Source organism: Lissotriton vulgaris, chromosome 7, assembly GCF_964263255.1.
Source record: "Lissotriton vulgaris chromosome 7, aLisVul1.2, whole genome shotgun sequence".
Lineage (NCBI taxonomy): Eukaryota > Metazoa > Chordata > Amphibia > Caudata > Salamandridae > Lissotriton > Lissotriton vulgaris.
This window is the reverse complement of record NC_141695.1, coordinates 357,906,390-358,050,568: the sequence shown is the minus strand read 5'-3', so window position 1 is coordinate 358,050,568 and position 144,179 is coordinate 357,906,390.

Here is a 144,179-nt window from a genome sequence, read left to right as displayed (position 1 = left end):
AGTCCCCAAATATTTGCTGGCCGACCAAACAATATTTCGTACAGAGATAGTCCGGTACGAGAATGTGCCGTGGCTCTAGTTGATAGGAGGGCAAGGGGCAGGGCGTCCAGCCAAGACAGTCCTGTGTCAGCCTGGATCTTTGCCATTTTTAATTTCAGAGTTCCATTGTGGCGCTCAACCAAACCTGCTGACTGGGGGTGATTATTTAACAACAAGGGGTGGTGATGGACAGAGTTTCTGAATTAAGCAGAATACTCACACCCAGTCACGAGATCAGGGCTAGATCCAACACCGTTTTTTAGCTCACTGCACCATCCCAGCTCAGAACCTGGCTATATGCAAATTAGTCTGTTCCTGTCCCAGTGCATGATGGGAACAGGGCAAACCAAACTACCAAGCCAATTCTTACACTGGGAAGGAAACAAGCTTCCGGGGACCGTTTTCTGGCATTTCAGCCGTCGTCTGCCCGGCTTGCTTGAATCCTGATGGTCCAATGAGCAAGGGACTCACATCTGAGTATACCCTTCCACGCTTAGGGTGGACAAAATATTTAACAACAAGGGGTGGTGATGGACAGAGTTTCTGAATTAAGCAGAATACTCACACCCAGTCAAGAGATCAGGGCTAGATCCAACACCGTTTTTTAGCTCACTGCACCATCCCAGCTCAGAACCTGGCTATATGCAAATTAGTCTGTTCCTGTCCCAGTGCATGATGGGAACAGGGCAAACCAAACTACCAAGCCAATTCTTACACTGGGAAGGAAACAAGCTTCCGGGGACCGGTTTCTGGCATTTCAGCCGTCGTCGGCCCGGCTTGCTTGAATCCTGATGGTGCAATGAGCAAGGGACTCACATCTGAGTATACCCTTCCACGCTTAGAGTGGACAAAATATTTAACAACAAGGGGTGGTGATGGACAGAGTTTCTGAATTAAGCAGAATACTCACACCCAGTCAAGAGATCAGGGCTAGATCCAACACCGTTTTTTAGCTCACTGCACCATCCCAGCTCAGAACCTGGCTATATGCACATTAGTCTGTTCCTGTCCCAGTGCATGATGGGAACAGGGCAAACCAAACTACCAAGCCATTTCTTACACTGGGAAGGAAACAAGCTTCCGGGGACCGGTTTCTGGCATTTCAGCCTTCTTCGGCCCGGCTTGCTTGAATCCTGATGGTGCAGTGAGAAAGGGACGCATGTCTGAGTATACCCTGCCACGCAAGGGACTCACCCCCTTTTCTGAATCGTTTTTGGCCACTATAGGTGTGGCAGGGTATACTCAGACATGAGTCCCTTTCTCACTGCACCATCAGGATTCAAGCAAGCCGGGCCGAAGAAGGCTGAAATGCCAGAAACCGGTCCCCGGTAGCTTGTCTCCTTTCTGGTGAAGAATTGGCTTGGTAGTTTAGTCTGCCCTGTTCCCATGATGCACTGGGCCAGGGACAGACTGATTTGCATATAGCCAGGTTCTGAGCTGGGATGGTGCAGTGAGATAAATAACGGTGATGGATCAAGCCCTGATCTTTGGACTGGGTAAGAGTGGTCTGCTTAATTCAGACACTCTGTTCATCACCACCCCCTTTTCTGAATCGTTTTTGGCCACTATAGGTGTGGCAGGGTATACTCAGACATGTGTCCCTTTCTCACTGCACCATCAGGATTCAAGCAAGCCGGGCCGAAGAAGGCTGAAATGCCAGAAACCGGTCCCCGGTAGCTTGTCTCCTTTCTGGTGAAGAATTGGCTTGGTAGTTTAGTCTGCCCTGTTCCCATGATGCACTGGGCCAGGGACAGACTGATTTGCATATAGCCAGGTTCTGAGCTGGGATGGTGCAGTGAGATAAATAACGGTGATGGATCAAGCCCTGATCTTTGGACTGGGTAAGAGTGGTCTGCTTAATTCAGACACTCTGTTCATCACCACCCCCTTTTCTGAATCGTTTTTGGCCACTATAGGTGTGGCAGGGTATACTCAGACATGAGTCCCTTTCTCACTGCACCATCAGGATTCAAGCAAGCCGGGCCGAAGAAGGCTGAAATGCCAGAAACCGGTCCCCGGTAGCTTGTCTCCTTTCTGGTGAAGAATTGGCTTGGTAGTTTAGTCTGCCCTGTTCCCATGATGCACTGGGCCAGGGACAGACTGATTTGCATATAGCCAGGTTCTGAGCTGGGATGGTGCAGTGAGATAAATAACGGTGATGGATCAAGCCCTGATCTTCGGACTGGGTAAGAGTGGTCTGCTTAATTCAGACACTCTGTTCATCACCACCCCCTTTTCTGAATCGACTGGGGGTGATTGGCGGCATGGAATTTCTGTCTGATTCCCCATCCCTACACAAACTTTCTTCATTATTTCCCCTGTAAATTGTCTTCCGTTGTCGCTCCAGATAATTTTGGGCATCCCAAATCTGGGAAAAAATTCAGTAAACAGTATTTTGGCAGTGCTTATAGCAGTGTTGTCCTTAAGGGGGTAGGCTTCGATCCACTTACTAAAGGCACACACAACTACCAGGACATATTGGAGATTGTTGCATCTTTCTATCTGTATGTAATCTATTTGGAGCACTTCGAAGGGGTAAGATGGGGGTGTAAAATTCCCAGCAGGTGTTGGTGTGCCTTTTCCCGGGTTATGCATCAAACAAATCATGCAATTCCTGACTAACCTCTCAGCATATTTTGGGATGTGTTTGTTTTGCCATACCGGAGCAAGCAATTTGCAAATACCTTTTGCACTAATGTGAGCTGGGCCATGAGCCATAGTGACCACTGGCAAAACATAGGCATCGGGTAATAACCATCGCTGTTGTTCGGACAGATCCGTCCAACAGCCATTCTCATTTGATAGGCTTGTTTGCTCTTCCCAGAGAGCCTTTTCCTCTCTAGTCGCCTCTGCCTGTATTTCCTTCACATTCTCAATAGTGTCCTCGTGCATCCCTTTCTCCGGTACCCAGTTTGAGGGGCCAGCTTCATACATACGGGCAGAGACCTCTTTAGCTGTCACCTTTTCAGTCTGGTCAGCAAATGCATTACCCCTTCCTATGTCATCAGTTACTTTCTTGTGGGTCCTAAATTTGACCACAGCTATCTTTGAAGGAAGAGTCAATGCTTCTAACAGCCTGCTGACCAGATGACCATGCTGTATCTTAGTACCGTGAGAAGTAAAACATCCCCTCTCAGCCCATAGTCGCCCAAAATTATGGGCCACTCCAAAGGCGTATTGGCTGTCAGTGTAGATGTTGACGGCCATCCCTGTACTCAGTTCACAGGCTCTTATTAGTGCTACTAACTCGGCAGCCTGGGCTGATTGGTAAGGTATTCTTTCACTCTCCACTACTGTCTGTAACATGGTGATAGCATAGGCAGCAGTTGTGCTACCATCAGGAAGTTTAAAGCAAGAACCATCCACATACAGGGTACCATCAGGGTCATGTAGGCGGTGTGTCAGTCAAATCCACATGGCCTTTAGTCTCTTCCTCTGTCCGGAGGACACAATCATGTGGATCAGAATTAGTGTCATCATCAAGAAAGGGTAGAAATGTGGCTGGATTGAGCATAGTGCAGCGGCGGATGGTGATAAACTGGCTAAGAGAGTCGATTCCTATCCGGACAAACGTGCACTAGTAAGGTGTTGAGTTTTTGTCCTATTTAATAAAGAGTCAACTGCGTGAGGAACCATAACTGTAAGTGCAGTATCAAGGACCAGGCCAGCAGATTGGCGAATGGATATGGCAGCTGCAGCTGCTGTTCTCAAGCAACTGGGTAGTGCGCGGGCCACGGGATCTAGAATTGCAGAAAAATATGCACAGGGGCATTGTCTGTCACCAATGCGCTGTGTTAGCACTGACAATGCACAAACATCATGCTTGTGTACAACAAGAGTGAAGGGTTTCTGAGAACTAGGGTTGCCTAGCACCGGGGTCGAACACTAGGATGTTTTCAGTTCTCCAAATGCATGCTGGCACTCATTTTTTATTTTTTTTTGCTTTTAGAAAATCAAAATAAAATAACACTCCATCTTGACGTCATGTGCATTATACAATTACATGAAACAAATTTCAAAGTAAATAAAGCATAGAGTTTTGACTTGATTCATACATAGTTCCGCCACCACCCAACCACCTGTCACGCTTAGCAATCTATATACCAGCTCTGCAGCTCTTCAAATATTTGCAACGGCAGTGGGAACAGTAACCTTGCACCATTAAACTATACAATAAAAACATAATCATGAAATCAACCAACGGCAAAAGAAAAAGGACAAAACATATAAATTCCACAGCTGTGCATCTAATAACGGCCACCCCTCCAGTAGGCCCAGACACGAGCATGTACATCTCCCAGCAATGGCACTTCAACTGTACACATCCCCCCTTCCAGCGTTCACACATGGAAAGAATCACACCGCCTTACTAAGTAGGTACAATCGCAAAGGCTCCCAAATGTCCCTCTGACTTGATCTAACCGGCAGCTCTTCCGCATATGTATTAAGATTATCTCAACAGTAGACTAAGTCTGACAGCCATGCCTTAAGTGTGGGTTTAGATCTGCCAACCCATGTGATAGCCACCCTGCGCGCTGCCAACAATAACGCTAATCTTATGAAGGTGCTACTCAATCCACGAACATGTGGCACACAACAAAGCAAACCCACCAGCAGTTTGCATTGCACATCCACCGCAACCATCTACTGTATACTACTCACCACTGCACCCCAAAACTCACCCACAGTCCGACAACCCCACGCCAAATGCATGAAATCTGCCCCATCCTATCCACATCTATCACAACATGCAGTCCCACGTAAACCGAGTATATTATACCCCGCGCTGGGGTATAATATTCTTGATGTATATATTTAAAGTGTATGATCCGAAGGTTACCGTTCATACTAAGTTTCCCTGTCATGCCACAAATATACTTCCAGTTCTCCTCTGTGATGGGATTCGGTAAACATTCATTCCACCTTTCTCAACTTTTATCTAACACCTCAACAGTTTAATCCTTAATCATCCTATACAATCTGGACGCCAGCTTTATATTAGTGGGAGTGGAAAGCATAAACTGCAGTGATAACAGCTCAGGGGGTTCCTGCGGGTACGTGATGTAATGCGTTCTGGCCGAGTGCCGCAGTCTATGCACTGCAAAGCGAAAAAGAAGTGACTGGTTACTGAATATTGCAGCGTCTCCGGCGCTATGATCGACCCCTGTGGATAAATATTTCGCATGTTCACGATTCCGGCTTCCCACAATAGTCTCATAGAGGGACCCGAAATTGTGACCGACAAAGCGGCATGATGCTCCAAATGCATGAGTGATGCATATAACGGCAGCTTACGCGCTAAGCGACAGCGGGCAGCCCTGCCTAGTGCCCCTCTCAATGCAAAACGACTCAGTTGTCAGCCCTCCCACCCGTATCCTCGCAGTCGGGACCGTGTACAGTACTTTTATCCACTGTATAAAGAGCGGGGAAGCCCATGCGTCGTAACACTCGATACATATAGTGCCATTCCACTGAATCGAACGCCTTAGCTGCATCGAATAGCACCACCGCTGCCTCCAGACTGGGTTCCAAAACATGAAACATTGAAAAAATCGTGCGGAGGTTGTGTGAGGTGGATCTGTATGGAGGTAAAACCTGCCTGATCAGGCAGTACCAGCCCCTGTAGCAATGGCTGCAGTTTGGTTGACAAGATCTTCGCCAATATCTTGGCGTCAATATTAATGAGCAACAGCGGGCGATAGGATTCGCATCTCTCCGGTGGCTTATCTTTCTTAAGGAGAGTGATAACCAAGGCCAAGGCCTCTCTCAGGGAGGGCGGCAGTACACCACTCTCATAATCTTCAGCGTACATTTCCAATAGGTATGGGGCGAGAAGGTCAACATATTTCTTATAAAATTCAACTGTAAGCCCATCTGGGCCAGGCGCCTTACCATTGGATAATGCCGCTATCGCCATCTTAATGTCTTGTTCGTCTATAGGCAAACATAAATATTTTCTCTGTACATCGGATAGCCAGGCACAGGCAATATTATCTAGGTACGCCTTAAATTCCTCATCCGATGTGTCGCTGCGCGACTTACAGAGCTCTGCATAAAAGCTACAAAACTGTTCCACAATGTCCTCCAGCTTGAAATGCTCGCCCCCCCAGATCATCGACTATCCTGTCCACCCGAGGCTGTTCCAGTCTCTCCCTAATTTTAATCTCTAGTGTGTGTCCTGGCCTGCCCACCTCCCCGTATCTTCTTGCTGCATGCCTTCTAGAGATATACTTTATCTCCGTGTCAGCTAAGTCCCTGATGAGCTCATGTATACGGGCTAATGTTCCTGCCTCCGGTTTAACCGAGTACTCTCTCTCCAAAATGTGCAATTTACGTTCTGTATTCTGAAGCTGTGTACGTATGTCCTTTAGGATGCCTGCTGCCGTCCCTATGCACACCCCCCTGATAGTAACCTTAAAGGCCTCCCACAATGTAGAAGACTCTTTCACTGTCCCTTTGTTTAATGCAAAATACTGCACTATGGCCTCTCGCACAGTCGTCTCGTATATTGGGTCAAGCAACGCCTTAGAGCGCAACCTCCATGTAAAGGGTCGCCTCACCGCCACGGAAACACCACTTCCAAGGCCACCAGGATATGGTCCTATAGCGTTCGAGCCAGAGGTGTCACCTCTACTACCCAGTCCATCACCTCTCCCCCAATCAGCCAATAATCCAGCCGCGACCAACTGCCATACACTGGTGTTGCATGTGCTCCGTCCCTTACCTGCGGGTGCCGTTCTCTCCAGACATCATATAACCCAAATTCCTCCATGGCTCGCTCTACACCCTTAGCCACCTTGGGGTCCGGTGCGAGATGGGGCTAGATTTGTCCAGTGTCACATTCAGATAGGTGTTAAGATTCCCCCCCCCCCTATTACAGGAGAGTCTGGCCATTCACACAACTTCCCACATATGCTATCCACACAAGACGGATCATCCAATATCGGTCCATACATATTGACTATAGAAATCAGTGTACCATGCAGCTTTCCACATACCATCGCACATCTCCCATCTTCGTCTGTGTAGGTGTGTAGCGGTGTAAACTCCACCCCTTTTTTGACCATGATCAATACACCTCTTGCATAAGATGAATATGATGCGGCCAGATGGAAGCCCGCCCATCTACTTGCTACCTCCCGCTCAGTATGCTTAGTCAGGTGTGTTTCCTGGAGCAGAGCGATGTGTATCATATGTCTATTCAGGTATGCCACTACCTGCCTCACTTTTATTGGAGAGTTGAGGCCACGCACATTCCAGGTTATCAGTCTACATCTACCTGCCATCTAACTGTGCAAGTCTTGTGATCAATAACAGTCTATCCAGCACTAGAGGGGCACCAGGCCTACCAACACAGGTTGGTGACATTTTCCTGCACTGACAGCTAATAAACATATATTGTCTACAAAAAAGAACACAACACAAAATAACCAACAACATCCCTCTCCCATCTACCCCCCCACCCGCCTCCCACTCCAACCTCCCAAACAGGTCGGGCCATACTCCCCCCTCCCCACAACCCCTTACTCCTAGTTACCCTGAATACCATATGGGGAACACCCACGGAAGGGAGTGGCTCGGCACGTGGACACGCACCACGGTGCGGTTGCCAGAATCACTATTCACCCCCCTGCATGACTCCTGCAATACGGAACAAGCGTTTATACAACACTCCCCCCTAAGAGCAATACAGCAATACAAAAACTGATGAATCTGCGTCCCCCCCTGCCCCTCCGCCGGACAAGTCCGCCATTGTCCATGCCGTCACCAGGCTGGTACTTCCAAGCAGCTCTGCAGATCTCCGTTGCAACCCCTTTAGTCTTACTCCGTATCATCCAGCCCAGATTTCAACATCGTCACTTCGACTGATTTCTGCTTGGGTTTCACCTTGCAAATGTGTTTCATGAACTTCAGCGCCGATTTCGCATCAGTAAAAAAGTGTGATTGTTCCTCATGGGTTATCTTTAATGTGGCCGGGTACAGCATAGCATAAGACACCGATGCCTCTCTCAATAACTTTTTCACCGGCACAAACTCTCTCCGCGCCGATTGCACCGCGGGTGTATAATCAGGGAAGAACGATAGCTTGTCTCCCTTGTACACCACTCGCTCTTTGGCTCTGGCTTCTCTCCAAATGGCGTCCCTGTCGGCGTAATTTAGCAGCCGTGCAATGATTGGTCGCGGAGGCGCACCTGGTTTGGGTCGCGGCCCTAATGAGTGGTGCGCTCTCTCCACTATCATCACCACCGACAGGGCTGGCCCAAAAAGCTCGCGCAGCAGGCCATCTATGAAGGGCTCCATCTTGTTTATGGGCGTGGTTTCCGATAGACCAAGAATGCGTATGTTGTTTCTTCGCGAGCGCGCTTCTAAATCTTCATTCTTGGCACTTATCACCTCCAACACCTTTTCCGCCTGAAGCAACTGCTTGTGCGCCTCCGCTTGTGCATAATGCTCATCCAACACACGGTTCTCAAGAACGTCCAGCCTGTGTTCATGCTTTTCCGCTTTCTTTTTAACCATATCAAGTCCTGTTGCCAGTGCATCAATCTTACTATCAACAGTTTTCATCCCTGGACGCAATTCCAGTAAGATGGATCTCGTGTCGTCCTCTGCCCCCTCTGCGAGGCCCGAGGGATTGGTGGAGTCACTCTGGTCACCCAAGCCATCTGTAGTTCGGGTTAGCCTTTTATTTTCAAATCGCAGTTTCGCCTGTTTCGGTTCCGATTTGTCAATTAATCAAAAAGAGACTAGCTAAGAATGGGGTTGGTATGATATTTATATTATAAAGATCATGGTGACTCAGTTTAGTTTTGTCAATTGGTGGTGGCACCTGCTGGGTGTCTTTAGAAAGCCCTCACCCACCAACCTAGTTGGTGGCATGCTTCATCATCGGGCCCACCCAGTGACACCTAGCGTGTCCCGGGTGTGCTACGACGCCTGATTACAGCGGAGCAGGTATGTCACTGTGTGTGCGGTGAAGGATGATAAGATTGTGAGATTAAAACGGCTTGACAGGGGTCCCAGTACCCAGAGGGTAAAGACGCTTTATTATCTGGGCCTCCGTCAGCGGTTAAAAATAAGGCTGTGGGACGTTAGAGGCGAGTTACGACCTCCCACGTCCTTTAGAGTGCCTACATGTTTCAGCCAGTGCCTTATCAATATTCTGGCTTTCTTCAGGACTGATAAAAAGGGTGTGTGTAATTAAAACTAGTGGGTGTGTAGTGCAGGCTATGTGTCTACACGCCCTAAAGTGTATCTAACTGTGAGAGGGGGGATTCCCTTCTCAAGATCACGCTAGTTTTAAGTTGTTTTCTCTTCAAGGTTATTGAAGTGGCAAGGGGTTGACCAGGATTTCTGGCCAGCGCCGGCTTTGGACCTGTTGTGCCTCCTTCGGTTCCGATTTGCCCATTGTTGAACAGCCTAAAGTCAGGCACCCACATGAGGTCCTGCTGCAGCCTAAGTAGTTGCAGGCACAACCACCCTTTCTGGATCTCACAAAGATCCTCTGTGCCGCTGGGGTGCCCAGCACCTCTTCACCGCGCCTGCACCCAATGCACCAACTGCCTCTGCCCACAGCGAGCTCCAGTCTCCACACACTGCCAGCTCAGGGGTTCCCGCTTCTGTTTGTCCGTGCCATTCCGCAAATGTCCTTCAAGTACTGTGCCTTTAACTGAGCCCTCAAGCAGGTATGGACATCAGCAGCTCTCCATAGACCAATGGTGTGTGGACAACACGCGGCCACACACCCAGGACAGTTCCCCCGCTGTTCCCCCCTCACCTGAGCGGCCCCCGAGGCCCTCTACCCCCACATGCCCTGTGTATGGACAGTTGTAGGGCAGAGAGGACTCCCAGAAGCCCCCCCAGGGCCGAGGGACAGCACAGAGACCCATCCGTCCAGGTGAGGAGCGCAGCTCAAGCCGCCACCCAACGCAGCCTCACCGCGCAGCCACACAAGGCACCACACCCCAATTGGGTTCCGCACCTCACGTGCCTAGCGCCGCCCAGGCCCACCAGGTCCGGCCCTTGCCAGCGCTGCACTCACTGCTCAGGGGCAGCCCCACCTGGTCTCCGTGCACCTCAGCCGAACCGCCCACGTCTGCCTCTCCTCAGCAGCCCTCAGCACTCGTATTTGCCAGCTGGAATGCGCCGCAGGCAGCCCATTGAGTCCTGCACCAGGTGGCCGCCGCCACCAGTAAAGGCCGCTCCTCACTCCCAGCGAAGGGTCCCCGCCGCACTCGTGTTCCTGGGTGATCTCTATCTCAGCCGCATCTTCATTACCCAGGCCTCACACTACGTCCTGTTGCGCTCCACTCACGTCCACAGGATTACTGTTTCCCTCCGTAGCCTCGGCCGTCCGCCTGTCGGGCTGCCGCTGCGCCCGCCTCCACTGCTCCCACTGGACGGCTATCGGAGCGGCGCCATGCTCCATTTCACCTGCGGTTCCGAACTCGGCCAGTTTCAGGGCAGCTCCCGGGGCAAAAGACGCCAAACTCCACCAGCCTGCTCCCCTAGTCAGCCCGCATGCTTTGGGGGAGTCGCACCACACGCAGGGGGGGGCTATGAGGATGGTATTTGTCAGGTGATTATTCTGACATGGAGAGCTCCCTTAGAAGGCAGCCATTCTGCTACGCGCCTAAGCCACGCCCCATGCTGGCACTCATTTGTCCAAGGGAGTGGGTGGGAAACATCTTTAAGTGTGAGGCTCAATAAAGCGGTAACGAGTAAAGAAAAATTGGGTATCCACTGGCGGCAGTAGGAGGTGATACCAATAAAAGCACGTACCTCTTTCTGCGTTTTTGGTGGGGGGCATCTTACTGATTGTTTGTATTCGTTCAGAGGGTGAGGCGGCGTCCCTCCTTCAACAGGAGATGACCTAAGTAGGTCACCTCATGTCGACAATATTGGAGTTTGGAGAGGGAAACTTTGTGATTGAACTGAGCCAGAAGCAGGAGCAATTTCATTGTACCTTCTTTACATAACTCCTCGGTGTCTGCCACTATAAGCAAATCATCAACGTACTGGAGTATTGCGTTACGTTGGGGTAGGGTCAGGGAATCAAATTGGCCCTTGAGGGCCTGACTGTAAATTGAGGGGCTCTCTGTGTATCCTTGTGGAGCTCTGCAGAACCGGAAACTTCGTCCTGCCAATGAGAATCCAAAAAGGTCCCTACTCTGGGACCACGGGAAACTGGAGTACTACTATTTTGTTTATCTCACGCAAATCAATGACAAAACGATAAACAGGGGGCTTGGAAGGATCGGCGCGTTTTAGGACAGGCAAAATGTGGCTATTGCACACATTTCCTCTTGTCTCTTCAACCACCCCCTAGTCCACAAGTTCATAAATGATCTGGAATAATGCCCTTTCTTCTTCTTTGGGTATTTTGTATTGGGGAAGTCGGGGAGGGCGAGCATTTTCCATCAGTGTAACAGAAAGGGGGGTATGGACAACAGGCCGACATCAGTATCACCTTGGGCCCAAAGAGCAGTAGGGACATTCTGAAGTTCCTGGGGAATGGGATCTGAGGAGGCTAAATATACTGGGTGTGTGGTAGGGGGACCCATAGTGATGTAAACCCCATCAGGAGAACAGTATATGGTTGCATGTAATCTTTTTAATAGATCTAAACCCAACAAATGTTTGCCACATGTGGAAGTCAAAACCAAAGGGGAATCTACTTTGTAGGCTCATATTGATGGTTCCAGTGGTTGTGAAATGGGGCTAAATACTGGGGTACCAGAAAACCCAACAGAAATGTTATTTACGCCAGACAAGGGGACCCAAGGGACTTTAGACCTAGCAATAGAACTTTTGGATGCACCAGTGTCGACCAAGAATTTTTCCGTAGAGCCCAATGTTGTAACATGAACATACGGTCCCTTTTGGTCAACAGGAATAGGCAAGGGTCCCTTCTCTTGTCCTTGGCAATCCTAGTGGGACAGGATACCCGTCCCTTCTTCAGGCTCATGAACCTCAGTAAAATAATTGTGGTCAATTCCTTATAATAACCTGCTGGATTTTTACGTGGGTCAGGCAATTGGCTTTTAAGTTGGAGGATGTCAGACCTTTTCCAAGGGACATGGACGCACATTTGTCTAAAACCTGCCGGTGTGTCAGGGTTGCCATCTATGCCAACAACGCGGTCGCTCCAAACAGGCTGCACCACCCTCATTGGAAAACCCTTATTTAACATAACACCAGATAAGGAGTCTCTGTAGGCTACTAACGTAATTAGATCGCATAATAGTGCTGGGCCCTGAATATCCCCTTTTTCAACCTTATGGCGAAGGTCAGACAGACCTGGGGGTGGACCTGATTCTACAAAATCCTCCCACATTTGGATCAGTATGTCACACATTTCACAAAAAATGTCAATCTGTTGAATGCGTGTCCACTGATCCATTGTCATCCATATATCCTGAGCGGTGTACATAGTGTTATTTTCCATCCACATACGAGCTTGTTGACTGATAGCGAGTTATTCCTGTGTACTACCTATCAGTCTGCGCAAGGTGCGTCGTCTGGGAGTGGGTGGTCTATGCGGAGATACATAAGGGATATAATCACGGACCACTGACCAGGCATTCGCCAACAGCCCTGCACTGAGGGAAGGTGTCAGATGACTGTCAACAAGAAATGGGTTGGTTGAAACAGGAGTTGAAGGCATATTAGGTTGGACAGGTTCAGGACCAGTGGAAGGTGCAACAAGAGGAAAAGAAGGGTGGACTTGCATTGGTACAGTGGCCTGAACAGTCAGGCATTGGGAACAAGTGGCTGAGGAATCGGACAACCAGGGCATGGGCAGGGGCAACAACTGGAGCAGTAGCGGGGGTAAGCATGGGCGAATTTTGCGGATCTCGCGTTCGCGAATTTTGCGGATTTGCGGATTCGCAATCCGCAAAATCCGCGAATTCCCGCGAATTTGCGGATTTTTTTTTTTTTTTGTGTTCGCCCGTGTTTCTGCCAGTTCGCGAGGGTTTTTACAATTTCGCAATTTGCGAACTTACCTGTCGGGTCGCAAGTTTTGCGAACTTGTTGTTTCTACATGTCCAGCCTGTTTGGGACACTCTTCTTCATCACTGCCACTCTCTGTCAACACTGCCACTCTCTGACTACTCATGCCACCCTCTGGCCCACCCATGCCACCCTCTGTTTCATCACCACACCCTCTGGTTGTCCAGTGTACATTATTTTCGGCAAAGCAAAGCACACCTTCCCTGCCTCAAGTGACCTGAATTAATTTGGGGCTGATTAATGTGTCACAGAATATTTTTTTAGCTGGCACCTGCTTCCTTAGTGCGCCCTGATTAGTGATCTTTTGCACTTGCTAAGTGCTTTCATTGTTGCAAAATTAGTTACAACACCTGCCCTGCCCCAACTGACAATAATGAATTAGGGGCTAATTAATGTGTCACTGAAAGAATTTAAAGTTCCAGCCTGGCACCTGCTTGTCTGCTCCTTTAGCTGTAAATCAGGACCTTTGTGGCATACAGTTAAGGTCAGAGCAGGGTCACACAATAGTTGCAAGCAGGCAACCGAATTCTGGAGGGCCCCCTCAGGAAGCAATACAAAGAATCGTTACAAATCATGAGGTTGACCTTTTGCACCTGCTCATTGCTTTTGCTTTTGCTGAAATCGTTTTGCGGTTTTTTTCGCGCTATTCGCGGGGCGGGCGTCGTGCGAAACCGACCGCGGAAGCCGCCAATTCGTGCGAATGAGCATTTTATTTTTTTGCGGCTTGTTGTTTCGCGAGTTTTTTTGCAGTATTCGCGAGCCGCTTGCAGCGCAACACGCGAATTTACCCCAAGGTCGAGTACGGGCGCGGCCATTTTGTTTGCGTGACGTATTTCCGTTTCCGCCCGCTATGTATAATCTCGCGCAGTAAGCGCATTGCGAGTAGAGGTTCGCACGAGATCGCGCGGGAAATCTAGAGGTTCGCACGAGATCGCGAGGAAAATCTCGCGCGAACTGACTTTCGCGCTCGGAAACGGGCGCCGGCCATCTTGTTTTTCATTCATTTCCTGTGTCTGGGCATGGTGTTTAATCCTCTTGATATCTTTCCCATCCTTTGCTTGTTTTCAGTTTTTTTTTTACGATTTTGCTTCTTATCTATCCCTCTCTTTTCCTAGCTGTATATTTTTGTCTTTTCTGCTATTTTTCTTTACTTTTAAACTACTTTTGTAAACTCTTTTCTTTTCTTCTTCCCTATCCTATTCTTTCTTAATTTTCTACTTCTTCCTACCTTACCTGCCCAGACCATGGTCAAGCCAGGCGCCGTGAAGCTGCCCAGGCACTTGAGGGCCGCAGCGGCGGCGGGGAGTAGTGCTGGACCCAGTGGCAGGACAGCAGGCGTGAGATCGAGGGGGGAGCAGGTGACGCGCCGGGAGATATTCAGCCCGGAGGAAGTGGGCGCGCTGGTCTACTTCGTCCAGCGCCGCCTGCCCAGGACCATCGCGGGAGGCGGCAGGATCGCGGCCGGCGGCTACAACATGCGGGAGCGCCGGAAGCGGTGGGAGAAGGTGTGCTGGGCCATATCCCACCTCTACGGGGTCCAGCGCACCTACAGCCAGGTCACCCATCGCTGGACGGACCTCCTGGACCGCGAGCGCGACCTGCTGGACCAGCTCGGCTTGGAGATCCCCGGGCTTGGTGAGTAGTAGTAGCCATTGGCATTTAATCACTCACTACTATGATGTTTTCTCCTGCTCTGTGTTGTTGTATTGCAAATATTTGTTTTTTACATGGAGCAAGCAAATAATGCCGCTGATGACGATTACATTGTAGTTAAATTATATTTCAAAATCTTCTGTGCATTTCAGGTGCACTGCTCTCCTTCTCAGTGGGGTTGCTACTATGCTTATTTGTTTTCTATTTCGTGGTCTCATTGGCCTGAGTAACTATTATGTATGAGTGTACTTAACAGAACTGCGTAATGCTAGACACTAGGGGGCAGATTACATTTACAAGCCCCTTGCGCCACGTTTACGTTGCCTTGCGTGACGCAACAGCGGCGTAAACGTGCCGCATCCCTGCAAGTCATTTACAGCATGACGCATCTAGGGAGATGCGTCACGTTATAAAGCCATGGGCCTGCACCACAATGGGTGCGTTCCTAGTACGCAGGGTGGGCGGTCCAGCGGCTGTGCGCCTCGCAAAATTGCCTGCGTGAAATCTACAAGATTTAACGCAGGCACTTCTGCGACGCTGCTACGTCAATTCAATTCCTTATGTCTGCTCGAAGCAGGCGAAAGGACTGACACAGCATGTAAAGTATTGGGTGGCCCTGAGCATTACTGGAGTTGCATTGCGTTGGCGACGTGACTCCAGCGATGCGCCGCTCTTACGTGACGAGATGCGTCACGCAAGTGCCTACCCTTGCGCCAGGGCGCGCCGCATTGTAAATGAGGCACATCTGCCGTGTCGCAAGGGTAGTTTTGCGTGACGCATTTGATCTGGCGCATCTCTGGAGATGCGCCAGAACGCGTAAGTAAGTATGCCCCTAAGGGGCAGAATTGCAATTACCGTCGCATCCCTGCAAAGTAGCAGGGATGCGCCATTAATTGTGCGGCCCGCTACCACCACCAAACATGGTGCGCCGTATTTGCAATGCGGCGCCCCATGGGCCCAAAACGTCACCGAAGCTTTACTGCTGGAGTTGCGTCGCAACGATGGCGCAGCTCCATCAATGCTCTGGGGTACCCTATCTCCCCAATGCTGGGTCAAGCCGTACGTCTGCTTCAAGCAGGTGCAGGGTTTGTGTGACGCATCATTGTCCTAAAGGTGACTGATTGATATTTTGTAGATTTCCCTCAGCCACTATTAGGATGTGTTCCAGCGCAGGAATGCCCTCCCTTGCGCCGGAACGCCCCCTGATGGCGCAGGGCTTTATAACGGGATGCATCTCCCAAATGCGTCACGTTGTTATAATATTATACGCCGCACCATGGCGCCCTTTTTTGTTTAGCTGCTGCGTCACAAAAGTCACGCAAGAACGGCGCAAAAGAGCCGCAAGGGCTTAAATCTGCCCCTTCCTTTGTAACCCTGACAATAAGAAAAATAGTGGCGGTGGATTGATAGTTTGACTATTTAAATGACTGGTAATGTAGCAGGCAACTGTTAGTGTTGTCACTGATCTGACTGAAATCACAATGGAGTTTGTCTGTCACTTTGCGTCTTGCCTGCGGACTGCTGCCTGCCAGTCCTAGGTGAACGTTTCAGTACTTTGTTTAGTGAGTTACGTGACTTTCGAAGTCACAGGTCCGCAAATAAATAAAAAGTAACCATAATCAATATAATTTCGCGGAAATATTTTGTTATTGTTCTTTTGAAATGTTTGATTTGGTTGACATTGACAAGCAACAATCATCCATGTTTTCTGTTCTTTCTTTCATGTTGTACGTCAGCTCCCCCCAGGGGCGAGAGGAGGACACAGGAGCAGCAGGCGGCGGATGCTGTTCAACAGGGCCAGGATCGGGCAGGCGAGGGCTCCTCTGCTGGCCCCAGTAAGTTTTCATTTTAGACTAGTACCTATTTTTCCTAGCGTTCCTCATTTGAATTTTTTCAAAATTGTCTTTGCTCTTCTTGTAGACTGTATCTAAATTCTTATCCTGCCTCTACTATGACTCCCTGTGGTATTACTAGATTATTCTTATTAGTCTGTCTGTGTAGCTAACTAAGATTGCACGGTTGGCGAAACTCCCATGATTCTAGTCAGCAATAGCTCTATCAACTTAGTGCAGTCCTCTGGGATTGTCCATAATGTCTTTTGAAGTGTTCTATCTGGACTCATGCTTGCAAAAATTGCAAAACCTTTCGCTCAGTCACTCTAGTCTGGAGGACCAAAAAACACAGATTGTATTTAAATTTAAAAGCTTTATTAAAAGTAAACACATTTATTAAAATGAAGTCATAATAAAACTAAACGTTTAACTGATAATGGAAAAGTGGTTAGTGCTGACGATTAATTGAAGACATTTCTTGTGGTCGAGCCGAGCTCTCACCTGGTTTCAACTTGATCTTGTTGTTAGAAGTCCATCTTCTGTCTGTGTGGAGAAAAATGGTGCGTGTTAAAAAATCAGCCTTCATCAGTTGTGCCAAAAAGTGCAGCAAGACAACCTTCCCTGGAAAAAGGGACATTTTTTTTAACTTTAACGTAGACAGTCACAAATTACATTGTTTTCACATGTCTTCATTCCTAGACCAAATACTAGTGACTAGTGAGTGCTTTATTCTAAGATTCTTAAATGTACTTTGTAGGTGGAACATCTGGTGGCGGGGCCAGTGTGGTGGTGGTGCTCGACACGGAGGCGGAGGGCAATTCATCAGGGGAGGAGGCGGCGGCGGCGGCTGTGAGAGTTGAGACGGTGGTGGCGGCCAGAGGTAAGCTCTTATATATTCCTTACTTATTGAGATTGAAGACTAGCTGGGAAGGCAAGAATATGAGATGCATGGCTGGGTGAATGATGAAGCAATGATGGGTGGAAGGACAACAGCCTGGGTGGGTGACACAGAAACTGTATGTGTCCATATACCTGGATCATGCTACTATCTGACTCTTAGATAGCATATGTGTATCTAGAGCAGGGGTACTCATAGTACGGCCCGCGGGCCGGTGGTGGCCCGGCAAGCCTTCCTTGGCGGTGCGCAGACCTTGCAGACAATCACTGCTCCCCCGGCCCCCACAGAGCAGAGGCTTTTTTGTATTTCACCTGTTAGCGCCCCTGCATCTCCACTCTGACAATCACTGCTCCCCCGGCCCCCACAGAGCAGAGTGGAGATGCAAGGCCACAAAGAGGTGAAATAGAACAAAGCCTCTGCTCTGTGGGGCCGGGCAAGCAGTGATTGTCAGGGTGGAGAAGCAGGGGCGCTAAAACAAACAAAGCCTCAATAATATGTTAATGGTCTTTTAAAGACCTGTTAAGTACTTTGGTGTTGTTGTCTGTGTGTGCGCGTTGAGGAAGCGGTCTCAACCCGGGCTGAAGGCTGACACAGATAGACACACACACAGTGAGATGACAGAGGGAGAGGGAGGGCAGGAGGGAGAGAGAGATGGAGGGAGGGCAGGAGGGACAGCAGGAGGGAGAGAGATGTATGTAAATGCTGGGTCTGGTGGCTCAGTGGATGAGGGCATCTGCTGCAGGGACCTGTGTGCAACCTCATGGTCACAAGTTATCGTTTTGCTTTAGCCCCGCCCCCTCTGACTCCGCCCCCACCAGTGCGGCCCTCGGCCACAAACTACACTGTAAATGTAGCCCCTGAGAGAAAGTTTGTGAGTACCCATGATCTAGAGAGAGTAGATGGTCAGTGGATGAACTAAGTGTAACTTTGAAGAGCATGTAACACTGCACCCGCACGTCCGTTCCAGTGTAGGAAAGGCAAGGAAAAGAACTTTTAATTTTGTCCAAATACTACCATAAGTAGTAGCAGTAGTTTGTATTGCAAGCACTGCATAGATCCGGTTATTATGGTGGCCACTCCCTACCTCTCTTAATAAGTTTAGTAGTACTCAGTCATTCATGTGTGGATGTATCACTGCCTGTCACTCAATAAAAAGCAAAGCACCTAAAGTCATCCCATATATAAGCAAAAACATCCCATGTGAAGTGATAGATAATCAGATTATTTATCTTCTTCAATTTTCCATTTCTAGTACTCATTTCCACTGTAGGGTGAAAGTTAAATTAATTAAGCAGTAGCCCTTGAGTTGTAACAGAGTATTCTCAGTGCCACCCGTAATAGAAAAGTAAGAGATTCACCACCTGCATGTACTGGACGGGTACAGTAACGCAACGGCAACGCAAGTCTAGGTCACTCCTCATGGCGTGCGTCTCTTTTTCTCGGGTGCAAGTTTACCGCGCTGGCATTATGCCGGCTTGCAGAAAATAACGTACCAATTTTCCAAAACAAGAGACAAGAAGAAGAATAAGACTGGTGTACTTTCATAGTCGACTCCAATGGAAGTCCACAGTGCTCATAGAATTTGTTCCTTAAACTCCCACTAATGTTAGAGCAAGGATGAAGAAGTGTGAGGTTAGATAGATACTGGCCTCAATAGTTATGTAATGCGCTTGCAAGTTGCTAGTTGTACTGCAGCACACATTTCTGCTGAATGATTGAGTTAATCTTAAAGAGCATTGGTTACAGACTATGTCTTTCTTTCTTCATATAGGTTCTCCTTCCAAACGAACAAGGAGGAAGGAGCTGGCTAGAGCGGCCCGGCAACGGAGAATCGAGGCCACTGTTGCGGAATATCGGCGGCTGGTGGCCCTGGAGGACGAGGAAAGTGTGCGGTCGACAACAACGACAACGTCGTCTGCATCGGCCTCCGTGGCCTCACCGGCTGCCACCCAGCACAGTGGTCCACCGAGACTGAGCCGGGCTGCCAAAGGCAAACGCCACCGCCGAGCAGCAAGGCCAACAGCTGCTTCTCACAGGCCTTGCACCTGCAAGGCAGTGAAGGCACGCCTGCGCCGCACTACCCTGATGGTGTCCCGCCTTCAGCAGGAGCTCGCCTTGCTCCGCGAGGAGCATGATGCCCTGGCCCAAAAAGTTAACAGCATCCACCCATAGTGTCCCTTGCCCCTTTTTTAGAGACTTTTGGGGGGTGGGAATTGGGAGTTGGGTTTTTGGGGACTTTTGAAGGACAATCGTTGGGGTTAGGGAGGGTCTTGCGGGAGATTATTTTGTTAGGGATATAAATATACTTTTTCAAACTTTATCTGAGCATACCTGTTTTTTACTGCTTGCCTGGTGGGTGGGGGTTTAACGTTGACTGTTTTCCTGAAAGTTTAGTTCCATTTTCTTCCTTTAAGTGTAAATGCCCAAATGTTTTCAACACTAAGTGCCTCTCACAGACTAAGTGAAGTGAATCCAAGAGTCCTAGGACTTTAGTAGTACTACCTTCAGTCTCTCGTCTCTCGTACTAATACTCCATTATACCCCCAAACCACCAAACGCTTATCTTACCTGTAATTTGTGTTTGAAAGTAGGGCTAGGCCCAGGGCTGGCTCCACGGGAAACACCGAATAACGTTGGCAATCTTGGTCGGATAAAATTTCCTCATAGCGGTGGTACTAGTGGTGTGACACAGTGGCAGTTGCATGCCTATGAAAAAAAAGAAAATGAAATCTGGTTTGTCCTCCTGAGCAATTCAACGGTACAACTGAGAATATAGCAGGTGACAGAAGTACAGTAGAGCAGTGCCACATTGTAGCCTAACAAATGGTAAAGTATAACTACTAATTCGGTTGAAGTTCTTTCACATTAGCAATGGTTCTTTGTCAAGCAGAGTAAGAATATATCATCGACAACTGTGGAAAGAAAGAATGCGACAGTACAGGGCCTGTGTGGAATTATTGATAACTATATTCAACATAAGGTCTCTGTAGCCAGATACCCGAGAGCCTTGCTGGTCACTATAAATCCATTCACAACAACACTCAATGGGGTTGGTCTGGAAGGTGTCACGTTTACTCCCCGTGATCCAGTCGATGCAAATATGGTTCCACCTCCAAATGTCACCAACACCCAGAAGTGTAAACACAGGGTGTTCGAGGCATTAGGCGAGGGAGAAAAATAACAAACTAAAATAAAAAATGTGGGATGGGTAAAGGTAGGGTCAGCAGGGAAAGGATACCTGTAAGAGAAGACAAGACAGGCATCAGTGAAGTGATGTCCTAACATACAAGGGTACTCTCATATAGTCTCACTAAATAGTCTGCAAGTCTCCCGCCTACTCATGGGAAATGTAGTTTCATAGTACGGTAGGCGCTTAGGGGCTGCGTAACCTGACAGAAGGTATAGTAGATAGAAAAGGAGAAATTGCTTTTTTTCTAGGTGTCCCCTCACTCACCAGGGTTGCCCCTTGGTGACATGCTTCATCATTGGGGCCATCCCAGTCCTCTACGGCCTGGGGCGTGCTGCGACTTGCGAATTACGTAGGAGCACTTACAAATGACTATGTGTGGTGCAGATAGTGGAGTGGACTAAGTGATGTGTTAAGGGATCAATGTAGAAGCCGAGAGAGAGCAAAGAAATGCAGTCACAGTCAGAGAAAAAGGCAAGGGATACTGTATCTATGTGGTTGTAGTGGTCCTGTTGGAAGTGGTAAGTAAGTTGCCCGCAGAAAAAAAATCCTCCTATTAGCGGCACTCCTCCATTGCAGCCGACGCTTCGTCCACCGATGTTGGTCACCAGAAGACACCCTGTCCACTGCCTGCCTGATGCTGAATTGTGGCTCGCTACTGTGAAGCCTGACTCCATCCTTTTTTCCCCATTGCAGAGACTGAAACCCGGCCTGTAATTATTCAACGAAAAACAGGAAGTGATATAATATTACAACACCACTGATAAATAAATATAAGGTATGTAGGCTGTGGAGTGCAAAAAGTCACAATTTGTTTTTCCTAGTAGACAGACAGTACAATGTTTTTGAAAGTGCGTACTCTGAGTCACCTTTTGAAGGATAAATAAGTATGGGCAAATTAATGTAGCGGATCTTGCCCCTCAAGCTAGGTGTACTGTAAACTGTGTTTTAGAACAAAAATAGATCTTCCTAGCAGTGCTCCCACCCAAAAAACGAGGCCTAGCAGAAAACTGGAGACAAAACTTACTTTGAAAGTAAAAGTAGGCCGAAGTACCCTAATTACCCATTACCCCCCGTGGATTGTATTCAAACCACTTGCAAGCAACCAAGCAAAAGTAGCCATAGCCAGCATCGCTCCAAGACTCGAAATCCCCCCCACTCAAACACATGCAATAGAAATACTGCTAACCCTAACGAACCCTAAGTTAAGAATAGTGGCAAAGGCTTTCTTTAACTATGCCAAATCCCCCCTTTCCCACCATGGATTTTCTTCAAATGACTTGCAACCAAAATTACACATTCTCACGAGTGCTCTAAGACCCCAGAACTCAGTTTGAAAAATCTAGAACACCCCGATACACATGCAATCCTGCTGCTAGGGCTAACCCTAACGAACCCTAAGTTACAAAAAGTGCCAAAACTAAAGGCTTTTCCGCGCGGATTTTGTCCCAACCACTTCTACCCGGTATTAGACCTTCCCAGGAATGCCCCAAGACCCGGCAACCCACCCGCCAAGAAGCATAACACCCCCAAACAGGCCAAAAGCAAAATCTCATACTTGCAATATTTCTGGGCCTTCGGTCCAAACGCGCTGCGTAGCTAGGCCATAAGTCGGGGTTGGCACGACGGATTTCCTGAAAAGCAAATGCAATCAAGATTAGAGTGTCCCAGCAGTGCTCCCAGACCACGAAACTCACCCACAAACACCAGGAAGCCCCCCAAACAGGCCCCCGAAAACGCTACATAGAGCAAAATGTCAGAAATAGCCCAAAAAAAAAATCGGCCTGGATTTTGTCCCAACCACTTCTACCCGGTATTAGACCTTCCCAGGAATGCCCCAAGACCCGGCAACCCACCCGCCAAGAAGCATAACACCCCCAAACAGGCCAAAAGCAAAATCTCATACTTGCAATATTTCTGGGCCTTCGGTCCAAACGCGCTGCGTAGCTAGGCCATAAGTCGGGGTTGGCACGACGGATTTCCTGAAAAGCAAATGCAATCAAGATTAGAGTGTCCCAGCAGTGCTCCCAGACCACGAAACTCACCCACAAACACCAGGAAGCCCCCCAAACAGGCCCCCGAAAACGCTACATAGAGCAAAATGTCAGAAATAGCCCAAAAAAAAAATCGGCCTGGATTTTGTCCCAACCACTTCTACCCGGTATTAGACCTTCCCAGGAATGCCCCAAGACCCGGCAACCCACCCGCCAAGAAGCATAACACCCCCAAACAGGCCAAAAGCAAAATCTCATACTTGCAATATTTCTGGGCCTTCGGTCCAAACGCGCTGCGTAGCTAGGCCATAAGTCGGGGTTGGCACGACGGATTTCCTGAAAAGCAAATGCAATCAAGATTAGAGTGTCCCAGCAGTGCTCCCAGACCACGAAACTCACCCACAAACACCAGGAAGCCCCCCAAACAGGCCCCCGAAAACGCTACATAGAGCAAAATGTCAGAAATAGCCCAAAAAAAAAATCGGCCTGGATTTTGTCCCAACCACTTCTACCCGGTATTAGACCTTCCCAGGAATGCCCCAAGACCCGGCAACCCACCCGCCAAGAAGCATAACACCCCCAAACAGGCCAAAAGCAAAATCTCATACTTGCAATATTTCTGGGCCTTCGGTCCAAACGCGCTGCGTAGCTAGGCCATAAGTCGGGGTTGGCACGACGGATTTCCTGAAAAGCAAATGCAATCAAGATTAGAGTGTCCCAGCAGTGCTCCCAGACCACGAAACTCACCCACAAACACCAGGAAGCCCCCCAAACAGGCCCCCGAAAACGCTACATAGAGCAAAATGTCAGAAATAGCCCAAAAAAAAAATCGGCCTGGATTTTGTCCCAACCACTTCTACCCGGTATTAGACCTTCCCAGGAATGCCCCAAGACCCGGCAACCCACCCGCCAAGAAGCATAACACCCCCAAACAGGCCAAAAGCAAAATCTCATACTTGCAATATTTCTGGGCCTTCGGTCCAAACGCGCTGCGTAGCTAGGCCATAAGTCGGGGTTGGCACGACGGATTTCCTGAAAAGCAAATGCAATCAAGATTAGAGTGTCCCAGCAGTGCTCCCAGACCACGAAACTCACCCACAAACACCAGGAAGCCCCCCAAACAGGCCCCCGAAAACGCTACATAGAGCAAAATGTCAGAAATAGCCCAAAAAAAAAATCGGCCTGGATTTTGTCCCAACCACTTCTACCCGGTATTAGACCTTCCCAGGAATGCCCCAAGACCCGGCAACCCACCCGCCAAGAAGCATAACACCCCCAAACAGGCCAAAAGCAAAATCTCATACTTGCAATATTTCTGGGCCTTCGGTCCAAACGCGCTGCGTAGCTAGGCCATAAGTCGGGGTTGGCACGACGGATTTCCTGAAAAGCAAATGCAATCAAGATTAGAGTGTCCCAGCAATGCTCCCAGACCACGAAACTCACCCACAAACACCAGGAAGCCCCCCTAAGAGCACCTCAAAGGCAAGCAAGTCATCAAAAACACAAAAAATTTTCCGCCTCGGATTTGGCACAAACCACTTTTAGTGCTTCCCAGCAATGGCCCCAGACCCGTCAACTCACCTGCAAAGAGGTAGAACAACACCCCCACAAGTGCTGAGTCTTTCTTCATTGGGCGTAAACCAGCCCTCTGCTTTGATGGAAATAGGAGTCTGGAGGAGGAGGATAGAGGAGCATGTTCTTCTGAACTTGTGAACCTGAGGAATGCAGACTGAGGCACCTTCAAATAAATTAGCAAACAAGTGAAGACAGTTCTGCTGATGGGCTTGTCTTTGTGATTATCTGATTAAAGTTTGAATTATATTAACTGTGCACAACAAAGAAAGACAGACACACAGGAATAAAAGTGAATAAGGATGAAAAAGAAAGTTATTGATTCGTTGTCTCATTTTCAGGGCTCGAAGTCGGTATCACGGTCCAGGAATAAGAATAAGGCTTCGTCATCATACTCTGCGAATTCAGCCCGGGTGAGGTCAGTGCCACCTGACAGAGTAGAAATTCCCTCATCTATGGTGCTGGCCACCTCCTCTTCATCCGGCACGCTCTCTCGTACTCTTATATCTGGTGGTATGAGGTGCTGATTCATCTTGATCATTGTTAACCTCTCCACATTTTTGGGCGAGAGGCGGCTCCGTTTGGGAGTTACAATCCCACCAGCCGCACTGAAAACCCGTTCAGAAGACACACTTGCGAGTGGGCAAGACAAGTAGTTTAAAGCCAGGTTGGTGAGCTGTGGCCACAATTCTTTTTTCCCATGCCAATACGCCAATGGGTCAGAATTAACATAGACCTCTGTGGAGTCATTCAGATAGTCCTTCACCATCGACTCAAGGTCCTCCTCCAAGGTTCCTCCACTTTGCGTAGCTCTTGCTGTGCCTCTGACCTTTTGAGAACCAAACCCACGCAGAGCTAGCCAATCCTCTTCAGCCTCCAATGTTTCTGTTGTCTTTCGTGCAGATGATCCGGTTGCCGGTGTCTTTAACGGCTGAGAGGTCACTTGTGCCACAGCCACAGGTGCAGAAGTGGATTGTTTTGACTGGGGATGGCCTGCTGATGTACTGCCATTTCCTTCAATTTCCAGCCGTTCTGTTTCAAACTTCTTGGCTGACAAGGCTAGCCAACGTTTGTACTTTGTAACATCTTCATCAGCAAAAGGAAAGAATGCTCTGCCTGCCAGCGCCTTTTTGTAGCGTGGATCCAGAATAGTAGCACAAATGTAATGCTGTTCTGAGTGGATCTTTTGAAGACGTTCATCACCTTGTAGGAGGTCTAATAATTGCTCAGCCAGAAGCAAAGAGTCTTTCTTTTTGTCATCTTTTCGAAACACAGAACACACCTCCTTCAGTTGGTCCTCCAGCATGTACAACAATGGGATAGCTTTTCCCAAATTAGAGTCCTCCTTGCTGACTGCACGTGTGAAGACCTCAAAAGGACGAAGCATGCGTGTTAGGCTTTCAACTATGTTCCATTGCGGCCCACCCATCCTCAGCTCCTCTATACCCTCTTTCAAGAAATATTGATCGAGTTGCGTATACTGCTCATACAGACGCTCAAGCATGTAGAAGGTTGAGTTCCAACGTGTTACCACCTCCTGGATGAGTGCTTTCACTGGCATTTGACATTGATATAGCATGCTCCTCAGCTGCTTGCGGGCCTTAAAAGAATGCCTGAAATGCTTGCAAATTTTTCGGCAGTTCTCCAATACACTGTACGCTGCACTGCGTTTATTACCCAAGAATTTTTGGACAACCAGGTTTATACAGTGCGCCAAACACGGCACTCTGAAATAGTAACCGTCCCTCATGGCCTTAACTATATTGGAGCCATTGTCCGTGGAAACATAACCAACCTTGCGTTTTAGTGGGGACAGACAGTTAAGGACCTTTGTGTTAAAGACATCCAAAATGTTTTCTGCTGTGTGACGTTTCTCCAAACCAAACATGGCTAGTGTTGCATGTTTCCGAGCACCTTTAAAAACAATGTTAGTGTCAACACCTGAGTTTAGCTTTGCTTTAGCCCCTGAAAAAGAGACCCAGTGTGCAGTGATGCACATGTAATCAGCGCCTGCGCCACTGGTCCACATGTCTGTTGTCAGATGTATAGTGTGAACAGCACTCTTCTGCAAAGCTGCCCCAATCACCTTCAGAACATCTTCATGTAGTGCTGGAACCGCAACTCGGGCAAAATAGAACCGGCTAGGAACCTTCCATTTAGGGCAGAGCGCTGTCACTAATTCTAGAAAACCAACCCCTTCTACAAAAGAAAAAGGGAGAAGGTCCAGAGCTAGCATTTTAGCCAGCTTAGTGTTATACAGACGGGTCATTGGGTGGTTGCGTTCATATTGCGCTTCTGTAAACAACATCTTTTTAATGTTGCCCTGGACCAATGATTTACGGGATGATGATGATCTCTTCGACCCAGTTACGCTCGCTGATGAACTTTTCCGCATTGATGTCTCACTCTCTCCCACACTCTTAGTGTGGCTCCCATGGGGTGTGCTGCTGACATGGGAACTGGGTGTAAGTGAAGTGTTTGAATCGTCTTCTTCTACCTCCTCGTCATCAGCAGATGACAAATCAACGTTTTCATTACGTGCAATTCCGGCTTTCTTGATCGCCTCTAGGTGCGGAAACCATTGGACAGGGTGCCTTCTCTCAAGATGACCTCTCTGGCCTCCGGTACCATAGTTAGAACCAAGCTTACCACGACTAAATCGAAGCTTACAAAGGCTACAAATGGCTACGTTTTCCTTTTTTGGGCAAACACTAAAGAAGTCCCAAACTGGAGACTTGAAATGTCTTCGGGGGCCGGAGGAGGCGGCGATACTGGTGGTGGTGGTCCTGCTGCTAATGACAGATGAAGTGGAGGATGTGGATTGCCGAACTTCAGTACGTTTTGCACTTTCACCACCACGAATTGAGGTCGAGGACGAGGTGGGTACCTTCTTGCGAAGAAATATGGAAGCGGTAGGTTTTGGTGTACTACTTAACTCCAAATCTAATGATTCCATTTCCATTGCCTCCTCGCCGACATCATCATCACGCTCAGCAGCTTCTCGGGATAGGGTCAAAATGTCTCTTTGCTGCATGCCCGGTGGGGCTGCAGTGACCTTTGTGATGACTGGCTCGTCGTCATCGTGAGAGGCTTCATCACCAGCAGTATCTGTCACTTCTTGTTGAGCCTCATCACACTCCATAGGTTTGAGTTTTTGGACGACCTTCCTTTTACGCTTAGGTGCCGGTGTCAGATCATGGTGTGCCTCTGCCTCACTGTCAGACCGCAGTTGTGGTTCCCAAGACAGATCACTTGCACCAGAACGAGGTGGGCTTGAAGAAGATGTAGACACCCCCCTTGATCTTTTCCTTGCTAGGGATGTGGAAGACAATGAATGATCATCAGGAGGAGTGGCTTCCAATGATACCTCAGCTTCAATGTCGATTTCCAAATGTGCCCCTACTTCGGGAGGAACAACTATTGTGGGCACTTGTGAACCTCCATGCACCTTTGCTTGCGCATCTCCTTTTGCTGCCTCTCCTTCCACATGTACTTGGGCGTGTACTTGCACATGGTGTTGTTGCGGCTGTGGTTGTTCAACACTTGTCAGATGAGTTACAACAACCTGTGTTGATTCAGGGACATTGCTGCTACTTTCTTGCGATGAGCCAACATCACTGGTCGATGGTGATTGGAGAAGTACACTGACTGCCTCTGAAGCACTCAAGGGCTTTGACTTAAGTTGGCGTGGTGGTGGAGGCACTGAACCCAATGGAGCAGGGGTGCTGCTCTCAGCTTGGTCCCCAGCAGATCCTGCTGCTGCAGGCGTACTTTTTTTTTTGCTCCCAAAAAAAGTGGCGGGTGGCACACCAGCCTCCTTGGTAACTTGCTTCTTCTGCTCCTTACTAGCAACTTTCTTGCTAGAGGAGCTACGGAGAACTTTCTTTGGGGCCATCTTCTTCAGAGCAGGTCAGACAGCAGGCCGCAGTTGCACGAATTGTAGAGTTGTCTGAGGCCAGACGTGACGTCGCGTGACGTTATGCTGCACACACACACCGCTGCAGGACTTCTTCCTGGCACTGGTGGTTCTCTTGAGTCTTGTGCACCTAAAAAAAATGGAAGACAGAGGAACATCAGTTCAGTTATAGAGCACAAAAAAATCGAAAAACACTGCAAAATCAGCACAATCCCAATCCATCCATGCCCTCCATAATGTTTAAATTCAAGACAACCCACAGAAAGACTAGGCCCATGCAAGACTCACTACCCCTGGGCATAAATAAAGGTTGAAAAGTAGGCAAAATGGTTGGAGGCCTAACAACAAAGCCTGCATTTAAAATGGCCACTTGCCTGCCAGCACATGGCCAGTGCCTGTAGCTGCACTCAAAATGGCCACCGGCCACATGGCATGTCCCTCCCCATGAACAACCCCAAAAATCGAAAAACACTGCAAAATCAGCACAATCCCATTCCATCCATGGCCTCCATGATGTTTAGATTCAAGACAGCCCACAGAAAGACTAGGCCCATGCTAGACTCAAATACCCCTGGTGAAAAGGCCACAAGTACAGGCCCAAAAATCGAAAAACACTGCAAAATCAGCACAATGCCATTCCATCCATGGCCTCCATGATGTTTAAATTCAAGACAGCCCACAGAAAGACTAGGCCCATGCTAGACTCAAATACCCCTGGTGAAAAGGCCACAAGTACAGGCCCAAAAATCGAAAAACACTGCAAAATCAGCACAATCCCATTCCATCCATGGCCTCTCCATGATGTTTAAATTCAAGACAGCCCACAGAAAGACTAGGCCCATGCTAGACTCAAATACCCCTGGTGAAAAGGCCACAAGTACAGGCCCAAAAATCGAAAAACACTGCAAAATCATCACAATCCCATTCAATCCATGGCCTCCATGATGTTTAAATTCAAGACAACCCACAGAAATACTAGGCCCATGCAAGACTCACTACCCCTGGCATAAATAAAGGTTGAAAAGTAGGCAAAATGGTTGGAGGCCTAACAACAAAGCCTGCATTTAAAATGGCCACTTGCCTGCCAGCACATGGCCAGTGCCTGTAGCTGCACTCAAAATGGCCACCGGCCACATGGCATGTCCCTCCCCATGAACAACCCCAAAAATCGAAAAACACTGCAAAATCAGCACAATCCCATTCCATCCATGGCCTCCATGATGTTTAGATTCAAGACAGCCCACAGAAAGACTAGGCCCATGCTAGACTCAAATACCCCTGGTGAAAAGGCCACAAGTACAGGCCCAAAAATCGAAAAACACTGCAAAATCAGCACAATGCCATTCCATCCATGGCCTCCATGATGTTTAAATTCAAGACAGCCCACAGAAAGACTAGGCCCATGCTAGACTCAAATACCCCTGGTGAAAAGGCCACAAGTACAGGCCCAAAAATCGAAAAACACTGCAAAATCAGCACAATCCCATTCCATCCATGGCCTCTCCATGATGTTTAAATTCAAGACAGCCCACAGAAAGACTAGGCCCATGCTAGACTCAAATACCCCTGGTGAAAAGGCCACAAGTACAGGCCCAAAAATCGAAAAACACTGCAAAATCATCACAATCCCATTCAATCCATGGCCTCCATGATGTTTAAATTCAAGACAACCCACAGAAATACTAGGCCCATGCAAGACTCACTACCCCTGGCATAAATAAAGGTTGAAAAGTAGGCAAAATGGTTGGAGGCCTAACAACAAAGCCTGCATTCAAAATGGCCACTTGCCTGCCAGCACATGGCCAGTGCCTGTAGCTGCACTCAAAATGGCCACCAGCCACATGGCATGTCCCTCCCCATGAACACCCCCAAAAATCGAAAAACACTGCAAAATCAGCACAATCCCATTCCATCCATGGCCTCCATGATGTTTAAATTCAAGACAGCCCACAGAAAGACTAGGCCCATGCTAGACTCAAATACCCCTGGTGAAAAGGCCACAAGTACAGGCCCAAAAATCGAAAAACACTGCAAAATCAGCACAATCCCATTCCATCCATGGCCTCTCCATGATGTTTAAATTCAAGACAGCCCACAGAAAGACTAGGCCCATGCTAGACTCAAATACCCCTGGTGAAAAGGCCACAAGTACAGGCCCAAAAATCGAAAAACACTGCAAAATCAGCACAATCCCATTCCATCCATGGCCTCCATGATGTTTAAATTCAAGACAGCCCACAGAAAGACTAGGCCCATGCTAGACTCAAATACCCCTGGTGAAAAGGCCACAAGTACAGGCCCAAAAATCGAAAAACACTGCAAAATCAGCACAATCCCATTCCATCCATGGCCTCTCCATGATGTTTAAATTCAAGACAGCCCACAGAAAGACTAGGCCCATGCTAGACTCAAATACCCCTGGTGAAAAGGCCACAAGTACAGGCCCAAAAATCGAAAAACACTGCAAAATCATCACAATCCCATTCAATCCATGGCCTCCATGATGTTTAAATTCAAGACAACCCACAGAAATACTAGGCCCATGCAAGACTCACTACCCCTGGCATAAATAAAGGTTGAAAAGTAGGCAAAATGGTTGGAGGCCTAACAACAAAGCCTGCATTCAAAATGGCCACTTGCCTGCCAGCACATGGCCAGTGCCTGTAGCTGCACTCAAAATGGCCACCAGCCACATGGCATGTCCCTCCCCATGAACACCCCCAAAAATCGAAAAACACTGCAAAATCAGCACAATCCCATTCCATCCATGGCCTCCATGATGTTTAAATTCAAGACAGCCCACAGAAAGACTAGGCCCATGCTAGACTCAAATACCCCTGGTCAAGGCCCCAACAACAGGTCAAAAATCGAAAAACACAAAATTTTACAAAAAAAAAAAATCGAAAAACACAGAAAAATCAGCACAATCCCAATTCATCTATGGCCTCCATGATGTTTAAGTTCAAGACAACCCACAGAAAGAATCAGTCCACCCACCACTGAGTACCCCTGGGAAAAGGCCCCAAAACAGCCCAAAAATCGAAAATCCCAAAATTTTAGTTGCAGCAACTGTAATGCCCCAAACAAACTTACTTGTAAAATTTCTAATCCAACAGTGATCCAAAGAAAGTCAAAAAGGCCTCAAATCCAAAGATCCAGCAGCATCCACAAAAGGTAATCCTTCCAGGTCCACATCCGAATGAAAAGTGACCAGGAGATGGACAAAGCACTGGGAGGAGCCTGCTGAACAGGAACAGGAAGTTGAAGACTATGGGGCACTTCCTTCCTCCCACCCCCCTGCCCCCCTCCCCAAAATGGACTCCTCGCTAAAAAAGTGCAGGCAAATGTCAAACTAAGGAGTTATTCACATAAAAATCATCATTTCTAGAAGGTTTATGCTGCTTGCTGGTGGATTTCTTGTGCAGAATTGCAAATTTATATTTTCGCGCGCCGCATCTCAAATCTCGCAATTGCGAAGTACCGCGAGACATGATCTCGTCGTACTCGCGTTGACAAACTATCGCTGGCAAGCCGCGATGACGTAATCGCGCTCGCCAATTCCCGCGGGATCACACAGCAAGATCCAAAATGGCGCAGCACTCGCAAACTATCGAAAAAAACAACTCGGCAAACGATGATAAACGCCGCGCGCCGCAAAAATTGTATCACCAACGCCGCGCGCCGCCAAAAAAATCCGCTGCGTGCGAATTTGCGGATTTTGCGGGAAATCCGCAAATCTCGCGGATTGCGGATTTCCCGAAAATCCGCAAAATCCGCGAGCGGAACGGATTTTCCGCCCACGCTTAAGCGGGGGTCAATTGGGTGGGATCAAGGGCCGGATACATGGTGGGAGTATAGGGTGGAGGGGTGTTCAACATGGTGGTGATGAGAGGGTCATCCTCCTTGTCCCGGGCCTTTCGGGGACCTTTTTTGTAATATAACATCCATCTATCTGCATTGGATTTAATCTATCCTGTATAACTATACCCTCTTCTATTCTCTGATTATCATGATTCTGGGCTTTCTGAATCACACTCATGCGCATTATTTTAGCTTTGTTCTTTTTGAGTTTGATTTCTTGCGCCAAACCCATAAGGAATCAAACATCGCAGGTCTAGCTTTTCTTTGAAACAACTTTTCCTCTAAATTATCAGAAGGTTCAAAACTACCGTACATTGGCCATTGTAATTCAGCACTACCCTTTGTATATTTGTGCCAAAGTGAGGAAAACATAATCGGGCCATAACCATGTTTAGCATAGACTTCATGGTTAGGGGTCCCCAAAGGAGGAATCGGACAAGATTCCTCCAATGCGAAGTCCTGTGTACAATAACAACAACACCATTTCCGAAACTTACGAAATCCAGGCATCTCTAGAGGTGTATCCTGGTTCCAAACATCAAAGGGTAAAATCTAGTATTTACAGCATATAACTGTACTTACCCTCTGGCTTCGGCTTTTGCAAAAGTCGAACAATACCCAAAACCAAAATACAATTCACCAAAGAAGTGGGCCACTCCCACTCTTACCTGACTGTTAATCTTCCATCACACAGCAAGTGTCACAAAGGTCTCGATCTCCAAAAACTAGGAACTAGAAACGGGGGCGTCAGTCGGGCCCGCAGTCGGGTAGCCCACTAGAGGGAAGAATCATGCAATCGGAGACCTCGGCCCACAAAGACAATTTTCAGCCGATGTAGTGGGGCGCCTCCCGTGGAATTCGATCACGGAACCCTCACGACCACCAGGCTCGATGACGACCGCCGAAGACGCCCCACGTTGGGCGCCAAATTGTAGAACCAGCTTTTTGGAGACCCCTCCCCCACTAGGAGAGTCAAAGCCAGCGGGGCAGGGTACACCTAGAATCTACAGGTTCTTCTTGCTTAAATCATACATTACCAAAGAAACCAGGACAACCAGCCGTGGAAGGAAGTAAGTTATTTATTCGCTCGAGCTAAGGACAGGGTCCCAGAATGGTACAAAGACAATTCTACGGAGACTGCTGCTTCAATCCACAGCGCATACATACTTATAGTACTAGCCACGCCCATTTGCACAATACATAGTTCCACATTTTGATAAGTTCCTCATCTGACAAGTTCTTCGTCAATCTTGTGGTGCAATCGTGGCCAGGGGACATCTGTCTCTGGTTGCACAATGTACACATTGCTTCCTTGCTCAATTGTGTGGTCACAGGGTGCAGCCTCGTGCTTTTCTTGACCAGATGGTGTGGTCACGGGGCACAGGAGTTGGTCGTGACATGCTGAGTTACCAACAATGGACAGGTTGTGGCTAAATCTCTGGCACAACTGGGGGGATGAGGCACACAGGCAGCTTCTCGGAATTGGCTCAACCACAAGGAGGAAGGAGGGTTGTGCAAGTTTCTACAGGGACGTGGAAAGCAATTCTTCACCAGGTTGCCGAGAGCATGGCAACACAAAATGGAGTCTTGTGGGTCATTTTAATTACAGTTCAACATGTGGTAGACCCAGTTGTTATTAACCAAGACATAGTAAAAGAGACCGCGTGATCCATCATAAATTGTTTAACAGATAAACGTGGGCCAGCCAATGAGCAGGGTTGGGCAGAACTTGTGTAGTGTCACTTGCAGAATTCCACACAGTTACACCAAAACTATGTGCGATTCCACAGCGTTCCGCCCACCCTTTGCTCATCGTAAGTCTGTGGAATACAATACCTTGCGCATAATAGGTGCTCTGCAAAAAGCCTGTGCAATTGGGTAAGAGTTGGCTTTGCATTCTCACAGTGCTGCAGACGCTGCTCTTTCACATGTCCTCAGTTCGCACATATTTCCTGTTCAAAGCCTGAGTCACTGTTGATGGGGTGCTCACAACATTTCAATGAATCCCTTGCCCCCTCACTTTCCAGCCCTAATGAAAATTGCCTCACCTTCTTCAGAGCGCCTATTATGGCGCGCGTGAGTGATGGGGCTAGAGCAAAGTCTTTTTTCTCCATTACTTGGTCTAACTGCCATATGAAGGCAGCAAACATACTTAGGAGATAGAGAGAAGGTGGTGTTTACACCCAGTGGGAGATTGGCAGTAGGAGCTGCAGCCAGGGAAAATGTATCTGCCAGCCGACTGCTGTTGTAAGGAAGAGGCCATAAATGCCTTCAGCTGGCATTCAGCCTAAACCTAAACAACCCAGCTTGGCTGGCTCTGTTAACCGCACTGTAAGAGGAGCGCGGTACTGCAGAGGCCATGCTTTCCCTTTCGCCTTGTTGCCTGTCTCGAGCCCCAGGGTGGTGTGCGCGCTGATGATTTCTGCCTTTCTTTGCCTCCTCTCTCCCCTCTGTCTACCTGATCAATGCATTAAAACTTAAGGAGATCTCAGTTACTTTGGTGATATTGTTAAAAGTGGCACGCAACTGCATAGGTGGCAAGCACCTAGAATCTCCCAGTGCCGGACTGCATGCGGGTGGTCGATGTACCCACTCAAAGTTCTCCCGAGCCACATGTTCTCCATGGCAGAGCTGCTTTCTATACTCAAAGTAGTTAACTAACTTACTGCGGATGCAAAGGTGACACATTTTTCAAAAATCTTCTCACCAGAAAACATGTTCACTAATTTAAGCCCAAACTGTAGCCCACACATCGAGCACTCTCATAACTTCCCAAGACTTATTGAAGTTCAGAAAGTGTCTCTAGCCATTAAAAATGTACTTCAGGAAAGGCCCCAGGCCAAGATGGCAAAGATGGGCTCCTTTACTGACTAATGTATTTAGATCTGCTGTATCAAGTCCTATTCTCGATTCCTGGAGGACGGCCATTGTCGTCCCAATTTTTAAAACGGGGGATAGAACTCAAACAACTTGTTATAGGCTTATCTCTTTAATGGATTCCAGCCTCAAGATCCTGGGCCAGGTGTTATTGTATCGTCTAGAGGAATGGACTGTGACAAACAATGTTCTGATGGAAGTCCAATTTGGATTTAGACCTGGGATTGGCACTGTTGAACAGTGTCTACATCTTAATCTTATTGCAGTAAAGTATGAGAATGCTAAAATGTGTTTGCTATATTTGTCTTTTGTTGATTTATCAATTGCCTTTCAGCTGATGGGTAAGATGGGCTTCAAGAAAGAAGTCCTTACCGTCATTATACGCCTACATCAGGATCTCAGAGTTAGTGTGCACCACAGCCCCGCTGGAGAATGCACCTCTCATATCGGTTCCAATCGCGTGTTTGGCAAGGGTGTATCTTGGTCCCTTTCCTCGTCCTGCTTTATATAAATTGCATTAATAAGCACCTAATGGATTTGCCAGGGACAAATACCCATTTTGTTATATGTTGATGACGCAGTGCTCTTTGCCCGCCCAGAAAATTGCCTCTAGACTCTTGGATTTGTTTTTAGCCTACATGAATGACCTGGACCTCCAGGTAAATTACCCAACATCCTGTATAATGACCTGTGACCCTCCAAGCACGAAGTCCAAGCGTTTTGTTACCAGGAATTCCATTTAGCAAAAGTAAAAACATTCAATTATCCAGGGTTTCTTTTTTGTCCTTTTTTTAGCTGGAACGCCCTTTTAACATCGAGAACACAGCACTTTAATAGGACTATTGAGTACATATTCAATTTGCACAAAAGCTGAAAAACTAACCAATCGCAGAAATGCTAAGGGGCATATTACCAACAACTAGCGATAATTATCGCTATGTTGCCTTAGCGGGAATATTCCTATCGCCGCCCTTCACCTGTTTTTATCACTGAGATACCTTGCTATTATTAAGGTTTATCTCAGAAGCGATAAAAAACTGGCGAAATGGCTGAATATCGCTGTCAATACAGCGATATTCAGGCATTACCATGAGAATGCTCTTAGCCATGTTATCCACCTCTCATTGGATAACATGGCTAAGAACTGGTCAGTTTGGAACACACAATTTCAAAGAAATCACAGACTAATAGTTCTGCACACTGTTATTTATTCACAATATGCTTATTCATATTACTTATGACAAATTAATAACACAACTGTCATAGTGCCCCAGGGAAGGGAAGGGTGAGGGACGGTGTTTGTGTGGGGAAGGGATGTGCAAGGTAGGTCATAGTGACAATGATATCAATATATGATTCATAAACGATCAATACAACTGGCTTCAGACCACTGAGCCAGCACAATGGACGAGCTACTAATGCTCACAATTAAAAAGAAACCATGATAACGATGCTACTAATTAATAATTGGAGTGATGGTTGCATCGACTGGTGAATGGTAATAGCCGTCGACGTTTCGACCCCAAGATTATACTGGTAGGTATACGTCACACCTTAAATCAGGGTCTTCATCAGGACAAAAGAGCCCAGGGGAACACTGGTTTCTCTATGAAAAATGGAATAAAAATGTGTATTATATATTTACAGTGGTAAGAAAATTAAAACCGGCGCACAAAAGCGCCCTAACACAATCTAATAGGACAGGAGTTTATTCACCATGGAAAGTTGGGCTATTAAGCTCTCAACATGAACAGGAGAACGAGGAGCGTCACTTGATCCAAATAAGATTGCCGGGATCAATATATATCAGATCCAATAAATTCTCTTACGAATACCCAATTCTAGGAGATGTCAAATGATCATCAGATTGCTATAGAGGAAAACAAGGAACAAAACGGACATATCAATATGGTGTCCCTCCGATTCAATACTGAAGCAAATAAGTACAAAGTAACTGATCAGACACACACTTGAACTATTACTTAAATTCGTCCACATGTGGCTCAGATAGTAAACAAATGGGAGGTGATTATTCCCTCATTGAGATTACATCGCTACAGAGGAAACGGTATAGAACCAAAAGGGTCCAGGACTGGCTCATAGTATCATAATACAAATGTCACCATACTTAAGACGTTCGTACATGTACCAAAGAAGGAAAAAGGTCGTGCCACATCAGATTCTTAGCCGCAGCAAAGTACGAATTGAACAGTAATTAGATGATTGTAAGATTCATCGATATAGCAGGGCATATATTGCTCACCATATTGAGTGTGCGTACCTAAATATGCCAACACTGGCGCGTTGCCACTGTGTTTGAAGCACTCAAAAAACATGGAACCTCTGCGTGAATGTAACGCTCGTTATGACGTTAATTTTATCTAAAAATGAATGGATAGTTCAGTTAAAACCACGTGTATAGACATCAAGATCATTGCTGCCCAATTTCAGTTCCCACTACATACCTATTTGCGCTAACCACAGTCTTCACTCAATACTGGCGGGGATATCCATTCCTCAACCGGGGCGCATTCACTCTAAAAACGGTAATGGCGACAATAAGGGGATTGCTCCACTATATACATGATGTAACTACAACAGCCGCAGTGCTACTCCAAAGGTGACAAATTCTAACCTTAAACATGGCAAACGTTGTTTTTAATCCAACTTCTTCGGTCACTCGATTCGCGTCTCAAACCATCGACCGGCATTCATTTAGCCGGAAAGGGACGTGCGCACTGACGTCGGGATAGTAAAAAGGAAAGACCGATTCCGGGAGAACCCGGAAGTGTTGATTAAACTTCGATCGTCATGACAACCGGACCGGCTTGCCATTGAACGGGTCCTTGGCAGCAAGCTAAAGACATGCGGAAACCGCAAGTTGAGACATATCACCGGATCTTCAAAGTAAACATAAATTCCCATCATGACATCTCGACTAGTCACTTCGAAACCACCTTGTTAGAGTGTGTCATGATTAAATTTAACGCATGGTTATTAAGCGAAGACGTAGTAAGGGTGTCGCTAACTGGTGTTAGCGACAGCTTGGTAATCGGGCAATCAAATTATCGCCGCTTTAGCGGGAAAAAGTCCTGCTAAAGCGGCGATAATGGTCCTTGGTAATATGCCCCTATGTTTTTAAAAAAGCAAATGTATTCCGATATTATGGTCTATCGCACTGGATTTTGGGGCTATTGGAAACCGGGGAGCTTTCAACGAGCGGAAAATCGTTTTATCCGCAAATTATTATCCTGGGGGCACTCTGTTAGGAAATAATATGACATTTTTGTAATACTCCATGATATATATGTTTTATTAATTGCACATGGGCATTTTATTTTTTACTGAACTGAGTTATTGTTCCTGTTGAAAAGTTTATCCTGTATTTTTATGTTCATGCCTTGCTTTGATGGCTTCGGCCGAATAAAGATATTTTGTTTGATTGATTGACAGTAAGATCAATAATGGTATTAGAACATGAATGTCCCTTCAAGCATTTAACAGAATGGGCTTCTGGCAAGACAAAGACAGCACGTGATATCCATATTTCCCAAATATAGGATTCAATGATATAATTCGTAAAACAGGACATCTGGAAAGTGTGTGTGAACAGATATGACTGTAAGAGGAGCCCCTACATCTTTCCTTTCTTCCACCCCATCTCCCCACTCCATTTCAAAACACAGAAGAGATGCCAAACAAAGCACAGCTATTTATGAGCCACCAGCAAGGTGTTAATTTGTGTTAATCTCGCTCGTTGTCCCCCTGCCCTGCAAGGACTGTTCTGAATAATGGCTTCAAGGTTTCTATATCTTCTCACCGAGGGCTAAAGATGCCATGGGGACAACAACACAGATAAGGTCCCACCTGACACTGTGTCCTGACTTGGATTCCCTGATCTGACTGCCTATCCAAGAATGCAGTTATAAGATGTATGTGACTTTCTTCATGATACCCTGAGGATTTCAAGATTGTCTGAGCTTGAAGTACAGAGTGAGTGAAGCCCCATTAAGCAGTTCCTTTGCTATAAAACTTCTGCAATCTTTTTTGATTTTGATTTATTTTTGTAAAGCACGGGGTATGCCGAAAGAATCTTGGCTCTGGATATCTACTGTCAGGTCATTTACAACAACAGTGATAAACTAAATTGGAAGAGCAAAAAGACAGGTTTTGAGCTGTTTTCTGAAAATCTGTAAATTGGATTAACCTCACAAGTGCTCTGGAATATGACATGGGCTTGTAAATCTGTTCCTTAATGTTCAGCTTTTATGATCACCCGTCCATCCAGCTTCTCATGCAGCAGAATTCAGGGGCTTATTTACAAGGCCCTTGCGCTGCCGGTACGTCACTTTTTCCCCACATAAAAAATAACGCATCAGTGGTGAAAGGAGCTTGTAAATAAGCACCTGAGGGGCAGATTTACAAGCCCCTGGCGGACATTTTTCTAACGCTGTTGCTTCACTTTTGTGATGCAGCGGCAGCGTAAACAAGCATTTACAATGCAACGGTCTCGCCTTTGCAAAAGTTAGAGCTATTGGCATTTTAAATGACAACATTTTTATTTATGTGTTGGCTTTGAAAACAGATAAATAAATGGCATTGTCATTTACAATGCCAATAGCCTAATCTCTCGCAAATGCGACACCTATTGCATTTGCACCCACACACACCAAGCATTTGCAATGCAATAGGTCTCGCATTAATTAAGTTTGAGCTATTGGCATTGCGAAATATTGCTACACCAATTGCAACAAAAGTCTATAAATTGTAAAGCAAAAAAATGTATATTTATTTTTGTAGCAATGTTGACATGCTGCGCTTTAGATGAATAGGTTTTTAAAAGTAAAGTGTACCATACTGCGATTGCTACAATAGTTAATTGTGGATGCGTTAACAATTGATGTGTGCACTGATGGCTGGTGGTGTGTGTGCCTGGTGGAAGTGTGCACTGACAGCTGGTGTTGTGTGTGCCTGGTGGAAGCGTGAACTGGCGGCTGGTGGTGTGTGTGCCTGGGGAAAGCGTGCACTGACGGCTGGTGATGTGTGCCTGCTGAAAGCGTGCACTGACGGCTGGTGTTGTGTGTGTGCGTGTTGAAAGCGTGCACTGATGGCTGGAGTTGTGTGTGCCTGGTGGCAAAGCGTGCACTGACGTCTGGTGGTGTGTGTGTCTGGAAGCGTACACTGAAGGCTGGTGGTGTGTGCGCCTGGTGGAAAATAGTGCACTGACATGTTTAAAAGTAACGTGCACCATACTGCGATTGCTACAATAGTTAATTGTGGATTCCTTAACAATTAACGCATGCACTGATGACTGGTGGTGTGCGTGCCTGGTGGAAGCGTGCACTGACGGCTGGTGGTGTGTGTGCCTGGTGAAAGCGTGCACTGACGGCTGGTGGTATGTGTGTGTGCCTGGTGAAAGCATGCACTGACATCTGGTGGTGTGTGCCTGGTGGAAGCGTGCACTACCGGCTGATGGTGTTTGTGCCCGGTGAAAGCGTGCACTGACGGCTGGTGGTGTTTGTGCCTGGTGAAAGCGTGCACTGATGACTAATGGTGCCTGTGCCTGGTGAAAGCGTGCACTGATGACTAATGGTGTCTGTGCCTCGCTGCATCCTCGTCTGCCGGCTGCCGGCTGCGCCGCTGCGAGTGTTTTTTCCTTTGTTTTTACGGTCATTTGTGCTTGCCTTGTATAACTCTGTGTATCTCTGTTTTTGCCCGCTTTTTGCGTAAATTTGTGCCTGTTATTACTTTTCTTACGTGTTTGCTCTCCTTCCTTGTTGTCCGCCTACCGCGCCGCCCCCCGCCCTCCCTTCCCGCCACCGCCGCTTGTCCCCGCCCCTTTTGTCTTCTGTAACCCTCCCCGCTCCCGCCTCCCAGCTGCCCCGCCCACCCGCGCACTTCGCCTTAAATGGCGACCGTGCGAACGCGCAGCGGTCACGCGCAGCGGGCGCGCCGATTGTGCGCCGAAGGCGCGCCAAAGGTAAGCCCGTCTGCGCCCGTCCGCGACCGGATCGCGACCAGCGCCAGGACCCCTGGCCCCCGAAGAGCCCGACCGACCCGCCTGACGTACTCAGCCGCCACCCTCATCGCTCTCAACACCGGCCGACTCCCAGAATGCCACCAAGCCACTCCAAGACGCACCCACGGACCTTTCAGCTGCCACGCCTGCAAGTTCTCATGCATCCGGACCAGCCTCGCACCAGCACCCGACAAGTCGAACACCAGCAGCACCCACCTCAAGTGCATCCTGCTCAACACCCGCTCCGTCCACAGACACGCCATCGAACTCTGGAACCTCCTAGACGCCACAGCCCCTGACGTTGCCTTCCTCACGGAGACCTGGATGAACGCCTCTTCAGCTCCCGACATCGCCATCGCCATCCCAGAGGGCTACAAGATCGTCCGGAGGGACCGAAACGCCAACCAGATGGGAGGAGGCATCGCCATCATCCACAGGAACACCATCCGCCTCACGACCAGCACCGACAACACCCTGACCAGCGCCGAACACCTGCATTTCCAGATCCACACCAACCCGAACACCACCCTCAGAGGCACCCTGATCTACCGACCCCCTGGACCACGCACGCAATTCAGCGAGGACTTCGCCGACTTCGTCAGCCCGCATGCCCTCCCCTCCGCTGACTACATCCTCCTGGGGGACCTCAACTTCCACCTGGAGAACAACAACGACCGCAACACCAGCACCCTGCTCGACAACCTCGCCAATCTTGGACTCAAGCAACTGGTGTCCACCCCCACCCACCTCGCCGGACACACACTCGACGCAGTCTTCTCATCCAGCACAGACATCGACTTCAGCCACGCCACAGAGCTTCAATGGACGGACCACAGCTGCGTCCACTTCACCTTCAAGAGAACGACGACCCACCAACACCAGCAACACACCGCCCGCAGAAGCTGGAACAAGATCACAGCAGACCAGCTCGCCACCTCCCTGAGCCAACACCCTCCTGCCAGCTCAGCGAACCCCAGCCAGGCCGCCGATAACATCACGAAGTGGATCAGCAACTGCGCGGACGTACTCGCCCCGCTGAGGACCCCGCCCAGCAGACCCGGCAGCAAGAAGGCCCCATGGTTCACCGACGAACTCAAGAGCTCCAAGAAGAACTGCCGAGCCCTCGAGAAAGTCTGGAAAAGGGACCCGACACCGGACAACAGGACCTCCTACAAACTGGCCACCCGGAAACACCACCAGCTGATCCGCGCCGCCAAGAGAACAGCATTCAAGGACCGGTTGGACAACAACGCACACAACAGCAAGGAACTCTTCAACATCGTGAAAGAGCTTTCCAACCCCAGCGCAGGAAACAACGACATCACCCCATCGCAAGACCTCTGCAACTCCCTCGCCTCATACTTCCACAACAAGATCACGGACATACACAGCAGTTTCAACAACCAACCAACGCACACCACGTCCGACCAGCCACCCCCCCCCACCACCACCCTCCACGCCTGGACCCCGATCAGCACAGAAGACACCATCCGCACGATGAACTCCATCCACTCCGGATCACCAACCGACCCCTGCCCTCACCACGTCTTCAACAAGGCCGACGCTGTCATCGCACCCCACCTGCGAGACATCATCAACACATCCTTCGACACCGCCATCTTCCCTGAAAGCTGGAAACACGCCGAACTCAACGCTCTACTCAAGAAACCAACAGCGGACCCCACCGACCTCAAGAACTACCGCCCCATCTCGCTTCTCCCGTTTCCAGCCAAAGTCATCGAGAAGACCGTCAACAAGCAGATGGCCGCCTTCCTCGAGACGAACGGATCCCTCGACCCCTCACAGTCCGGCTTCCGAGCCAAACACAGCACCGAGACCGCCCTCATCGCCGCCACCGATGACATCCGAGCCCTGATGGACAATGGAGAAACAGCGGCCCTCATCCTCCTAGACCTCTCCGCGGCATTCGACACGGTCTGCCACCGCACCCTAATACGGCGCCTCAGCAACATCGGAATCCAGGACAAGGCGCTGGAGTGGATCATCTCCTTCCTCGACGGAAGAACACAGCGAGTCCGCCTACCACCGTACAAGTCAGAGGCCTCCAGAGTAATCTGTGGCGTCCCCCAAGGATCATCCCTGAGCCCCACCCTCTTCAACGTCTACATGAGCCCCCTCGCGGCCATCGTACGCAAACACCACCTCAGCATCATCTCCTACGCCGACGACACCCAGCTGATCCTCTCCCTGACCAACGACCCCGCCGCCGCCAGAGCCAACCTGCACGAAGGGATGAAAGAGGTAGCCGAGTGGATGACGACCAGCCGCCTGAAACTGAACTCGGACAAGACGGAGGTCCTCATCCTGGGCTCTTCACCCTCCGCCTGGGACGACTCCTGGTGGCCTCCCGCCCTGGGCACCGCACCCAAACCGACAGACCATGCACGAAACCTGGGCTTCATCCTGGACTCCTCCCTCTCCATGACCAGGCAAGTCAACAGCGTCTCCTCGGCGTGCTTCAACATCCTACGCATGCTACGGAAGATCTTCTGGTGGATCCCCACAGAGACCAGGAAGACCGTCACCCAGGCCCTCGTCACCAGCCGACTGGACTACGGCAACGCCCTCTACGCCGGGACCACCGCCAAGCTCCAGAAGAGACTCCAGCGGATCCAAAACGCCTCAGCCAGACTCATCCTCGACATCCCACGATCCAGCCACATCTCCGGACATCTGAGAGACCTTCACTGGCTCCCCATCAACAAGAGAATCACCTTCCGCCTCCTCACCCACGCACACAAAGCCCTACACGACCAAGGCCCGAGCTACCTCAACAGCCGAGTCAACTTCTACGCTCCCAAACGACACCTCCGATCAGCCAACCACGCCCTCGCCGCCGTCCCCCGCATCCGAAGAGCGACTACAGGAGGAAGGTCCTTCTCCTACCTGGCCGCCAAGACCTGGAACTCCCTCCCGTCCGACCTGCGCCTGACCCAAGACCACATCTCCTTCAGGAAGAAGCTGAAGACCTGGCTGTTCGAGCAGTAGCGGCACCCCCCCTCCCCAGCGCCTTGAGACCCTACGGGTATGTAGCGCGCTTTATAAGTGTCACTGATTGATTGATTGATTGTGCCTGGTGAGTGTGCAATGACGGCTAGGGGTGTGTATGCCTGGTGAAAGCGTACACTGACGGCTGGTGGAGTCTGCCTGGTGAAAGCGTGCACAGATGGCTGGTGGAGTGTGTGTGTGCCTGGTGAAAGCGTGCACTTACGGCTGGTGGTGTGTGTGTGTGGTGGAAGCATGCACTGACGGCTGGTGGTGTTTGTGCCCGGTGAAAGCGTACACTGAAGGCTGGTGATGTTTGTGCCCGGTGAAAGCATGCACTGATGGCTTGTGGCGTTTGTGCCTGGTGAAAGCGTGCACTGACGGCTGGTGGGGTTTGTGCCCGGTGAAAGCGTGCACTGATGACTAATGGTGTCTGTGCCAGGTGAGTGTGCACTGACGGCTGGTGGTGTGTATGCCTGGTGAAAGCGTGCACTGACGGCTGGTGCTGTTTGTGTGCCTGCTGAAAGCGTGCACTGACGGCTGGTGGTGTGTGCCTGGTGAAAGCGTGCACTGACAGCTGGTGGTGTGTGCGCTCCTGGTAAAAATGTGCACTGACGTCTGGAGGTGTGTGTGTGGTGGAATCATGCAGTGACGGCTGGTGGTGTTTGTGCCCGGTGAAACCGTGCACTGACGGCTGGTGGTGTTTGTGCCCGGTGAAAGCGTGCACTGATGAATGATGGTGTCTGTGCCTGGTGAGTGTGCACTGACGGCCGGTGGTGTGTATGCCTGTTGAAAGCGTGCACTAACGGCTGGTGCTGTTTGTGTGCCTGCTGAAAGCGCGCACTGGCGGCTGGTGGTGTGTGTGCCTGGTGGCAAAGCGTGCCCTGACAGCTGATGGTGTGTGTGTCTGGAAGCGTGCACTGAAGGCTGGTGGTGTGTTTGCCTGATGGAAAAGTGTGCACTAGCATTTGTTGGTAGGCGGATATGTAGACACAAACAATAGCCAATTGAGTCTCGAGGTAGGCACATTTTATGAAGCAAACCGAGCTGAGGATCCAATTAACGTCAGTTGTGATCAGGAAAAGGGGAATATCATAGGTTTGGTGGACTTCACTGGCTAAAGGTTCGATACAGACTGGTCTACTAGAATGATAATTTGATTCACCGTTTTGCTGTAGAAAGTGAAGAACAGGAAATGGAAAACTATGTAGGTGGAGTGTTTGAGCAAGGTGAACATCATTACTGGAAGAGAGCTGAATGTACAGTACGAGTGTGGTTGGGGAGAAAGGGAATGTGTACAAAGATCTCCACAGCCTTTCAAAATGTACTACGTTTTTCATAATTACAAATGAGGCTACCATGCTCCCTGCCCCCAACAATTTGATGTCTCAAGTCACAAGCCTGGGCCAAATGGGAAAGCTTAAAAAATGTAAGTAATTTCCAAGGAAATGTGAAAGGAATAATATACAAAACAGCACGGTTTCTCAGCTTTCACCAGCAGCTCCACAATAGGTCTAGACCTACAGATCGCTTTAGATGTCTATTGTCAACAACAACCTACCCTACAATACCAGATCTGTAGAAATTAAGCACTATAAATGAGCTCTGTAGAACCAAGTGCACAACATCTGCGCAGTGCTTGAAGACCAGCGGTAGCAACGTGCTGTGTGAATACGAAAGCCTACAAAATGCCACCCCACTCCCCCCAAATAATGTTTCCATCATTTGAAGGCTATCCATTATTTTGCTCAGAGGGGGCGCAATTCTGCAAAACTGTCCATGGGTATCTGCTTTCCAAACGTTTGATGCCAAATGAGAAGAAGAAGCAAGACTCATCACTTGTATAACCAACCCCGCTGGCTGTTTAAAGTCAGCACAAAGCTCGCATGTCAAAGCTCACGCCGCCAGGCAAAAGCAAATCTGTAAATGCAATAGGTAGATGAAGGGAGTATCGGCCCGAAAAATAAATTACAGCAAGGAAGCCAGGGACACACGAAAGCTGTCAGTACAGCGAGACTCCGAATTGTGAGGCAGGTGAAGGGATACTGATATCAAATGTATGTCCCAGGGCCGGACTGGGAACCACAACCGGCCCTGGCAAACTGCTCGGCCGGCCCCCCCTCCCCACTCGGGGGACGGGTGGGGGGGGGGGAGGTTGGAGGTGCCGCCGAGCGCTTTGCTAGGGCCGGTTTTCAGCTGATTATGTTGCAGGGACGATTTTGCAGTTATGCTGCAAAAACGGCCCTGTAACAAAATCAGCCCCCATGGGCTCAAAACCGGCCCCCACCCGTGCGGCGCACCGGGGGATTGCCCGGTGCCCGCTATGGCCAGTCCGGGCCTGGTATGTCCGAAAGATATATAGGCAAGAGGCTACGCGCGCAAGGCCCATTGAAAACAAGTTTCACACAATGCATTCACCACACACTGTGAATGCGGAAGGGAGTGGGGCACACCCTGAAAACGAATTGCTCCGTTCCATTATCACAACGGCACGTAACAGTGGGCATGCGCAATTAAAATTTTCAAAGCTACAAACTCAAAATAAAACGCGGCAATGTGGGCATGTTGCTTTTGTAGCAAACATTCACAGCTTACCTCCAACACAATAAAGGAAGTAGTAAATGAAGGGCTGCACGGCATATTTAAAAACAACGCCACTGACGAGATGCAGTGAAATGCAAAAAGTGACCCAGGAACAGAACTACGTGGTTTGACGCGGACGCTCGCGCACTGACGTCACACGCCGATTCGCTGTTGAAGAGACTATTCCACAGACTCATGTCCCCCCGCTTCCTAGTCCCTGGTCCGTATTCCATGAGGGCAAGACGACGGACGGACCTCAGGGCAGGAGCCGAGTAGAGCATACCTTAAGAGCTTGGAGGAGCGGGCAGGGAGGATGTAGGCGAGGCCCTAGCGTCGTGGTTGTCTCCCAGCAGGCAGGGAAGCTGCCGGCGTTCGGCCGGTAGGGCTTGCACGCACGCCTTCTTTGAAACGAGCCACTGAAAGAGCCCGGTGAGTGGGGGGTGGGGAGCGAGAGAGGGGGGGCAGAGAGGGAGGGCATGTGTGTGTGTATGTGTGTGTGTGTGTGTGTGTGTGTGCGCGGGTGCGCGTGTCTGTGTGTGTGTTGTGAACAGCATGCTGCGCGTGGCCATCTCTTGTCTGAATGCTGGTTTGCCTGCGGGACAGGAGATGTGCACGCGGGTGTGCCTGTACGTGCTCGTCCAAAGACCAAAATCGCCACCCGTGCACCGCTCTGTGTCCCTTGAGAGCGAACTCGGTGACAATAGGTCTCGATGCTGAGACCTAAAAATGCAGCCAATTTACAATGTAATGCAACTAGGGAGGTGCATCACGTTGTAAAGCCCTGCGTCACATTATACCTACATCTACAAGATTTTGCTGCGTCACTTGTAGGACGCCACTGCTTCAAAACCTTACGCCTGCTTGAAGCAGGTGTAAGGAGTGGCGCAGTGTAGTGAGAATAGATCTCAACATACATTGCTGGAGTTGCCTCGTGCTTGTGACATAACTCCAGCAAAACGTGACTTTTGCGCCAACAGATGCATTACCATTTCTGACGCAAAAAAAAAAGAAAATAACGTTTTCTGGATAACAGGACAGTAGATGGCGCTAATGTGAGATTTTTTTCCTCCAGGCCTCCACGCTACTTCCAACCTCGAGGCTTGCTGAACAGACCTGATTGCTCCGGGCTCCTTGCTCTTCTGCTCAGTGGTTTGTGGCTTGGCGATTTGGCGATCTGGTGATCTGGCAGGAGTATCCCGGCTGCTTTGGTCAGGATCGGATGATCGGATGCACGGGACCATGCTGACAGGCAGTAACAAGCCGCGGGCCACACAAGCTGTGACATATGCTCGGCGCGGTGTGAAAAGCAATACCGGCTTCTCGGTCCAAATCAAAGTGTGCTGGTGTTCTCAAGCGCTCATTGACGTGCCGGCAGAAGCTGTACCTGACAGCATCCTCCACAAGACCCCGCAGACACTGTATGACGGAGTGCAATCGGAGGAAAAGAACGGATGCCCTTCAGAAAATCAACTTAACGCGACTATAGCACTTTAATTTTTAAGCGGATTTTCACAAGCTATTGGAAGAGAGGGCAGAAAATCGTTAAAAATAAAGTGAACATGGGCCACGAGGAGCTCGGGAGAGAGACAAAGCTGAGAAGGCTACGGAAAAAGCGGATCCTCTTAAAAAAGGCAAAGGGGAAGAGGGGGGAGTAAAGAAAACAAGTAAATCTAGTTGAGGAGTAATCAAGCTACAAACACATCTATGATTGGGAAAACGCTTTCAATTGCCAGACATTTCCCTACTGCTACAAAAATCCCCACCACCCCCACCCCTCCCGCTGTTGTTATCACCGCCTCTGCTTCTACCCTGGCTTCAGACACTGCTACTAACCTGCCTGACGCTGCACCGAGCTTATGCCAAGACCATGTACTACCGCCACCGCTATGTGCACACTCAGCTATGGCAAACAAGGAAATGATTCCTCCAACAACAAGTCATGGAGATGAAACCGCTATTGATGGTAATGCTGCCTTGGCCACAGTAGGTTCACTAGCCTTAACTGACATTGGAGGCATTCAAAATGAAGGAGCAGGGAACTGGGAAAGCCTGGTTAAAGAGGCCGATGACCCACAATACGCGGATCGTACAATTGAAAAATTCCTCTCTGTCTCAGATGGCTCTTTAACAGTATCAGATGATGAATCAGTAAGCTCCTTTGAAAGCAGCAATTCAGAAGGAGGGCTGAGTGAACAAGCAACTAATACAGTGAAAAAGGGAAAAATAAGTCGAACCAGGAAACGAAGCCAGCTTAAATGGGATCACTCAGACCTGCAAGAGATATCATCCCTCGAACCCACAAAGTCTCAGCAAGGCCAAAACTCACAGCTGGCTTCTATAAAGGCGGGCGAACATTCCCTGATCTCAATCCTGGAATCTATCAATCAATTCTGGGATGAGGCAAAAACAGAAATCTTAGCTGCAAGAGGGGCCTCAAAAAAACTTCAAGGTGGCATTCGGAAACTAAATAAAATATGCACAGACATTGGTGACAGACTTGCCACGGGAGAGGAAAGAACGGAGGTCCTAGAGACAGAGGTGGTTCAAGTAAAAGAACAATCAACGTCACATGAGGCAAGCTTAACTGGAAGAGCAAGAAAATCGAATGCGAAGGAATAACCTGAGACTACTAGGTATTCCAGAAGGAGTTGAGGGAGAAGATCCTAGGGCATTTATTGTGAAACTCCTCCAGACCGCCTTCCCCTCACAGACTAACTGGAACTGGGATCAAGAGATCCAAAGAGCCCACCACTTTCCATTTAACCTGAAACAAAGACAAAGGCAAGAGGGCACAAACTCAAACAGCGATAAGCCAAGAGTCTTCCTAGTGTTCTTTGGGAATTTCCTGTTGAGGCAACTAGTATATGATCAAGCCAGACCTAACTCTCCTAAGGTAGTAGATGGGATAAAAAATGTATCCAAACCTGACTTTGGCCACGCAACCGTTGAGTGGAGATGGCGGCTCTGCCAACTGATAACACCATTTCAACAGCTTGGACCCCAAGTATATCTGATGATCCCAGCTAGACTGAAAATCAACTTTGAAGGAACAACCCAGGTATTCCTTTCCGAGATTAAAGCTGGAGAGTACCTGCAAGAACTAACCAAAAGTAAGAGACCATAAATAGCTAAAGATCTGCCTTTAATATATTACTTCTCTTTGGGCTCAGCTAAGATAGGCATAAGGCTAGCAGGTTGAACTAAGCAGGGACTAAAGTGATCTCTTTGTTATTGATTTTCTTCTCTTAAACTCTTTTTCTTCTCCTTTCTTTTTCACTTATTTACTTACTCCCTCTAACTGAAAGGGATCCTTGCGTGGTATGAAATGCTCTTTTGCTTACTCCAGTGCAATGCTGTTCAGCCAATCAATTAGAGATGCCACAATGGGGTGGAGGTAGGGAACTCACACGCGCTCACCATCATTCAGGGTCTCCCTGACTGTTCAAATTTTCGGGGTGGGGAGGGGGTAGGGGGGTAACTTGGTCCGGGGAACATACAGGACTAACACTTAATGAGTTGTATTCAATTACTTATGAAGTTCAAGTTCTCTCTTTTTTTTCACACCGTAATTTAGGGAGGTCACATGAATGGGGTACTGAACGGCTGAACGACTGAGGGGGTGGATGACATGGCTGGAAACGGTATCAAAATGAACTATGAGCTCATTAAATAAACTTAAGGTGGTATCTTTAAACATATGCGGCCTAAATGATCCTTCAAAACGACAGAAAGTAGCACAAACACTCCGATTAATGCGGGCAGACATAATATGCCTGCAAGAAACCCACATTGAAGGTGCCCAGAGATCTCTATTAAACTCCCTTGGATTCAAAGTAATTGGGGCAACATCTCAAGGAGCTAGGGTGAAGGGGGTTGGGATATTGGTTAGAAGAAGCCTGCCGCTGGTGGCAAACCAAGTTAAAGTTGACACACTAGGGAGATGGGTCATTGCAAGCTGTACTTTATTATCGAAATCAGTATTTACAATTTGCTCTATTTACACCAGCAACCTAGATAACCCGGAGGCTATACAACAGGTAAATGAGGAACTGGCCCATTGGCCACTTCCGATTATACTATGCGGGGATCTGAATCTGAACTTACCTAGCACTTGGGACCCAAATGGGAGATGGGTCTACCAGGGCAGGAAACCTAAAGTGTTTCGGGCCTTAGTTGACCTAATAAGCAATCACGGCCTAAGAGACGTCTGGGCCCATGTCAAACCGAACCAATACAGCTTTACTTTTTTTTTTTGCCTCGCATTTGTCACTAGCTAGGCTAGATTACTTTCTGGTCTTGCCCTCTTTAATCCATGACTGTTCTATTGACGTCACCCCCAGATTTCTCTCTGATCACAACCCTTTAACTTTAACTATTGAAGGATGGGGTAACCTCGAGGCCACTCCACAATGGACTTTTGAAAAAGCACTACTGTATAATGATGATTATCGCAAACACATGTCCAACTGGATAGTAGACTTTTTGAGATTAAATAATGGGTCAGCTCCCATTATGGTAGTATGGGACACTCTCAAAGCTGGCATAAGGGGCGAGACGCTCCGATTCTCCATCAGGAGGAATAAAAAAGAGACGCTTCAAATTAATCTGGCACAAGAGCGGATGAGAGAAGCGGAGGAAAAATTAATATCCGCAGTTCAGAGGTCGAGGCAGCACAATTAGCAGTATCAATTGCCAAATCAGAGATGGGGGCAGTGATGGCCGAGAAAATAGCCGGTAAATGGTCAGCGGCTAAGGAAAAATGCTACGAGCTGGGTGAGCAAATTGGCCACCAACTTGCCATTGCCACCAGACAACAAATAACCGCCAACGCTATCCCCACAATAAACATAGATAATGTGGCAACATCCGATCCCAGTAAAATTGAAGAAGCCTTTATGAGGTATTATGCAGAACTGTATCAAGAAAAAATCAAAGGAAGTGATGCAGATATTCAGGGTAAGATTAGAGAATATTTATCCAGCGTACCCAGCAATGAGCTCAACCTGAACGAGCGTGAGGCAATGAAAATCCCTCCAATAAGAGCGAAATCTTAACCGCAATGTCTTCCCTCCCGGAAGGGAAAGCCGCAGGGACCGACAATATACCCGTAGAATTCTACAAAGTCTTCTCGCAGCAAATAGAAAAAACATACACTGAGGTGGTGAGATCCATTTTTGAGGGTACTAAACCTCCAGAATCTTGGTAATCAGCCAAGATAATCATATTCCCTAAAAAAGACAAATCCCCATTAGAAATGTCATCATATCGGCCCATAACATTAATCAACACTGACTCAAAAATATTTTCCAAAATCATCGCTACCAGGATTGCTAACAATATCGAGGCATTAGTTTCAAACTGGCAGCATGGTGTCATACCCAAGAAAGGCCCCACGGAACACGTCCGCCGCACGATCACCTTATTCGACGCCGCAGGAGTAAATGTAAATGTATGTTTCTTGTAAAGCGCACTGCTGCCCTGAGGCGTCGTGGCGCTGTAGACCGCTGGGGAACCCGTCCTGGGTATCCCTGTGAGATGGTCCCTACTGGGTATCTCCAAGGTGAAACCAGGCATCCCCGGCGAATGTGGGGGGCCGTTGTAGAGATGAGGCAAGCTAATGCCCAGAGTTGCCAAGTGTGATCCCTGTATAGAGTAGGCACCGAGGCGAGAATTATCGAGTCCGCTGACCCTGGTCCACGACCCTGCCGCGTCGGGAATTAAACCCTGGACCTGGGCCGTTCTCTGCTTCCGGGTCTGCCGCCTCTAACCAGTGAGCCACACCACTCCACTCCAGGAGTGTCAGGAGACCCGATCTCATTAATTCTTCTAGATTCAGAGAAGGCATTTGATCGGGTCTCCTGGCAATTTCTATGAGCTGTCATGCGGCGGATTGGGTTTGGACCTAGAATAATTCAGGCACTTTATCTGAATCCCACTGCCAAAATCCTTATTAATGGGCAACTGACAGAACAAATTCAGATCACCAGAGGGACGAGGCAGGGGTGCCCATGTTCACCCCTACTATTTGCAATCTATATAGACCCCCTGATAAAAAGAATAGAGAGAAATCCTTATATTCTACCAGTTAACAGATTCAGCATGGATACCAAAATCATGGCCTATGCAGATGACCTCGCTATAATTACCCCGGATCCTGAGACTGCTATCAGGGAATTAGAACTAGAAGTACAGGAATTTGGATCAATCTCAGGCTACGGTCTGAACAAAGCAAAAATGCAGATAGTAGTAAATAACCAGATTAACTGGGTAGATAGCAGGATAACAGAAAGGGCAAAATATCTAGGAGTTTGTATAGTCTCTGACTTGGACAAAGTAGTCTCCGCAAATCTAGCTCCTCTGGCCGCCACAATGGAAAAATCTATTTGGAAAATTGATAACCTGCACCTTACCTTAGTAGGGAGGTGCAATGTTTTAAAAATTACATTCTTTCCAAAACTGCTATATTTCTTACAAACCATACCACTTGATTTTAACAACCACTCAATGGCCATATTTGAACGAATATTTACACGGTTTATCCGGGCATACGCTCAGTCAAGGAGAGCATTCAATCTCCTCTCTCTTCCCAGGGCAAGGGGAGACTGTGCTCTTCCCAACCTAAAACTATACTATTGGGCCTCAGTACTGCAGTACTCTAGTGATTTATTAAAAGAGGATTGTTCACCAAGTCTTTCGGGGCTGCCTTCTCCCTACTGTTCACTCCTGGGGGAAAGCGCAAAGGGCTGTTTATGACGCCAAATGGAATTTGGTTACTATAAACGTGTCTGATTTAAGACTCTGATTAGCGCCTACCGAGTATTTAACAATGTCATCAAGATTTCTGGAATCTCTAAACTAAACTACTATACCCCGGTCAGAAATAATGACAAGCTACCACAGATATTCCATAACATACACTTGCGAGAATGGTATTTAGCAGGGATTAATAAATTAGGGGACTTTTTTTAGTTCTGATCATATCCGAACATTTCAAGATCTACAAGCCTGTTTTAAATTGGGCAATAGCCAGGCCTTTCAGTATCAGGCTATCACAAACTACCTTAGACACAAAACCGGCGGATCCTCCGGCTTTGCCGCATTCTGACTCATTGAAAAGTTAACAAACCCTAATCTGCCAAGGATAGGAATCATTTATTCCACTCTGAATGAGCAACGACCAGATGATTTAAACAAAATTGACTCTAAATGGCAACTTAAGGTTAACGCCCCGCCGAATGCCCTCCACTCAGCTTTAAATCTGGCACAACTATACCTTTTAGCTCAATTCTATAAAACCGCATTCTTCTTGTACATAACACCCAGTAGGGTTGCTAAATGGACTTCCGGCCCGGGGCAAAATGCCCGTGCTGCGCTGTGTACAGTGCAGATGCTGTACACATGTTTGACACCTGCCATAAACTTCAACCATTAATCCAAGAGATACAAATTTTTTTGAGCGGATGACATCAGAGCCATACGAGACCAGGGGGGGACAGCACTCCTGGTACTGATGGATCTTTCGGCGGCCTTCGACACGGTCGACCACAAGATCTTAGTCGACCGTGTCGAACGACTGGGGGTCCAGAAAACTGCTCTGGACCTGCTTGTATCGTTTCTGGCCAATAGATCACAAGCAGTATCTCTAGGACCCTACCAATCATCGAAGGTGTCTCTGCCGTGTGGGGTCCCTCAAGGCTCATCCCTGAGTCCGACACTATTTAATATCTACGTGTCGGACCTTGCAAATGTCATCAAAGCATTTGGGATGAGCCTGACCTCCTACGCCGATGACACCCAATTGGTACTGGCTATCAAAGGGGACGGGGAGGAAGTTGCCAATCGATTCACGAGAGGAATGATGGCAATAGGTGACTGGATGGCCACGAATTGTCTGAAACTCAATTCAGAAAAAACTGAAGTGGTCATCTTCGGTCACCTCTCCCCGGGCTGGTCACCTGTCTGGTGGCCACCATCTTTCGGTCCCCCGCCGAGTCCAGCTAGCAAAGTGAGAAATCTAGGCGTCATCTTCGATGCTGGCCTCAATTTTATGGCACATGCGAATAAAACTGCGGCTTCAGCTCATATGAAATTGAGAATGATTAGGAAAATACTACCTTTCCTACCGAACACGGCCGGGAAAACACTGGTCAGCTCACTAGTCCTGTCCTCCTTGGACTATTGTAACGCTCTATTCTTAAATGCCCAAGTCCGAGTGACAAATAAGATGCAGTCAATCCAAAATGCAGCCGCACGAATGCTGGCTGGGATCCCCAAGTTCGCACCAGTTACAAACATCATTAGGGATCTCCATTGGCTCCCGATACGCAGCCGTATCAAATTCAAATCGCTGTGTATTGTTTACAAGTCACTCAATAATCAAGGTCCCCACTTTCTCAAACAGAATCTTCTCCATCATGTCCCAACCCGATCTCTTCGTTCCTCTATTCAGAACTTCTTGGCTGTGCCTTGCACTAGAACAGTCACCTGGGGCGACAGGCGTTTCCTGGTTGCCGCCCCTAGACTCTGGAACACCCTTCCTGCACATATCCGAGCAAGTCCCTCCCTGTTCACATTCCGCAAACAGCTAAAGACGTGGTTATTTGACCAATAGCCTTGTATATCTTCTTTACCCCAGTTGCTGATCCATCCCTTAACTAGCGCCGAGACGCCCACGGGTATTCGCCGCGCTCTACAAATGTCAATAAATAAATAAATAAATAAATAAATAAATAAATATTTCTTATTAGATATCCAACTTTAACCCTATACGATCTTGTTGGGGATATATGGTCAAATAGACCCAAAAAACTGTGGTGCATTAATCTTTGTTGCAATGACTATTCAACGGATCTGCATAGCCTCCTACTGTAAAGACCTGAACCCTCCATCGTTTGGTCAATGGCAAGCGAGGTTATTTGCCACATACAGACTCGAGCGGGCAATTTACCCCCCAAAAAAAGGCCAGAGGGCAAAAAAATGGGGTATAACTGTTTGGTGTCCTATGACCAACTGGATTGAGGCTATAAAATACTAAGTTTTCTTTTTTCTTTTCTCTTTCCAGCAAATTACTCACTCTCTTCTTCTAGAAATAACCTGCTTATATACTTGCCGGAAGATAAAAAAAAGTTACCTTAGAGTATGAATTGAATGTACTGAACGCATGTATGTATTTTGTTTTTGTTTTTCTCCTTTTATCATGCTGTCCTCAACGGACCCGGAGAGCGGGGGGGATTGGAATGGGAGGGCAGGAAAAAAAAAAAAAAAAAAATTATGACACATCTGTCAATCCTTGCGCCATGGTGCGCCGTATTGTAAATACGGTACAAAAGGGGGTGGTGATGGACGGAGCATCAGAACCAATCAAATACTCACACCCAGTCAAAAGATCTGGATTTAATCCATCACTGTTCTTTAGCCCACTCTGCCACCCCAGTTCAGACATGGCTATATGCAAATCAGTCTGACCCTGTGCCTCATGGGAACAGTCCAGCCCGAACTGCCAAGCCATGCCTTCCCTGGACCGGAAACAAGCTTCTGAGGACCGGTTTCTGGCATTCCAGCCGTCTTCAGCCCGGCTTGCTTGAATCCAGTGGCAAAGTGAGCAAGGGACTAACGTCTGAGCATACCCTGCCGCACTTATGGCGGCCAAAAGCGGTACAAAAGGGGGTATTGATGGACGGAGCATCTGAACCAATCAAACACTCACACCCAGTCAAAAGATCTGGGTTTAATCCATCACCGTTCTTTAGCCCACTCTGCCACCCCAGTTCAGACATGGCTGTATGCAAATCAGTCTGACCCTGTGCCTCATGGGAACAGTCCAGCCCGAACTGCCAAGCCATGCCTTCCCTGGACCGGAAACAAGCTTCCGAGGACCGGTTTCTGGCATTCCAGCCGTCTTCAGCCCGGCTTGCTTGAATCCAGTGGCAAAGTGAGCAAGGGACTCACGTCTGAGCATACCCTGCCGCACTTATGGCGGCCAAAAGCGGTACAAAAGGGGGTGGTGATGGACGGAGCATCTGAACCAATCAAACACTCACACCCAGTCAAAAGATCTGGGTTTAATCCATCACCGTTCTTTAGCCCACTCTGCCACCCCAGTTCAGACATGGCTGTATGCAAATCAGTCTGACCCTGTGCCTCATGGGAACAGTCCAGCCCGAACTGCCAAGCCATGCCTTCCCTGGACCGGAAACAAGCTTCCGAGGGCCGGTTACTGGCATTCCAGCCGTCTTCAGCCCGGCTTGTTTGAATCCAGTGGCAAAGTGAGCAAGGGACTCACGTCTGAGCATACCCTGCCACACTTATGGCGGCCAAAAGCGGTACAAAAGGGGGTGGTGATGGACGGAGCATCTGAACCAATCAAACACTCACACCCAGTCAACAGATCTGGGTTTAATCCATCACCGTTCTTTAGCCCACTCTGCCACCCCAGTTCAGACATGGCTATATGCAAATCAATCTGACCCTGTGCCTCATGGGAACAGTCCAGCCCGAACTGCCAAGCCATGCCTTCCCAGGACCGGAAACAAGCTTCCGAGGACCGGTTTCTGGCATTCCAGCCGTCTTCAGCCCGGCTTGCTTGAATCCAGTGGCAAAGTGAGCAAGGGACTCACGTCTGAGCATACCCTGCCACACTTATGGCGGCCAAAAGCGGTACAAAAGGGGGTGGTGATGGACGGAGCATCTGAACCAATCAAACACTCACACCCAGTCAAAACATCTGGGTTTAATCCATCACCGTTCTTTAGCCCACTCTGCCACCCCAGTTCAGACATGGCTATATGCAAATCAGTCTGACCGTGTGCATCATGGGAACAGTCCAGCCCGACCTGCCAAGCCATGCCTTCCCTGGACCGGCAACAAGCTTCCGAGGACCGGTTTCTGGCATTCCAGCCATCTTCAGCCCGGCTTGCTTGAATCCAGTGGCAAAGTGAGCAAGGAACTCACGTCTGAGCATACCCTGCCACACTTATGGCGGCCAAAAGTTGGCAGGGTATGCTCAGACGTGAGTCCCTTGCTCACTTGGCCACTGGATTCAAGATAGCCTGGCTGATGAGGATTATGAATCTGAAACCAGTCCCAGGATGCTTGTTTCCGGTCCAGGGAAGACATGGCTTGGCAGTTCGGGCTGGCCTGTTTCCATGATGCACAGGGTCAGGCTGATTTGCATATGGCCATGTCTGAACTGGGGTGGCTGAGTGAGCTAAAGAATGGTGATGGATTAAACCCAGATCAGTTGACTGGGGGTGAGTGTTTGATTAGCTCAAACACTCCGTCCATCATCCCCTTTTGTTTCGCTTCGTTCGCCCTAAGTTGTCAGGGTGTGCTCAGATGTGAGTCCCTTGCTCACTTGGCCACTGGATTCAAGATAGCCTGGCTGATGAGGATTATGAATCCGAAACCGGTCCCAGGATGCTTGTTTCCGGTCCAGGGAAGACATGGCTTGGCAGTTCGGGCTGGACTGTTCCCATGAGGCACAGGGTCAGACTGATTTGCATATGGCCATGTCTGAACTGGGGTGGCTGAGTGAGCTAAAGAATGGTGATGGATTAAACCCAGATCAGTTGCCTGGGGTGAGTGTTTGATTAGCTCAAATGCTCCATCCATCATCCCGTTTTGTGTCGTATTGTAAATACAGCGCATCCATGGTGGTGCAAGGGTTTCACAGGCTGGTGCAGGGAAACTGACACATTTCTATAGATGCATCAGTTTCTTGTAAATCTGCCCCTGAGTACTTAGTACACCTTTGACAAGAAGAAAGATCTGTTTTGAATTTGTCACACAGAAAATTGTTGATGGTGTGTAATATCTGGCCGGGGCCAAGATTTTTTCAGACAAGACTATGAACTGTAAAATAATTGCTTGACAGGAGTTTGACATACTTGTTTTGATCCCATTGAAATGTATATTTATTCATTCCCTATACGAACTTGGTTTATCTTTCACTAAATCCCTATTTATGTACAATTGTGGCTTGGACATTTCATCATCTTTTTTAAATGTGCATAAATTATGTTTGCGAACTGGCTTAGTCTAGTGTAAATCTACATGCTGCTGGACTACGAATATTGGATTAAAATCCTTCGCCATAGAAAATTTGACTCTGATATTAGTCTTTTTCAAAAGATTGACATTAGGATGTTCCTTATTGTACATTGCTGGTATCAGGCTGCCTTTAGTATATGTACCTAATATTGCATTGTATTTGGTGTGCAACCCTGAGACTAGATTGTGTTTTCAAGACATCCATAACATCAGGGAGCTTTTGCAGAACATCTTACGTTGCGTTTGTAGCAGTTGCAGCCCGTGCAGGTTAGAGCTGTGGGGCCAGGTTGGGGGGAGGGGCATTTCAACAGACAACGACAGAGGAAAATTAATTATTTATTTAATGTCCCCTTGTCTGCCGATGAGGCTGTGGGAGGCTTGGACCACCAGTGAAAATGCCGGCACAATTACGAGTTGCAGTACAGCCGGTGTGACCGTGGCGGTCCAACCACTACATCTGAGACAGCAGAAAGGGGGGATATAAGGCTGAAACTCACCTCTACCCAACTCTACGTGTCGTCTGCTGTCATGGACTCCATTGGTTATACAACTACCTGTTTCCATAGACTCCACAGCAAAATGATGCCTGCCATGGACCAGGCAAGGGAGTTGGGTCCCTCAGTAATATACACATTTAAATGGACCCTGTCTGGGCTTGTTTCATAAGAATAATCAAAAATATTTCTGCAGGGTGTCCTCCTAGGCCAAAACACAGGTACTGCACAGACACACTGCACACAAATGGACATGTGTTTGGAAATTATTTCAGTGATAGTGATGTGTGCATTATTTTGTGTTCCACAATAGCACCTCCTTATCAATATCACGTCTGTTAATCCCTGCCACTCATATATTTTCCCTTTATCACTTGTCTGCCATGCTACAACTTATCTTCACTCATCATGCAGTAAAATATCTCAAGTGTTGGTAAAGTGAGATTGAAGTGACTATAATGGAAAGGGGAGACCACTCGGTCCCCCCGAACGTATGGACGGGTGCCCCAATGACCCGGGAAACCATTGTGGGCGGGGGGCGCATCCCGGCTGGTATGCCCAAAGCAGCGTGGCCGGAACACGCTCCTCGCGCCCAAAAAAAAAAGGGTTGTCCTAAACACTGGCCCGGAGGTCCGTGCACCAATGGGCATGCTTGGGGCGGGGCCCCGCCCTCCCGCAGCTGGATAAAAGGTGCGGGAATCCAAGGAAGCTTCCTCTTGTTCCTGCGCTCTGAAGGCTGCACCACTCGTCGCTCGTGAGCCCTCAAGGGAACAAGCTGCACTTTTTGAGAACTTGTAATCTTTGTTTTTCTCTTTCAGTCGTCAAGGCGTAGCTGGAGTTCGAGTCGCTTCCGCAGGACAGGTCGTGCTGATTACACGGGAACATGCCTGGCAAGAAGCCCGGAAAGAGCTCAGAGATGGAAAGAATGCTGCGTACATTGGTGAACCAGGTTGCGGTGATGGACCGAAAGTTCGGTAAAGTAGACCAGCTGGATCGCGGCTTGGCGGCCCTCAGGAAACAGGTGGAGGCCCAAACTGCCCCCTCAGGATGACCTAAGAGGGTCATAGGACCGGCTTTGCCGAACGGTACCCCAGGGGATAAGGGGAAAAAGAGGAGGGTGAAAGCGGGTCCTAGCGAGGCCCCAGTCCCGGTGGAGACTCCACCAATCCCAGTAGCGCCAGCGGCCAGCCCAATACCCGTACCGGATGGGGGGTTGCCTATCCCTGTGGTTATCACACCGCTGGTGAAGGACCAGATGCCCCCGGAATTAGCGCTTCAGTTAGCGGCAGTGTTACCATGGTTGAAAAATGGAGCGGGGGGATCTGCGGCTGTGGGAGACCCGGCCGAAGAGGCAAGACTAATTATCGAGCAGTTACGGCAGGCAAGGGATGCCGGGACAGCGAATGTGCCTCCTATTTCCCCACAGGTGGCAAATGTGGTCCCGGCAGACAACCAAGAGAAAACAACGGACGCGGCTGGACGCGCGGCGGAAGCCGGTAAGAGATCGTTACCGATGGTGGGGGAGGGCGCGGTACCCTCAAGGCGGGAAAGATTGGCTCAACATGTTCCCATGGTTACGAAAGAGATGGTGTGGGCCAACAAGTATATTAACATGTTTTCACTGTTGACTGATCATCGAGAGTTAGAGTATGCAAAGACCCAGAAGGATTTATGGCACCCCAGTGTATGGCGGGCCAAGATGGCGGAACTCATATATTTTCCCTTTATCACTTGTCTGCCATGCTACAACTTATCTTCACTCATCATGCAGTAAAATATCTCAAGTGTTGGTAAAGTGAGATTGAAGTGACTATAACTACCATGACGCCCTCTCACTCCAAATCTAACCAAGATGCTGGACTCCTTTTGCCTCTTCTCACTTGTCTGCCATGTTACAACTGATATTCACTCATCATGCAGTTTACAGTTCTCAAGCGTTGGTAGAGTGAGATTAAGTGACTACAACTACCATAAGGCCCTCTCACTCCAACTCTAACCAAGATGCCAGAGTGAATATGACACACTCACATTGCACCCATCCCAGGTCCTTTTATGATGTCAAAGAAACATCTGTATGGATGTGTCATTAAAGTGAAACATACCTTCTCTGGTACAGCTCTGTATTGGACCCTCACACATCACCTGGGAAATCAATTATACCAGGGACAACGACAGCATAACCAAATGCCATGCCTGTGTAAGGAATGCGTAAGCGCAACTTATTAAAGTAAACACAGCACCAACAGCATATGGCACAAACTTAAATAAAGGAGCTGTAAGGCACACACAGGGAAATGGGCACATGTCCATTCAGAACTACACAAAGGTATGACACGTTAACACCCTCCATGTGTGGATCAACACATATCTAACTTTAACACATCAAACACATATCCAGCCTACATCTATGACTGCAACATAAATGACGTTAACAGTGGCCAAGCCAAGCTGAAATACATACTATATAACATGTCACACAATGCAATGTCTGCCCCATTTGGATGTCATCCCACATATATATCCATCCAACATTTCCCGTTATCTTGGGTAACTCCAGCACTAGCTCCAAGATCACATCAAACTAACCACAACTGGATCAGTATTCAGGGATGAAACAATCGCAACTGTAGCCACACATCACTAACTATACAATAAAATCAAATAGTCAGTACAGTAATGGCAGGACCAATGTCTTCAAAACTTTGAAAATATTTTAATGACATCATATCACAACAAGAGTAGAAACAATGGCAAAAGGACAGTCCTTTCAGTGTCCATGCGCCACAACACAATGCTGTGCCAACAAACATGCCCTTACTGACACTGCCTGGGAGAGGGAGGAGATATCAGGCTCCAGTGTACCACCCATTTACAGACCTACAGACCATTGAAGAGTGACATGTCATTCAGAAGTTCCATTTGAATCGTCAAACAATCCTGGATTTATGTCATCAGTTGGAGCCTGACCTCTTACTTCACATTAATAACCCTACATCACTCCCACCACTTGTTAAACTCATGTCTGTTTTGCATTTTTTTGCCACAGGCTCATTTCAATGCACTGTGGCTATTTCAGGTGGAATGCCACAATCTATGTAGAGTCGGGTACTCCAAGAGGTGCTAGTAGCACTTTTGAGACATGTGGTCAGTTACATCCAGTATCCCAGCTGTGAGGATTTAGCCATTGCAAAGGCAGAGTTTTATTAACTTTCAAGGTGTCTGCTTGGCAGGTTTGTACATCTCAAGCGTCTGTGCCCGGGTCCCAGGATCTGCCCATGATGCCTTCATACAGGGGATGGCCTGGCTTATAGGTAAGTGTCCTAACTTTGTGTGGGTGATGTCAGGTAGTATGATCTGTTGCCCTTCTGTCTATCTTCCTTCTAGGAGAATCAGCGTATCCCAACCGCCCATGGTTGTTGGCACAACTGAGGAATCCTACTGCTCCAGGAGAAATACACTTCAGTGAGGACCATGGTAGAACATGCTGGCCAGTGGAGCAAACTTTTGGGCGCCTGAAAGTGCAGTTGTCTGAACAAGACAGGGGAGTCCTCCTCTACCCACCCAGGAAGGTGTGTGAGATCACTGTGGCCTGCTGCATACTCTACAACATTGCCTTGCGAAGTAACATCCCTTATACCGCAGAGAATGCCTGCAATGAAAAGCCAGGGGTTAGAGACCTACAATGCCAAATGATGATGATGACAGTGGTGAAGAGGAAGGAGCTGACATGCGTCAAGATCTCATATGAAACTACTTCTCCTGAGTGTAAGTATGGTGTAAGATGTAATGACTTTGACTATTATTGCATTTCTTGTAGTGATGTTGTGAGGAGGATGTTAATGCTACATACTAGGAGGATATGGGTCTGGAAACTTCTGGGGAAAGGTGTTTGTATGGTAAGTGTAGCTTTGTTCAACTGTAAATGTTGTCTTGGACTGCATTCGCTAAGAGTTGATAATGTGATATGTGCCATATGTTTGGTTTCTAATCTCTCTGTGTTGGTCTGTTTCAGGCACCTTCACCATAACATCTTCATTTGGACATTTCAGAGTTGTGAGATTAGCAGGTATGTGATGCTGTGGAGACATATGAAGTGGACATGGATTGATCCTGGGAATGTCTGTCACAGAGTTTGGGTGTACAAAGCCGGTACCAAGACAGCTTGCCCAGCAATAGGACGGAAGTTACCTGGCTTCCAATGGACTTGCACCTTGTGCTGCGTTGGTCGTAATGCAATATGTATGCCATCATGTGAACCGACTCAATGTTGAGTTGGGCCCAATTCATGGTAGTCTCCCTTCACATTGGCTAAATCCCAGGGATAGTGCCTTCATTAGGGCATTTCACCCCTCATATTTTGCCCCCATCAATCTCCCCAATTAATGTTTTTTTTTTTTTTAGATGGGGCTTAAATAGCTTTTCAATTACACTTGTGAGCCAGCACAGTGAGCACACCTGGGCCCAAGCGCACATGTCGGGTTGGACGGCTGCCTTTCTCTGGCCAACCTGACATGCGCACTAGAGGCCTGCTCTTAGTCCCTCCACCTGTGCATCAGAAAGTCAGGGTGACTCTGTGCTGCAACCTGTGGTCTCAGTATGAACATGGAAGTCACCTACCCCAGCCAATCAAGGCACTGCTGTAACAGCAAAAGAAGTGTCTGGACTAGCTTAGAAGCTCAGTTTTTTCGTTACTGGGTAGGGTCTCTTTTAAACTGTTGTTCACACTTGACGTGGGAGGAGGCTGTCTATTTCTTTTTCATGTGGCATGAGAAACCCTTGGGGAAACCCAGAGCTGGCACCTAAACCCAGAGTTTAAGTACCACCTCGACGCAAGAAAAAGCCAAGGAACCTAAGATTGACCCTTCAAAGGTGGTGGTAGTGGTAAGTGAGACAAAGCGGGAGTTGGATAGGTATGGAAACGCTGTGGACTTTAGGTGAAAAATGCAGTGCATTCAGATTATGTTATTCTGGTACGTACACCTTACAAAGGAGTGCCTGTTGGGTGCGTATGAGATCTCTGTGAGCTAAAATGCACTTCTCTGTTCTTTTGTGGCAGGTTATTTGGGTTGGTCTGTCATAAAAAAAAGTACAATGGAGCGAGGCATGGATTCTCTGTAATTGCAGCCGAGAGTTTCTTTACTTTCCATAGATTGTTTTGTATAACTGCCGAGTTGGGCCTGTCACTCTCGCCTTTTATTCCAAACATGGAGCCTGGGGTGGTCATTAGTTCATGGCTTCGGCACCTCAGAAAAATTGAGTTGCTATGCTTGACCTGCGTATCTGGAAGAGAACGGCTTCTATGCGCTCTGCAGACGTGTGAAAAGGTCCCCACTGCATTGGGTAGCTCTGCACCGAAGCTAAACAATATTCAGAAGCCGTGTGCATATGATACTGTCTGCTGTTCACACCTGCAAAGGAAATCTCTGTCAATGGATTTGAAGCACATGCACATTTGTTTTAAGGAAGCAACACAAAATGACTACTAAAAGAACAATTTAGAAGCATTAGGTAAGGCCTTATTCCAACATTCCCATTGCATTCATGAGGAGAAATTCACGTTTCAAATGTGTGAAACCTTACACCAACTACTTTCCCACAGTCACAGATAGGAGGGCAGTTGTTCTGAAACAGTTTTCCAGTGTTGCCTCACTGAAGACATAGGAATTGTGAAAAAGCTTCACACAAACCACAAGGATAGCAGTTGTATTCAGTGGAGAATGGTAAAAGTGTAGTTAGTATGTAGCTGATGCTGCATTTTGGAGCACACTTTTGAAAATATGTTACTAACGTATCATGCGGTAGCACAACGTCATTTACAAACGTCATGTTTTCCGTTGAGATGGCCACTGGATTTGCACATGCACAGTTTTGCAGATGGGACACAAATGATAATGTCTGGAAATGGGGTTTCATCAGTGAATATTTAATTTGTGCATCATAAAGTATAGTGTCTTGATTTCTTTTGATCCAATTGGAGTCTATGCTTCCTTAGATTTACGGGGATGTGCTTGATTTGTGCTTTCCTAACTGCTCGTGCATTTTGGGCTATTTGTACAGTTCATTTGCAGCAGATATTTGAATTTAGATTTTTGGTAAAAATTACATCCTACAACCTTTCCTTTTTTTGTACAAGATCGTCATAGTTCAATTATTGTAGTCCTCCGAGCACTCAATGTTATCAAAAAAGAGTCTTTATGTAGTTTTCATTCTTTTAATGTCCACTCTTCATCCAAATCAAAATCCAAATTTCCATCAAACGATTGCTTGCAGCCAACGCGCGTTTCGTCAAGTCCGTGTTGGACAATTTGACTTCCTCAGGGCTGCAACCCAAAGGTTTACAATCAGTCTCATTCGTCCAAATGAAAGTACAGAGCAAAGCAATTCATACATTGTTTGCATATTACTGTAAATCATACAAAACAAATACTGTTCTAACCTAAGTTTAGGTCCAGTGTATAATTACTATATTAACACACTATTCTCACAAGAAGGAATATATTTACCAAAGACATAAACTCAATATTAATTTAGAACAAAAACTATTTCAAACCATCAAGTTTCATACGAGTCATGTATACAGCGTGATAGGTTTAAGACTGTGGTTCCCGAAAATGCCAATAGTTAACAGGTCATATGTAAATAACTCACCTAGCTAATGGTAATTGTCTACCCTCGGCCCATCCAAACGAAGTTACTTAGAAAATTGGGTCAATTTCCTTCTCTACACGTTCTTGATCTATAATAAAAGTTATATGTATAGTCGTATTGACAATACTAAATCGGTAACATTAGGTAGGTTTTGCAAGCTAGGCGGTACATATTGAGTCCAACCTATTTAATTGTTTCCTGTTCAATATATGCACTCACCATATAGTGGCAGGATTATTGTATGTATCCTCAGCGTGTATATTTCTGTCCAAAGTCCTCACTTATAATCCGAATCTCGATGTATTATTCCAATCAATTCCTAAAGTAAATTAATATCTGTGTCAGTAATAGTCTCTACGAGTTATTTAGCCCAGTACATATATTCGTTATGTGTACCTCACCTTATATTCCAGTATCTGTACATAAGCGTTTACTTTACTGTATCATCAAATATACTCCGTGTTAAAAAGGATCGGCGACACGAGTCCGTGTCTAATAAAAGAAAAGTACAATAGTAAGTCTCGTGTTATCCCCAATTATTAGCTCTAAAGTTATGACAATATCACTACACTGCGTCCGTTGTGCTCACCGTTTAGTCAGTTTCGTAGTTTTCTCAATCTGGCGTTCCGCGCGGGCGCCATCTTTTAGTGGCAATTTATAGTAAAATAAACGGGCGACATCTTGTAGTGTCTAAATATACTCGCAAAAGCGCCCAATATGTTAAAGCAATCATAGACTCGCCATAGCTTAGATATTGCCTCAAGAAGTTATAACAGTATCACTACTCTGTGTCTGTATGCTCACCGTTTAGTCAATTTCGTAGTGTTCTCAATCCGGCGTTCTGCGCGGGCGCCATCTTTTAGTAGCAATTCATAGTAAAATAAACAGTCGACATCTTGTAGTGTCTAAGTACACTCGCAAAAGCGGCCAATACGTTAAAGCGATCATATACTCGCCATAGCTTAGATATTGCCACAACTCATTACTTACTATTAATACTGTTAGTCTCACATGTATTTTGAGAGTTCCAACTCGGGCGTTCGGTATAAGCGCCTTTTAAATGAATTTGTCGGAGTGGGCGCCATCTTGTAATGTCTACATATACTTGTAAAAGTAGTTTTGGGCTAAACAGATACTAGTCCCTCCATATTCAAGTAGACACCTATGACGATTATAAGTCTGTGTTACTACTATAAATCTTAATAGTCAGTCCTAATGCCATACTAGTCATTTAGATAAATTCCCACCCTATGTGGCAAGATGCATCTTAATATTATTATTCTCTAGTCCTGTGAACCGCTGGGGTCCTCAGGTTAACCACAATCTTTTCCCTTTCTTTGTTTGTCAAAATCATGCATTATCTAACATGTCTGCTCACTCAAAGCATAAGACATAACGGAGGGGCAGTGGGTTCAACAGTATTATTTTTAAATTCACTTATACCTTACTCTTAGTGGAGTACTGGGTTCATGTACTCAATCAAAAAAAAATTTCTCAATCCTTTCCTTTTCAATAGAGTGTACAGTGTTAGAGAGAAAATAGTAAATACTAAACATAGAACAGAAATATAGGCACCAACATTGTCAATTACAGTTTTCACTCTACTATTCAAAAATCCTCCCTCAATTACCAAGATAGAACTCATACTCATGATCTACATTGAGACCACATTCAACCGCTTTCAGTCTAATCAACCAGAGTACTTCTCGTTTCCTCAGTGCTAATACTCTGTTACCTCCTCGTGGGTCGGGTTTTATGTGGTCAATTCCATGGTAGGAGAAAACATGTTGATCCTTAGTTTCAAAATTCTAAATTACATGCGATGCAATCGGATACCTTGTGTCACCATTCTTCAATGCTCTATAGTGTTCAGCAATTCTATCTCTGAGCCTTCTCTTGGTACTCCCTACGTAGATTTTACCACATGTACAAGAAATCACATAAATCACGTATGTTGTGTCACAGTTGATGAACATGCCAATAGTATATTTACCAGAATTGTTGTATTCAAAGCATAGTACCTTTTTCATTGCCCATCTACAAGATATACATCTACCGCATTTGTAGAACCCCTTAAAACTGTTCAACCAGTCAGTTTTATTCTGTTTAGTCGGGTAACTAGGACTTAGCATGTTCTTAAGAGTCGTTCCTCTCCTAAATGTCACACTAGGTCTGTCATAAATGTATGGTTTCAGATCGTCATCTATACAAAGCAGGTGCCAATGTCTGTTTAGAATAGTAAATAATTTAGAGCTGTCAGTTCCATAATTAGTTATTACTCTTACTTTCTGGTCAGTTGTTCTACCATCCTTACTGTCTCTTACCAATGTAGTTTCTCTTCTCACCTTCTTCACTCTTGATACAGCTTTGGTAATCACATTCTGTCTATATCCTCGATTAAGGAATCTAGATGTCATGTCTGCTATGTTGTGCTCAAACTCTCTATCCGTTGAGCAGTTGCGTCGAGCTCTAATTAGTTCCCCATATGGTATGGCTCTTTTTTGATAGTTAGGGTGACAGCTCTCAGCATGTAAGATTGAGTTACAGCTTGTAGGTTTTCGGTACATTCGACTATGAATCTTTGTTCCCTCCACATGTAGCTCTACATCCAAGAAAGTGATCCTCTGCCTATCATAAGAGGTCGTAAATCTCAAATTATACGTGTTGTCATTCAAGTAGTCAAAAAAACCTTTAAGTTTCTCTACTGTTCCCGTCCATATCATCAGACAATCGTCAATAAAACGACCCCAGTAGTGTATATATGGCATCCATTCAGTTCCCTCAGGGCCCCAGATTCGCTCCGCCTCGAACCAACCCATAAACAGGTTGGCAAAAGATGGAGCAAATCTAGAACCCATCACTGTCCCAAGTCGTTGTCTATACCACTGGCCATCAAATAAGAACACATTATTTTCCAGTACCAACTTAGTCATATGTAATAGCATTTGGGTGTGATCAAACATTTCAGCTGGTCTTACACTGAGAAAGTGGTCCAAAGCACGTATGCCCATGTCGTGATCAATGATGGTATAAAGGGATACCACATCCAGTGTAACTAATAACATACCATCTTCCCAAATGGTATCTTCAAGTAGATTCAGTATATGCTTAGTATCTTCTATGAAAGATGGTAAGTTATAGACATATTGTCTCAAAAAACAGTCAATAAATTCAGATAGTCTCTCCGTCGGGCCACCAATGCCAGAGACAATAGGCCGTCCTGGCGGCTTGTCTCGGCATTTATGGACTTTGGGGAGAGTGTATAAACACGGTGATCTAGGTGTGCTCAACTTAAGGTAAAGGTATTCGTCATGATCTAATAGTGTTTGGTCATACCATAGTTTAATTTCATTGTTAATTTTAACAGTTATGTCCGGAATGGGGTTGATAGTCAACTTCTCATAAAACAAAGTATTATTAAGTTGAGAGTGGACCTCATCATTATAGTCAGTAGTATTTAATACAACTATATTCCCACCCTTGTCTGCATTTCGTATCGTTATGGCTTTATTGTTCATAAGCTCACGTAAGGCTTCTCTTTCACCAAGTGTAAGATTATCACGAGGTACCCTAGTATCCCTACGTTTGGATACATCGATTACTTTGTCTATATCTGTGCAGACCATCTTAAAGAATGTGTCAATGGTGTTCCCTGGAATCAGTTGTGGGGTCCATTTGGATTTCACTTTCAATCCACTCCCTTCCCTCTCAAATCTCGATATCTCAAGATCTTCAATGAGTGTTTGCATTGTGACTGGATCGTCTTCCCTTTCAGTAAGCGATAAAAGAAGTGGAGTATCCTTTAGTTCCTGTATAGTGATTTCACTCAAAACTTTATTAGAAGATTGCTTATCTTTTGCAGGTACATTGGCAAAGTGTTTCTTGATTTTAAGGTTTCTGACAAATTTAAAGAGATCTATTTTGGTCATACACCAGTCCAAATTTGTTGCTGGACAAAAACCCAAACCTTTTTTTAGAACAGTAACCATATTCTCAGATAATTCACAAGAAGATAAGTTGATCACTTCTATGTCACATGCAATGGGTTCATCATTCATTGTCATTCTTTCCATGATCTCAGGCTCCTTATTCTTGCGCCTGGATCTCCTACCCCCCCTACTGCCTCTCCTTGTCTTTTTGCTTGTGTATCTCGATTTCTCATCTCTAAGTCCCGATTCCCCTTCCTTAATCTCTGAACCTCCCCAAAAAAAGTAGTATTCTCTGTAGTCGGGACTACCTCTGGTGCATCTCCATTCTCACTGCTCGATAACACTGAAGATGCATCAGTATCACTTACAACAGGGGTGCCACCACTCCTTGTGTTTGAGGATACTTTTTTAACCAGATAATCAAATCTTCTAGCAAAGGTGTAGACCCGTCCTGTACTATAATCTTTCTCGTCCCTTTTGAGTTTATGTGCTTTCCTTTTCTTAATCTCCATCTGCAAGTCATTCAGTTTCTCATCTAGAACCAAATAGTTCTTAACAGTAAGTTCTGGTAAGTTCATCTCTTTTATCTCATCCTCAATTTTACTAATTTCTACAAGTAGTTTCACTATCTTCCTTTCTGCATTATCAATAAGGATCTGTATAAGGTTACGTGAACTATCGTTCAGTTCTTTTTCCCACCTATCATATAAATCTGGTTCCAAGTCCTCATATGTTGGTATTATATGTGATCTTAAACCACGAGGAATCCTATTCAGTGTCAGATATTGTTTTAGGGTAGCAGCATCCCACCATTTGTTTAGCTCCGTACGTTTTAATAATTCTAGTTTTACGAATTTGGCTCTTAAACCTTCTTTCTTAGTACTTGCTGGGGGGCCAATCGCTTTCTTGATGGTACCTCCCGCAGCCAAGTTCCCAAACAGTGTCTCAGCCTCTTTGTCTCTATTCATTATCAAATCTCAGCGGCAGCTCTCTCACCATAAATTATAAACAGGAGTGGTAATGGCTAACAGGAGCGCACAGCACAACGTCAAGGTTAATGTAACAGAACAAAATATCAAGCAGGTGCTCAGGAAGAGGTGGGGGGCTGGTTACCACAGTCCCCAAGGCAAACCTAGGTCCAAACAATTATTGTAGTCCTCCGAGCACTCAATGTTATCAAAAAAGAGTCTTTATGTAGTTTTCATTCTTTTAATGTCCACTCTTCATCCAAATCAAAATCCAAATTTCCATCAAACGATTGCTTGCAGCCAACGCGCGTTTCGTCAAGTCCGTGTAGGACAATTTGACTTCCTCAGGGCTGCAACCCAAAGGTTTACAATCAGTCTCATTCGTCCAAATGAAAGTACAGAGCAAAGCAATTCATACATTGTTTGCATATTACTGTAAATCATACAAAACAAATACTGTTCTAACCTAAGTTTAGGTCCAGTGTATAATTACTATATTAACACACTATTCTCACAAGAAGGAATATATTTACCAAAGACATAAACTCAATATTAATTTAGAACAAAAACTATTTCAAACCATCAAGTTTCATACGAGTCATGTATACAGCGTGATAGGTTTAAGACTGTGGTTCCCGAAAACGCCAATAGTTAACAGGTCATATGTAAATAACTCACCTAGCTAATGGTAATTGTCTACCCTCGGCCCATCCAAACGAAGTTTCTTAGAAAATTGGGTCAATTTCCTTCTCTACACGTTCTTGATCTATAATAAAAGTTATATGTATAGTCGTATTGACAATACTAAATCGGTAACATTAGGTAGGTTTTGCAAGCTAGGCGGTACATATTGAGTCCAACCTATTTAATTGTTTCCTGTTCAATATATGCACTCACCATATAGTGGCAGGATTATTGTATGTATCCTCAGCGTGTATATTTCTGTCCAAAGTCCTCACTTATAATCCGAATCTCAATGTATTATTCCAATCAATTCCTAAAGTAAATTAATATCTGTGTCAGTAATAGTCTCTACGAGTTATTTAGCCCAGTACATATATTCGTTATGTGTACCTCACCTTATATTCCAGTATCTGTACATAAGCGTTTACTTTACTGTATCATCAAATATCCTCCGTGTTAAAAAGGATCGGCGACACGAGTCCGTGTCTAATAAAAGAAAAGTACAATAGTAAGTCTCGTGTTATCCCCAATTATTAGCTCTAAAGTTATGACAATATCACTACACTGCATCCGTTGTGCTCACCGTTTAGTCAGTTTCGTAGTTTTCTCAATCTGGCGTTCCGCGCGGGCGCCATCTTTTAGTGGCAATTTATAGTAAAATAAACGGGCGACATCTTGTAGTGTCTAAATATACTCGCAAAAGCGGCCAATATGTTAAAGCAATCATAGACTCGCCATAGCTTAGATATTGCCTCAAGAAGTTATAACAGTATCACTACTCTGTGTCTGTATGCTCACCGTTTAGTCAATTTCGTAGTGTTCTCAATCCGGCGTTCTGCGCGGGCGCCATCTTTTAGTAGCAATTCATAGTAAAATAAACAGTCGACATCTTGTAGTGTCTAAGTACACTCGCAAAAGCGGCCAATACGTTAAAGCGATCATATACTCGCCATAGCTTAGATATTGCCACAACTCATTACTTACTATTAATACTGTTAGTCTCACATGTATTTTGAGAGTTCCAACTCGGGCGTTTGGTATAAGCGCCTTTTAAATGAATTTGTCGGAGTGGGCGCCATCTTGTAATGTCTACATATACTTGTAAAAGTAGTTTTGGGCTAAACAGATACTAGTCCCTCCATATTCAAGTAGACACCTATGACGATTATAAGTCTGTGTTACTACTATAAATCTTAATAGTCAGTCCTAATGCCATACTAGTCATTTAGATAAATTCCCACCCTATGTGGCAAGATGCATCTTAATATTATTATTCTCTAGTCCTGTGAACCGCTGGGGTCCTCAGGTTAACCACAATCTTTTCCCTTTCTTTGTTTGTCAAAATCATGCATTATCTAACATGTCTGCTCACTCAAAGCATAAGACATAACGGAGGGGCAGTGGGTTCAACAGTATTATTTTTAAATTCACTTATACCTTACTCTTAGTGGAGTACTGGGTTCATGTACTCAATCAAAAAAAATTTTCTCAATCCTTTCCTTTTCAATAGAGTGTACAGTGTTAGAGAGAAAATAGTAAATACTAAACATAGAACAGAAATATAGGCACCAACATTGTCAATTACAGTTTTCACTCTACTATTCAAAAATCCTCCCTCAATTACCAAGATAGAACTCATACTCATGATCTACATTGAGACCACATTCAACCGCTTTCAGTCTAATCAACCAGAGTACTTCTCGTTTCCTCAGTGCTAATACTCTGTTACCTCCTCGTGGGTCGGGTTTTATGTGGTCAATTCCATGGTAGGAGAAAACATGTTGATCCTTAGTTTCAAAATTCTGAATTACATGCGATGCAATCGGATACCTTGTGTCACCATTCTTCAATGCTCTATAGTGTTCAGCAATTCTATCTCTGAGCCTTCTCTTGGTACTCCCTACGTAGATTTTACCACATGTACAAGAAATCACATAAATCACGTATGTTGTGTCACAGTTGATGAACATGCCAATAGTATATTTACCAGAATTGTTGTATTCAAAGCATAGTACCTTTTTCATTGCCCATCTACAAGATATACATCTACCGCATTTGTAGAACCCCTTAAAACTGTTCAACCAGTCAGTTTTATTCTGTTTAGTCGGGTAACTAGGACTTAGCATGTTCTTAAGAGTCGTTCCTCTCCTAAATGTCACACTAGGTCTGTCATAAATGTATGGTTTCAGATCGTCATCTATACAAAGCAGGTGCCAATGTCTGTTTAGAATAGTAAATAATTTAGAGCTGTCAGTTCCATAATTAGTTATTACTCTTACTTTCTGGTCAGTTGTTCTACCATCCTTACTGTCTCTTACCAATGTAGTTTCTCTTCTCACCTTCTTCACTCTTGATACAGCTTTGGTAATCACATTCTGTCTATATCCTCGATTAAGGAATCTAGATGTCATGTCTGCTATGTTGTGCTCAAACTCTCTATCCGTTGAGCAGTTGCGTCAAGCTCTAATTAGTTCCCCATATGGTATGGCTCTTTTTTGATAGTTAGGGTGACAGCTCTCAGCATGTAAGATTGAGTTACAGCTTGTAGGTTTTCGGTACATTCGACTATGAATCTTTGTTCCCTCCACATGTAGCTCTACATCCAAGAAAGTGATCCTCTGCCTATCATAAGAGGTCGTAAATCTCAAATTATACGTGTTGTCATTCAAGTAGTCAAAAAAACCTTTAAGTTTCTCTACTGTTCCCGTCCATATCATCAGACAATCGTCAATAAAACGACCCCAGTAGTGTATATATGGCGTCCATTCAGTTCCCTCAGGGCCCCAGATTCGCTCCGCCTCGAACCAACCCATAAACAGGTTGGCAAAAGACGGAGCAAATCTAGAACCCATCGCTGTCCCAAGTCGTTGTCTATACCACTGGCCATCAAATAAGAACACATTATTTTCCAGTACCAACTTAGTCATATGTAGTAGCATTTGGGTGTGATCAAACATTTCAGCTGGTCTTACACTGAGAAAGTGGTCCAAAGCACGTATGCCCATGTCGTGATCAATGATGGTATAAAGGGATACCACATCCAGTGTAACTAATAACATACCATCTTCCCAAATGGTATCTTCAAGTAGATTCAGTATATGCTTAGTATCTTCTATGAAAGATGGTAAGTTATAGACATATTGTCTCAAAAAACAGTCAATAAATTCAGATAGTCTCTCCGTCGGGCCACCAATGCCAGAGACAATAGGCCGTCCTGGCGGCTTGTCTCGGCATTTATGGACTTTGGGGAGAGTGTATAAACACGGTGATCTAGGTGTGCTCAACTTAAGGTAAAGGTATTCGTCATGATCTAATAGTGTTTGGTCATACCATAGTTTAATTTCATTGTTAATTTTAACAGTTATGTCCGGAATGGGGTTGATAGTCAACTTCTCATAAAACAAAGTATTATTAAGTTGAGAGTGGACCTCATCATTATAGTCAGTAGTATTTAATACAACTATATTCCCACCCTTGTCTGCATTTCGTATCGTTATGGCTTTATTGTTCATAAGCTCACGTAAGGCTTCTCTTTCACCAAGTGTAAGATTATCACGAGGTACCCTAGTATCCCTACGTTTGGATACATCGATTACTTTGTCTATATCTGTGCAGACCATCTTAAAGAATGTGTCAATGGTGTTCCCTGGAATCAGTTGTGGGGTCCATTTGGATTTCACTTTCAATCCACTCCCTTCCCTCTCAAATCTCGATATCTCAAGATCTTCAATGAGTGTTTGCATTGTGACTGGATCGTCTTCCCTTTCAGTAAGCGATAAAAGAAGTTGAGTATCCTTTAGTTCCTGTATATGGATTTCACTCAAAACTTTATTAGAAGATTGCTTATCTTTTGCAGGTACATTGGCAAAGTGTTTCTTGATTTTAAGGTTTCTGACAAATTTAAAGAGATCTATTTTGGTCATACACCAGTCCAAATTTGTTGCTGGACAAAAACCCAAACCTTTTTTTAGAACAGTAACCATATTCTCAGATAATTCACAAGAAGATAAGTTGATCACTTCTATGTCACATGCAATGGGTTCATCATTCATTGTCATTCTTTCCATGATCTCAGGCTCCTTATTCTTGCGCCTGGATCTCCTACCCCCCCTACTGCCTCTCCTTGTCTTTTTGCTTGTGTATCTCGATTTCTCATCTCTAAGTCCCGATTCCCCTTCCTTAATCTCTGAACCTCCCCAAAAAAAGTAGTATTCTCTGTAGTCGGGACTACCTCTGGTGCATCTCCATTCTCACTGCTCGATAACACTGAAGATGCATCAGTATCACTTACAACAGGGGTGCCACCACTCCTTGTGTTTGAGGATACTTTTTTAACCAGATAATCAAATCTTCTAGCAAAGGTGTAGACCCGTCCTGTACTATAATCTTTCTCGTCCCTTTTGAGTTTATGTGCTTTCCTTTTCTTAATCTCCATCTGCAAGTCATTCAGTTTCTCATCTAGAACCAAATAGTTGTTAACAGTAAGTTCTGGTAAGTTCATCTCTTTTATCTCATCCTCAATTTTACTAATTTCTACAAGTAGTTTCACTATCTTCCTTTCTGCATTATCAATAAGGATCTGTATAAGGTTACGTGAACTATCGTTCAGTTCTTTTTCCCACCTATCATATAAATCTGGTTCCAAGTCCTCATATGTTGGTATTATATGTGATCTTAAACCACGAGGAATCCTATTCAGTGTCAGATATTGTTTTAGGGTAGCAGCATCCCACCATTTGTTTAGCTCCGTACGTTTTAATAATTCTAGTTTTACGAATTTGGCTCTTAAACCTTCTTTCTTAGTACTTGCTGGGGGGCCAATCGCTTTCTTGATGGTACCTCCCGCAGCCAAGTTCCCAAACAGTGTCTCAGCCTCTTTGTCTCTATTCATTATCAAACCTCAGCGGCAGCTCTCTCACCATAAATTATAAACAGGAGTGGTAACGGCTAACAGGAGCGCACAGCACAACGTCAAGGTTAATGTAACAGAACAAAATATCAAGCAGGTGCTCAGGAAGAGGTGGGGGGCTGGTTACCACAGTCCCCAAGGCAAACCTAGGTCCAAACAATTATTGTAGTCCTCCGAGCACTCAATGTTATCAAAAAAGAGTCTTTATGTAGTTTTCATTCTTTTAATGTCCACTCTTCATCCAAATCAAAATCCAAATTTCCATCAAACGATTGCTTGCAGCCAACGCGCGTTTCGTCAAGTCCGTGTAGGACAATTTGACTTCCTCAGGGCTGCAACCCAAAGGTTTACAATCAGTCTCATTCGTCCAAATGAAAGTACAGAGCAAAGCAATTCATACATTGTTTGCATATTACTGTAAATCATACAAAACAAATACTGTTCTAACCTAAGTTTAGGTCCAGTGTATAATTACTATATTAACACACTATTCTCACAAGAAGGAATATATTTACCAAAGACATAAACTCAATATTAATTTAGAACAAAAACTATTTCAAACCATCAAGTTTCATACGAGTCATGTATACAGCGTGATAGGTTTAAGACTGTGGTTCCCGAAAACGCCAATAGTTAACAGGTCATATGTAAGTAACTCACCTAGCTAATGGTAATTGTCTACCCTCGGCCCATCCAAACGAAGTTTCTTAGAAAATTGGGTCAATTTCCTTCTCTACACGTTCTTGATCTATAATAAAAGTTATATGTATAGTCGTATTGACAATACTAAATCGGTAACATTAGGTAGGTTTTGCAAGCTAGGCGGTACATATTGAGTCCAACCTATTTAATTGTTTCCTGTTCAATATATGCACTCACCATATAGTGGCAGGATTATTGTATGTATCCTCAGCGTGTATATTTCTGTCCAAAGTCCTCACTTATAATCCGAATCTCAATGTATTATTCCAATCAATTCCTAAAGTAAATTAATATCTGTGTCAGTAATAGTCTCTACGAGTTATTTAGCCCAGTACATATATTCGTTATGTGTACCTCACCTTATATTCCAGTATCTGTACATAAGCGTTTACTTTACTGTATCATCAAATATCCTCCGTGTTAAAAAGGATCGGCGACACGAGTCCGTGTCTAATAAAAGAAAAGTACAATAGTAAGTCTCGTGTTATCCCCAATTATTAGCTCTAAAGTTATGACAATATCACTACACTGCGTCCGTTGTGCTCACCGTTTAGTCAGTTTCGTAGTTTTCTCAATCTGGCGTTCCGCGCGGGCGCCATCTTTTAGTGGCAATTTATAGTAAAATAAACGGGCGACATCTTGTAGTGTCTAAATATACTCGCAAAAGCGGCCAATATGTTAAAGCAATCATAGACTCGCCATAGCTTAGATATTGCCTCAAGAAGTTATAACAGTATCACTACTCTGTGTCTGTATGCTCACCGTTTAGTCAATTTCGTAGTGTTCTCAATCCGGCGTTCTGCACGGGCGCCATCTTTTAGTAGCAATTCATAGTAAAATAAACAGTCGACATCTTGTAGTGTCTAAGTACACTCGCAAAAGCGGCCAATACGTTAAAGCGATCATATACTCGCCATAGCTTAGATATTGCCACAACTCATTACTTACTATTAATACTGTTAGTCTCACATGTATTTTGAGAGTTCCAACTCGGGCGTTCGGTATAAGCGCCTTTTAAATGAATTTGTCGGAGTGGGCGCCATCTTGTAATGTCTACATATACTTGTAAAAGTAGTTTTGGGCTAAACAGATACTAGTCCCTCCATATTCAAGTAGACACCTATGACGATTATAAGTCTGTGTTACTACTATAAATCTTAATAGTCAGTCCTAATGCCATACTAGTCATTTAGATAAATTCCCACCCTATGTGGCAAGATGCATCTTAATATTATTATTCTCTAGTCCTGTGAACCGCTGGGGTCCTCAGGTTAACCACAATCTTTTCCCTTTCTTTGTTTGTCAAAATCATGCATTATCTAACATGTCTGCTCACTCAAAGCATAAGACATAACGGAGGGGCAGTGGGTTCAACAGTATTATTTTTAAATTCACTTATACCTTACTCTTAGTGGAGTACTGGGTTCATGTACTCAATCAAAATTTTTTTTCTCAATCCTTTCCTTTTCAATAGAGTGTACAGTGTTAGAGAGAAAATAGTAAATACTAAACATAGAACAGAAATATAGGCACCAACATTGTCAATTACAGTTTTCACTCTACTATTCAAAAATCCTCCCTCAATTACCAAGATAGAACTCATACTCATGATCTACATTGAGACCACATTCAACCGCTTTCAGTCTAATCAACCAGAGTACTTCTCGTTTCCTCAGTGCTAATACTCTGTTACCTCCTCGTGGGTCGGGTTTTATGTGGTCAATTCCATGGTAGGAGAAAACATGTTGATCCTTAGTTTCAAAATTCTGAATTACATGCGATGCAATCGGATACCTTGTGTCACCATTCTTCAATGCTCTATAGTGTTCAGCAATTCTATCTCTGAGCCTTCTCTTGGTACTCCCTACGTAGATTTTACCACATGTACAAGAAATCACATAAATCACGTATGTTGTGTCACAGTTGATGAACATGCCAATAGTATATTTACCAGAATTGTTGTATTCAAAGCATAGTACCTTTTTCATTGCCCATCTACAAGATATACATCTACCGCATTTGTAGAACCCCTTAAAACTGTTCAACCAGTCAGTTTTATTCTGTTTAGTCGGGTAACTAGGACTTAGCATGTTCTTAAGAGTCGTTCCTCTCCTAAATGTCACACTAGGTCTGTCATAAATGTATGGTTTCAGATCGTCATCTATACAAAGCAGGTGCCAATGTCTGTTTAGAATAGTAAATAATTTAGAGCTGTCAGTTCCATAATTAGTTATTACTCTTACTTTCTGGTCAGTTGTTCTACCATCCTTACTGTCTCTTACCAATGTAGTTTCTCTTCTCACCTTCTTCACTCTTGATACAGCTTTGGTAATCACATTCTGTCTATATCCTCGATTAAGGAATCTAGATGTCATGTCTGCTATGTTGTGCTCAAACTCTCTATCCGTTGAGCAGTTGCGTCGAGCTCTAATTAGTTCCCCATATGGTATGGCTCTTTTTTGATAGTTAGGGTGACAGCTCTCAGCATGTAAGATTGAGTTACAGCTTGTAGGTTTTCGGTACATTCGACTATGAATCTTTGTTCCCTCCACATGTAGCTCTACATCCAAGAAAGTGATCCTCTGCCTATCATAAGAGGTCGTAAATCTCAAATTATACGTGTTGTCATTCAAGTAGTCAAAAAAACCTTTAAGTTTCTCTACTGTTCCCGTCCATATCATCAGACAATCGTCAATAAAACGACCCCAGTAGTGTATATATGGCGTCCATTCAGTTCCCTCAGGGCCCCAGATTCGCTCCGCCTCGAACCAACCCATAAACAGGTTGGCAAAAGACGGAGCAAATCTAGAACCCATCGCTGTCCCAAGTCGTTGTCTATACCACTGGCCATCAAATAAGAACACATTATTTTCCAGTACCAACTTAGTCATATGTAGTAGCATTTGGGTGTGATCAAACATTTCAGCTGGTCTTACACTGAGAAAGTGGTCCAAAGCACGTATGCCCATGTCGTGATCAATGATGGTATAAAGGGATACCACATCCAGTGTAACTAATAACATACCATCTTCCCAAATGGTATCTTCAAGTAGATTCAGTATATGCTTAGTATCTTCTATGAAAGATGGTAAGTTATAGACATATTGTCTCAAAAAACAGTCAATAAATTCAGATAGTCTCTCCGTCGGGCCACCAATGCCAGAGACAATAGGCCTTCCTGGCGGCTTGTCTCGGCATTTATGGACTTTGGGGAGAGTGTATAAACACGGTGATCTAGGTGTGCTCAACTTAAGGTAAAGGTATTCGTCATGATCTAATAGTGTTTGGTCATACCATAGTTTAATTTCATTGTTAATTTTAACAGTTATGTCCGGAATGGGGTTGATAGTCAACTTCTCATAAAACAAAGTATTATTAAGTTGAGAGTGGACCTCATCATTATAGTCAGTAGTATTTAATACAACTATATTCCCACCCTTGTCAGATTGAGAAAACTACGAAACTGACTAAACGGTGAGCACAACGGACGCAGTGTAGTGATATTGTCATAACTTTAGAGCTAATAATTGGGGATAACACGAGACTTACTATTGTACTTTTCTTTTATTAGACACGGACTCGTGTCGCCGATCCTTTTTAACACGGAGGATATTTGATGATACAGTAAAGTAAACGCTTATGTACAGATACTGGAATATAAGGTGAGGTACACATAACGAATATATGTACTGGGCTAAATAACTCGTAGAGACTATTACTGACACAGATATTAATTTACTTTAGGAATTGATTGGAATAATACATTGAGATTCGGATTATAAGTGAGGACTTTGGACAGAAATATACACGCTGAGGATACATACAATAATCCTGCCACTATATGGTGAGTGCATATATTGAACAGGAAACAATTAAATAGGTTGGACTCAATATGTACCGCCTAGCTTGCAAAACCTACCTAATGTTACCGATTTAGTATTGTCAATACGACTATACATATAACTTTTATTATAGATCAAGAACGTGTAGAGAAGGAAATTGACCCAATTTTCTAAGAAACTTCGTTTGGATGGGCCGAGGGTAGACAATTACCATTAGCTAGGTGAGTTATTTACATATGACCTGTTAACTATTGGCGTTTTCGGGAACCACAGTCTTAAACCTATCACGCTGTATACATGACTCGTATGAAACTTGATGGTTTGAAATAGTTTTTGTTCTAAATTAATATTGAGTTTATGTCTTTGGTGAATATATTCCTTCTTGTGAGAATAGTGTGTTAATATAGTAATTATACACTGGACCTAAACTTAGGTTAGAACAGTATTTGTTTTGTATGATTTACAGTAATATGCAAACAATGTATGAATTGCTTTGCTCTGTACTTTCATTTGGACGAATGAGACTGATTGTAAACCTTTGGGTTGCAGCCCTGAGGAAGTCAAATTGTCCTACACGGACTTGACGAAACGCGCGTTGGCTGCAAGCAATCGTTTGATGGAAATTCGGATTTTGATTTGGATGAAGAGTGGACATTAAAAGAATGAAAACTACATAAAGACTCTTTTTTGATAACATTGAGTGCTCGGAGGACTACAATAATTGTTTGGACCTAGATTTGCCTTGGGGACTGTGGTAACCAGCCCCCCACCTCTTCCTGAGCACCTGCTTGATATTTTGTTCTGTTACATTAACCTTGACGTTGTGCTGTGCGCTCCTGTTAGCCGTTACCACTCCTGTTTATAATTTATGGTGAGAGAGCTGCCGCTGAGGTTTGATAATGAATAGAGACAAAGAGGCTGAGACACTGTTTGGGAACTTGGCTGCGGGAGGTACCATCAAGAAAGCGATTGGCCCCCCAGCAAGTACTAAGAAAGAAGGTTTAAGAGCCAAATTCGTAAAACTAGAATTATTAAAACGTACGGAGCTAAACAAATGGTGGGATGCTGCTACCCTAAAACAATATCTGACACTGAATAGGATTCCTCGTGGTTTAAGATCACATATAATACCAACATATGAGGACTTGGAACCAGATTTATATGATAGGTGGGAAAAAGAACTGAACGATAGTTCACGTAACCTTATACAGATCCTTATTGATAATGCAGAAAGGAAGATAGTGAAACTACTTGTAGAAATTAGTAAAACTGAGGATGAGATAAAAGAGATGAACTTACCAGAACTTACTGTTAAGAACTATTTGGTTCTAGATGAGAAACTGAATGACTTGCAGATGGAGATTAAGAAAAGGAAAGCACATAAACTCAAAAGGGACGAGAAAGATTATAGTACAGGACGGGTCTACACCTTTGCTAGAAGATTTGATTATCTGGTTAAAAAAGTATCCTCAAACACAAGGAGTGGTGGCACCCCTGTTGTAAGTGATACTGATGCATCTTCAGTGTTATCGAGCAGTGAGAATGGAGATGCACCAGAGGTAGTCCCGACTACAGAGAATACTACTTTTTTTGGGGAGGTTCAGAGATTAAGGAAGGGGAATCGGGATTTAGAGATGATAAATCGAGATACACAAGCAAAAAGACAAGGAGAGGCAGTAGGGGGGGTAGGAGATCCAGGCGCAAGAATAAGGAGCCTGAGATCATGGAAAGAATGACAATGAATGATGAACCCATTGCATGTGACATAGAAGTGATCAACTTATCTTCTTGTGAATTATCTGAGAATATGGTTACTGTTCTAAAAAAAGGTTTGGGTTTTTGTCCAGCAACAAATTTGGACTGGTGTATGACCAAAATAGATCTCTTTAAATTTGTCAGAAACCTTAAAATCAAGAAACACTTTGCCAATGTACCTGCAAAAGATAAGCAATCTTCTAATAAAGTTTTGAGTGAAATCACTATACAGGAACTAAAGGATACTCAACTTCTTTTATCGCTTACTGAAAGGGAAGACGATCCAGTCACAATGCAAACACTCATTGAAGATCTTGAGATATCGAGATTTGAGAGGGAAGGGAGTGGATTGAAAGTGAAATCCAAATGGACCCCACAACTGATTCCAGGGAACACCATTGACACATTCTTTAAGATGGTCTGCACAGATATAGAAAAATTAATCGATGTATCCAAACGTAGGGATACTAGGGTACCTCGTGATAATCTTACACTTGGTGAAAGAGAAGCCTTACGTGAGCTTATGAACAATAAAGCCATAACGATACGAAATGCAGACAAGGGTGGGAATATAGTTGTATTAAATACTACTGACTATAATGATGAGGTCCACCCTCAACTTAATAATACTTTGTTTTATGAGAAGTTGACTATCAACCCCATTCCGGACATAACTGTTAAAATTAACAATGAAATTAAACTATGGTATGACCAAACACTATTAGATCATGACGAATACCTTTACCTTAAGTTGAGCACACCTAGATCACCGTGTTTATACACTCTCCCCAAAGTCCATAAATGCCGAGACAAGCCGCCAGGACGGCCTATTGTCTCTGGCATTGGTGGCCCGACGGAGAGACTATCTGAATTTATTGACTGTTTTTTGAGACAATATGTCTATAACTTACCATCTTTCATAGAAGATACTAAGCATATACTGAATCTACTTGAAGATACCATTTGGGAAGATGGTATGTTATTAGTTACACTGGATGTGGTATCCCTTTATACCATCATTGATCACGACATAGGCATACGTGCTTTGGACCACTTTCTCAGTGTAAGACCAGCTGAAATGTTTGATCACACCCAAATGCTACTACATATGACTAAGTTGGTACTGGAAAATAATGTGTTCTTATTTGATGGCCAGTGGTATAGACAACGACTTGGGACAGCGATGGGTTCTAGATTTGCTCCGTCTTTTGCCAACCTGTTTATGGGTTGGTTCGAGGCGGAGCGAATCTGGGGCCCTGAGGGAACTGAATGGACGCCATATATACACTACTGGGGTCGTTTTATTGACGATTGTCTGATGATATGGACGGGAACAGTAGAGAAACTTAAAGGTTTTTTTGACTACTTGAATGACAACACGTATAATTTGAGATTTACGACCTCTTATGATAGGCAGAGGATCACTTTCTTGGATGTAGAGCTACATGTGGAGGGAACAAAGATTCATAGTCGAATGTACCGAAAACCTACAAGCTGTAACTCAATCTTACATGCTGAGAGCTGTCACCCTAACTATCAAAAAAGAGCCATACCATATGGGGAACTAATTAGAGCTCGACGCAACTGCTCAACGGATAGAGAGTTTGAGCACAACATAGCAGACATGACATCTAGATTCCTTAATCGAGGATATAGACAGAATGTGATTACCAAAGCTGTATCAAGAGTGAAGAAGGTGAGAAGAGAAACTACATTGGTAAGAGACAGTAAGTATGGTAGAACAACTGACCAGAAAGTAAGAGTAATAACTAATTATGGAACTGACAGCTCTAAATTATTTACTATTCTAAACAGACATTGGCACCTGCTTTGTATAGATGACGATCTGAAACCATACATTTATGACAGACCTAGTGTGACATTTAGGAGAGGAACGACTCTTAAGAACATGCTAAGTCCTAGTTACCCGACTAAACAGAATAAAACTGACTGGTTGAACAGTTTTAAGGGGTTCTACAAATGCGGTAGATGTATATCTTGTAGATGGGCAATGAAAAAGGTACTATGCTTTGAATACAACAATTCTGGTAAATATACTAATGGCATGTTCATCAACTGTGACACAACATACGTGATTTATGTGATTTCTTGTACATGTGGTAAAATCTACGTAGGGAGTACCAAGAGAAGGCTCAGAGATAGAATTGCTGAACACTATAGAGCATTGAAGAATGGTGACACAAGGTATCCGATTGCATCGCATGTAATTCAGAATTTTGAAACTAAGGATCAACATGTTTTCTCCTACCATGGAATTGACCACATAAAACCCGACCCACGAGGAGGTAACAGAGTATTAGCACTGAGGAAACGAGAAGTACTCTGGTTGATTAGACTGAAAGCGGTTGAATGTGGTCTCAATGTAGATCATGAGTATGAGTTCTATCTTGGTAATTGAGGGAGGATTTTTGAATAGTAGAGTGAAAACTGTAATTGACAATGTTGGTGCCTATATTTCTGTTCTATGTTTAGTATTTACTATTTTCTCTCTAACACTGTACACTCTATTGAAAAGGAAAGGATTGAGAAAAAAAATTTTGATTGAGTACATGAACCCAGTACTCCACTAAGAGTAAGGTATAAGTGAATTTAAAAATAATACTGTTGAACCCACTGCCCCTCCGTTATGTCTTATGCTTTGAGTGAGCAGACATGTTAGATAATGCATGATTTTGACAAACAAAGAAAGGGAAAAGATTGTGGTTAACCTGAGGACCCCAGCGGTTCACAGGACTAGAGAATAATAATATTAAGATGCATCTTGCCACATAGGGTGGGAATTTATCTAAATGACTAGTATGGCATTAGGACTGACTATTAAGATTTATAGTAGTAACACAGACTTATAATCGTCATAGGTGTCTACTTGAATATGGAGGGACTAGTATCTGTTTAGCCCAAAACTACTTTTACAAGTATATGTAGACATTACAAGATGGCGCCCACTCCGACAAATTCATTTAAAAGGCGCTTATACCGAACGCCCGAGTTGGAACTCTCAAAATACATGTGAGACTAACAGTATTAATAGTAAGTAATGAGTTGTGGCAATATCTAAGCTATGGCGAGTATATGATCGCTTTAACGTATTGGCCGCTTTTGCGAGTGTACTTAGACACTACAAGATGTCGACTGTTTATTTTACTATGAATTGCTACTAAAAGATGGCGCCCGCGCAGAACGCCGGATTGAGAACACTACGAAATTGACTAAACGGTGAGCATACAGACACAGAGCAGTGATACTGTTATAACTTCTTGAGGCAATATCTAAGCTATGGCGAGTCTATGATTGCTTTAACATATTGGCCGCTTTTGCGAGTATATTTAGACACTACAAGATGTCGCCCGTTTATTTTACTATAAATTGCCACTAAAAGATGGCGCCCGCGCGGAACGCCAGATTGAGAAAACTACGAAACTGACTAAACGGTGAGCACAACGGACGCAGTGTAGTGATATTGTCATAACTTTAGAGCTGATAATTGGGGATAACACAAGACTTACTATTGTACTTTTCTTTTATTAGACACGGACTCGTGTCGCCGATCCTTTTTAACACGGAGGATATTTGATGATACAGTAAAGTAAACGCTTATGTACAGATACTGGAATATAAGGTGAGGTACACATAACGAATATATGTACTGGGCTAAATAACTCGTAGAGACTATTACTGACACAGATATTAATTTACTTTAGGAATTGATTGGAATAATACATTGAGATTCGGATTATAAGTGAGGACTTTGGACAGAAATATACACGCTGAGGATACATACAATAATCCTGCCACTATATGGTGAGTGCATATATTGAACAGGAAACAATTAAATAGGTTGGACTCAATATGTACCGCCTAGCTTGCAAAACCTACCTAATGTTACCGATTTAGTATTGTCAATACGACTATACATATAACTTTTATTATAGATCAAGAACGTGTAGAGAAGGAAATTGACCCAATTTTCTAAGAAACTTCGTTTGGATGGGCCGAGGGTAGACAATTACCATTAGCTAGGTGAGTTATTTACATATGACCTGTTAACTATTGGCGTTTTCGGGAACCACAGTCTTAAACCTATCACGCTGTATACATGACTCGTATGAAACTTGATGGTTTGAAATAGTTTTTGTTCTAAATTAATATTGAGTTTATGTCTTTGGTAAATATATTCCTTCTTGTGAGAATAGTGTGTTAATATAGTAATTATACACTGGACCTAAACTTAGGTTAGAACAGTATTTGTTTTGTATGATTTACAGTAATATGCAAACAATGTATGAATTGCTTTGCTCTGTACTTTCATTTGGACGAATGAGACTGATTGTAAACCTTTGGGTTGCAGCCCTGAGGAAGTCAAATTGTCCTACACGGACTTGACAAAACGCGCGTTGGCTGCAAGCAATCGTTTGATGGAAATTTGGATTTTGATTTGGATGAAGAGTGGACATTAAAAGAATGAAAACTACATAAAGACTCTTTTTTGATAACATTGAGTGCTCGGAGGACTACAATAATTGTTTGGACCTAGGTTTGCCTTGGGGACTGTGGTAACCAGCCCCCCACCTCTTCCTGAGCACCTGCTTGATATTTTGTTCTGTTACATTAACCTTGACGTTGTGCTCTGCGCTCCTGTTAGCCGTTACCACTCCTGTTTATCGTCATAGTTCACTTTACAACATTTTCTCACTTCGCAATCAGTGACTAAAAACTAAATATCAATCTCATGTTTAAAACCATAGGCAGCAATTTGTCAAAAGACCGAGGGGCATATTACCAAGGGGGGCGATAGGCAATTATCGCTGGTTTAGCAGCCGTTTTCGGCTGCTAAGCGGCGATAATTCTATCGCTATATTAGGAAGCTGTCGCTAACTGATGTTAGTGACAGCTTTTAGGCGATAGCGAGCGGGTTGGGGCCCGCTATGCATGTCAGCGATATTTATCGCTAATGACATGCAAAGTGGGCGTACCAAACCTGTTAGCGACTGAAAGCAGTCGCTAACATCGCTATCGCCTATTAGCAAGGCGGGGGTAGCGATGGAAAAATTCCCGCTATCGCCAAAAACTAATGCCTGCTCAGACCAGTTCTTAGCCATGTTATCCAATGGGAGGTGGATAACATGGCTAAGAGCATTTCATCGCTAATGCGTGAATATCGCTGTATTCTCAGCGATATTCACGCTATCGCCGGAAAAATTATTGCTTTTGAGATAAACGTTGCTAATAGCACGTTATCTCAGCGATAATTTGCGGCGATGCTTAGCGCTAAAAAAAAATCGTTGCTAAGCCTAGTTAGCGATAAATATCACTTCTCGTTGATAATATGCCCCCGAGTCTGATATTCGACCTCTCTGCACGCACAGTAATGTAACACGATAAATAAAAAATTTGAAGGTATCTTTCTTTATTGCTCATTCATCTTCTGAACTCCAGCATTGTTTGTTGGGTGAGTTGCAACACCCCTGCAACCTTACTTCCAGCGAGCACCCTCTGCCAAAGCGCCAAGATTCAATACAATAAGACAGAAAAAGAAACTAAAGCTCCACTTTACACTGTATCCCAAATGACAGTAAAAGGCGTGAACGAGGTGAGCCAGTATTCAGTCACCTGCCACCGTGCGGAAATTCTGACACCAATGGTGCTAAATGGCATATTTTGAACCTACATTCTCGGTGAGTTTGGTCATCTACCCATCCTTCTACATTCTTCCCACTCTCCATACACCTTTCCTCACTTCATGCATCTACAATCCTTCTATACATCCATCCAATGATCCTTATTAAATCCATTCATTTCTCAATCCATCCACCCATCTCTATAACAATCTCTCATCCTGTCTTTCCTTTCATCCATCCATTTTTTTCCTGATCCATCCTGTGTTCATCCATCTTTCTCTCCTTCCATCCTTTACTCCATCCTTCTCTTCCTTCCTTCCTTTTGTGTTCTCCTGTTGCATCTGTTCCCCTAACCCGTAGCTTCATCATGTAATTCTTTTGCAGTGCTATTTATGATGGTCTTCCATCAAAGTCACTGAAGCCATAAATAACACGTGCAAGGTTTTTATCTTACACAAATTTACGAGACGGCACCCGGCCCACTTAAGCTGCTGTAATGTGGGTTAATGAGCCTCCGCTAGATCATGTATGGAAAAATGGCTATATATCAGCAATTGGCATAAAACTGTAGTTATTGAGGGCACTCAATACCGAATCACCCTTCCTTTTTTACTAAATAGATAACACCTTCACACTGGAGGGTCTCACGTGTTGTAAAGGACCAACCTGTGAAACAATCTCTTAACCAGAGATGGAAAAATCCCAGGCCTCAAAGGGTCGGTTGCCCCCTCTGGCCTGGGCAACACAGCTGAAAGACCTAGGTCAGTAAAAAAAACACCTTTGGGTCAATCCACACTTACCACATCACACTTGCACATGGAACCTCTTATCATCAGTATGATAACAGTGGACGGAGAGACAATATACTCACAAAATAACTCTAATGTAAAAAATACAAATTTAATCCATAATAAATATAGATGTATCCAAATATCAGGGTACATCACAAAATACACATTGCATTAAAAATATATAGTTCTTATCTGAGCTACATATATCGATAAAATCACAGAAAGTTAAAAAGTTGACTGTAACCTAATCCATACTAATATAATAAAGAGAGAGCCCAAACCTTTGAGGCGGGTAATCTCAGGAACCACAGCACCAATCACAACACCCAATACAGCGTTGGAAAGGGCAGTTGCAGCAGAAGGACATAGGCTATGCAGACGCCCACCATATACATTTAAAAGGTAAAAGAACCGTGCCAGCAAAGTAGTCCCTTGTGGGCGTGTCTGCGTTGTGCTGTGGGCGTGCGCTGGAGGCTTGACAAACGCTGGGGGCGTGTTGTACGTTCCGCCCTTCATGCCATGTCTCATATCCTGTGCTAATCCCACCCTGCTCCCTTTAAATACCCCTGCACCACATAATCATAACCCACCCTTACTCCTTAAAATACCCCAATAGCCTTAAACACTAACCCATCTTAACCCTATAAAAATACCCTGTACCCCAAAACCCAAACCTATCCCTAAACCCTAAAAATACCACTGTACCCCAAAACCCAAACCTACCCCTGAACCCTAAAGTACCCCTTTACCCCAAAACCTAAACCTAGCCCTGAACCCTTAAAATACCCCTGTACCCCAAAACCCAAACCTACCCCTGAACCCTAAAAATACCTTTGTTCCCCAAAACCCAAACCTAGCCTTGAACCCTAAAAATAACCCTGTACCCCAAAACCCAAACCTACCCCTGAACCCTAAAATACCCCTGTACCCCAAAACCCAAACCTAGCCCTGAACCCTAAAAATACCCTGTACCCCAAACCCAAACCTAGCCCTGAACCCTTAAAATACCCCTGTACTCCAAACCCCAAACTTACCCCTGAACCCTAAAAATACCCCTATACCCAAAACCCAAACCTAGCCCTGAACCCTAAAAATACCCCTGTACCCCAAAACCCATACCTATCCCTAAACCCTAAAACTACCTCTGTACCCCATAACCCCAAACTATATCTGATCCCTTAAAATACCCAAACACCCCAAAACATATACCTCAGTACCCCAAAACATATACCCCTATATCCATACTTACCTTATCCAAACATTAAAAAAAACCATGCTTTTACCATTCATGCATTTACAACGAATTTCGTTGTAAATGTATGCGTGGTAAAAGCATATAAAATGTAATGCCATGCGTTATAATGGCATTGTGGAGTCATGGTACTTTCGTAATGAAAGTATGCGGAGTGATGGTATGCGGAAAGAAAGTTGCGGAATAATGGGTGTTTATCCTCCCCCAGTAAGTACATTGGTGGCACGACGGCCCACATCTCCAGAAACATACTCATATTTTTTCACCACCCATTTGAAAAATGCACAGGTCTCTCTCGTTGATGGCCAGCACCGACATACACTTTTAGACACACCTCCCGCCACAAGTTCTAGAATTGCAAACTTTAGAGATGGGGAGCTACGTTCGAATCTCAGCATCAGCTCAACATCCTGTGATTCCAGGCAAATCGCTTTGTCTCCCCATGCCTACCACAAATGAATGTGTTCTTCTGTAATGTAAATTGTGCTCATGCCATGTTGTCGAGTTTGCGCTATATAATATTGCAAGGAAAAATAAAGTAGGGAAACTCGAGTTCACACACTACTGAACGAGCACTCTTAAGTGCATCAGCAGTGCACTTTGAATCGGAGCATTTCAGAGGCCTGTCACAGATAAGAAATGCTACCAAACTAAATCCTACAAAACAATATACTACTGGCCGGCAGCAATTCATACCCGGACAACGTCGGGACGGGCTGCTAGTACAATATAAAGCTCATACACTACCGGAAAGAATTGGGAAGGAAAGTAGGAAAAATTATTCCAAATCACAGAAAAATGCTATTTAATCAAAAATGAATCAATTGTAAACATCACAAATAATGTTTCATAGGTCATATCTAATACAGTTGTTCACAAAGATTTAAGGTAGACTTTTTAAGGTAGACGCGTTACGGTGGGCACTAGTGTATGGCCATCACCTTCTTCAGGAAAAAAAACATATATAGTTCCCAATATTAATTTTTATAAAACCTGTAAAAAATCAACATAAAAACATCTCACAAACCCAAGCAATTATTTTATAGGACATGCTAGGCCCAGAAGAAGATTTAAACAGCCACAACTTCTACGACAAGGGGCTATACAACCTCCTCTTCCATGTCTATATGTGCAACAGACCAACATCCATCTACTCTGTTCAACAAAGGTTCTCGTAAAAATTATATTTGACCTTAACAGGTGTCTAATTTATGCAAATGCGGACAGACACTATCTCTAATGGCGACCTATCCAATTATAAAGGTGCCAATAATTTCAATGTCTATTTATAAAGGAAGAAAAACCACCCTCATTTAGAATTCCAAAAACATGTGGTACATTCTATGGGGTACACTTTGGTAATTATCCCATAATTTACCTCAAACAAAGAGTGTAGAGAGCAGGCTATTCATACAATGCCCTTTTTCTCAATTCATTGGATTGGATCACTGACACAACATCGACAGACAAAATATCGAGAGGACAAAATATCGAAGTAAAAATATCGACTGCAAAAATATCGACTTCCTATCTTCAAACAGGTAAGTACAAAAATATCGACTCCAAAATATCGAGTGTAAAAAATATAAACTGTCAAAATATCGATTTTTTTTAAATGTCTTAAAAATAAATTAAAAGTAATATAATATTAAATTAAATTAATTTAAACATATTTAAAATACTTAAATAAACGTAAAATTGAGAAATAATTAATGTAACTAAAAAAAAATATATTTTAAATACATATATATATATATAGATATTATTTACAAAACTTATACACTATTATTACCGTAGGATAGCGAAAGGGTTAAATTTACTGTAGTGTGGCTCACTGGTTAGAGGCGGCAGACCCGAGAGCAGAGGACGGCCCGGGACCAGGGTTCGATTCCCGGCGCGGCAGGTTTCTGGACCAGGGTCAGCGGACTCGATAATTCTCTCGCCTCGGTGCCCACTCTGATCAGCGATCACACTCGGCAACTCTGGGCATTAGCTTGCCTCATCTTCACTAACGGCCCCACCAGACCGCCGGGGATGCCTGGTCTCACCCTGGAGATACCCATTAAGAGACCATCTCTCAGGGAAGCCAGGAAGGGTTTCACAGCGGTCGAAGCGCCTTGGGACCCTACGGGTAAGTAGTGCGCTATATATATAAATGCCAATACATACTGTAACGACTCCAGTGAGTGCAACAGTAGGGAAAACTTTGGATAGCGTAGGAGTAAAAATTACTATTCTCACTCCAGAGAGTGCAACAGTAGGGAAAGCGTTGGATAGCGTAGAGGTAAAAATTACTATTCCCACTCCATAGAGTGCAAAAGTAGGGAAAGCGTTGGATAGCGTAGGGGTAAAAATTACTATTCCCACTCCAGCGAGTGCAACAGTAGGGAAAACATTGGATAGCGTAGGGGTAAAAATTACTATTACCACTCCAGAGAGTGCAATAGTAGGGAAAGCGTTGGATAGCGTAGGGGTAAAAATTACTATTCCCACTCCAGCGAGTGCAACAGTAGGGAAAACGTTGGATAGCGTAGGGGTAAAAATTACAATTACCACTCCAGAGAGTGCAACAGTAGGGAAAGTGTTGGATAGCATAGGGGAAAAAATTACTATTCCCACTTCAGTGAGTGCAACAGTAGGGAAAGCGTTGAATAGCGTAGGGGTTTAAATTACTATTCCACCTCCAGTGAGTGTAACAGTAGGGTGAGCGTTGGATAGTGTAGGGATAAAAATTACTATTCCAACTCCAGAGAGTGCAACAGTAGGGAAAACATTGGATAGCGTGGGGGGTAAAAATTTACTATTACCACTCCAGTGAGTGCAACAGTAGGGAAAGCGTTGGATAGCGTAGGGGTAAAAATTACTATTCCCACTCCAGCGAGTGCAACAGTAGGGAAAACATTGGATAGCGTAGGGGTAAAAATTACTATTCCAACTCCAGAGAGTGCAACAGTAGGGAAAACATTGGATAGCGTAGGGGTAAAAATTACTATTACCAGTCCAGAGAGTGCTACAGTAGGGAAAGTGTTGGATAGCGTAGGAGTAAAAATTACTATTCCCACTCCAGTGAGTGCAACAGTAGGGAAAGCATTGGATAGCGTAGGGGTTTAAATTACTATTCCAACTCCAGTGAGTGTAACAGTAGGGTAAGCGTTGGATAGTGTAGGGGTAAAATTCACTATTCCCACTCCAGAGAGTGCAACATTAGGGAAAGCGTTGGATAGTGTAGGGGTAGAAATTACTATTCCAACTTCAGTGAGTGCAACAGCAGGGAAAGCATTGGATAGCGTAGGGGTAAAATTACTTTTCCAACTACAGTGAATGCAATAGTAGGGCAAGTAAATACTTCATATTTAAATATCAATAATATAAATAGTAACACTAATTACAAATTAATTAAAATATTTTACAGTTGTGTTAAATATATTAAATAATCAATTTAAAATACAAATAATAATTATTTAAAAATAAAAATTACCTACTAATACTAATTATTTACCTATTAATAATAAAATAATTAACAATTGAAAAGTATTTTGAAAAATTAAAGCAATTCATTTTTTAATCAAAAATGTAATTACTTACAATTAAATTACTTCACAAGCTATTCCCCTAAAAACACACAACCTACTACAGAAATTAATTTAATAAAAGTAACATAATTATCACTTAATCAATCACAATAAATTAGGAAATATATTTTAATTAATTACAAATTAATAATGAATTTACAAGTAATTCTAAATAAATACCAATAATTAAAATAACATATTTAATTAATTATAATGAAATTACTTCCCACCCTTTTCCCCTATAAACCCACAACCCGCTAAAGAAAATAAATTACAAAAATTAACATATTTAACAATTATTCAATTAAAATTATTTGCCAATTATATTTTAATTAATTGCCAATTAATAATAATTTAACAATTAATTGTAAATAAATACCAATAGCTAAAATAACATATTTAATTAATTATAATTAAATTACTTCCCACCCTATTCCCCTATAAACCCACAACCCGCTACAGAAAAAAAATTAATAACATTAACATATGTATCAATTAATCTATTAAAATTAATTACCAATTATATTTTAATTAATTGCCAATTAATAATAATTTAACAAATAATTGTAAATAAATACCAATAACTAAAATAACATGTTTAATTAATTATAATTAAATTACTACCCACCCTATTCCCCTATAAACCCACAACCCGCTACAAAAAATAAATTACTACAAATAAAATATTTATCAATTAATTAATTACAATTAATTAGCAATTATATTTTAATTAATTACCAATTAGTAATAATGTAACTATTAATTGTAAATAAATACCAATAAATAAAATAACATATTTAATTAATTATAATCAAATTACTTCCCACCCTATTCCCCTATAAACCCACTACCGGCTACAGAATTATATTACACAAAAATTAAATATTAATATTAACTTACCTTAAATTCGATATTTTTGTTGTCTATATTCTGTCTAGTCGATATTATGTCCATTCTATATTTTTGATTCGATATTATTGCTATTCTAGTTGATATTAATTTTTTCTAATCAATATTTTTGTAGTCTATATTATGTCTAGTCGATATTATGTCTATTCTATATTTTTAACTCGATATTATGTCTAGTCGAAATTAAAAACTCGATATTTTGACTAGTTACCCATTGCATTGCGTTAGCCTGTCGGGCACTATCTTAAATCCTAGTCAACCGGATGATATAGAGCTATCAAACCCTATAAATATGTATAACACATATTCAGATTATCTTCAATATGGTCTAGGTTCACATAGTGCCGAAAGTTCAGGACATGTTAAGCATAACCTTTCTATGCAGAAATGCTGATACCCTATGATGCAAATGCCAAAACAGCAAGCACATCGTAATTACCAAGCGCAGTTCCTATTCCTTAGATCAATCTCAATCCGTATAAGGAAGTCATGTATCCCTATGTCTCCTAATAATTCGTTCTAAGTCAATCCCACAATACACATTTGCCGTTACAGTAAATTCCCACATAGATTCTCTCTCAGTCTTATTTTCAAAATAATGTTTTACTAGTCCGCTTGCAACAGCCTTCTTAAGGAACATCACCTTACAATACAGAACAGTGGTTAAACGCCAATCCTGAATATAAATTACCTTAGAGCTCTTGGTAAACTGGATCTATCCTCCGATACGGACCCGACCTTTGATATCCCGCTTCCTAGCTCAAGCCGCTTAATATACAGACATCTATTTTAGTCCTGTTATAGGATCTATAAAAACCAGTCTGATATTGTAGGACAGTATAAATAACCCTTCCACAACTATAGCCCCATTACAATCATCTAGTAACCTAACGACACATACCTGGGATTTAGCAGAAAGTAACTCCACGGGGTGTACGCCTCCCTGAATCCGTCAGTACTCCATTGACGACAGATGCTGTCCTTAAATACATCTATTCCGGGCATATGACCCTGAAGCGGACATCCATTTCCGTTTTTCTGATATAAACTACCCCTCATGCGTGAAGAAAGAGGCCGCCATCTTAGAGTTCCTAATATCTCTACTGCAGTGTGCCCACACAATAGTCTGTCCCATAAATATACTTAGAGGCACAGTCTCATTGCGAATAATGCGGTAACTATATATAAGTCCCAAACTACAAATGTATTGATGGTAGGTGTTTACTTGATAAAAGCATGTGACCACCTCCATTTTATTCAGCGATGCAGTCGGCGCCAATTACATTGCAATGGAGTGTTCCAAGGATGTTACCTAAACCTCTCCCCTATCTTCAGCTAGAATTTGCCACTCTAGCTTATTTATTAAAAAATAAAGGGAACATTACCAACTCTATTTAAGAAACAACTATACCCTAATAAGTCCTAATATGCAGGGGCTTTCTAGGTGGAACCACTCATCCAGCAGGATTTCCCTAAGTGGCTCCAATAAGACGGTCCCACTCCTCCCTAGAATTGAGTCCATTACGTACATTGTTGAGGTAGGAAATATACCATTGTTCACGCTCTTTACGTTTCAAATGGATATTGCCACCTTGTTTTCCATTTGTGACCTTCTCAAGAATAAACCACGAGAAATCATTCTCATTATGGTTATATTCTAAAAAATGGGCTTCTAAGGGTGCAGTTATCTATTTAGTCTTAATAGCTGACCTATGTTCTTGTAGTCTGATGCGCACCTCTGTGCCAGATTCTCCCACGTAGCCGTTGCCACATGGGCATAGTAAGAGGTAAATACGATTTTTACTTCTACAGTTATTCAGAGTTTTTGATTTAATACAACAGCCATTATGGGTAATTTATTTCATTTGTAAACATTGAGGGCACACATTACATGTCCCACATTTAACATTTCCGATAGCGGGAACGTTCGTGATCATTCTCTGAGTATCATGACCACCTTCAATCAATCAATCAATCAATCAATCAATGCATTTATATAGCGCACTACTCACCCAGAGGGTCTCAAGGCGCTAGGGGAGGGGGGTCCGCTACTGCTCGAACAGCCAGGTCTTGAGTTGCTTCCTGAAGGCGAGGTGGTCCTGGGTCAGGCGGAGGTGGGTCGGGAGGGAGTTCCATGTCTTGGCGGCGAGGTAGGAGAAGGACCGTCCCCCTGTCATGGCTCTTCGAATGCGGGGGACAGCGGCGAGGGCGTGGCCGGTCGATCGAAGCTGGCGTTTGGGAGCGTAGAAGTTGAGGCGGCTGTTGAGGTATCCTGGGCCTTGGTTGTGTAGGGCTTTGTGTGCGTGGGTGAGGAGTCGGAAGGTGATTCTCTTGTTGACCGGGAGCCAGTGCAGGTCTCTCAGGTGTCGGGAGATGTGGCTGCGACAGGGGATGTCCAGGATGAGTCGTGCTGAGGCGTTCTGGATCCGCTGGAGTCTCTTCTGGAGTTTGGCGGTGGTTCCGGCGTAGAGGGAGTTGCCGTAGTCCAGACGGCTGGCGACGAAGGCCTGGGTGACCGTCTTCCTGGTCTCGGTAGGGATCCACCGGAAGATCTTCCGTAGCATGCGCAGGATGTTGAAGCACAATGAGGAGACGGCGTTGACTTGTCTGGTCATGGAGAGGGAGGAGTCCAGGATGAAGCCCAGGTTGCGTGCGTGGTCTGTTGGTTTGGGTGCGCTGCCTAGGGCGGGGGGCCACCAGGAGTCGTCCCAGGCGGAGGGTGAGGATCCCAGGATGAGGACTTCCGTCTTGTCCGAGTTCAGCTTCAGGCGGCTGTTCTTCATCCATTCGGCTACCTCTTTCATCCCTTCGTGAAGGTTGGCTCTGGCGGTGGCGGGGTCGTTGGTGAGGGAGAGAATCAGCTGGGTGTCGTCGGCGTAGGAGATGATGTTGAGGTTTTGCTGGCGTGCGATGTCTGCGAGGGGGCTCATGTAGACGTTGAAGAGGGTTGGACTGAGCGAGGAACCTTGAGGGACGCCGCAGATGACTTCGGTGGCTTCAGATCTGAACGGGGGGAGGCGGACTCTCTGTGTCCTTCCGGCGAGGAAGGAGATGTTCCACTCCAGTGCCTTCTCCTGAATTCCGACGTTGCTGAGTCGCTGCACTAGTGTTCAGTAGCAGACAGTGTCGAAGGCCGCGGAGAGGTCCAGGAGGATGAGGGCAGCTGTTTCTCCGTTGTCAAGCAGTGCTCGGATGTCATCGGTGGCTGCGATCAGGGCGGTCTCGGTGCTGTGGTTGGCCCGGAAGCCAGACTGCGAGAGGTCGAGGGATCCGTTCGTCTCGAGGAAGGCGGCCAGCTGCTTGTTGACGGTCTTCTCGATGACTTTTGCAGGAAACGGGAGCAGCGAGATGGGGCGGTAGTTCTTGAGGTCGGTGGGGTCGGCTGATGGCTTCTTTAGTAGAGCGCTGAGTTCGGCGTGCTTCCAGCTCTCCGGGAAGGTAGCGGTGTCGAAGGAGGTGTTGATGATGTCCCGCAGGTGGGGTGCGATGACAGCGTCGGCCTTGTTGAAGACGTGGTGAGGGCAGGGGTCAGTAGGAGATCCGGAGTGGATGGAGTTCATCGTGCGGACGGTGTCTTCGGTGCTGATCGGGGTCCAGGCACGGAGGGTGGTGGTGGGGGGCGGTGGTTCGGTCGTGGCGAGCGTCGGTTGAGTGCTGAAGCTGTTGTGTATGTCCGCGATCTTGTTGTGGAAGTAGGAGGCGAGGGAGTTGCAGAGGTCTTGCGAAGGGGTGATGTCGTTGTTTCCGGCGTTGGGGTTGGAGAGCTCTTTAACGATGTTGAAGAGTTCCTTGCTGTTGTGTGCGTTGTTGTCCAGTCGTTCCTTGAATGCGGTTTTCTTGGTGGCGTGGATGAGTTGGTGGTGTTTTCGGGTGGCGAGCTTGAGGGCAGTCATGTTGTCCGGTGTTGGGTCTCTGCGCCAGGTTCTCTCGAGGGCCCGGCAGTTCTTCTTGGAGCTCTTGAGTTCGTCGGTGAACCATGGGGCTTTCTTGCTACCGGGTCTGCTAGGCGGGGTCTTCAGAGGGGCGAGGTCGTCTGCGCAGTTGCTGATCCACTTCGCGAGGTTGGTGGCCGCCTGGCTTGGGTTCGTTGCGCTGGTGGGAGGGTTCATGCTCAGGGAGGTCGCGAGCTGGTCGGCTGTGATCTTGTTCCAACTTCTGCGTGCAACCTGATGCTGGTGGTGGTGGATCGTGGTCCTTCTGAAGCTGAAGTGGACGCATCTGTGGTCCGTCCAGTGGAGTCCGGTGGCGTGGCTGAAGGCGATGTCCTTGCTGGATGAGAACACGGGGTCGAGTGTGTGTCCGGCGTAGTGGGTGGGGGTGGTCACCAGCTGCTTGAGACCGAGGTTGGCGAGGTTGTCCAGCAGGGTGGTGGTGTTGCGGTCGTTGTTGTTCTCCAGGTGGAAGTTGAGGTCCCCGAGGAGGATGTAGTCAGCGGAGAGGAGGGCGTGCGGGCTGATGAAGTTGGCGATGTCTTCGCTGAATTGTGTGCGTGGTCCCGGGGGTCTGTAGATGAGGGTACCTCTGAGGGTGGTCTTGGGGTTGATGTGGACCTGGAAGTGCAGGTGCTCGGCGGGTGCGAGGGTGTCGTCGGTGTTGGTCGTGATGCGGATGGTGTTCCTGTGGATGATGGCGATGCCTCCTCCGGTCTGGTTGATGCCGTCCCTTCGGATGATCTTGTAGCCGTCTGGGATGGCGATGGCGATGTCGGGCGCTGAAGAGGCGTTCATCCAGGTTTCCGTGAGGAAGGGGACGTCTGGTGAAGTTGTGTCGAGCAGGTTCCAGAGCTCGACGGCGTGTCTGTGGACGGAGCGGGTGTTGAGCAGGATGCATTTCAGGTGGCTGCTGCTGTTGCTCGGCTTGGTCTTGGTCGGTGCTGGAGTAGTGCAGGTCCGGATGCAGGTGAACTTGCAGGAGTGGCAGCAGAAGGGTCCGTGGGTGCGTCTCGGGGTGGCTCGGTAGCATCCCGGGATTCGGCCGGTGTTGAGTGCGTTGAGGGTGGCGGCATCGTACGTCCGGCGGGTGGGCTGGGGTCTGTGAAGGCCAGAGGTCCTGACACTGGCCGCGGTCCAGGCGCGGACGGGCGCAGACGGGCTTACCTTTGGCGCACCTTCGGCGCTCCCGCTGCGCGGTCGCTCTGGGGGCATCATAAGAAGGGGGACGTGAGGGCGGGTCAGCCAATGGGCCGGTTGTGGGCGGGGCCTGTGGCGAGCAGCGGCGGGAAACTGGCGAACGGGCGGCTCTGCTGTGGCTGGGCCGCTCCGGGGACCAGGGGGGCATCGGCGGCGGAAAAAATGCGGCAAGGCTAGCTGGCAGGAGCAAGGCTGGCTGGCAGGAGGCGGCAGGAGGAGCAAGGGGGTGACCCGGCCTGGTGAGAGGTGCAGCGGTCACTCCCGAGCACTCCTTGCTTTCCCCTTAAGAAGGGGGACGTGAGGGCGGGTCAGCTGGGCGGCGGGAGCGGCTCGGCCAATGGGCCGGTGGTGGGCGGGGCCTGTGGCGAGCTGCGGCGGGAAACTGGCGAGCTGGTGGCTCTGCTGTGGCTGGGCCGCTTGGGGGACCAGGAGGGGCGTCGGCAGCGGTAAAAATGCGGCAAGGCTGGCTGGCAGGAGCAAGGCTGGCTGGCCGGAGCAGGAGGGGGCAGGAGGAGCAAGGGGGTGACCCGGCCTGGTGAGTATGTACTAACATGTCTCTTACATTTTTATTCTTTTTAAACGCAAAGAGAGGTTTGTCTATTTTAATCTCTTCTTCATGATACAATATTTGCCAGTTCTTATTGACTATATATTTTTTTACGTTTAGAAAGCTTCATTTGAGTAATAGACAAAGTAAAACATCAATATAAGTTATATATTGAGAGGTGACAGGCTTGGGTTCGTTGCGCTGGTGGGAGGGTTCATGCTCAGGGAGGTCGCGAGCTGGTCGGCTGTGATCTTGTTCCAACTTCTGCGTGCAACCTGATGCTGGTGGTGGTGGATCGTGGTCCTTCTGAAGCTGAAGTGGACGCAGCTGTGGTCCGTCCAGTGGAGTCCGGTGGCGTGGCTGAAGGCGATGTCCTTGCTGGATGAGAACACAGGGTCGAGTGTGTGTCCGGCGTAGTGGGTGGGGGTGGTCACCAGCTGCTTGAGACCGAGGTTGGTGAGGTTGTCCAGCAGGGTGGTGGTGTTGCGGTCGTTGTTGTTCTCCAGGTGGAAGTTGAGGTCCCCGAGGAGGATGTAGTCAGCGGAGAGGAGGGCGTGCGGGCTGATGAAGTTGGCGATGTCTTCGCTGAATTGTGTGCGTGGTCCCGGGGGTCTGTAGATGAGGGTACCTCTGAGGGTGGTCTTGGGGTTGATGTGGACCTGGAAGTGCAGGTGCTCGGCGGGTGCGAGGGTGTCGTCGGTGTTGGTCGTGATGCGGATGGTGTTCCTGTGGATGATGGCGATGCCTCCTCCGGTCTGGTTGATGCCGTCCCTTCGGATGATCTTGTAGCCGTCTGGGATGGCGATGGCGATGTCGGGCGCTGAAGAGGCGTTCATCCAGGTTTCCGTGAGGAAGGCGATGTCTGGTGAAGTTGTGTCGAGCAGGTTCCAGAGCTCGACGGCGTGTCTGTGGACGGAGCGGGTGTTGAGCAGGATGCATTTCAGGTGGCTGCTGCTGTTGCTCGGCTTGGTCTTGGTCGGTGCTGGAGTAGTGCAGGTCCGGATGCAGGTGAACTTGCAGGAGTGGCAGCAGAAGGGTCCGTGGGTGCGTCTCGGGGTGGCTCGGTAGCATCCCGGGATTCGGCCGGTGTTGAGTGCGTTGAGGGTGGCGGCGTCGTACGTCCGGCGGGTGGGCTGGGGTCTGCGAGGGCCAGGGGTCCTGGCACTGGCTGCGGTCCAGGCGCGGACGGTCGCAGACGGGCTTACCTTTGGCGCACCTTCGGCGCTCCCGCTGCGCGGTCGCTTTGGGGGCGTCAAAAGAAGGGGGACGTGAGGGCGGGTCAGCTGGGCGGCGGGAGCGGCTCGGCCAATGGGCCGGTGGTGGGCGGGGCCAGTGGCGAGCAGCGGCGGGAAACTGGCGAACGGGCGGCTCTGCTGTGGCTGGGCCGCTCCGGGGACCAGGGGGGCATCGGCGGCGTAAAAAATGCGGCAAGGCTGGCTGGCAGGAGCAAGGCTGGCTGGCAGGAGCAGGAGGCGGCAGGAGGAGCAAGGGGGTGACCCGGCCTGGTGAGAGGTGCAGCGGTCACTCCCGAGCACTCCTTGCTGTCCCCTTAAGAAGGGGGACGTGAGGGCGGGTCAGCTGGGCGGCGGGAGCGGCTCGGCCAATGGGCCGGTGGTGGGCGGGGCCTGTGGCGAGCTGCGGCGGGAAACTGGCGAGCTGGTGGCTCTGCTGTGGCTGGGCCGCTTGGGAGACCAGGGGGGGCGTCGGCAGCGGAAAAAATGCGGCAAGGCTGGCTGGCAGGAGCAAGGCTGGCTGGCCGGAGCAGGAGGGGGCAGGAGGAGCAAGGGGGTGACCCGGCCTGGTGAGTATGTACTAACATGTCTCTTACATTTTTATTCTTTTTAAACGCAAAGAGAGGTTTGTCTATTTTAATCTCTTCTTCATGATACAATATTTGCCAGTTCTTATTGACTATATATTTTTTTACGTTTAGAAAGCTTCATTTGAGTAATAGACAAAGTAAAACATCAATATAAGTTATATATTGAGAGGTGACATTTCTTGAATAAAAAATTAACAACAAGGTAAAAGCATAAAAAAGAATCACACCTCAGCTAAAAATAAAACTTATACAAAATTCAAATGCATTTTAAGATTTGAAGAAAAAAAGAGAGAGAGAGAGAGGAAGGGAAAAAGAAAGGAAGAAAGAGAAAGGAGGAGAAGAGAGAAGAAAGAAAAAAGAAAAGGTCTGATAAAGAAGGAAAAATGAAAAGTAACGGTATAACTATAGTGAAAATACAAAACCAATAATAAATGTACATATAAACATTAACTGCTTGACCTAGAAAGAAAAGAAGTTAAAGGCAACCATAACAAGTTCTTTTTGATCAATAAAGCAGTAGAATTAGCGAAAGCACGATCAAGTCTGTGATGATGGCAGAGTAAATTCCCCCAAGCTTGGAAGGAGATTTTTGAAGTGTCTTTCCAGTTGGTAGTAATAATTTGAAGAGTAATGGCAAAAAATAAGTTGATAAATATACCCACTACAACATGAACATTCCAAACAGAAGAACAGCTACCCAAAAAAACATGTTAAATATCAAAAATAACATTAGTAGATAAAATATCATTCAGTTTTGACCAAACTTGAGACCAAAAAACTTTAACTAGAGGGCAAAGGAAAAACATATGAAGGAAATCGCTATTAGCATGTGGACAAGACCAGCACTTCGGGGAATCTATTGATTTAAATGTATACATTTTATTTATCATAAGTGGACTAAGACACTTGTAACTGCGTTACACACAGTAATATAGTTAACCCTCATAACCGCTATGTTTTGAGGTGATGCGGTTCATCTTGATTCTCCGCCCCACATAGACGTTATGGCATTTATCATTGGGTCATCTATTGTGCTGCATGCCTGCCTCAAGCCTGAGGTCAACTCTGGAGTAGCGCAGTAGTGTCCAGAGAAAAGGTGACGCCACATAGGAGGGTTAATGTTAAAAGACACACCTACACCCAAAAATTCACTTTATTCTAGAGCGGATGTGGTCTGTTGTTAAAAGTAACATATGGGTATACAGTTAGATCAAGTTACTGGGTCCTTGTATATCACTTAAAAACAAACTGTCAACATGTTTCTGCTCCCCTTGGCCCAGCCGGGTCTATGGAGCATTCGTCAGGACAAATACAAATTAAAATTAGACTCACACCCTTTTTGTGTGGTATGTCAGTGGTTCTAATTGTACTCACTGTAGTTTGATACTGGAGGTTCTGTTAAACCCATTTCGCTATAAAAGAGGCAATAGACGGCCAAGACAGAACTTCACCGGCAGGGGATATAGTGGCAATCAAATCCCCTATTTCCAACCGTACATGCCACCATATGGAGCATGGATGAATCCTTACATATGTCACATATGCCTCATATGATGGGCCTTCAAATGCAAGGAACAGATAATTCCAACCAACAGCCTTTTTTAGGAAGAGGCCAACAACAAAGAGGACGCCACAAAACCCTCACTTGGCAAGACCAACACAGGAACATACAAACACGCAGCATGACCACGGAGAAACCGGGGACCAGCAAGACAAGTCACTGATTGTCAACCTAACTGATTTGATCCTTTCCGAAGACCAGACTAGTGTCCTTAACAAGGGACTTGGATTTGTACCTACTCCATCTTTAGATACTTTTAAACTCAAATGTGAACTGGCCGAATTTTGCCGCACTTTGGAACTAAAAGCATACTTCAGCAATACTGATCAAAGAATAGAGGCTGGTGATACCAACCTGAGGAGGAAGTCCACTTTCAACCCTCCCAACACTGCAATACCTATCGAAATCCAAAATTTTGAACAAGCAATCTTGAAAGGGATTGACGGAATAAGTATTGAAAATAACCATACTTACTAAAATTTAACAAAAAAAGAACGACAAGCCTTGGAAGATCTACGTAGCAATGACAAAATTGTCATAAAACCCGCAGATAAGGGTGGAGGCATTGTTATCCTTGGAAAAGAAGGCTATAAACAACAGTGCCTCTCATTACTGGCCGACGAGAGATTTTATTCCAGAATAATCTCTGATCCAACACCAAGATTGAAGAACTCCATTGCTATGATGGTCTACGAAGCAGAGACAAACGCCGGGATAGCAAAGAAGGAGGCTGAATATCTAATCACGAAGGAACCAAAGATTCCCTTCTTCTATTCTTTATCAAAAATACATAAGAATAGATCCCCTCCTCCAGGTCGCCCTATAGTATCGGGGATAGGTTCAGTGTTAGAGCCTCTATCACAATTTGCAGACCAATTTTTAAAACCCCTTGTTCAAAAAACACCGACCTACCTTAAAGATACTCGGGATTTACTCAACCAAATACATGAGATGCCTTCCGACAGCACAACAATGCTGCTGGTAGGACTCGATGTAGAATCATTATATACGAGCCTACCACAGCAAGAGACATTACAAATGCTAGAAGATACTTTATTTTCTGCAGAATGGAACAACCAAACACCACGTCATTTTGTCCTAGAACGTTGCCGGCTGGCATTAACTGAAAATTACTTCGAATTTGATGGGCACCTTTTCCTACAAAAACATGGAACTTCCATGGGGAGTGCATTTGCCCCTTCGGTGGCAGGATTGTATGTTAGCCAATTTGAAAGTAACAATGTTTTCTCTGACATCAATCCATTTTCTACCAACGTGCTTTACTGGAAGCGCTATATAGATGATATTCTGATGTTTTGGAAGAAAGACAAAGATCTGAAGTCATTTATGGATTGGCTAAACACGAGAGACAAATGCTTGAGATTCACGTTCTCAGCTGATGACACCATTATAGATGTCCTAGACCTGACAATTTTTGTACAGAATGGACGAATTGAAACAAAGACTTTTACCAAACTGACAGCAAAGAACAGCTTACTATCATATAAAAGCTTTCATCCGAAACCTCTGAGAGACAACCTGCTCTACAGTCAGTTTTTGAGACTTGAAAGAAACTGTAGTCAACAAAATGATTACAAAAAACAGGCACATGATCTAATGAAAAAACTACAGTATCGCGACTATAACAAGACCACCATTGCAAAATGCAGAAAAAGAGCGAACAATCAACCAAGAACTGCTCTGCTTGAAACCTTTGCAAAAGAACCTGTCCAAGATCTGGTCACTTGTGTCACTACATACTGCCCGGGCACATATAAAGTTCAGAAACTGGTTAATAAAAACTGGCGTATTCTGATCTCAGGGAACCTTGAATGGCCCAAGCCAAGATTTGCAAATCGTAGAACCCGCAATCTAAAAGACATAGTTGTGCATATTCGTCCAAGAAAACAACCCTCAACAGACATTATAAGAAATCCATCAATGACCAAAATAACAGGTCACTACCCCTGTGGATCTTGTCTAGCCTGCAACTTAACTATGACCAGCAAAACACTACAACTTTCAGAGACATTACTCTGGACTCAGAGACAACACACCACCTGCAACTCAACACATGTTATCTACATGATCACATGTCCATGTAAAAAACAATACATTGGAATGACCTGCAGGAAGGTCAAGCTCAGAATTGGGGAACATAAGAGCAATATAAAATTGAAAAAGAACAATACTAAACTCTGTATACATTTTGTAGAAACTGGCCACAAAGCAGAAGATTTTAAATGGACTGTGATCGAAATGCTGACAACAAAACAGGAAATGCAGAAAGAACCCTTTACGGAAAAGGAACAAAGATGGGTAAATAGACTTCAAACCCACCATAGGGGTCTCAATGACAATGTACAGTGGCACCACTTTGCTTGATAAATTTTGAAACATAGACTGCACATCTCTGCATTTGTATGAACGTTAAAGAAACTTATGGGCTCTCCGAAAAATATCACCACAGTAGTCAGTTCAGTTCATGAAGCTTTTATTCGGTACAAATGAATGACCATGAAAGCACAGATAAAACAGTAAATACATCATGATTAAAAAGGATAAAAATACAGAAGTTTTAAAAAAATCCATGAATATGGTACATTAAAAAGTCATATTTTTCCTGGTATAAATGCATTTGTTTAAAAACGTTGCAGTATAAAAACAAATATCTGCTGATTGTAAATTTAAAATTAGGCCCATGGCTTCCTTAACTGTACAAACACCATATTTGTTAAACATAGGTTTCAAAAACATAGTACGCTGTTCCCTGTACAGTTCACAGAACAAAAGAAAGTGCTGAGTGCTTTGTGTAGATATAGAGTCACACATACATGGCCCTGTCAGATGTTTCTTGGATGGGGATGGGCCACTAAATAATGTGCCATCCCGAACCGCAACCTTGTAAGTACAAACTTGTGTGACTGTCTAGTTACCATCAGGAGATATAATGGAAACACTTCTCCTGGGACAAATGAATTGTAAAACAGTACAGTAGATAATGATCCAGAGGCCAATTTACGCTTTCTATCTGCAAATCCAAGAAAGGTATTTTTCATATCAGACTTAGTAATATTGGATGCTGCAGATGGGTCATTAACAATATTAACACCATAGATTTCCGAAAAACAGACAACATATTTGATCCATGGGATCGCCAAAACTTTGTCCATTAAAAGGCAGTCCTCAATGACAGATCTGTTAAAGGCCTTCTCTTCCTTGAGCCAGATGCAGCGCCAGACCATCAAAGGCCTAAAGGATAACAAATCACCTAAAAAGTGGATATTAAGCTCTTGGTGGGTCAATTCATTAGAGGTTGAAACAGGTAGGCACAGAAGCTTTTTTTAAAAATAATTTTCTTCAATTTGCAAGCTATCATGCCGGCTATAGCCCCATATGCCTGCACCATATAATGCAATAGACAAACACCTTGTCTGATAAATTTTAAGCATGTCTAAGGTGCGCCTCTCCCCCACTTTCGAGGCAAATCTAAAAACACCATAGGCATTCTTGGCCATTTTATTCCGGATATTGGTGAATTCACTGGACCATTTCCTGTCATTTGCAAAGGTAATTCCCAGATAGCAAAATTTGTCCACATGTTGGACTTTTTCCTTATCGATAAAAAAGGCATTTGGACACTTCTTTTTTTTCCCGCAGGTCATTATTACAGTTTTCCCTTTGTTAATCACCAGTTTCCTTTCTTTAATAAAGGCTGAAAAACTATCCATTAGGCGCTGTAATCCTATCGGCGTTCTTGATAGTAAAACAGCGTCATCAGCATATAATAACACTGGGATATGGTCGCCATGGATCTGAGTGGCATCAGCCACAACCTTCTTTAAAACATTATCAATCCCATTAATAAATAAAATGAAAAGAAGTGGGGCCAAGACACAGCCCTGTCTAATTCCCCGCTTAACCTCAAAGTTCGGGGTACATTCCCCCCTTTACCAAAACGAACGCAGGTCTGTAGGTTGTCATATAATCTAGCCAAAAAGAATACTATACCCTCAGGGGCACCTAGATTGAGCAGGGTGGTCCACAGGGTGGGATGGTCCACTAGATCGAAAGCGCTGCTCAGATCTACAAAGCAGAGGTATAGGGAGCCCTGTTTTGCCTCGGTGTACTTCCCGATCAGCAGATCCAAATTGATGCACTGATCGAGAGTACCCCTACCCCTTCTGAAGCCATATTGGCTATTAGCCAGAATACCCTCCTGCTCAGCCCATTGCTCCAATCTTACTAGCATGACCCGACTCATAATTTTGACCGACGAGTCAAGGAGGGATATAGGGCGATAATTTTTGGCCTCAGACCTGCTGCCTTTTTTATAAATGGGAACGATAATTGATTGTCCCCAGGTAACAGGTACATCACTACAGACAGCAGCGTTAAAAACAGATGCTAACAGGGGTCCCCACAATTTGGGTTCAGTCTTATAAACATCGATGGGTACCCCGTCGGGGCCCTGGGCCTTGCCTCCTTTACTAAGTGTAATACAATGTTCTACTTCCTTGGGAGTGATGTCAAGAGGCACCACATCCCACTCCTTGGGCTCCACCACCACTGTTCTATTTGTGTCAAAAATGTTGGAAAAGTGAGTTATCCACCCCTCACTAGACACGGTGGAGGTTAATTCTGGGATCTCGTCCACTTTAAGAAATGGGGAATTAATTGTTGCCCAGAACAGGGTGGTATTCGATGTTTCAGTAGCTAAATTTAGTGAATCCCATGCCTGCAATTGGAGTTCCCTCTTCCTCTCAGTAAGGGCGCATTTATATTCCAGTCTTGATTTAGCAATTAAAACAGAGTCCCTAGGTTTAACCGATAATGCCGACTTCAGGGAAGTTAAAGAGACTGTACAGTGATGACTAAACCATCCTGGATTCTTCCTCGATATATTATTGGCTTTCCCGGTAAATTTCCTACTGATAGCTAGGTTAATACTTTTAAAACACGACAGTACTTTCTCATGATCATTAACATTTGCTAAAATTGAATCAATTTCTGCAAAACTCCCCTTAATAATACAGCTAGATAAATCCCCCGCTTTTTCCCCTGACCATCTCAGTCTGACACCATTAGTCCTATGGGGTTCCAAATTAGAAACAGTAGGTCCCACTATAACTGACTTATCTGCCCAGAAAGTGGTTTCTATGGTAATACCATTATGATCACTAGTATTACAGACAACCATTTTTGGGGTGGCGCAACAGGAAAATGCATTGGAGGATATAATCACATGATCAATGACCGAGCCACCTAAACCGCTCTTAAATGTAGGGACAGTTAGACCATGTTCATCTTTACAGGGTTCCAGAATTTCCAAATCATAACAGCTCATCAATTTGTGCAGTTCATCTCCGTAGCTGCCATGACTAAAATGCAGAGCATCCCAGCCGTCGTTAGTTGTAACCCCGCAAATCCCCAATGATGAATGTTCACATAACTTAATATTGAAGTCACCAACCCATATGAAGTCGAAAACAACCTTAGAATCTGAGCATAGATTTTCAAGGGCATCAGCTAAATCGTGTACCACTTTGGACCTAGTATTGTCAAAAATATTATTATAATAATTGATCAATATAATGTTTCGAGCCCCAGTCTCAACAAGCCAAAGGATCTGCCCGTGAACACCCATTTGCAGGTGTTTTTTCACCACAATAGGGCGTGAAATAGATATTAAAACCACAAGACCCCCTTTAGCTCGCCCTGGGCCTGAACCATAGGCAGGTAGGTTGTAGGACTCAAAGCCCTCATAACTAATCTCTTCCCTGCTCCATGTTTCCTGGAGGCACAGGATATCATAATTGTTAACAAAATCAATCCAGGCTGGATCCCTCTCCATTGACCTAATCCCTGCCACATTCCAACTAGCAAGTGTAAGTCCCTTCAAGCTGTGTCCACCATGGTTGATCTCCCTTCTCCTACAATTAGCCAGGCCACAAACTTCAACAGTGTTACTGACACCCCTGTTGTCCTGGATTACGTTTATGCAATCTGCGGCCTCGTGCTCTAGGCAGATTATTGACTCCGGGTAAATAGGAACAGAGTTATCGTTTTTTCCTAGTTCTTCCCCATTATCATATTCTCCCTGGGCAAACGACAAATAAGGCACGGGGAGTCAATCATTACAATCTAGTGAGCTGAGTGCATGAAATCGATTGTACATTGGTGTCACAAGTGCAGGCCCATGTGCCGGTGGAAATAGACCGTTCCTAATACTAGTAGTCAAGTCAAGTCAATAAATTTATATAGCGCGCTACATACCCAGAGGGTCTCAAGGCGCTTGAAGCAGGGTGGGGAATTACTTGTCAAATATCCACGTTTTAAGTTGCTTTCTGAATGCTAGGTGGTTCTGAGTAAGGCGAAGGTGAGTGGGAAGTGAGTTCCAGGTTTTAGCTGCCAGGTAGGAGAAGGATCTACCTCCCATGGTGGTTTTGTTGATGCGAGGTACAGTGGCAAGGGCTTGGTTGGATGATCGTAGCTGGCGGGAGGGGGTGTAGAAGGACAGTCGTGTGTTGAGGCATTCGGGTCCGATGTCGTAGAGTGCTTTGTGTGCGTGGGTTAGGAGCCGGAAAGTAATCCTCTTATTGACGGGGAGCCAGTGGAGGTTTTTCAGGTGACCAGAGATATGTTCTTTACGCGGGATGTCTAATATGAGCCTGGCTGAAGCGTTCTGGATTCGTTGAAGTTTTTTCTGGAGTTTAGCGGTAGTACCGACGTAGAGGGTGTTTCCGTAGTCCAGTCGGCTCGTGACCAGAGCGTGGGTGACCGTTTTCCTAGTTTCGGTGGGGATCCAACGAAATGTTTTTTTGAGCATGCGAAGAATGTTGAAGCAAGATGAAGAAACGGCGTTGACTTGTCTGTTCATCGAAAGTGAGGAATCCAGGATGACGCCCAGGTTCCGTGCGTGGTCCGTTGGGATGGGTGCTTTTCCAAGGGCTTCTGGCCACCAAGAGTCATCCCAGGCGGAGGGGGAGGTGCCTAGGATGAGGACTTCTGTTTTGTCTGAGTTCAGTTTCAGGCGGCTGTGCTTCATCCAGTCGGCTACTTCTTTCATTCCTTCATGCAGGTTTGTTTTGGCAGTGTTCGGGTCTCTAGTGAGTGATAGGATCAGTTGAGTGTCATCGGCGTAGGAGATGATGTTGAGGTTGTGTTGGCGTGCGATGACCGCGAGGGGGCTCATGTATACGTTGAAGAGGGTGGGGCTGAGTGAAGATCCTTGTGGTACACCGCAGATGACTTCAGTGGCCTCTGACTTGAATGGTGGAAGGCGGACTCTTTGGGTTCTTCCGGTGAGGAACGAGGTGATCCATTCCAGTGCTTTACCTTGGATTCCGACGTTTCTGAGGCGTTGCAAAAGGGTGCTATGACAGACCGTGTCGAAGGCTGCGGAGAGGTCAAGGAGGATGAGGGCGACTGTGTCTCCATTGTCCAGTAGAGTTCGAATGTCGTCTGTTGCTGCGATGAGGGCGGTTTCAGTGCTGTGCTTGGCTCGGAAGCCGGATTGTGAGGAGTCGAGGGATTTGTTTGTTTCGAAGAAGGCGGCGAGCTGGTTGTTGACCGCTTTCTCAATGACTTTGGCCGGGAATGGAAGGAGTGAGATGGGGCGGTAGTTTTTGAGTTCGGTGGGGTCAGCTGTGGGTTTCTTCAGGAGGGCGCTGAGTTCGGCATGTTTCCAGCTTTCCGGGAAGGTTGCGGAGTTGAGGGAGCAGTTGATGACGTCTCGGAGGTGCGGTGCTATGATGGAGTCTGCTTTGTTAAAGATGTGGTGAGGGCATGGGTCTGTGGGGGATCCTGAGTGGATAGAGTTCATCAGACGGATGGTGTCCTCAGTGGAGATTGGCTTCCAGTCATTGAGGGTGTTCAAGGGGGGTGGGGGTCCTGCAGGGGGATGGGTGGGTTGGTCTTCGGGTTGGTTGTCGAAGCTGTTGTGGATGTCTGCAATTTTGTTGTGGAAGAATGAGGCTAGGGAGTCGCAGAGGGCTTGAGAGGGGGTGATGTCGTTGGAGTTGGCCGAGGGATTGGTAAATTCCTTGACGATGTTGAATAATTCCTTGCTGTTGTGTGCGTTGTTATCTAGTCGGTCCTTGAAAGCGGTTTTCTTGGCATTCCGGATCAGTTGGTGGTGTATGCGGGTGGCGTTTTTGAAGGCGTCCTTGGTGCTGGTGGTTGGGTCTTTTTTCCAGGCCTTCTCAAGGGAGCGGCAGAGTTTCTTGGATTTCTTAAGATCATCGTTGAACCAGGAGGCCTTCTTGCTGCCTAGTTTGATTTGTCGTTTTTTCAGTGGTGCTAGGATGTCGGCGCTGTTGGATAACCATTGGGTGAGGTTGGTGGCGGCTTGGTCGGGGTTTGAGGAGTGGGCTGGGGGGTTTAGAAGAAGCGATGAGGAGATCTGGTCGATGGTGATTTTGTTCCAGTTTCTTTGCAGAGTGGGTTGGGGGTGGTTGTTGGGTGTGGGCTTGTTGTAGGTAAAGTGAACGCAGCTGTGGTCAGTCCAAAGGAGAGCCGTGGTGTGGCCGAAGGAGACATGATTGCTGGAGGTGAAGATAGGGTCTAGTGTGTGACCTGCGATGTGGGTGGGGGAAGTGACAAGTTGTTTAAGTCCGAGGTTGGCGAGGTTGTCCAAAAGGGTGGTGGTGTTGCGGTCGTTGTTCTTTTCAAGGTGAAAGTTGAGGTCTCCCAGAAGGATGTAATCTTTGGAGGGGAGCGCGTGTGGAGTGATGAAGTCCGTGATGTCTTCACTAAATTGTGCGCGGGGTCCTGGAGGCCTGTAAAGGAGGGTGCCTCTGAGTGTGGTCTTGGTGTCGATGTGGATCTGGAAGTGAAGGTGTTCAGAGTTGGCGAGATTGACGTCTGAGCTGGTTGAGATGCGGATGGATTTCTTATGGACGATAGCGATTCCTCCTCCTGTGTGTTCGGTACGGTCCTTGCGAATGATCTTATAGCCTTCCGGGATGGCAATGGTGATGTCTGGGGCTGATGTGGCGTTCATCCAAGTTTCTGTTAGGAAGGCGACGTCAGGAGAGATGGTGTCTAGTAGATTCCAGAGGTCGATGGCGTGCCTGTGGACTGAGCGGGTGTTGAGCAGGATGCATTGTAGGTGGTTGGGGTCGGATATCTGTTGTGTGTTCGTAGATGAGGAGTTGTTATTTGTGCCGTCGAACTTGCAGGAATTGCAGGAGAAGGGTCCATGGGTGTGTCCAGGAGCGGCTTGGACGCAGTAGGGGGAACGGCCGGGGTTAAGGGCTAGGAGGGTAGTGGCATCGTAAGTAATGCGGGAGGGGTGGGCATTACGAGGACCAGGGGGTCTGGCGCTGGGTGCGGTCCAGGCGCGGACGGGCGTAGACGGGCTTACCTTTGGCGCACCTTCGGCGCGGCCGTAGCCCGTGGACGCTGCACGTGGGACCATCTGATATAAATGGACAGTGGAGGGGGCGGAGCGTGGGAGGGGCAGCAGGGAGGCGGTAGTGTGGCTGAGGGGCAGGCCTGGGGAGATCATCAACAACAAAATGGAGGGTCCTTTGGGGAAGCCTGTGAGTAGGTATTAAGGTGACAATAAAAGAATGCAAGAGAACGTACACCCACATTATGGTCAGACACAGGCAGAGAGGCCGCCCTTAGGAGAACAGTGGCTGCATGTTGAGGGTGCTTAAAATTAACTATAACACAGTCACCTTTACTGCTCTTCCTTGAACTTCCAATCCAATTGACCCTCCTGGTAGTTAGAATTTGGTCAGAATATTTGTGAGAAGTTGGCCCGATATGCAACGTTCGCTATTCTAGCGACCGCTATGTATCGTTCCAACGACCCTTATGGTGTTTGGTTGTAAGTCAACCTATAGACCAGCTATCCTAGTAGCATGGATACGAGCAGTCTAAGGCTAAAGACTCGAGAGGGCGCGTTAAGCCAGCTGTTTACCACACATGTACCCCTTGAACACCCAGTGAAAGGACACCACACAAGTGTTATGAAAATAAACAGTATATTTATTAAGAATCACAACAGCCCTGTACTCTTTATGAGGACAGGGTACTAAGCACAAACCAAATCTCTTTAGCAAATACTTCAAGTGCACAGTTTAAAGACAAGTGTCCTAGGACACGGAAAGGTTAAGGCAAGTCGGAAGCGAGGGACTCGGGACCCTAGAGTAAGGAGGCTATGCAGGCACCGAAATGCCGAGTTACCTAGCCACGAGGGCTGCGGCTGCACAAGTCTTACAGGCGTCGGGGTCTTCGCTGACGAGCCAGGAGCCGGAAGAAAAGGAGTTGCTGGCCGGCGACCAGTGTTGAATAGTTCGTAGAGATTGATGAAACCTGAAAGCAGAGGGGACCAAGTTCGTACTACTAGCCAGTAGTCAGAGGGTACCAGGAAGGCACCGGTTGGCCGTCACCTCGACCAGGTGAGTGGGCGACGCTAGGCTCTGCAGTCTCTCGGACCAGGAGGCGTTGTCGGCGACCACGGTGGAGGTGCGAGCTGTCCCACGACGGATGTCGCTGTCGGCGTCTTGGGTGGACCAGGAGGGTCCGGGGTGCCTCTCAAAAGATGGAAGCAGGGGCCAGTCTGGAGCAACCAGACCGGCAGTGTTGATTCTTGGTCGTCGTCACAGAAGGGCACGAGCCAGCGGCAAGTGACCAGACAACGTGCTGAGCAGCGAGCAGAAGGGCCCCACGCAGATCGTGGAGATGCTGGGAGACTGCACTTCGGTGCTGGAGCGGCTCAGGGTCGGGGCTTCTCGGACCCCAGAGCACTCACCAGAGAGTTACCTCGATGGTCGTGCTGGTTTGTAAGAGCGTGCAGGTTCTGATGATGGCCGGTCCCTCGAGGTCTCGTCGCACCCACAGATCACAGCTGAGCTGATGACGTGGGTAGAGGTCAGAGGTGCCAGGGAAGCCGGTTCTCGTCGAGCTGGGCCGTCGGATTCCTTGAGGAAGGACTTACAGCAAACCGCAGAGTTCTTAGATGGTGCCCGCTGATGCAGGGTGACTACTCCTTAGCCACAAGGGAGAAATCTTGAGAAGAGTCTTGAAGTCCTTTCGTAGAAAGTATTCTTGATTCAAAGATGATCTAATTTGGAAGGGTCCCCGCTCCGGCCTTTATCCTAAAGAAAGGGGTGGGTACATGACTAGGTCCTGCCCTAAGGGTGGGACCAGAAAGGGGGGTAGTTACACCCCTCTCCCCTGCCGGACTTTCCCCAGGCCAGGGCTGTCGCCCCTGGAACTGGTTCTAACCGGCAGATGCGTAGTGAGCACCGGGGTGCCACTCCGCAGTCACCTTCTCGCAAAAGCCCTACCTACCCAGAATACACAAACCCTGTCTGGGACGGTGCGAACACTGCCCTCGACAGGAAACCCTTTGTCCAAGTGCTCCTCGCTGGAAGGACTCCCAGCAGCAGGAGGTCAGACTTGTGTCTGTGGTGGCAGCATCCATTTTGTGGAGCTGAGGCTTTCGTTAACTTTAACCGGGGTTCACAGTTACGTACATGTCGTGTCCCTCTAGAAGGGCGGAATGCTAACCTCGTCGCCAGAGTTGGTGAGAGGGCAGCATCCCGATTCGTATGACACCTTACTCGACATGCCTTGATAACGCGACACCGAAGTTACCGATGTGGTACGCGTTATCATGGAACAGCTATTGGGTTTTGATTCCGCAAGCTGCAGCCGGGCTCGGCTCGGGCCTGAGCCTAACTCACACGAGCCCACGCACTCCGCCTTCAGGATTGTTAAGGCCTGCCATAGGAGTGACTGATAGGAACTCGGGTGTCCATTGTATGGTTAGATATAGGGCTACTATACCTAAAGCGAAGGGTGGTTACACGTCTTCGCCCCAGCTGTCGTGCAGCCAGTTGTGTCAAATTTACGAGGCCAGCCAGGGGTGGCATAATACATGCTGCAGCCCATGGCGGCCCTGGGCACACCTATGCCCTGAGTTACAGGGTCTGATAAGGTGGCCCAGTACCAATTGGAAATGCACCTAGGGTACATGGAATCCATTTTAAAGAGAGAGCAGTAGGCCTGGGGTCCTGATTGGCAGGGTCCCAGGTCGACTAGGTCCAAAACCAGCTAAAACACAGGGCAAAAAGTTGGGGGCAACCATAGTCAGGATGTACCTTCCTACACGACCCCCCCCCAAACGAAAGGAGATAAGGCTATCCTTGTCCAGGTAAGCCTCTATTACCTAAGTGGCCATATAAGGAAGGACCAGCTCTGGCTTGGTTTCCCCCTGTGTCATGGTCCACTAGGCAACCCCTCACCCTAAGGGTATCTGAGGGTCTCCACCATAGGGAATCTCTGTCTCTGGTGTGTCTTGGGAAAGAAGAAGGCTGATGCTGGGATGGAGTACTGAAGTGAGGCTCCTCTACCTTTGGGCTCAACTTCCTCCAATCACCATCCATCATGCGTGCCTTCCTTTCTTTAGCTGAGATGCACTGAGCTCTCAGGGTCAGCCTCTGGCTACATAAAGCTGGAGGCTGAGTCCCTCTGTTTGGCTTACTGGAGGGACAGGTCAGGTCTGGGGTTTTTAGGCCCCATGTTTGGCTGTGCCCAACAGTGTCCAGCTGTGGGAGTTCCCTAACTACTTTTAAGGGGGATCCCTCAGGAGTCTGTTCTATTTTCACTTGGCTAGGTTTACCAGCTTCAGTGATCCTAATCTGTTGATTAAGGGGTTCTTTTGGACAGGGGGCCCTTTGGGGTCCACCACTGGCCTCCCTGTCCTCTTCAGCCCTGGGCTGACTGAGGCAGGGTAGAGAGGTGCAGGTTACCTGCTCCAGACTGGGTCCCACCCGGGAAGGGTCCACTGCCATCAGGGGCTCTGCCAGGCTAGGCCTGACTACCTCTGGGGCAGTTCCTTCAACAGGGGTAGAGTCAGTTCCCTGAGGAGGCTGGCTCTCACCTAGTGTCTGGGAGGGGGAAGACTCTTCTTCCTCCTCAATGCTCTCTGTTTGAGTGGAGTGATCCATGGTTTCAGGCTCCACAACCTCACTATCGGTTTGAGTAGAGGCTGAGACCATTTCAACCTTGCCAACCTTTTCAGGAGGGCACTCAGTCTGTGTTTGGGCTGTGACTGTCACAGCCCTCCTATCCTGCTCTGGAAAGTCTGTCTGAGCCTGGGCAGTGGCTACCACTGCCCTTCCAACCTTTTCAGGGAGGAATGGTGTTTGGACTGGGGCTGTAGCTATTACTGCCCCACTAACCTGTCTGGATAGGCCTATCATTCTGGAGTGAGCTTCTTGCTCCACCTCAGCCCATGCTGAGAGTTCCAGGTCGTTCCCCAGTAAGCAATCTACAGGTAGGTTATCTGTCACTGCCACTCTCATGGGCCCTGTGACATTACCCCAGCTGAGTTTGACTACTGCCATGGGATGCCTTCTCTTCACTCCATGAATATCTGTCACCTGGTAAGTAAAACCAGGGGTCAGTTGAGCAGAGGGGACCAGATGGTCACTCACCATGGTGAGGCTGGCCCCGGTGTCTCTGAATGCCTCAACTTTCTGACCATTCACTAAAACCTCTTGTCTATACTTTCCCAAAATGTGGGGTCCAGTAGTGAAGTTGGCAAACCTCATGCCAGTCTCACAGACAAGAGTGTGGTCAGGGAACCTGGCTAGGCCGTAGTCCTCCTGATTGCCCAAAGTAATGCCCACCACATTCTTGGGGGCACTCCCACCACCTGGGGGATTACCACTAGTGGTAACAGGAGGTCTGGGAGTGTTACTTGGGGGTATGTTTTCCTTATTGCTATTTTTAGGGCACTTGGCATCACTTTTGTAATGGCCCACCTGTTTACAGGTATGGCAATAAGGTTTCTTCTGTTCTGAAGGAGTGTTCTGGGACCCACCACCCTTGTTGGAGTTTTGGGGCCCTTGGGAAGTCTTCTCTGTGGATTTATCCCCACCCTTCTCTTGAGGCTTGGTTGATTCCTTTTTCTGGTCACCACCCTGGTTTTTAGGCCTAACCCTGGTTCTGACCCATTTGTCTGCCCTCTTACCCAATTCCTGTGGAGAGGTCAGATCAGAGTCTACCAGGTGCTGGTGTAATAACTGGTTCTGACAATTATTTAAGATTTGCTCCCTTATAATTAGATTATACAATCCTTTAAAATCAGTAACCTTACTACCCAGTAGCCAGCCTTCAAAAGCCTTAGTGGCACAATCGACAAAATCAGACCAATCTTGAGACTGCGTTTTCTGGGTATCCCTGAACAGCACCCTGTACTGCTCAGTGGTTAGGCCGAACCCTTCAACGAGCGTATTTTTCAAGATTTGGTAATTGTTAGCATCCTCCACCCTTGTGGTGAGGAGCTTGTCTCTTCCTTTTCCTTCAAAGGAGAGCCACAAGATAGCTGCCCACTGACTCTGGGGAACGCCCTGCACAGTGCAGGCCCTCTCCAAAGCAGTAATCCATTTGTGGATGTCGTCCCCTTGTTTAAAGGGGGGCACTATCTTACCAAGGTGTTTCGTATCGAAACTCTTTTCCCTATTACTAGGTACATTGCTGCCACCAGTGGGGACTACCCCACTTAACTGTTGCTCTCTTGCAAAGGCAAGCCTCTCTTTGGCCAGGGCAAGTTCTTCCCTTTCGATCCTTAGATTAGCTGCCCTTTCCTTCGCTTCGTACACTCTCCTCTGAGGGGACGTCATCCCTCTTTGAGAAGAGTTGTGAGAGCCGTTGGTATGAAGGGATCTGCCAGAGCCTCTTGATAGAGATCTGGCTCGTCCATTCCCCATGTTAAGCTGACCTGAGAGTGGGCCCAGGGGTCCCCCAGTACCAAGCTCATGTCTGCTTAAGTTGGACCTGCTTAGTCTGACGACTTCTACCTGTCCCTTATCTGCCTCGTCCCCAGAGAGATCCTCATCCTCATCCTCCTCCACATCCTCGTTCTCGGTTGCGAGATGAATGAGGTCAGGATCGTCTCGGGTTCCCTCGAGGGGAGGCATGTCTCCTTCTGGATTAGAAGAGCTACGAAGTTTCTCAGCTCTCCTGGCATCATAAGTCTCCAAGAGACCAATCAGAAAGGACGTTGTGGGGTTAGACCCCTGCTGAATCTTCCGGGAGTGACACAATCGTCTTAACTCCTTGAAGCTCAGCACAGTATATCCTGAAGGGATGACCTGTGGAGGGTCAACTGACACAAGGGGAGACTCAGAGTTTCCTCCTTGGCCCGACATACTGTTTCTAGTGTGGTGTAAGTGATGCACCTACCTACACTATGTGTTTTCCTACTTTTCCCTTGCTAAGAGCTGTAGCCAAGGTGTGCTAAGCCTTGAGGAGCTACAACAGCTGGTTCAGTAGAACTCAGAGTATTCTAAGCTTTAGTTATATGTACTAACAGTACTTGTGCGATCTTTCAACAAGATATTCTTAGGATACGTGTGGTAAAACAACAGCAAGCTCAAATCCCAACCGCTGCTCACCAATGTGAGAAGTTGGCCCGATATGCAACGTTCGCTATTCTAGCGACCGCTATGTATCGTTCCAACGACCCTTATGGTGTTTGGTTGTAAGTCAACCTATAGACCAGCTATCCTAGTAGCATGGATACGAGCAGTCTAAGGCTAAAGACTCGAGAGGGCGCGTTAAGCCAGCTGTTTACCACACATGTACCCCTTGAACACCCAGTGAAAGGACACCACACAAGTGTTATGAAAATAAACAGTATATTTATTAAGAATCACAACAGCCCTGTACTCTTTATGAGGACAGGGTACTAAGCACAAACCAAATCTCTTTAGCAAATACTTCAAGTGCACAGTTTAAAGACAAGTGTCCTAGGACACGGAAAGGTTAAGGCAAGTCGGAAGCGAGGGACTCGGGACCCTAGAGTAAGGAGGCTATGCAGGCACCGAAATGCCGAGTTACCTAGCCACGAGGGCTGCGGCTGCACAAGTCTTACAGGCGTCGGGGTCTTCGCTGACGAGCCAGGAGCCGGAAGAAAAGGAGTTGCTGGCCGGCGACCAGTGTTGAATAGTTCGTAGAGATTGATGAAACCTGAAAGCAGAGGGGACCAAGTTCGTACTACTAGCCAGTAGTCAGAGGGTACCAGGAAGGCACCGGTTGGCCGTCACCTCGACCAGGTGAGTGGGCGACGCTAGGCTCTGCAGTCTCTCGGACCAGGAGGCGTTGTCGGCGACCACGGTGGAGGTGCGAGCTGTCCCACGACGGATGTCGCTGTCGGCGTCTTGGGTGGACCAGGAGGGTCCGGGGTGCCTCTCAAAAGATGGAAGCAGGGGCCAGTCTGGAGCAACCAGACCGGCAGTGTTGATTCTTGGTCGTCGTCACAGAAGGGCACGAGCCAGCGGCAAGTGACCAGACAACGTGCTGAGCAGCGAGCAGAAGGGCCCCACGCAGATCGTGGAGATGCTGGGAGACTGCACTTCGGTGCTGGAGCGGCTCAGGGTCGGGGCTTCTCGGACCCCAGAGCACTCACCAGAGAGTTACCTCGATGGTCGTGCTGGTTTGTAAGAGCGTGCAGGTTCTGATGATGGCCGGTCCCTCGAGGTCTCGTCGCACCCACAGATCACAGCTGAGCTGATGACGTGGGTAGAGGTCAGAGGTGCCAGGGAAGCCGGTTCTCGTCGAGCTGGGCCGTCGGATTCCTTGAGGAAGGACTTACAGCAAACCGCAGAGTTCTTAGATGGTGCCCGCTGATGCAGGGTGACTACTCCTTAGCCACAAGGGAGAAATCTTGAGAAGAGTCTTGAAGTCCTTTCGTAGAAAGTATTCTTGATTCAAAGATGATCTAATTTGGAAGGGTCCCCGCTCCGGCCTTTATCCTAAAGAAAGGGGTGGGTACATGACTAGGTCCTGCCCTAAGGGTGGGACCAGAAAGGGGGGTAGTTACACCCCTCTCCCCTGCCGGACTTTCCCCAGGCCAGGGCTGTCGCCCCTGGAACTGGTTCTAACCGGCAGATGCGTAGTGAGCACCGGGGTGCCACTCCGCAGTCACCTTCTCGCAAAAGCCCTACCTACCCAGAATACACAAACCCTGTCTGGGACGGTGCGAACACTGCCCTCGACAGGAAACCCTTTGTCCAAGTGCTCCTCGCTGGAAGGACTCCCAGCAGCAGGAGGTCAGACTTGTGTCTGTGGTGGCAGCATCCATTTTGTGGAGCTGAGGCTTTCGTTAACTTTAACCGGGGTTCACAGTTACGTACATGTCGTGTCCCTCTAGAAGGGCGGAATGCTAACCTCGTCGCCAGAGTTGGTGAGAGGGCAGCATCCCGATTCGTATGACACCTTACTCGACATGCCTTGATAACGCGACACCGAAGTTACCGATGTGGTACGCGTTATCATGGAACAGCTATTGGGTTTTGATTCCGCAAGCTGCAGCCGGGCTCGGCTCGGGCCTGAGCCTAACTCACACGAGCCCACGCACTCCGCCTTCAGGATTGTTAAGGCCTGCCATAGGAGTGACTGATAGGAACTCGGGTGTCCATTGTATGGTTAGATATAGGGCTACTATACCTAAAGCGAAGGGTGGTTACACGTCTTCGCCCCAGCTGTCGTGCAGCCAGTTGTGTCAAATTTACGAGGCCAGCCAGGGGTGGCATAATACATGCTGCAGCCCATGGCGGCCCTGGGCACACCTATGCCCTGAGTTACAGGGTCTGATAAGGTGGCCCAGTACCAATTGGAAATGCACCTAGGGTACATGGAATCCATTTTAAAGAGAGAGCAGTAGGCCTGGGGTCCTGATTGGCAGGGTCCCAGGTCGACTAGGTCCAAAACCAGCTAAAACACAGGGCAAAAAGTTGGGGGCAACCATAGTCAGGATGTACCTTCCTACAATATTCAGTAGGAAAACCACACTGCCTGTTTAACCAAGACACCGTCTTATTTTTTAGGAATTCATGTGATTCTTGAACGGTGTCATTTACTACCTCAGGTACATTAGTTAATACAACCACATAGGGCGCACATTCTGGTGGTAAGTTAATAAAACGCTTGCGTCTTACCTCAGTCCAACTCTCCTCTCTCTCCTTACCCTTGGTTGCCTCAGTTGCAGTCCCCTAGGTAACGGGGCCTACTGCTTGCTTTGGGTCAATAGGCGGGCCCTCTCCGAGTGGTATAACCCTCTCTGGCCGAGCTACCAAGTTAGAACCGGTGGCTTGTAAGGTCACCAGGCTGCCGCTGCTACCTTGCCCAGTCGTGGGATTAGAAGCAGCTACCTGGGCGAACGACAGTGCTGTGCCAGGGCATGACAACTTAGTTACAAGGTCTCCCAGTCTCTTGACCTCTAGGGCCATTATATTAAGTTTATCTACCAAGGGTTTAATAATCCAATCTATTTTAGTTTCTAATAAACTAGTTAAAAAGTTGAACTGCGTAGTGTCTAATAGCACACTATCCTCACTGTCCCTATCTGCACCTATTTTAATAGGGTCGCTTGAGGGGAGTACTGCCTTTTTACTGGATATTCGAGAACCCCCCCGCTTAGGTAGAACTTTTCTACATGCCCTGACTGCTCTAACAACAGGGGTAATAGGGGTATCTGGAGTAGTAGGTTGCTGGATGCTGATATCTTGCAAAGCAACATGTTCGTTTAGGGGGATATCTTGTTGCTGCATTACCAAACCATCCGGAGTTGTATCCAGAATAATCGGATGATTAAACACCTCCCCATCAGTAGTATCAATGGTTGTACATGGGGATGAGGGTGGCGGGGATTTGTTGAGACCCAGGGACATCCTCCTTTCGTTATTTATTTTACTAACAACTTTTACGAGGTAGTTGTCCATAGTTACTGTAGCAGGAGCCTGGGGTGCCTTGTTTTTAGATATGCTGATAAGTATTACTTTTTAAAGGGTATCTATATATTAAAAAAGAATTATACACATCCGATATTTTCACATGAACTGTCCACATATAAAATAAAGTTTGTCCAAAGTGCGAGATCTTATGTATCATGGAGTCTCACTATACCGTGGTGTAGTCCCGGTAGTCCGTTCACATACAGATTAGTCCAGGGAATCGTGGCCCTGCCCTGCTACCTCCTGCCCCGGACGGCCACAGACGGCCCGCCCTCTGCCCGGGCTCAGCCCGGCTCCGCCCGCGCGCGTCCGCGACGCGGAGGAAGCTCTCTGTTTTTCTGCGCCTCCGGGCCTGCTCCGCCGGAAGTGGGCGGTGTTCTGCTGCAGGGCAGGCTGGGAGCTGTAGTTCTCCCCAGTCTGCGGCCGAGTGATGGAAGCTACTCGGCGGCGGGAAAAACCACAGCGTCAGGGACCCAGCGCTGCCAGGGACCACAGATGTAGCGTGCGACCCCCTCCGCTATCCTCACGGTATGGAAATGCCTCCCGCTCCTCAGTGGGAGCTCTCTGTTTTTCTGCGCCTCCGGGCGTGCTCCGCCGGAAGTGGGCGGGGTTCTGCTGCAGGGCAGGCTGGGAGCTGTAGTTCTCCCCAGTCCGCGGCCGAGTGATGGAAGCTACTCGGCGGCGGGAAAAACCACAGCGTCAGGGACCCAGCGCTGCCAGGGACCACAGATGTAGCGTGCGACCCCCTCCGCTATCCTCACAGTAGTCCATTTTTTATGTCCATGGCTTTTACCACCTTCAGGAATGTTTGAAAAATATCATCTCAGAAGTCCGTTTTTGATGTCCAGGGTTTAAACCACCTTTAGGAATATCTGTCGTTCATTTCATCATTCCGAAACACGTAATATGAACGATATAGAAACTTATGGGCTTTCTGATAAATATCACCACAGAAGCCCGCTTCTCTATGTCCAGGGTTTAAACCACTTTCAGAATATTTGTCGGTTATCTTTATAATTCCAACAAATACCAATATCCAACACATAAATGTATCACCACGGAAGTCCGTTTTTTATGTTTAGGATTTAAACCATCTATAGGAATGTCTGTTGTCCGTTTCCATGATTCCGAAAATACAAATACCCGATCCTGACGATGTTTCCGCGTCCTGGGGCAGCGACAGCACCAGACGCGGAATACGCATTTCACTGCGGGTAAGAAGAAACGTGTAGCGACACCAAACCCGCTCTGCACGGCTCGCACATTGAGGGCTCTCAACTCCATGACGGTAATGTATTAAACCCGGCCCCTTTTCTGTCCACAGCCTGGGACTCATTTGTCCGTGTAGTGTAGTTCCTAGTTTCCCACTAGGCCCTGCGCATTGGAATAACATAAACAGTAGTATCGACGTGGAACTGCGGATATTCCAGGCCTCCACTGACTATGCTAAACTTAATTGGGTTGTGTTACCAACTAGCTCAGAGGTCACTGGAAACTTTCTTCTCTGCATAGGAAGTGATCAGCTTCCTTGGCACAGACAAGAAGGGATTCAGCTTTCCAACAACCGTGCAACATGACAACTTTGCTCCTCAGATCAAGAGTCGATCTCTAGGGTCGTGTGAAACAATAGACACGTATTTCACTCAGTCAGTCTAGTGCAGTTTACTTTCACGAGATGTAGAGAATAGAGAGACGGGCGTGTATCAATAAAGGGTTAACATTTATTGAACAGTCTTTCTTCTCGTACAAGAGAAATGTATTGCCACAATTGCAATAATTGTTATTATAAAAAGTACGTACAGTAAGATAAGTATTGCGAAATAGAACTGTAAAAGCATTGATATGGTTTCTTAGCCATACAATGGTTTAAAAGTAATAAAACATATATACAGTCATATATACATTAGGCTAACATACTCAACTGGTGCTTCTAACTAAGCCTACCCCAGTGTGCCTGACCTAAGCCTAACACGTGAAAAGGGAGTAAGTAAGTAGCTTTAAGTTAAGTTGGTTTTGCCAAGGTTTGTTTCAAGAATTCTCTTCTAAGGGTTTAGTCAACACCATACCTCTGAATAGAATGATGGAGGATTGGTATCTCCTTCAGGGGTCTCTCTCGATATCCCAGTCACCCGCGAGGGTAAACTGGAAGCGCCGGGACTGGATTTCTCTGCACGAGAAAGGCAGCGGCTTCTCTTCAGCGCGTCGAGGAAGGAGGGGGGACAGCGTCCGCGGGCAGCTGGAATCTCCTGGATGTCTTCGCAGAGGGACGGCTGTTCAGCTCCTTAAGCGTACTGCACCATAGGTCGCGCTTTAGCGGCGATAATGGTATCAGCAGCTTCACCACCACAGGATAGCAGGCTGCAGCGACAGAGTGCTAGATTTACCAACACAGGGTCATGCAGGCAGCTTGCATCAGTAGCTCGAACAACAGGCAACAGGCCATTGCTTAAGGCAACGTTGGTAATATTTATACCTGACAGGTGCCGGGTTTGACGCAAGTTTGCTGGACATAAGACGTCAATTAAAGATGTCACTAGGAAGTGATAGTTATCAGTTGCTCATTAGAGTTCCATTACTAATCAAAACATAGCAAGCGGGGATTTCCAGGTTTGCTAAGTTTTTATCTTGTTGAAGAACTCGGAGTGTTATCTAGGAATATCAGATAGTGACTACTGCTCTGTCATTGCACTAATTGGTCGCAAAGGAAGTGGCAGAGGGAACTATGCTGGAATGTGGCTCTGTTCGTGTGAGGCCAGAGATGACTTTTCAGAAAATCGCACTTGAACGGTTATGCCAATATAGGGAATAAATGGATTTATAGCCGAATAGGGGCATAAGGTCAGAGTATCGATCAGGAACCTAGATAAACACGCAACACCCACTCCACGGGTTAATGTCCATCAAAATTACTAAAACTAAAGCAATTAGATGCATGTGTAACATTGCCCACCCCAAAATACATAAATGCATTCGAAATAGGCGTACTTGTAATACATGAATTTAGGTACTGTACGTTTCTTTTTTAAAGCATAGTAATCATTCAAAAAATTATTGCATATGAAATCAATGAACGATTATGCAAAAGGAATTACACATGAAGTATCTCTGACAGAAGAAATGCAAGATAAATCATCACATAAAAATGCATTGTAATAACATGTGTGTTAGAGGCTGGTGTAATATTGTTATGTCTCTAGATGTGTTTAGAAATAGAAGTGTGAAGCTTCTGTTCTCTAAGAATAGTTTTTACGTTAAGCAAAGAATTGTTCGTGCCAAAAAAGGTCAATATTAGAAAAATTGTCCAATTCAAAGAAAATAGATTTCCAAAGCTCTTGGCAGTTTTTGTTGATCAAAACTGAAGGCCGAATTCAGAGTTCATGGGAACGCTGTGTGTCGGAAAGCTTCTAAAAGTTATTGTTTCTCTACGGGTGAGAACATCGTATCAGACAGGCTCTCAAAGAATTGGTCTACAAAATCAGGTGATAGTTCAACCAAATTAGATAGCGCTGTAACTTGGCAGGTGTGAGAATGATTGCTGTCATCGAAGGCAGGACCAGCAATGCTCACAGAACGTTGTACCTGGATGATGTTGCTTTTGTCACTCGCTCCACTGTTACCACTTGGCTGTAGTACAGGAGTCTCCACGAATGGCGTCATCAGGATTGGTAGCCGCTGGGGACAACACAATGCGTGAGCCGTTATTGGACTGAGCAAAGTATCGACGTCCATTGGTACTGCTGATGGAAGTGAAAGACAGATGTCCAACACGCATTCATCGCCGCAAAGCATACACCGTAGCACAGGTAAAATGCAATTTTGCCATATCGGTCTGAATGAAAGGAACCAGGTCATGTTTAGATCTCTCAGCCTGGCCAATCCGAGGACGTTAGTTATCCTGTCCCGGTAGCGCATTGCTAGGATTGTCTCTTCCATTCCCATGGGAGCTATGTCTGAGCCGAGGCTTGCCATAACGTAGCAGGAGGGTCAAAAATAGAATCCCTGCGACGAGTCCCAAAAATAATGGTATGCCGCCAAAAATGGAGTGCACAAAATTAGGAAAGATTCCCAAAATTGCCTGGAAGGGTGTTAGCAGTCCCGTAAAGACTGTCTTAAATATGCCTGGGATGCTTGTTGCACTAGACATGTTAAGGAGTTGGCTGAACATTTCTACGAAATGCACGGGGCAATTTGTTGATAAAAGGTCATGAACCTCAGTAGCTGTCCTTGCAACTAGAAGATCATACGTCTCTTTAGATGACGTTATAGGCACTGTTGTCTGTAAAAGTACAGATTTCATTTTGCTTAATGTATCAATTCGTATAGAATAGAGATTCAGACGAGGCCAGAGGGGAGTCACTATGTCTGGAGGCCCACTCGGGAACAATGCTTGCATACAACATTTGACCATGGACGTTACTTGTACTAGATAACTTTTCCCTGGCGCGAGGCCACAACATCTGTGATCCGTTCTAAGAATGTAACTCCCGTTCGCGAGTTGCATAAAGAAGGGCTCTATCTGAGTTGCAGGTGTGACTAGCTGGTGGCATGAAAGGTTGTTTGAATTTCCATCACATGCTCCGTGTAAATTAATACCCTGACACAAAAGTATACCGCTTAGTGAATGTTTACAATTTTCACCACTAAGAAATACATTTTTGTCGCTGTCACTATAGCAAGAATGAGTGTATGGTAATTTCCATTCGGACTTTACATATCCTTTACCCAATTGTTCATACTGGCCAGCAGGTATGTATTCAAGGCACTTTTTAAATCGGAAAGTTGTTATCGGAATTGTGATAATTCCGTGTATTATCCATTCAATGACAGGACTCTCTGACATTGTCAATGGTAATCTCTCGAGTTTTTCGATGCTCAGGATTGTATAGTCTGCTCCTTTCTGTGCCAAACTGATCTGTTTATCAGTAAGGTTAAAACTGGAAAATAATGACGTTGTGTTGATTAAACGCCAAGGCACATAGCCTGAACGAAGATTTTGCAGCGTCTAGCCTAATTCTATAATAGAGCGTAATTGAGACTGGCCATGTTGTAACATAAGCAAATCTCTGTCTATCACATCAAAGGCAGAGGATACAACATTGTCCAACGAATATATTCTGGAAGACAGAGTCGTTAACCCATTGTCTACCACAGAAAGTGATTTCTCCAAATTAATACGATCAATTTCTCGTATTTTTTTCAGCAGTTTCAATTTGCTTTACTTTCCAAGCCTCGTTGTAAGCAGCATAGATGCTGGTCGCTATGAAACGCTTTCTGACGCTGTTTGCGTGGTCCAAGAATGAAATCGCGCAAATCAGCACCATCTTTTAGCAAAGACAAGTGTTGCTTAATTTCAGCCAGTGTGGATGTAGTTAGCCATTCTAGGTAGAGTTTCCCTACACTGTATGTTGTTATTATTCCTAGATGTTGTCTCTGGGAATATCTTGAGTCTAATCTGGTCATTTTTAAACCCTGTGTTTTATTCAGGAATCTATCTTGACAGCTATTTGTGTCTGAAGGCCAGATTAACCACTTTTTCCAATCAGGATGTGTTCTGTTGAAATGTAAAATTTGTGACACGTCTAACTCAATATCTGTGGTTGTATTCTCAGGTATTGGCTTTGGTATAGACGGTGTTTTAAGGTCTTTGATCTTAGCTAGGCCAAGACAAGATGTTTGGTGTATTGTGTCATTTAAAAATAACATTTGTTCTGGTATCATGCAGGTTCTAAATAGTGCTTCAATGCCTTGCACCTGCCAATCTTTTGTACCCCAAATCATTTTCGTTTCAATATTATTTTTCCAATAATCAAAACCAAATGTCATCATTTTGTCATAAAATGCTTCTGAATATATCAATTTAGAATTTGTCAGCATTGTTTTCATTCCTGTTTTATCTAACAGTTTATAATAAAAACGTTTCTGCATCACTGGTGTTAAACCCTGAGAAGTATTTGAATTTCTCAAAAAATGCTTTAGAACTGCTTTTAGGTGGTGTAGAACAATGTTCCCATTGATTATACATAAAAACATTTCTATGCTGTGCAGATTTATGCAAGTAATGATCCCCATAGTGGGTGTAACAGAATAACTGCTCATAACTAGATGAACCTTGTAAATAATCATGATCTGTGAATCTAGCTGACATTACTAAATCAGACATCATGTCGTTAATACTGTTAAAGTCCCAATCATCAGAGAATGTACTAGGTGTAACAAAGTCACTTAAGGAAACCTTTAGTTGATGAGGATACTTCAGGATTTCGACCGGACCATATATCTCATAGTCTGTTTTCTCCCATACTATCCCACCAGGTATTGGAATTGCTGTGACGTTTACTGTTGACAGTTCTCTTTTCTTCACGTGGGATGATCTGTGTGGTTTCAGGACTAGGTTGATGTTCTGACTTGCTGTGTCCATTCAATTGTAATGAACTTCCCTAAAATTAAAACTAAAATTAGGCATAGTAGGAGTATGAATACCCCTGAGATAATCCAATGCTCAATCAACGGTGAATCCAGATATAGTTCTTTGATTTGTTGAAGGAGTCCTGTTGTATTTTCTTTAGAAATCTTTTTTGTTTCTGGCATCACTTCGGGGTCGTTTTGATCTTCAGAGAAGTTGTCGAAGTTGATGAAATAACCAGAGGCAGTTCTGTCAATTGATGGGATTGTTCTTTCAATCTGTCTCTCGGTAGCACTTTCTGATGCCACATCATTGTAGACTGGTGTTGTTTCTTGACGAACTGTTTCAATCTGTGTTTCAAGAGGCACGAGTTCCATGGCATTATTGCATAGTCCTTCATTGTGCACTGCAGGCTGATCGAATGTGATTAGTCTTTCAGTTTGAACCTCTTGGATTGTTGCAAGTTTGGGTATTCTGTTGTTTCTTGGGAGTCCACTGGGCCTACTGTTGATTATAGGCCACATGCTTGTGGTTTTACCAGATCGATAGACACGACTCTGGTCTCCTTTTTACCAGCAAGGGGCGGTAGCACAACTGATCTTGTTCCGGTGACTGCCAAGACAGGTACTGCTTTTCTGTAAGAAGGCCCAAATTCCTTCTTCACCGCGATCTTTTCTCTGACTAGATCCCCAATCTTTGGAATCCAGACAGGCCTTGCTGGGGCTGTTGCGGGTGGTGCCTCGTCAGTGGTACTTGGCTGTTGCTTTAACTTTATGTTGCTTAATGATTTTCTTGTTTCATTCAGTTCCTGTAAAACAGCCAAACGATCCTTTACATCAAAGTGCGTTGTTTTTTCTTGTACCACTGACATCTGACTATCGAGGTCCTGAACTCGCATTCTAATTCCGAACAATAGTTCGTATGGGCTGAAACCTTTTAGAGAATTTCTTGGCATATTGTTAAGACTAGTCTGGACACTTATTAAATGTTTGACCCACCCAGCGCCTGAACCTAATACCTTCGCTGTTATAGATTGCTTTATGTCACGGTTTTGCTTTCTACCACACTTTTCCCTTCCGGGGTATGACGGACAAGAATACCGCAACCCAATTCCCATGCTAGCCATGGTTTCCTTATAAGCTCGAGAGCTGAAAGCAGGACCCTGGTCAGAATGGAACGTGGTAATTGCGTATGTGCTGATATGGACTCGCAAATCTTTTATAACCGTTCTAGCGTCAGCCGAGCGCTGGAGGCCTCCTTTTTTAAGTGCTTTTCGTCTTAATGGTGTACACTGGGACGCGCTTCTCTTCTTTGATTGCGCAGATAGACCGCCTTATGCTGTCTAGAAGGGATCCTGAAACTACACTGGCCTGTTCGTTACTGCGATCTCTGTTGCAGTCTTCACAATTTTGAGCAAAACATTGAATATCTATACTCATTCCTGGCCACCAGTACTCTGATTGTAATTCTTTCAGAGAGGCTTTGATTGTTTGGTGTTTCAGACCCAACCCCATGTGTGCTTCCAGTAATAGGAAGCCCCTCCTGCTCCTGTTTGGATTTACTCTGTCCCCCACTCCAGGGATTCGAGCAAAAGGAACGGAGTTTGCATCGATTATGTATGCATAATTGAGTGGATAGTTTACGGGTAGTGCTGCACAGTCGCCTTTTACGGTCGTTTTTACTGCCAGCATGGTTTCCCCGTCTATGTACTTATCTGTACGCTTTTTTGTGGCTACGGAAGCCGGTTTAGTTGCTTCCGCTTTGGCTGTATTAGCCAATGAATTCCCTGCAACGTGAACGCCATCACGTCGAAGACTCTGTGCGTGAATCACGTGAGTCTTTTGTAGTTCTTTGTGTAAAAGAGCTACTTCGTTGCAGAGCAATTTATGCTTTATTGTGGCACCTGTGTCATCTTTGTAGTCGTTTTCGATCCAACTCTGCAGTTTATTGTTGTAAGAATTGACGCAAAAATGAGAATCGCACACTATAAGTATCGGGAATTCACGTTCTGCATTTTCGAGCGCCATCTTTAAAGATCTGATTTCAGTTCTCTGAACCGAACAGTTTCTTACAGATTCAGTTTTTGTTACTTTCGGTCTGAATTTACCGCACAGCCAACGACCTTTAATAATCGCACATGCTGCATCGTAGGATTTTCTCTCTACGTTGAAATGCTGTACAAAGCTATCTGTATAGATTATACAGGCGTACTGTGGGAGAGGCAGAATTTCGATTGGCAGAGGATATTCTTCTTCATATTCTAAATCATTCAGTTCTTTGTATTGCGGGGCGAAATAGTATTTCACGTCTTCCGCTCCTAGAGAATCTACGCACTGTATCCACTTCGGATCCAGTGACACTGTAGGCAGGTTTACTGGGCTGAATAGCGCTTCGAAGGCGGATTCCGCTGTAAGGATATTAATTCGTTTGCCGTGTGCTAGTTCTCGTTCATTTGCTAATGCGATTTGCACTGCGTTCACAGTTCTTTCTGTGTGACTGAATGCTTTTTCTGCTTGTGTGTACAAGTGAGATTTAATTGAAATTGGTACCTTTTCTCCCTCATTAGAGGTTAGGTACGTGAATCCGCATCTTCCTGGGATGACTCGGATTACAAGATCACGTGTGTTGTCACGTGTATCTAATTTTGTTTTTGCTAACATGTCTGTTTGCAGTGATCTCAAAATTTCTGTGTGTTTTTGAGTCCAATTGATTTGTTTAAAATCAGGTTTAATTAGTTCGTAGAGAGGTTTAACCCTCTCTGCGTAATTTAGTATGTAAGTTCTTCCGAAATTCAGAAAACCTAGAATGGATTGTAAATTCTTCAGCGTTTTTGGAGCTTGGAGTACAGCGCACTTCTCTAAGAAGTTGTCCGCTAGGCTTTTCCCTTCACTTGATAATTCGTACCCTAAAAATAGTACTGTCAGATGGGCAATTCGAGACTTTTTAAAGTTAAATTTGTAACCCTCTGCTGCGAACCCAAGTATAATGGTGTTCACTCTTTTCAAGTGAGTATCCAAGTCGTCGTCTGTGAGATAAATATCATCTACGTAAGATAATGCCTCATCATCATAGATTTGTAGTAACTCTGTTACCCTAGCTGAGAATAGTCCTGGGCTGTTCTTGAACCCCTGTGGGAGTCGACAGAATTTTTTCTGTGACCCAAATGCGGAGAAAGCGGTCAAATATCTGCTTTCTGGTGCAATGTTTTGACAAAAGAAACCATTAGAAATGTCTAATGTCGTTTTATATTTTTTCCTAACTATATTATTCATTAGGGCTGCACTATGCGAGTTTTGTACTGCAAAAGTTTTGCAACACGTATTAAGGTGTCTGTAGTCCAAAACTAGACGATATGAATTGTCTGGCTTGGAGACAGGAAACAAAGGATTGTTCATTTGAGAGGTGCATGTTTCAATCACCCCCTGGTACTCAAGTTGATCTAAGATCTCCCTGACTTGTTTTTTAGCTTCTTGCTTTATGGGATACTGCCGTTGGGCAGTTGGTTCACTTTTTAGTTGGATTTTGTGAGGAGGTGAATCCTCATCCCATCCTACATGATTTTTATATAATGCAGGTGCCTGGGCTACTGCCCATTTCCTTGCATATGTATATTTTTTGTGAATCGGAATGTGATTCGAGAAGGCTGGCATAATCACTTCTTCGCCACGAGGGCACTCCCTGACAAACTCTGGGGGCCAATCTTTTTCAGCTAACAGAATATCATAGCCTTTTGAGAGCTTATCCCAAAATAGACCCTTAATTTTCCTAGTCTTATCACCCTCTATACGCAATGTTATTTCGTATATTTTATGGGGCTCGCTAAGTCTGGTGTCGGCAGTTTCAACTTGAATGTATTCATTCGTGTCCACTGTCTCCAGATGACTCATCAAGATCTTGCGCGCTATACTGATTTCTGCTGCACTGTCCAACATTGTCAATGCCCACTCCCCGTTTTTCAACTGTGTCCTCAGTATTCTCGGCATGGTTGATTACTCTAATACTGGCTACCTTCTTTTTAGGAAATTGAGACTTCTTATTTTGAGCAGGTTCCTTGTCTTTGGACTTGGTGTGCTCTCCTGGGTCTGACCGTCCTCTTCTTTCCGAATTCTGTGGAAGAGATCGAGAGGGACGTGTATCAATACTTTGATATCTATCAGGTTTTTTTATATTATCCCTATTTCTAAGGTTATATCTTTTCTCAGAGGGCTCCCGTTGGGGAGACTGGCGTTCTCGAGTCGGAGTTCTTTCCCTCCGTCGAGGAGACCTTCCTCTGGACTGGAAAACTTTTTCCTTGGGAGTGGATTGTTTATTTCCATCCCAGTTCTTTTTAGGAGTGTTTGAATTATTTTTAATAAATAATTTTTCAGGATTTTCGAGCAGTTGGGGCTTTACCGGTTTCCCACCCAAGCTGTCTCTACCTAATTCTTCATAGCATTTTTCTATGATTTTTGCTAGCTCAACAGGATCTTTTATATCTGTTTCCTTCAACTTCTGGCGGATCGCCACAGATGCTGCTTCTCCTCTTATGTTGGCTAATAATATAGCCGAGACCTGCTTGAAGTCTTTCAGTAATTTCATACCTAGATTTAAAGCGGGCTCTGGACCGAATTCATTTTGAATCTGTTTTAGCACTTCTGGTATTACCGCCATAGACGGAACACCGTGTGTTTTTGTGTAAATGGAAGCAAAGACTGTACCCCAAGTGTCGCAGTCCTCCACGTGTGGTGCGATTCCCATAGGAAGGCAGATGGTCAAGATTCTGTGTTTCTCAATAGGGGTAGTATCAGGAAATACTGCCTCTATTTGAGTGATTTTCTGTGCTAACCAGAAAGGAATTTGTTCCCGTTTTACGGGTGTTTTACGAAGACATGACTGTATTTTCTGTGGTGTAATTTTATTTGTGTTCCCCTGATGAGGGGTCAGCTGTGGTGTATTAACAGCTGGCTGGACTGTTGCAGTCCGCATTACATATTGGACTAATTGCCTATGTATCTTTATTAGTGTTTTTAGCTGTACTAACAGCTCTTCTCTAGACATTTTTACAATGTCAGGATGTGGTGTGTAGCTGGCTAGAACCGGCCACGTGGCTCCTGGTCTACCTAGTGGACCGAGCCTAGTTATGTGATCATTGTGTTTTAGGGCGCCATTAAACCAGAGCAGGTGCTCTTGAAATTTAAGTGGAATTTCAATCTCCTCGAAAGGAGCGTACTCTTCCGGAGGTTTCTCTATTTTGTAATAGTGAAACTCTTTTGTTATAGCGTTTACCGCTGGAAAGTTTATCCATGAATAGAATACCTCTGTCTGCCGATACTCGTGAGCCTCTATCACGAAGACGACCGTACCACCTAGAGGTGTCAGTCCGTTTTCTATAAGTTTTAACGTTATAGATCTTCTTAAGTGGACCGGGATGATTATAGCATCCGGGTCTGTGTATTCGGGACCTTGCTGAGTCGCATCTGCTGCGCCCCCAGTGGTTCCGTTATTTTCTGGCATTGTTAAAATGCAAGGTTTGCAGAGTAGGTCTCCAAGGAGACAAAGATTAGGTGCACAATATTTTGGAACACTGTATCCTTCAACGTTGAATAAACCAGAGCTTTACATAGGAATCTCTTCCTACTAAGGTCGGGCGGATTTTAACCTTTCACCCACTCCAGACGTCTATTGGAGTATTTACGGGAGAAAGGGGTGTGAAATATGCACGACTGAGTTACTCTAACTGCCTTGCGTTCGTTTATCGCCTTACCAAACGTTGGGCGCCATGTAGTGTAGTTCCTAGTTTCCCACTAGGCCCTGCGCATTGGAATAACATAAACAGTAGTATCGACGTGGAACTGCGGATATTCCAGGCCTCCACTGACTATGCTAAACTTAATTGGGTTGTGTTACCAACTAGCTCAGAGGTCACTGGAAACTTTCTTCTCTGCATAGGAAGTGATCAGCTTCCTTGGCACAGACAAGAAGGGATTCAGCTTTCCAACAACCGTGCAACATGACAACTTTGCTCCTCAGATCAAGAGTCGATCTCTAGGGTCGTGTGAAACAATAGACATGTATTTCACTCAGTCAGTCTAGTGCAGTTTACTTTCACGAGATGTAGAGAATAGAGAGACGGGCGTGTATCAATAAAGGGTTAACATTTATTGAACAGTCTTTCTTCTCGTACAAGAGAAATGTATTGCCACAATTGCAATAATTGTTATTATAAAAAGTACGTACAGTAAGATAAGTATTGCGAAATAGAACTGTAAAAGCATTGATATGGTTTCTTAGCCATACAATGGTTTAAAAGTAATAAAACATATATACAGTCATATATACATTAGGCTAACATACTCAACTGGTGCTTCTAACTAAGCCTACCCCAGTGTGCCTGACCTAAGCCTAACACGTGAAAAGGGAGTAAGTAAGTAGCTTTAAGTTAAGTTGGTTTTGCCAAGGTTTGTTTCAAGAATTCTCGTCTAAGGGTTTAGTCAACACCATACCTCTGAATAGAATGATGGAGGATTGGTATCTCCTTCAGGGGTCTCTCTCGATATCCCAGTCACCCGCGAGGGTAAACTGGAAGCGCCGGGACTGGATTTCTCTGCACGAGAAAGGCAGCAGCTTCTCTTCAGCGCGTCGAGGAAGGAGGGGGGACAGCGTCCGCGGGCAGCTGGAATCTGCTGGATGTCTTCGCAGAGGGACGGCTGTTCAGCTCCTTAAGCGTACTGCACCATAGGTCGCGCTTTAGCGGCGCTAATGGTATCAGCAGCTTCACCACCACAGGATAGCAGGCTGCAGCGACAGAGTGCTAGATTTACCAACACAGGGTCATGCAGGCAGCTTGCATCAGTAGCTCGTACAACAGGCAACAGGCCATTGCTTAAGGCAACGTTGGTAATATTTATACCTGACAGGTGCCGGGTTTGACGCAAGTTTGCTGGACATAAGACGTCAATTAAAGATGTCACTAGGAAGTGAAAGTTATCAGTTGCTCATTAGAGTTCCATTACTAATCAAAACATAGCAAGCGGGGATTTCCAGGTTTGCTAAGTTTTTATCTTGTTGAAGAACTCGGAGTGTTACCTAGGAATATCAGATAGTGACTACTGCTCTGTCATTGCACTAATTGGTCGCAAAGGAAGTGGCAGAGGGAACTATGCTGGAATGTGGCTCTGTTCGTGTGAGATATGGAAATGGTGGTGGGAAGCACACCGTTTTTCATCAAACTTTTTCAACATATGTTTTACTTTGTTTATCCATGATTAATCTGTAAATGCATGCGTCGTGGTTGTCATGCCTGCCCCGGTGGCACCTCTAGTAACAACGAAGAAGGGTGGGACAACTCATGCTGCCCCGAAACCACTCGCACAGCACTGTTTAGCCACTGTTGGCTTAATTTAATCCATAGTTCATCATTTTTGACCATTATTAATCCATATTTTCCAACCTTCAATATATATTCAAGACTGTGTCTAATTCCAGCTCAATTCCACACACGAGGTTCATTCTGCCATTTTTCTAGGTTTCTAATGTTCAGACAGTGCCCACCAGGCCTCAGTTCAAAACACGATATATGCAGAAGTTCGTCCACAGCAATGTTTATTAAAATCCAATGCATTTCGGGCAACACATTGCCCTTCGTCAGGGAACACTATAAATGAAAAATAAAACACCATATGTATACATTTTTACATTATCTAATTGTATATCCAAACAGTCATCATATTTATGCGTTTATATTTATACGTTAATTTACCTATTTCCTCAAACATTTCTACATAACCACCAATTTGCGCAATGTAAAAAACAATAACCCTGTAGTTTTTCCAGGTTTAACCAAGACCTTGTTGTTAACCATTACCTTCTTATATTCCCCAAATGTCACTCAATTTCGGGTGTCAACTCTTATCCTTCCCTTAGTGTGTAAGTAACGTCTTTAAACATCCCCTCTCTCTCTCTCTCATTGTTTACTCGTAACTCATTTCAACCCAATGTTCGTGTGAGGCCAGAGATGACTTTTCAGAAAATTGCACTTGAACGGTTATGCCAATATGGGAATAAATGGATTTATAGCCGAATAGGGGCATAAGGTCAGAGTATCGATCAGGAACCTAGATAAACACGCAACATCCGTTCCCCCAAAGACATGCAACCACATACAAATGAGGTAATGTCTGCGCTGCTTTGTCGTTTTATAACTTAACAACTAAACTAATGCATGCAATGTAATGAACTGTGTACGGATGTAAAAAAACGCTGGGCATAAACAGGAATGTGTAGAAAAGTTTTAGTTGTGGGTTGTGTTATAAGAAAACCGGAATATATACCACCCTACTATAAACAAAAATCGACACTATTCATTGATTAAACATGCAATCATATGATTGTAAAGGCCAATCTATACAACTAGAATCAGTAACCTCACTAGGCTTACAATACGCTAACTCTCATGACGAATTTCCCCTATGTAATTCGCCAAATAGTCTCCTATTATTGCTAACACTTATTGAAGGAATAAGAAAAAATGTGCCCGCACCGAAACTGAGAATAAAGTGCGATTAAATGCTGTATACACACAAGGTGTACTACCCACAGAGTAACAGAAACACTGTATGTATATAATTGCGATTTCTTTTCTAGGTTTAACAGAACCTCCAGTGTCAAACTACAGTGAGTACAATTAGAACCACTGACATACCACACAAAAAGGGTGTGAGCATAATTTTAATTTGTATTTGTCCTGACGAATGCTCCATAGACCCGGCTGGTCCAAGGGGAGCAGAAACATGTTGACAGTTTGTTTTTAAGTGATATACAAGGACCCAGTAACTTGATCCAACTGTATACCCATATGTTACTTTTAACAACAGACCACATCCGCTCTAGAATAAAGTGAATTTTTGGGTGTAGGTGTGTCTTTTAACATTAACCCTCCTATGTGGCGTCACCTTTTCTCTGGACACTACTGCGCTACTCCAGAGTTGACCTCAGGCTTGAGGCAGGCATGCACCACAATAGATGACCCAATGATAAATGCCATAACGTCTGTGTGGGGAGGAGAATAAAGATAAACCGCATCACCTCAAAACAAAGCGTTTATGAGGGTTATCTATATTACTGTGTGTAACGCAGTTACAAGTGTCTTAGTCCACTTATGATAAATAATACTGTCCTGGGGAACAGACTAGACACCAATTCCTCCTCCCTACCTTCTGATTAAAAAAAAAAAAAAAACCTAAATTTATACAGATCACAAGGGGTGAGAAAAAGTCTGTTGTAAAAAAAGTATAAGGTCTGCGTAGTGCTAGCAGAACGTGAGGAGGTGTGAATTTTCATCCAAAGATTATCCCAAGTGCCTAAGGGGATTGTTAGGGCCAGATCCTTTTTCCATACAAACTCTAATTTGGACTTGGTCCTAACCTTGAGAGGGCGGGAGAGTATTTTATAAATGGTAGCAGCTTTAAATTGAGTGGAGAAATCAACAGAGGAAGAGAGAGTTTGGTCAGGTGTGATCGTGGGGGATTCCTGAGGGGAAAGGCGAATGAGGGACTCTATGAGTAGAGGATAATGAGGGGCAAGAAGAGAAGAAATGTTATAAAAGGTTTGGAGATCTAAATAATCCATGAAAGAAGCATCTTTCATTAAATGATGAGATGTAATAATACCTTTGTCAATCCACACCAAAATAAGGACCGTCTATTATTCTTAATGATACCAAATTGGGATGTGTAAAAAGGGATCAATAGAAGGTAAGTGAGAGTGCAGCAGAGAGGTGGAGATTGCTTTGGAATGGGTAAAAAAGGGAGATGAGAAACGTTGAGGTGGTTGAGACAACAAAATAGCTGAGAGAAAAGAAAAAGGAGAATACTGAGATTGTTCCATCGAGCTCCAAGCAGTTAAAGGTGGATCCAAGGTTTCGGATAAAGAAGTCCAAATTTGTTTTAGAGTGAAAGCAGAGTGGTAACGGCGAATATTAGGAAAAGTGACACTACCCAATTCTTTAGAAGAGTGAAGACGAGCCAAAGAAATCCTAGGTTTACGATTATTCCAAAGAACTTTGGAGAGAGAACTATTGATAACACGGAAAAAGGAGTTGGGAAGAGAAATAGGAAGCATGGAGGAGTAAAAATTAATAATAGGAAGGAGCATCATCTTGATGGTAGCTAATCTACCCCACCATGAGAGGAAAAGAGGAGACCAGACATCAGTCAGAGTGGACAATTTCATAAGGATGTCAGCAAGAATAATTGTAATTGTTTCCTTAATGGTATTGGCATAAAGAATACTGAGACATTTGATATGTTTAGAATTCCACTCAAAAAGACAGAATTTATTGAGAGGTAGGATCTCAGATTTATCTACGTTAGGTTTATATCCAGAGACATTAGAGTATTCCTGTCAAAGTGAAAAAAAGGCTGGCAAGGAAGTAGATGGGTTAGAGATGTACAAAAGGATATCGTCTGCATAAGCAGTAAATTTTATTTCAAGTGACTTGAATTGGAAACCTGAATAGTGGGGGGATGGTCTGATTGATTCTAAGAAGGGTTCCAATGCGAGGACAAAAAGAAGGGTGGAAAGGGGGTAACCCAGTCTTGTCCCTCTGAGAAGAGGCAAATAATTGGACTGACGACCATTTACCCAAACAGAAGTAGTAGGAGCTGAGTAAAGGAGTTGAATGTATTGGAGGATAGGGGGGCCAAAACCATGCCATTTAAGAGAGCCAAAGACAAATTCCCAGTTGACCCTATGGAACGCTTTCTCAGCATCTAATGTTATGGCGGCTAGAGGAGAATCTAATTAAGAGGCCAGATGGAGGATGTTAAGAAAGGTACGTGAATTGTCTGTAATGGAACGACCTTAAACAAATCCAGATTGGTATATAATAACAAGATCAGGGATAACTTTATTAATATGCATGGCAAGTAATTTTGCGAAGATTTTACAATCTGTGTTAATCAAAGAGATGGGCCTATAATTTTTGCAAAGGGACGATCTTTATCTTTTTAAGGTATCAGGCAAAGCATAGCCTGAGTAAAAGTACCAAGTGCTGTACCAGTGCTAAGAAAGTGATTAATTAAAGAGAGAAGATGAGGGGTCAGAAGTGATTTAAATTGGAGAAAGAATCGAACGGAAAAACCATCCGGACCTGGGGTTTTATCTTTGGGCAAAATAGATATAGCATCAATAATTTCTTGTTCAGAGATGAGGGAATTCAAGGAAGAAAGATCAACTTGATTTTCGGGAGACTTAGGAATCCGTTGAAAATAAGAATCAATAAGGTCAGGAGACGGAGAAGATTCTGGGGTGTACAAAGAGGAATAGAAATCGGTAAAGCAATCAAGAATTTTTGAATCTGAGAGATGCAAAACTTCAGATGTGTCCCTAATAGCAGGCATTTTAATTTTTTGCTTTTTAATTTTGAGGTAATTGACTACATTTTTTATTTGATTACTTAAATCCACCTTCCCCACAGTCCGTGAAAGTAAGTTCAAATAGTCGCTTCCTGTCCGTGTAGGTACCTCCCACTGACAGCCTAGAGGAAGGCAAGGAGTACCGACGGACAGGTAAGCGTTTGGAAGAGAAGGGATTGACTAAGCGGGCTTAGGCGAGCTCACAGCGCATACGGGGCTACAATTTGTAGGTTTCACTTGGCAGCAGTAACTTAGAATGAGATCCGTGTGGTTTCCAGAGCACTCTTTTACTAAATATCTTGTTTTCGGTTTAGACACTCGACAAACAAACACGGGTGTTCTAAATTAGTCCTTTGCTTACTGGAACTTGATTTAGCGCATGTGCCTTTACTAAAGTTCTGAGTTCATTGGCAATGACATAACGTCTAAGGTAAAACAACTCCGACATTATTTACCTTCCCTATATTTTGCTGATGCGTCAGGCGGATGAATAACAAGACTGCCAAACGTAATTTAAACCTTAGTTAGTCAAGCAAGTTGGGGAAAGGGCGTGTCTAGCCTAAAGCTCTGGAGGGCTCTTCCTCTTTCATTAGTGTTTTTCTCCCTTTGTATTCAATAGAGCGGTGCTGCATTTGTACCTGAGCTGTAGCCGGGTGAGGTGGAGAGTTCATTCCCCAAATCGTGGGTGAGTGAATATAAGGTTTTCCTTATTCTTTTTCTTTATAAGGTCGATTTGCCTAATTTTAGGTTGACTATCAAGCAACCAGTGACCAATATTTTATTGGCAAACATGTACCATCACAAGATAATTTTCTTGTGTCTAAAGCTATAGTTATTAACTTTGTGCATTTCTTTGTGTATATTTGTTCGTCCATCATGATTTGATGACCATTTGGATCATCTCGACTGGCGATTTCAGGTGATATGATTTTAAATCACTAAAATACACTCATTAGCAGTAGCACACTTTTGTTAAGGTCCTGATGAAGCAGACAGGTATCTTGTGACCCTATTACCCTGCAGAAACATGTCGACCTGGATTACATCTAAGTAGTTATTTGTAATACTACTTTGCACTGTTTTTTAAACCTTGGGTGTGGGTAGGATCCTATTAAAATTTACTTTTCCACTCCTACAACCCAATATTAATTCACTTATTCACATGCTGCACACAGCATTTTTCTTTTGCACTGCTAGCTTTTTTTACCCCCTGATACCACACATAGGTTTCCCTTAACACATCACTGTATCCTTCAATACGATTAGGCTACAATCTACCTAATCCATAGTGGACTGGTTTTCCACTTCCTTCGGGTGAAGGATCCCAAATGATGTAGGGCGGTACAGGACGGGTATCTGATGGGAACACGTTTTTTCACCATGAATACTTTGGATTCATAGACTGTATCCTTTCAATTACACACAGTTTTTCAGATAGCTTTAGCCTGGTTCTTGACCCGTTGTTATATGTGGTTTTTTCATTTGCTTGTAGGGATCATAACAATGCAAGGTCAATAAATATCCCCTTCATACGCCCTCCTTTTTGTATTATTAGTCTATACACTGCCATTGCTATAAACATAAATTCCCTCTGTGCGTTATCCACCTCTGGGCCGATCCCAAGCAGAATCCAGGACGGAGTGAGTATTGTTTGAATACCCAATGATCTACCCAGAAAAATCTCTATATCTCTAATGAGTGTGTGCAATTGGGGACAGGTAGCAAAGATATGAACGCTATCTGCTTCATGGGAATTACATCGGGGACAGGAGATACCCGTGGTGCCACCCCACCTTGCTATCCTGGCTGGGGTAAAATACAGTGAATATAGGGTTTTATAGTGTTGGGACTGTAAGGGGGATGAACACAGGACTGTACGGCCCAGATCCAATGATTCCTGAAACCAATCTGGTTCACCGCCCAATTTCTCCACCAATTTATTACAATATTTTTCCAAATCATCAGTTTTCCCTTTTACCAAACTTGCATAAAAGGATCGGATCGTACGATCCCCAGAGAGCTTTATTTTCTCCAAAATCTCATTCCTACCAAATCCAGCTAGCCCACCCTGCTTACTACTTAAGAAACTCCTGATCTGGAGGTACTTAAAGTAGCCTCTTTTATCAATACCATACTTATTTCTTAACTCTATAAACTGAATCACCCCCTCGGGACCAATAAGATCACCAATCTGTGCAATGCCCCTGTCCGCCCACCCTGCCATTGTTAGGTCTGCGAATACTGCTGGAGGGAATGACCTGTTTTTATACAACCTAATGTACCGATTGTATCTGATTTCTTCAAAAAGGCATTCCAAATCTTGACGGCTGTGGTAATCGTCTTGAACCTTGTTCTTTTAAAATATCCAAAATCAACGCACTTTAAAAAACAATTTTCCGCTTCTACCCCTAGAACTGCTGTATAAGCTTCCGTAGAAGAACTAGTGACTCTTTGATCAAGTCCGCTCCACCCAATTAGCCCCTGCATATATTGTAAGGCTGCAGCCCAATAATAAAGTCTGAAATCTGGGGCTCCCCTCCCACCCCTCTCTCTCGGGAGGGAAATAAACCTATAGGCCCTTCGCGTCTTACCCTGCGCCCAGATAAATCTATTAAAAATTGCCTCCAGTGCGTTGAACCATCTAGCTTCAAAAAATAAAGGATAGATCTAAAAAGATAAAGAAACTTGGGGAGAATCAGCATCTTTATGACATTAGTGCAACCCACCAATGACAGATGTAGATTATTCATCCTTTCCAGATCTGCTTTTACCCGTGACATTAGTGGAGCCATGTTATTTTCTACCACAAATCAAGATTTGCCGAAATTGCCACTCGCAAGTAAACCGCTGAGCCAACGACCCTTGCATCAAAGCATCGAGAATATCTATTTTCCACAATCTGTGTCTTAGATCTATTCAGGCTGTATCCCGAGACCTGCCCAAACCGATGAGCCTCATCTTCCACCTCCCTAATAGCCACTGTCGGGTTGGGTGTCAGAATGGCCACATCGTCAGCGTACGCCAAAGTTTTTATCAAGCAGCCATTTACCCTCATTGCCGGGATCTCTGGGTTTCTTTCTAATGTACGCAGGAACGGATCCAGATAAAGAGCAAACAACAGGGGAGATGAAGGGCAGCCTTGCCTAGTTCTCCTACTGATCTTTACCGCTGTAGAGTGCCCCCAGTTGACCCTGATCTTAGCCGTTGGATTTTTATATAAAGTCTGTATAGCCTTTATGAATCCCTCACCTATGCCACTCCACCTCATAACAGACCATAAGTAGCCCCAGGAGACCCTATCAAACGCCTTCTCCGCTATTTTTTGTTTTCATGTTCCTTTTTTACAGGCTTTTATAAAAATTGATATTGGGAAATATATATATGTTTTTTTCTGAAGAAGGTGATGGCCATACACTAGTGCACACTGAAACATGTCGAGATGCAATAAGAAGAAAAGTCTACCTTAAATCTTTGTGAACAACTGTACTAGATATGACCTATGAAACATTTTTTGCGATGATTACAATTGATTCATTTTTGATTAAGTAGCACTTTTCTGTGTTTTGGAATCATTTTTACTACTTTGTTTCCCAATTCTTTCCGGTAGTATATGATCTTCATAGTGTATTAGGTTACAGTTCATTTTTTAACTTTCTGTGATTTCATTGATATATATGTAGTTCAGATAAGAACTATATATTTTTAATGCAATGTGTATTTTGTGATGTACCCTGATATTGAGATACATGTATATTTACTATGGATTAAATTTGTATTTTTTACATTAGAGTTATTTTGTGAGTATATTGTCTCTCCGTCTACTGTTATCAGACTGGTGATAAGAGGTTCCATGTGCAAGTGTGATGTGGTACGTGTGGATTGACCCAAAGGTTTTTTCTCACTGACCCAGGTCTTTCTGGTACCCTGCTCCTTTGGCTGTTAGGTCCCTCTCTTTTCCTTTGCAACACAG